This window comes from Octopus bimaculoides, chromosome 4 (genome assembly GCF_046866305.1).
Source record: "Octopus bimaculoides isolate indiv1 chromosome 4, ASM4686630v1, whole genome shotgun sequence".
Taxonomy (NCBI): Eukaryota; Metazoa; Mollusca; class Cephalopoda; order Octopoda; family Octopodidae; genus Octopus; species Octopus bimaculoides.
The window spans coordinates 87,637,958-87,782,136 of NC_142931.1; the positions used below are offsets into that span (position 1 = coordinate 87,637,958).

General features: G+C 34.3%; 3 protein-coding genes across 5 annotated transcripts in view; 2 read left to right on the forward strand and 1 right to left on the reverse strand.

The window, feature by feature from the left end:
- The first annotated feature begins 26,971 nt into the window (after positions 1 to 26,971).
- LOC106870220 (ribosomal protein S6 kinase 2 beta) lies at positions 26,972 to 100,958 on the forward strand. 2 transcript variants are annotated; one of them, XM_014916228.3, is made up of 21 exons: positions 26,972 to 27,170; positions 27,807 to 27,845; positions 47,281 to 47,394; positions 55,535 to 55,616; positions 56,754 to 56,834; positions 58,607 to 58,686; positions 63,760 to 63,866; positions 68,476 to 68,656; positions 69,675 to 69,745; positions 73,732 to 73,820; positions 77,404 to 77,580; positions 78,510 to 78,643; positions 79,416 to 79,466; positions 81,935 to 82,009; positions 83,130 to 83,219; positions 86,147 to 86,305; positions 87,634 to 87,795; positions 89,179 to 89,255; positions 96,017 to 96,134; positions 97,049 to 97,189; positions 99,049 to 100,958. In XM_014916228.3, the coding sequence occupies exons 1-21, from the start codon at positions 27,111 to 27,113 to the stop codon at positions 99,172 to 99,174; spliced, it is 2,214 nt and encodes a 737-aa protein (XP_014771714.1). In that variant the 5' UTR covers positions 26,972 to 27,110; the 3' UTR covers positions 99,175 to 100,958. The 2 variants fall into 2 exon arrangements, with proteins under 2 accessions (XP_014771714.1, XP_014771715.1); XM_014916229.3 differs by having other exon boundaries at positions 77,404 to 77,571.
- A 23,428-nt stretch (positions 100,959 to 124,386) lies between these two features.
- LOC106870226 (large ribosomal subunit protein bL19m) lies at positions 124,387 to 135,879 on the reverse strand. Its single transcript, XM_014916241.3, has 6 exons — positions 135,469 to 135,879; positions 132,163 to 132,313; positions 131,943 to 132,067; positions 129,100 to 129,234; positions 126,500 to 126,687; positions 124,387 to 124,673 (listed from the first exon to the last, which is right to left on the reverse strand). The coding sequence occupies exons 1-6, from the start codon at positions 135,509 to 135,511 to the stop codon at positions 124,443 to 124,445; spliced, it is 873 nt and encodes a 290-aa protein (XP_014771727.1). The 5' UTR covers positions 135,512 to 135,879; the 3' UTR covers positions 124,387 to 124,442.
- Positions 135,880 to 136,282: 403 nt separating this feature from the next.
- The window catches only part of LOC106870215 (serine/threonine-protein kinase 40), a 21,447-nt gene continuing 13,550 nt past the window's right edge, over positions 136,283 to 144,179 (forward strand). The window contains exons 1-3 of one of the 2 annotated variants that reach the window (XM_014916219.3): positions 136,283 to 137,491; positions 139,865 to 140,056; positions 142,703 to 142,788. In XM_014916219.3, the coding sequence (XP_014771705.1) occupies positions 139,903 to 140,056; positions 142,703 to 142,788 (240 nt within the window). In that variant the 5' untranslated portion in view covers positions 136,283 to 137,491; positions 139,865 to 139,902. Of the gene's footprint in view, positions 137,492 to 137,925; positions 138,143 to 139,864; positions 140,057 to 142,702; positions 142,789 to 144,179 lie in introns of those variants that run through there. The other variant, XM_014916220.3, reaches the window with a different exon arrangement.

Consider the following 144,179-nt stretch of genomic DNA (forward strand, 5'->3'; position numbering starts at 1 on the left):
ACCTTACCTACATACCTGAAACTTCTTCTCTAGTTGAGGTAGTGATTCAGCTATAAGAACAAGCATAGAGGAGCTCCCAGGGGCAACCTGTCTTGAATTCCTCTGTTATTGCCTGGAGGACTATGATGAACAAGCGGGGGCTGATCACCGATCCTTAGTGAACACCTACTTGTACACTGAATTGTTCGCTGTACTCATTGGTAGCATCCCTGTACAAGGCTTGTATGGCTCTCACTAACCACTTGTCTATCCCTAGTTTCTGCATTGATCACCAGATAAGGGATCGGGGTACTCTAACAAAATATCTTTGTCCAAGTCAACAAAAGCCAGGTACAGAGGTTTATCTTTGGCTAGGTATTTCTCCTGCAGTTACCTTATCAGAAATATATTGGGTTGGCAACTAAGTTCCCGCCGTTTTTTTAAATTTAAATTTTTTAAAAGGTTTAATAAAAAAAAAAGCAACTAATTAATCGATAATATATTCACCCTTGTTGTTTACAACTTCTTCCCAACGTTCAACAAGATTTTCAATACCTCGTTGGTAGAAATCACCAGATTTCAACTCCAAAAATTGATCCAACCAAGCTCTCAATTCTGCATCAGTATTGAACGAAACTCCACGCATAGCATTTGAAAGAGATTGAAAGAGGTGGAAATCTGTTGGTGCCAAATCAGGAGAGTATGGGGGTGTGGCAGCACTTCCCAGCCATGCATTTGAATGGCTTCCTTGGTCATATTGGTGATATGAGGGCGGGCGTTGTCGTGCAGCAAAAGAACTCCATGCTGCTGATTAGGTCTTTTCTCTTGAATAGCTGTGTTGAGTCGTTCCATCTGTTGAACATAGAGTTCTGCATTGACCATTTGGTTCTGTTCAAGCAATTCGTAATGGATAATCCCTTCCCACGCTATACATTGCTAGTCGTAATGTGCTTCCTAGCATTATTGTAGCTTTCAAATGATGCCACCCTGCTGGCTAGGTGAGCAGGTTAATGTTCCCCCTAACAGAATGTTAGTCCATTATAGCATTATCTATTTTACAGATGAGTGGACAAGAGCACAAGAGCACAAGAGTTATATGAAATGCACCACCAGTCTGGGAATCAAAACCATGATCTTACAGTCATGAATGCAATACTTTAACCACTAGGTCACTGCCTTCATGTGCATGTGTGTGTGTGTGTGTGTGTGTGTGTGTGTGTGTGTGTGTGTGTGTGTGTGTGTGTGTGTGCGTGTGTGCATATGTATGTTTGGGTTAAGTGAAAGAGAGACTTATGTGGTTGTAGTTGCTGTTTAGCCACAGGTTAGCCCCAATGAAGCAGACTAATGATATGATATTCACTTTTGGCCATACTGCCTTTTCTAAAGCTATAAGCTGTAATTTGAGGTACACTGGAAATTGTGACCATGCAAAGGTTCCCTTGTTTTGTTATTGCCATAATAGTTGTTGTTTGACCCAGGTTAGCCTTGATCAAGAAGAACTATGATCAAAAGTATTCTAGCCATAACCATCCTGCAGAAAATTTCAGACCACATTAACCAATGCATTCTTTTCTTAGGTCAGTGTTTCTCAAGTTTGGGGCATAAATGTATTTTGGTGTAAGGGTATACTTCAGAATGAGATGTAAGTAACAAGTGAATAATAATTGCAATAAGTTTTAATTAAACTTCTTTTGAATATAATTTATATGCTTATTATTAGTGATTCGAAAATCAAAGTAGAGCATGGGACAAAAAATGGTTGAAAAACACTGTCTTTCATGGAAGGTGTGTGGCTTAATGGTTTGGGTATTCAGTTCACAATTGTAAGGTTTTGAGTTCAATTTCTGGCAGCATGTTGTGTCCTTGAGCAAGATCTTTCATTCCACATTGCTCCAGTCCAAATGCGAAAAATGAGTCGTACCTGTATTTCAAATGGCTGGCCTTGTCACATTGAATGTCCCTGAGAACTACATTAAAAGTATGCATGTCTGTGGAGTGCTCAGCCACTTGCATGTTAATTTAATGAGCAGACCACTCCAATGATTGGGTCAACTGGAACTGATGGAGTACCAATTGCATGGTAGCATGAAATTTTGAGGGAGATTTGACCACTATTTCTTATCAAGCACCCACTGGATGGAGTACTTTTTTTGTTGATTTTTACCTATATTGGACACACACACACACACACACACACACACAACAAGCTTCTTTCAATTTCTGTCTACAAATTCATTTACAAGGCTTTGGTTGGCCTATGGCTACATTAGAATACACTTGCCCAAGATGCCATGCAGTAGGACTGAACCCCAAGGCCATATTGTTAGGAAGCAAGCTTTTTAATCACAAAGTCACACCTGCACCAATTGACAAAATCTGAACAAAAACACAAAAGCAAAAATAATTACTACACAATATTTCCCAGAGTTAAAACCTAGAACCAGTTTTCTATATTTATTCATTCATCATTTATAAATAATTATATCAATACTGTAATTGGCTCTTTCTGTAAATAGAAAATTATATAATTTTATTTTTATTTTTATTTTTATTATTTCAATTGTATTTATGTTTTTATTATCTTAAGACTTGATAAGGCAGTGAGCTAACTGAATTATTTGCACATCAGAGAAAAATATTTAGCAACATTTCTTTCAACACTTTATGTTCTAAGTTCAAATCCCACCAAGGTCAACTGTGCCTTTCATCCTTATGGATTTCAGTGGGGTCAATAAAATAAAGTACTGATCAAGTACTGAGGTCAATGTAATTGACTAACTTCTGAAATTGCTAGCTGTGTGCCAAAATTTGAAACACTGTGTAATAAGGAGCTTGCTTCTCAACAACATGGTTCCAGGTTCAGTGTGGCACCTTAGGCAAGTGTCTTCTACTATAGCCTCAGGCTGATCAAAGCCTTGTGAGTGGATTTGGTTGATGGAAACTGAAAGGAGCCCATCATATGTATATATATCATTCAACTACAGTAGTAGTTGAATAATATTCTTACGGCCGCAATTTACTCACATGCAGTGTCTCCAGAGCTTTATCGTTAATTCAGTTTTTAACCAAATTGAAAACTGTTAACATTTTTGAAGTGGACTGATCCATCATCATCATCATCATCATCATCATCATCATCATCGTTTAACGTTCGCTTTCCATGCTAGCATGGGTTGGACGATTTGACTGAGGACTGGTGAAACTGGTGGCCCTAGCTACAAATTTGTATAAAAAATTTGACATTTGATTCAGTAGAAAAAAGTTTACATCGAAATTTATAGCAATGTTATAGGAGAGTAAGTAATGCCTCCAATCAAATTTTGATCTAAATAACTTTTTTATTTTAAAAACAAAATATATTTATCTTAGCTTCAATGACAGAGGAAAGCATAAGGAATTTCATGGTATCAATTTCACGCAATGAAGTTTTAAAAGAAAAAAAGTTTTGAGTAGGTGCAATGTTTTAAGTAAAATTTTCTTGTTCTATGCTTTACCAGATGTAATAACTTGTCCTGTACTTTTCCAGGTTTATAATCTTAAGAATATTATTTCTCTTGCTCACATTTTTCCATGTAATATATATATATATATATATATATATCATCATCATCATCGTCATCGTTTAACGTCCGCTTTCCATGCTAGCATGGGTTGGACGATTTGACTGAGGACTGGTGAAACCGGATGGCAACACCAGGCTCCAATCTAATTATATATATATATATATATATATATATATATATATATATATATATATATATGCATACACACACAGGGTGTTTCAAAAAATTTGATATCATTTTGCCATCTAATAACTTAGCCAGTTCTTGTTCAAATGACTCCAAATTTTAACAGCATGTTATTATTGCACATAGAGTTTAACTTGTTTTGGTCTTCTATAAACAATAACAGCAATAATTACTACTGGAAGAGACATACTGCTTGGAGTTTACAGCAAGCTTACTGATACTAACATGTGACTGGCCCAACATTACAATATTTCTGGTAGTTGAGATTCTTGTCATTTATCTGCCATCTGTTTTAATCATCTGGCTGTGGCAAGAAGGGAGACACATCACACAGCTGCTTCAACATTTTCCCAGTCAAGTGGTGAGACATGTGAAAGAATTGCCACTCTTAATACTCTGCAAAGAGTGTTGGCACCAAAAGTGACTTTTTATATGGTCTAAGAAGAAAATTCTAGAAAACTGAATCATGCTTATGGCTTCATGCTGATTAGTTGCTTCAAAGACAAATCACATGAAACTACTGAGGTTTGGTCATTATGAATGACCAGTTACCCAGTTGTTTGATTTCGAATCACTGTTACAAGCAAAAACCTGCAGACCTTCCTCTATAAGTGAATTCCTACTTGTATACTGAATTCATTGCCATACTTGTTGCCAACCTTCACCTTACTGGTAGCATCCCTGTACATGACTTGTAAAGCTCTCAATAATCACTCATCTATCCCTAGATAAGGGAGTCAGGAACCCTGTCAAAGGCTTTCTTCGTGTTGACAAAAGCAAAGTACAGAGGTGTTTTTGACCAAATACTTCTCTTCCAGTTGCTTAACTAAGAATATAGCATCAGTCATGCCTCTACCTGACACAGATCCAAACTGCATCTCATCTACACTAACTCTTTTCCCAATTAATTGAGCTATGACCCTTTCTGTGACTTTCATCATCTGGTCCAGCAATTTAATGGCTTTGTAATTATTTCTGTGTAAGGCATCATCTTTGCTTTTGTAGCAGCTGACTATAATCCTGCTCTACCAATCATTGGATAAGACTACCTCATGGACAACCTACTTAACTATATGGGTAACTAGGCCATATCCCACTCCACCAGGTTTTACATATATATATAAATTATATAGATATATATATATATTTAGTATAATCCAGGTAATAACCTCATAATGATTTGCTATTAAAGTTAGGTATCTTCCAACCTCGTGTTATATTATGCATGTGTGTGTGTGTGTGTGTGTGTGTGTATCTTTTTGTCTGTGTTTGTTCTCACTACTGTTTGACAACTGGTGTTGGTTTATTTACATCCCCATAACTTGGTGGTTCAGCAAATGGGATTGAGAGAATAAGTATCAGGATTAAAAAACAGTAAGTACTGGGGTCGATTTTTTTTATTAAAATTCTTTAAGGTGGTGCTCCAGTATAGCCACAGTCTACTGACTGAAACTGGTAAAATATAAAAATAAAAGCTATGTACATACATGCATACATACATATATATATATATGAATTCATTAATTCACAGTAGAGTAAATCTATTCAATTACATTCCCTCCCTGTAATTTCAATACAGTGTCATAATGTCGTAATATCTCTATCTCTTTAGGTATCTATCCTCTTTTAACAGGTAACCTAGAAAAGTGGTCTCTTTATTTGCATGTTTTTACTGATTGAAAACAGGTTGTACCAGTTTAAAACACGTTTATGTATGAGAGATATAACCTATATGTGTCTGTGTGTGCATATATGTAGATTGTTGTGAACTTTGCCTGAAATTTCTCCCACAACTAAAACATTATAAAGTCTAGACACAATCTAATTATCATATAATTCAGAAAGATGGTGAAGCTATTGTATTTTTTGCCCAAATTTTTTTAGAAAGCACTGAATTTTTTTCTGTAGGTTGCATGAATACATTTGTCTAATGAACAAAATATGCAGTCGTGAACGCCAAGAGATCACTAACAATATAATAAAATTATCTATCAATATATACAAGGGGATGCTGAAAAATTCTTGGCTTTGAGTAAAAGAAAATACAGGAGGATCAGTTAATTATGATTTTACTCAACATATTCCCCTTTCAGATTCACACACACTTATTAAAAGTGGTCCTTCAGTTTTTCTAAACCCCACAAAAAGAACTCGGAAGTTTGGATCTCCAACCAGGCCTCTGTAACAGCGATCACTTATGAATCAGAGTGAAATTTCATTCCCTTGAAATGTTTCTTCAGTTGTGGAAAGAGGTGATAGTTGGAGAGGGCCAAGTCAGGAGAGTAAGATGGGTCGTCTACCAATTTGAAGCCAAAGTTGTGTGTATATATATATATATATATATATATATATATAAGTGTAGCTGCTAGAATAAGAATAGCCTGGGCAAAGTTTAGAGATCTTTTACCTCTGCTGGTGACAAAGGGTCTCTCACTCAGAGTAAAAGGCAGACTGTATGATGCATGTGTACGAACAGCCATGCTACATGGCAGTGAAACATGGGCCGCTGAGGACATGCGTAAGCTTGGAAGAAACGAAGCCAGTATGCTCCGATGGATGTGTAATGTCAGTGTGTATACTCGACAGAGTATTAGTACCTTGAGAGAAAAGTTGAACTTAAGAAGCATCAGTTGTGGTGTGCAAGAGAGACGATTGCGCTGGTATGGACATGTGGCGAGAATGGATGAGGATAGCAGTGTGAAAAAGTGTCACACCCTAGCGGTTGAGGGAACCTGTGAAAGAAGCAGGCCCAGGAAGACCTGGGATGAGGTGGTGAAGCACAACCTCCAAACATTAGGCCTTACCGAGGCAATGACTTCTGACCGAGACCTTTGGAAATATGCTGTGCATGAGAAGACCCGGCAAGCCAAGTGAGACCAAAATTCAAGGCCTCTGCCAGGGATGTAGCTAGCTCACTTATGCGTACTCCGCTTGCGAAGACCTGTTGAGGCAAGTGAAATCGAAATCAAACTAAATTCAACGACTGGCCCCCATGCCAACGTCTCCTCCATTGGACACTAAACTCTGCTTGCGAAGACCTGTTGGGGCAAGTGAAAGCAAAATCATGATGGCACTACCTTTCGAGCGTGATCGTTATCAGCGTTGCCTTCCCGGCACTTGTGCCACAGCTTCACATTCCTGGCACTTGTGCCGGTAGCACACGAAAAGTCATTCAAGTGAGATCGTTGCCAGTGTCACTGGACTGGCTCCTGTGTAGGTGGCACGTAAAATACACCATTTTGAGCATGGCCATTGCCAGTACCGCCTGACTGGCCTTCTTGCTGGTGGCACGTAAAAGCACCCACTACACTCTCAGAGTGGTTGGCGTTAGGAAGGACATCCAGCTGTAGAAACTGCCAAATCAGATTGGAGCCTGGTGTAGCCATCTGGATCACCAGTCCTCAGTCAAATCGTTCAACCCATGCTAGCATGGAAAGCGGATGTTAAACAATGAAGATGATGATGATAATATGTGGATCAAAATGGTTTGATTCAAATTTGTTGGTAGTTTCTAGCATTTATTGAGAGCTTCCAACATGATGCTAATCTTCAGCTATTTTGAATTTGAATGAAAGAAGTTGATTGTTATTACCATAAGGTGGGCTGCAATTGGTTGAGCAAGGTCACGTGGTGTCATGGTTTGATGTTAGTATAACTGTATATTAGTGATGACAGTTAGTTAGAAAACACTGCATGGGGAACAGGAAATCAACCACGTGGTGAAGTGGTGAACAGGAAATTGACATCTGGTGGACAGGAAATTAGTCAGGTTGTTGGAGGGGAGGTAGGAAGAGGCAGTTTGCATGTGTATATAGTTGTATATGTGTGTGTGTGGACATGGATATACCACCTTAGTATCAGCTGCTACTCTGTACCAAGGTCAGCATCACCAACCCCATGAGCAGGACCATCAATTATCAATCTCCAATGCTTACCAGTCCCCAATGCTTACCAATTCCTAACGCTTACCAGCCCCTAATGCTTGCTATGTGCATGTATACTCATGCATGCATGCATATGGATGTGCATGTGCACAATAATATGCATGCATGCATTGTACATATGAGTGAATAAGCATGTGTGCATGTGTATACATGTGTGTGCGTGTGCATGTATGTGTGTATCTGTGCACACATGTCCATTCATATGTGTGTATGTGGAGAGGTGCACGTGCACACCCATGTGCAGATGCACACACATCAATACATGCAAAACCATATGAGCGCGTCCACACACACACATATACAACTATGCACTCATGCATACCACTCCTTCCTACCTCCCCTCCAACAACCTGACCAATTTCCTGTCCACTACGCAGTCAATTTCCTGTCTACAACATGGTTGAGTTCCTGTTCACCATGCAGTGTTTTCCAACTAACTGTCATCACTGATATATAGTTATACCAACATCAAACCACAACACCATGTGACCGTCCTCAACCAATTGCAGCCCACCTTACAGTAATAACAATCAACTTCTTTCATTCAAATTCAAAATGGCTGAAGAGTGGCATCACACTTGAAACTCTGCAATAGTGGAGGAGATGTGATATTGCACTGGGTTCGCACTAGGCATGAAGCTAAAAAATTTTTTGGCCTAAAACACTACATGGACCCTAAGTAAGGCATGTGTAAAATTTGAATGAAATTGGTTGTGTAGTTCTCAAGTTTTAAGCATTCACACAGACAGACTGACACACAGACACACATTCTCATCTTTATATATATATATATGTGTGTGTGTGTGTGTATACATATATATATGAAAGAGCATTATTGGAAAACCTGTATTGTATGTTCTATACTTAACTCTTTGTATGTTCATTTCATTCCCTTTGTAAAAGTAAAATGCAGTAAGTAATTTCAACACTGACTGATATCAAGTTTGAGCTATATAATTACAAATATAAAGTGTGTGGTTGATTAGATGAATGAATAGATAAGTGAGAGATTAACAAAGATGGTAGGAGAAACAAAGATGAATAATTAGCAGTCAACAGCTTGTGAGACAAGCTGTGAACAGATTGTGAAATACAAGGTGGTTTGGGAGAAAGAGGGAGAGAGGAAGAGACAGTGAAAGTAAGAGCAAGGAAAGGAAAGGAAAAATATAGAGCTACATAATAGAAAGAGAGAATTAGAGAGGTAATAGTAACAGTAGAAAGAGAAGAAATAATGAAGCTTGGGGTGAGTCAGTGATAGTAATGAAAGAAAATGAGCAGAGGTAAATAAAAGAGCAACTGGAAGGAAACAAAATGAAACACAAGAAGAAAATAGAGAAGGCTTAAGCAAAAACATTAAGAATTGGTGCAAGGCACTAGAAATAAACCTCATTATTTTTGACAGGTTACCAGAAAGTTTATGAACTGCATATGCTGTGATATACTGTTCAACAGAAATGTATGTGCAACTGATGACCATTAGCCAATCAGCTAATAAGTTTAGGCTGCCTACTTGTGTTAAATTATGTGAGATTTTATATCATTGTGTCAGACCATCTCTGCAATTTTTATAATGGATGACAAATTTGAGCAACGTGTTTGCATCAAATTTTTTATAACACTTGGCCAAATCTACTATTGAAACTTTCAAAATGCTTTGTCAAGCTTTTGATAAATTCAACCTTTTTGAGTAGCATAACATATTTCAAGGTTAGTCAAATGTTGATTCAAGATATTGAGTATTTAAGGCCACCAATCTCTATCAAAACCAGAAAATGTGATAAAAATTCATGAGTTCATCCATGAGGACCATTGCAAACAATCCATCAGCCCTTTCACATGTTTAGAATAAGTTATTTATATTGGGTTATCCCATAAATAATGCGGTTTTTTTATACTTCTTTTATTTTTCAAAATTAAGATAAAATATACTCTCCTTCATTTTCTACAATGCTTTTCCATCTATCTGGTAGACTTGCAAGGCACCTCTTCCAAAATTCATTTGTCTGTGATGAAAAATACTCCTCCAGTACTGTTCTAACCTCGTCTACAGAATTCATATTTTTTCTGTCCAAGTGATTTTGAAGACTGTGGAATAAATGATAATCAGATGGGGCAATGTCTAGTGAATATAGTGGGTGGGGCATCATTTCCCATTCGAACTGCTCCAGCCTTTGGAATGTCATCCTCATTGTATGTGGCCAAGTATTATCCTGATGGAAGAACACTGTTCATCTTGAAGCCAAAGATGGTCGTTTTTCTTCAAGTACTGACTGAAGCCGCTCAAGCTGCTCACAGTAGATCTCCTTTGTTATTGTTTGGTTTGGGCTTAAAAGTTCAAAGCAGACTAAACCTTTCGTATCTCATCAAACAGATAATGACACCTTACGTTGGTGAAGACCTTCTTTAGTCTGGGGTGCCGGTGTTTCTCTTTTCCCTACCCACTGTCTTTGGCATTTGACATTTTTATAGAGAACCCATTTCTCGTCATCAGTTACTATTCACTCCAAAAATGGTTCATTCGTGAGATATAATATCAAAGAAGAGCACACATTCACTCTCTATGCACGATTAGACTTGGAAAGTTTGCGAGGAACACATTGACCCAATTTGCTGACTTTTTTGATAGTACGCCAGGTGTCGATGAGTGGTTGAATGACTAAATCCAAGCTTCTCTACTAGTTCCTCAGCAGTTATGATGGGATTTTGTTCAACCAGGGTTTGCATGACGTCCTCGTCGAGTTCTACAGATCTTCCAGGACAAGGCTCGTCTTCTAGACTGTAGTTTCTGGCTCAGAATTTTTGGAACCACCATTGACACTGGCTTACACTTATTGTCCGATCCCCATATACTGCATTAATATTCCTTGCACTTTCCGTTGCATTGTTGCCTTTATTGAACTCATAAAGCAAAATATGTTGAATATGCTCTTTTGTCATTTTCATTATAGTTTTGAAAAATTAACTCTTAAAATCGAACTACACACTTCAACACCTGATAACTTGCACTAAAAATAAAAACAGGGTAAAATTACCACCTGCTTTTATAGCAAGTTGATGCAGGTAATTTATCCCATCCCCATCCAACTTTTAGTTCATGTAATTGAAAAAAGCCACATTATTTATGAGATGCCCCAATACACACACACGCACACACACACAGAGGGTGTGATGGGTAAATTGTTGCTATTTTATATCTTTAATTTCATGCATGTACATTGTTTATTTTTGGATTTCTTGACTTCACAGTACAGTAGGGCCAGTTGGGCACCATCTGTGAGAAAAAACAGCACCATGACGCAATTTACTCTGCCAGAAATTTGGAAAGGACATGCTGTACTGCTTAGCATTTGCACTGAAAGCTCCAATATGAACATTTCAGTGTGTTGGGTATCAATCTGAATCCCCAAAACATGTACCGAGAGTGATAAATATCAAACACCCAGTCAACATCATGGTGTTTGGAGTGATCACTTGTGATGGCAACATTATCTTTCCATTCATCTTCTCCCATGGCCTCAGACTCAACACAGAGGCCTACATCAAGGGCCTGGAGGAGGTAGTGCTGCCCTGGGTCAAAAGGGTGGCTGCTGGAAGACCCTATGTCTAGCAACAGGACTCTGCATCATGCCATACAAGCAGGAGAACCGAGTCATGGCTGTCAGACAATTTCTGCGACCACATCACCCCTAACGTCTGGCCACCTAACTCCCCAGACTTCAACCCCCTTGATTATTATGTGTGGGGCACAATTGAAAGAGAGATCAACAAAACTCCTTGTAACACCAAAGATGAACTGAAGGCAAAGACTATGGCAGCATTCATCAACTTAAACAAGGACACCGTCCAGAAGAGTTGCAGGAGATTCTGAAGTCATCTGGAGGCCATGGTTAAAGCTAATGGCGATTTTATTGAATAAATTTACTCTGTAGTATTTCAAGACATCTTATGCAATTTTGGTAAATATATCTGCTAAAATGAGATGTCAGTGTTATTTTCATTTTTGTGTAATTTAGACGACAATTCATTCATCACACACTGTATATATAGCCATGTATCTCCTTTACAGCACCACACCTGTTTCTGTCCTCATTCTTGATCACTCTCTCTCTCTAGCTGGATAACCATGTACCTCATCTTCAGTAAGCCACTTGTATCTTTTTTCCGTCTCTCTGTTACAATTTCATCATCTGACACAAGATCACCTCCTCCAATGACCCCTCTCCTCTCAAAGGATCTTTATCTTCTTTCTCCCTCAAAGGATCTTTGTCTTGCATGTTACTTGGTGACCCTGCATGTGTTTGATGCCACTCAAAGAGCATTTTGAAGGGTATCCAGTTGTAAAAACCATGCCAAAACTGACCTTGCCTGTGCTTGTTCCATGTAAAAAGCACTCTGTCCACCCTAGTGGGTGGTTGGTATTAGGAAGGGCATCCCGGTGTAACAACTATGCCAAAACAGACACAGAAGTCTGGTGCAGGCTCCTGCCTGGCCAGCTCCTGTCAAACTGTCTAACCAATGCCAGCATGGAAGAGAGACATTAAACGATGATGAGGATGATGATTTACATACATACATGCATACACATACATGCATACATACATACATACATACATACATACATACATATATAAAATGAAAATCCAATGCAAAGAAAACATTCTCCTCTATAGGGATGGAAACATCCAATTTTTCACTGGTTTGGCAGTTTTATACTCAACTAGCAGAGATACCCGGCGTTGCCCTTGTTACATGCAATGAAAGAATTAGACTTTTCTGTTATATTTTATCTAATGAACTGGAATACCTATAATTCGAATTTCATCAAAATTGCAGATGAGGGTTCTTTCCCTCTTTACACACCCTAAAAAAATTCTAATCATGACACATGTTTCCCATACTAATGATCTTTATGCACAGATTCCAAAATTCCAGTCTTATGGAACTTGTTAAAAGGATTTTGCTCCTGAAAAATGGAGGTCATGGAACTCTAAAATGTGGGAGTTAAGGCCCCTATTGGGGGTGGGTGCCTTAATGTCAACCAGAGAAGTTGAATTGCTGAGAATGTTTTTGACTTTGGTGTTATATCTATTATTCAAATTTCTTTGAAATAGGAAATATATATATGTTCACTGGGTTTGTAAAAGAGAGCAAGGCTACAGGAAACCAAAAGACGAATGATCACAGTAAGCAGTCAGCTACCCTACCCTAGTCGTTACTACTCCCCAATGTAGAATTCCTCACCATACAGGTGACAGGCACAGCCATAAGATGCATTACGGATATATAGCAACGGGAAGGGTGTGACCCAACTGAAATAAACATTAACAACTGTGTGACGTAAGGGCCAAAGGGAAATGAAAGTGTCACCTCTGGAGTTTGCAACTGACCACTATACTGATAGGTAACTGAACAGAATAAATTTACAATCTATACATGTCTTTGAATAACCAGTCACTCATGTGGGAATGCCTTGAAATCGAGGTTACCACCTGGGGACTATGTGTGACCCAGTGATAATAATAAGACTCAAAGGAGGGCTGCAACCAAATAACTTTACTCAACACTTTGCAACTGAATCAGTGGAGGTAAAGTTGCCTCTTATTTACTTGACAATTTATGCACCACATTGCAGAAATCACAATGTAAGTATATCTCAAAGTAAACCCTTACACTGTTGTACCATTGAATTACAAATAACACTCATCTTTTGTGCTCAGCTGACCCTACAGCTTCGAAGAGTACAACTGTATTCGTCTTTGCTTAGATAAAATAACAAAATTGTGGGTGTTAAGTCCGCATGAAGAGGTCTTTCTAACTCCTAAGAAGATGAAATTTTAAAAATATTACTTCATTTGGGTTTGATATCTCTGGTTAAAATTTCATCAACAGCAAAAATATATGAATTTTCATGGGGGTTATGGCTCTTAAGCATAGAATATAATTACCAAATTTCATAAAGATCCATTCAGTTCTTTTGACTTAGTTTTGGAACATAAAAAATGACTAAAATTTGGGAGTTAAGCCTCCATTAGAGGGGGGTCTTAGAATCCTCATGAGAAGTGGAAAGTTTGAAAATACACCTTGATGTGTGTCAATTACCCATGGTTGAAATTTCTGCCCCCTTTAAGCCATCTCAAATTCAAACCAAACATACTGCATTATACTTGCCCTTACGCATTGAATCTAAGTTCCAAATATCATAAGGATCCATTCAGTAAGTTTGGTCCATGAAATTGTATGAAACACACAACATTACCCTTCCCACTAGGCTTGGATTTTGTGTTCCAAATTTCATTAGGATCGGTGCAGTAGTTTTCAAATGTATAAGTAACACACGAACATACATAAAGACATTGACTTTTATATAATAGATATGAATATACACATATACATACATGTATGTGTGTGTGTGTGACACAAAAAGATACATTGATAGATACAACTGAGTGGGCAAACAAAAATATGAGACATTGCCGAGTCTTTTTTTTTATTTTGATAAACCTGGAACCTATTCTATCAGTTTCTTCTTGTCAAACTAGTAAGTTATGGGGATGTAAATAAATGAACAGCAGTTGTGAAGTAGTGATGAGGGAGAAACACAGAGACAAAGACACACACATACACTTACATATATATATACATATATATACGATTGATTTCTTTCAGTTTCTGTCTACAAAATCCACTCACAAGGCTTTGGTTGGTGTGAGGCTATAGCAGAAGACACATGCCAAGTCACCACACAATGGTACTGAACCCAGGACCATGTGTTTTGGAACCAAGTTTCTTACCAAGTGTGTGTGTGTGTGTGTGTGTGTGTGTGTGTGTGTGTGTGTGTGTGTGTGTGTGTATGTGTGTGTGTGTGTATGTATGTGTGTGTATGAGTGCATATATGTATGCATGTATATATGTGTATATATATGTATATATATTACAAGTACATCTATATATATACATCTACACATATACATGTATACATATACATCTATATCTATATATATATACATCTATATCTATATATATATACATCTAATTCAAATCATAGGTATTCCAGTTCGTTAGAGAAAATATTACAGAAAAGTCTAATTCTGCCATTGCATGTAACACGGGCAACGCCAGGTATCTCTGCTAGTATTATATGTATGTTATATATGTATGTATGCCTGTATACATGTGAGGTAATAGTTTTACTTTAGTAGTTTCAGTATTAATAGTGAAACTATTGAAGTGAAAATGTCTGACATTACAATAGAGAGATATTGTTTCACTTTTGACATGTAATACTGCAATAGTGGAGGAGATGTGATATTGCGCTGGGCTCGCACTAGGCATGAAGCTAAAAAACTTTTTGGCCTAAAACACTACATGGACCCAAAGTAAGGCATGTGTAAAATTTGAATGAAATTGGTTGTGTAGTTCTCAAGTTTTAGGCATTCACACAGACAGACAGACATACAAACACACATTCTCATCTTTATATATATATATATATATAGATGCACACACACACACACATAAATGTATATATATATATATATATATATATATATATATATATATATATATATATATATATATATATATATATATATATATATATATATGTATATATATATATATATATACACATCATACACACACACACACATTTACATACAAACTATCATGTGGTGTACATACACACATAAATGGCTCTTCTATGATAGTATTAGCGTCATAAAACTAGTTTGACACATTAGAGTAGAAGATATTGTGCAGACTTTTATCTTTATTACAAGGTGATATCAGAATTTCCTGAACCAGGCCTGAACAAATTACACCAATACTCCAGTAAATAATGTATTTTATTTATTATTTATATTCAGGCACCATCCCCTTTAAAATAGTTCCCTTGGGAGTGTACACAACAATCCCAGCATATTTTCAGCATCTTAAAAGCACTATGGAAGTCATCTTCCTGAAAGCTGTCCAACACCATTTGTAATTCCCTTTCAATTTCATCAACTGTCTTAAAATAGTTGCTGTTCAAATTCAATTTTTTGGGGGGAAACACAGTGAAGTTACAAGCAAACAGGTCAGGTGAGTATGGCGTGTTTATGTGGAACAAGTACCATTTTGTTCTTTGTTAAAAAAAAATCTATTCTCTTAAGGGTGGGGCAAGCAAGCACATTGTCATGAGACAAAAGCTAGTACAAACTGAAAACTTAATGGTACCACTTATATATATATATATATATATATATATATATCATCGTCATCATCATCATCATCATTATTTAATGTTCATTGTCCATGCTGGCATGAGTTGGATGGTCTGGCCAGAGCTGGCGAGCCAGAGAGCTGCACAGGTTCCAGTCTAACTAGGCATGGTTTCTATGACTGGATGCCCTTCCTAACACCAACCACTTTACAGAACGTACTGGGTGCTTTTACGTGACACCACACAAGTGCTTTTACATGGTACCAGCAAAAGGGACACCAGCATAGGATTCTTGCTGGCCAATCCTCTTCACCAGGGGGACTAGCCTTAATACTTCTGCTGTGGAGTATGAGTCTTCTTGAGTACAGCAAAGTGCCAGGTACCTCAGTCCTTCGACATCTCACCAGAAAGATTCAGCATCCTGAGGTCGTTCTTCAGTACTTTGCCTCATGCATTCCTGGGTTTCCCACCTCCATGTGTTCACCTACACAACACTTCTTTATGGAGCTGTAAGCATCCATCTGCATCACATGACCAAATCAGTGCAGTCTTCTCTCTTTTACACAGAGTCTAATTCTACTTATGCCTAACTTTCCTCTCAATACACTATCACTCTGTTGAACATGTACATTTACATTGCACATCCAGTGCAGCATACTAGCTTCATTCCCCTCTAACCTTCACAGGTCCTCTGCATTCAGGGCCCATGTCTCACCACCATGTAGAATTGTTGTCTGTATACATGTATCAATGTTCCTTTCACTCAGAGAGAGAAACCTTTCATAGGCAACAGAGCTAAAAGCTCTCTGAATTTCCACCATCCTACTCTTATTCTAGCTATCACACTTTCCATGCATCCTCCCTCACTACTACACTTTCCTGAATGACCTGATTAATGATGCGGTGACTAACCTCTATCCTGCCTTACCAGATATTTTGAGCATTTCAGCCATGATTCTGGATGGGTCAGGAGCTTTCCTGGTTTTCATGTCCTTAATTGCCTTATCTACCATACTGCAGTCCACTAGGATAACTGGTCTCTCTATTGGGTTCAGATGAGGAAGACTCCCTTTATCCCATTCAATCTCTACATTCAACAGTCTTGCATAGTAACTTTTCTATGCCTCTTTTTTGCCTACATCACTAAGTGCAAGCATACTATTATCCATCCACACATACCTCTCTCCCACAATATCCCGATCCTCACTGACACACTGTCTAGCAATGCAGAACACTTTAAGCCTCTGATCTTCATACTGTAGGACATTGGCAAACCTCTTCTCTTCTGTTTCTGCCCTAGCTAGATAAACCTGACATGTAGCCTACTTTTTAGCTTTCTGATACGATTCTTTGCTATCCCTTTTTTTCCATTCTTTCTAGACTTGTCTCTTTTCTTTTATGGCCCTGTCAATGTCATTGTTCCACCACCACATCACCCATGGTCTGGTAGAAGCTTTACTCCAACCACAGATTTGGTTTGCTGCTCTTAGTAGAGTGTCCCATAAGAACTTCCAGTTGTCCTCTAGGTCATATGTCTCTAACTCTTCTTCCTGCTCATTAAAGGCCTCATTAAGGACACCTCTAAATCTCTGTCTGTTTGAAGGACTCTTGAGATTCCAATCATCATCAGCATCATCATTTAACATCCATTTTCCATGCTGGCATGTGTTGTACAGTCTCACAGGAGATAGCAAGCTAGAAGACTGCACCAGGCTTCACCATCTGTTTTGGCATGGTTTTTACAGCTGGATGCCCTTCCTAACACCAACTACATTGCAGAGGGAACTGGGTGTTTTTTACATAGCACCAGCACTAGTGAAATCTGTTTTGACATGGGTTTTTTTGGCTGGATGCCCTTCCAAACACCAACTACATTACAGAGGGAACTGGGTGTTTTTTACATAGCACCAGCACTAGTGAAATCTGTTTTGACATGGGTTTTTTTGGCTGGATGCCCTTCCAAACACCAACCACCTTACAGAATTGACTAGATGCTTATTTATGTGACCAGTGAGGTTATCACGTAACTTGCAAGAGGAAGATCCTTTGAAAAGGGGGGTGGTATTGTTTGCGGTAGCTTTATGCCAGGTGATGAGAGATTAGAGTATGACAGAATGATAGAACCAGTTGCCTTGCTGTAGAGAAGATAGGTGGTTAACATAGTTAATCCTGTCAGAAGGAGAAAGGAAGAGAGAAGGTGAGTGAGAGAGAGAGAGAGAGAGAGAGAGAGGGAGAGAGAGATAGAGAGAGAGAGAGACAGACAGACAGACAGACAGACAGACAGACATAGAGAGTGAGAGAGAGAGGGAGAGAGAGAGAGAGAGAAAGAGAGCATTCCCCTTTGTGCAACCACATACTTCCTCTTCTCCTTGGAATCTCTTCCTTATAAAATCCAGAGCTCTCTCACTTGGGTGAGGGACACCTGCATCGGGATAATGCACCAGTCTACTTTTCCATCCTGGTGACCAATTACTTAACAAAAATAGGCATCAAAACTGTCCCACACCCTCTCTACAGTCAAGACCTTGTTCTCTGTGTCTTTTTGGTTGTTCCCCCAGCTGAAGGAGAAATTTAGGGGTAGTTTTGAAGACATTCAGAAGATAATGGAAGTTGTGACAAGAGTCCTGAAGACCTTCATTTCGAAGGACTCCCAGAGATCTTCATGAAGTAGCTGGAGTGTTACAACAAGTGCACTGAAGTTAGAGGGTCTTACTTTCAGGAAAATTAGAGTTTTGTACCTTTTTGAAATTAATAAATGTCTCTCCTGAAAAAGTTTCAAAACTTCTGTAAAAATTCTTCTTATATATATATATATATATATATATATATATATATATATATATATATATATATATATATATATATATATATATCCTTGAAGTGGTTGTAGGATGACTGCTTCCCCTGTCAGCATGTGTATATACTCTATGTGGTCCTCCTATACCATTAAGAGTATTTTAACTATTTTTTTCTAGCAATGTAGGTGCTCCAGCATCCTAAGTCGCACTTAATGATGATTTAATTTTTTCCTTTATGGTATCACATTGCACCTGGCTGTTTATATTAATTTGTGTGTGTGTGTGTGTGTGCGTGTGTATGTGTATGTGCATGCATGTGTGTGTGTGTGTGTGTGTGTGTGTGCATGTATGTATATATGCACATACATTCATACATACATACGTATAAATATTCATTCATATATACATGGAGACAGACAGACAGACATATATTTTATAGATATTTGTCACACCTAATAAGTCCAAGTATTCTGAAAACTTTTACATATCTTCACTGTTCCCCTGATTCGCTGGAAGTGTCAAATGTGAATGTGTTATTCAGTATTCTTGTTAAGAGAATCTCTGTCTTCCTAGACATTTGTAGTCCTGCTTTATTTAGCAGCTAAGTGAGCCAGTAAGCATGGGTGTGAATGAGAATCTATTGTTAAAGTAGAATGTATATGTTAATGAGTGTTTGTGTATTTCCAGCTCAAGACATAGTGAAGATGCCAAAATGTTGGGTATCATTTGAAAATAGGTCAGAAGCACTTTTAGTAGGTCAACACTAGCAGTCACAACAGAAGAAAAAATCTTTTAATGATATAATACCAAACCTCTTTAATATAATAAGCTATTACATAGGGATAGGCTTTTTTGAAGTGGATTTTACCACATAATAACTAAAACTGTAATGAAATTGAGTTTTATATACTGTAATGAATAGAAGCACAGAGATTTTGTAAGCTGGCTTAGAAGATGAACTAATAGTAACTGTACAGGCCAGCATGTCTTGTATTGATGGTGAGAAATTAACAAGGCATATGAGAAAATGTTCTTGGAGGCCCATACTAAACTAAGACTTGAACAACTGTCTGGTTACAGGATGTAACATATATGTATGTGTGTATGTATGTATGTATGTATGTATGTCATTATTCAGTTTATTTCAAGATTTCTTGCCAATAGAGAAAGGGCTGGTTTCTAACCTAGATCCAAGGCTTCTTCATTGGAATTTCAACACCAGCAAGAGGGTATTTTTGTTTGTATGTATGTATTTGCAGATTTGTATATTTTATGTATGTATTCTCATGCATACAGTTGCATATCTAGACATGCTCAGATATATTTAAATGATAAACTTCTGGAAAGTTTTGCAGCTTTTTATAATTGCAGTGATGGATTGTATCTGTAGTTTTCAAATTAACTTTCTCCTTTCTGGTTTTGAGAAGCTTAATTTCTCAAGATTGGTATTTAGGCAATGTGTTACATATCCCAGGACCCCAATAATTACAGGTATAACTCTGAACTTGTAATCTGGATAGAGTAAATGCAGATTTCTCAACAGTTCAGCATAGGTGTTCTCTTTTCTACTGATCTTCAGCTTTATTTTAACATCCACTGGGTAGCTAATTTCCACAATTGTGCACAGTTTCTCTTCTCTATCTCAAATCATTTATATAAGGTCTGTTGTGCTTACATTTTATTGAGGTCTTCACTGGTACAATCCACTACTATTCCTTTTCATTATGAGTGGCTATGGCTTCTATTATATTGTGGGTTTTTATTTCTTTGTCCTCAGGATTATCCTTCCGACAGATTTCATTATAGTGTCCTAGCTACAACGTCATGTCTCATCGGTAGATAATACCGTGATGACATTTTTGGACAACTACTTATGATGTAGATGATATCTTCAGTGTGAACTCCACAAATTCTGCATCGGTTGTCACATTTTACGGCTTTTCCCGCATCTCTATCCCTTTTGTGTATTAAGTACTTGGTTGATATTTCCTGTTCCTGGATTGCAAATGCATACCCTTCAAAGTGGGAGGTAGTAATCCGGATATTCGTCCATGATAAACTGCTTTGATTATTGATGCTACTCTCATCACGGAGCTTTCTAGTAACATATCCATGCATAGTCTTCTGCTCATATAGGCTCGTCATTTCATCTGATGATACGTTGCGGTAGAGTCGTGTGACTTCTTTGGGCATGTATTCTAGGTTATCAGACAAAGAGTGTTGCTTAAGAAGCTGCCTTCTAAGTCTTATGATGTTATCAGCTTCATGTATGCAAACTTGGTCAAGTGATGCACTTCGACACTTGGTGGATAAAAAATGTTGCTGAAGGGATATGATGTGATATTCAAAGGCATTTTGGATCGATGTTAAGCCTTTTCCTCCTTGTTTTCATTTTAGGTAGAGGCAGTCTACATCACTGTTTATGTTGAAATTGTACATACATACATACAAATGTATGTATGTATGTATGTATGCATGCATGCATGCATGTCTGTTTGTATATGTATGCGAATATATGAGAATATGTATTTATATACAAATACTATAGCTATGTCTACATCTGTGTGTGTGTGTGTGTGTGTGTGTGTGTGTTTGTGCATACAAAAATATGCATGTGTGTGAGTGCAAGAATAGGCATGTGAGTATGCATATGAATATATATACAGATGTGCAAGAGTATTGATGTGTGTATATATAAGAATATGCATGCATGTATAATAATATTCATTTATGTATTTATTCTATTCGTTAAATATAGAAAAAAGGAAGTGAAGTGGCCAGAAGAGTAAGTCACTGGACTAATCAGTTAAGAGTGTTAAGTTTCGTCTCTCAACAATCTAAGTTCAATCCATGTCAGCAAACTTTGCCTTTCATTTCTCTAACTTTGATAAAATAAGCTCCTGGCATGGACTGAGATGAGTTTAGTTAATTACATCTGCTCCTTCAGACTTTTGCAGCCTTGCACCTGAGTAAGAAATCTTTGTTATTAACTTAATAGTTATGAATGCATACATAAATGTTCCAGATTAGAATTAATTTATATTTTAGATAAGTGTCTGTGTGTAGTAATTAAAACTGCAAAGTGAGGTTATAAAATAATTATTCATGGATAGGCAATTAGAAAGTGGATAGTTTAGTTCGATTTTATATCTAAGTAAATAATCATGCAATAACTCTCTCATGCATATGCACATACATAAACATATGAGAAAATATGTACACACACGCACAAGCACACACAAACACACACATACACACATATACATACACACATATACATATGCTTACAAATGGATACACATGTTCATTGTGTATGTAAAGGATGGGTCTGCTATTTTGCAAGAGAATCATTTCCCACTGTTTTGTCAAAGATGTAGGTGTGGTTTATAAATAAAGTAAACAAGTCTGGATTATTTCTCTTAAAATAAAAACAAAAAAGAAAAGAAAAAAAACATTTACATTTGATACTATTCTATACTTAAATTAATAAAGAATGTGTATGTATCTATTTCTTTTTATATTGTTAAGTGGCTCACTGGAGTTCTCCAGAAGCAAGTATTTTGTTGTATAATAAGTTAGAGTGGCACCACTTCTCCACAAGCTTGCAGTAGTCCACAGAATTTATTTTAGCAGAACCACAGTCTGTTGATGATCACTAGGAAGTATTTTGTGATCTCTGATGCTCTCACTGATTGTTCAGTTTGGTATTAAATCCAGCTGCCAAATGCCATGACCAGGCATGGGCAACCTTTTCCAAGAAGCAGGTTGCATGAGACATGGTTCATTAGCTGACAAATAATACAACTAAATATTTCAAGGTAATTTTCAATTAGGCATGGCATTCAGAAAGTCTCACAGGCCACAAGTTGCCCATGACTGGTCTAATCAATAACTTGATCTTAAAATCCTCTGCATGCATATCATAACTTTGTTAAAACAATTGGTGGTCTGTATGATTGCAGAGAGATGCTAGTACCATTAATTGTTGTAGTTTACTTAGATGCCTTTCAGTATGTGTGGGGGTGGAGTTCAAGCTCAGAATTCCAATGTCTGGATTAGATGCTGTAAGGCATCTCAACTAACATTTTAACAATTCTGACAATTCACTGCATAGACTGGAACTTTTTTTATTAACTCCCTCCTCCCAAAGGATGAAGCAAATTTGACCTCGGCACCATTCAAAGTACTGAGTAAATGCTACAAGACAAGCTATCCAACAATATAACTACTCACCCAGTTTTTTACCAACATACCTAAACAATGAAGCACCATTTTATATTCATGTCTCCTAATGTCTATATAAATAATTATTTGGAACTTTTTCTCTATTTCAGATTCATGTTTATAAAGTGTCAAATTACCTTTAATTAAACGTTTATAATTAAGAGTCTCAACCATTTACTTAACATCTGCTACTGTTAGTATGTTGTAGGTGTTTTTAAAATTGTAATAGCATGGAAAATTTCAGTGTGAAAACTATGTTAAATGAAAAATATGAAATAAACAGGAAGTGATCTTTATACAACTACAAAAATATCTAAGATTCTCATGTGGCAAGTGAAATACATACAAATAAAGGAGCTGGTATACCGACACTTTATGGACACTAATTTGAGTGAGCAAAATGTGCTTTGTTACTTTAGTGTGATGGTTTTGTTTTTTTAATTTGCTGAATCTGGAGGAAAGTTCAGTGCCCGTAGCCATTGCAGGCCCTTCTAGAAAGATTGGATTGATGCCATTAATGTTCTTCTTGAAACTTTACAAGTCAAAACCCACAGGAAAGACATGAGAAAGGGGGGAATCCCACATGGGTAACATTCTGTGAAGGAAGGACCGGGTGTAGTGGATTAGTACAATACCTGAAGGATTGGACACTAACAGAATGATGAAAGGTGGAGAGACAAATCAATTAAGAATGCCTGAGGGGAGGTGGCATGAGTCTAACCAGCTCCAAGGAACAGAGGTTAATATAGTAGCAGCAGAAAAGACTGAGAAAGTAGACAGTGTGTCAGTAGGCCAGAGGGTGAGGCATGTTAGTGAGTGACTTTATACCAATCTGTCAAGTGGTCTTGTTTTGGTTGCAGTCTAGGACGTCTGTGTGTGCATTAGCAGCAGCAGCAGTGCTGTCCCAGTTATGAGAGTAATACTTATTTCATTTTGAGTTTCACTTGAGCTTTGTAGAGTGTCGATATTTGTTGGTAGCTGAAGTATCATCTGACCATGAAGAAAAGAACCAGTTGTTGGGATATGAAGCTGTATTTTAGAACGTCTGGTCAATAAAGTCTATGCAAAAATAAAATAAAATAAAATAAAATAAAATAAAATGCGACAGTATCACAATGGGATGATATTTCTCAAATGTAGGCAAAAGTTTTATTTCTCTGTGTGTCTGTCTTCTTTCCTGTACTGCTTTATCCATTGGGGACTTTGAAGCACAACTCTGTACACCAATGAAATGCATATTGTTGTTGTTGGCACTCCATCGCTTATGACGTCGAGGGTTCCAGTTGATCCGACCAATGGAACAGCCTGCTCGTGAAATTAACGTGCAAGTGGCTGAGCACTCCGCAGACACGTGTACCCTTAACGTAGTTCTCGGGGATATTCAGCGTGACACAGTGTGACAAGGCTGACCCTTTGAATTACAGGCACAACAGAAACAGGAAGTAAGAGTGAGAGAAAGTTGTGGCGAAAGAGTACAGCAGGGTTCGCCACCATCCCCCGCCAGAGCCTCGTGGAGCTTTAGGTGTTTTCGCTCAATAAACACTCACAACACCCAGTCTGGGAATCGAAACCGTGATCCTATGACCGCGAGTCCGCTGCCCTAACCACTGGGCCATTGCGCCTCCACGAAATGCATATCAATTATTTGCTTTCTCTATTATCTACAGTAATGAAAAACACTACTCTTTTTATATATATTTTAGCTTGAAGGTAGACTTGATATTCAACCATTTCTGATAATCTCCAAACGCCATGTGGAGACTAGATGAAGTAGTCCTGTTTCCGTATGCAGACAGAATTACTCCATTCTGTCTCCTCTTGGAAACATAATGAGTAATGGCTATCATCATTATCATCATTCATCATAGCATTGCTTGAAATGAAGATGGTGATAATAATAATCATCTTGTTCATAATGATCAATGTCATCATCAACAATGATCACCCAAATTCTCATATTTGCATGACTCAACACTTATTTTACATTATTAAACAGGAATTAAATAAAACATCTTTTCATGAATGAAGTAATTGTTTTTTAACATTATCAGTAAAGACATTTATTACCTAATTAGTTAATAATTAAGACTAGCCAACAATGAAGATTCTATGTGATTTTTTGACTTGCTGCAACTAGCAGCCAAGTCTACAAATCACTTTATCATCTTTTAAAGAAGGAAAAACATTATTTACATTTGATGGATATTTGTCCTCATCTTGTTTGTTGTTAACACACCTTTTGGTTGATATACCCTCCAGCCTTCATCAGGTGTTTTGGGGGAAATTTCGAAGCTGGATTCTCATTCCTAAGGTATTTTTCAATGTTGTTATTATTATTAGTATTATTATTATTATTCAGGTCACTGCTTGGAATTGAACTCAGAACCTTAATCACTACGCCATATGCCCATGGTTAAGAGGGCGGGCTACTAACCCCAAGATTCCGAGTTTGATTCCAAGCCGTGACCTGAATAATAATAATAATGATGATGATGATGATGATGATAATAACAACAATATTGAAAAATACCTCAGGAATGAGATCCCAGGTTTGAAATTTCCCCAAGACACCTGGTGAAGGCTGGAGGGTTTATCAGCAAGATGAGGACAAATATCCATCAAATGTAAATAATGTACATAATTCCTCATCTCTTATATACAGAACTGAAGAAAAAACATATTGGTTTCATGTTTTGGCACAAGGCCAGCAATTTTGGAGTAGAGGGTAAATTGATTAGATCAACCCCAGGATTCAACTGGTACATATTTTATTAACCCCAAAAGGATGAAAGGCAAAGACGACCTTGGTGGAATTTGAACCCAGAACATAAAGGCGGATTGAATGCTGCGAAACATTTTGCCTGGTACAGTAATGATTCTGTCAGCTCGCTGCCTTTTGAAGGAAAGACATATTGGCTAAATGAAGTTCAGTGTGTGCTATACTTGAGAAAAGAAAATAAATGGAAAAGGTAGGATGGTCACAGCTGGAAAACCCTTGGTTATAGGTCTATATGATCGGGGTTGACTTGGGGGTGAAATAACAACTTCAGCAACAACCAAAATTGCTATAACTAATTAATACTTTCCTGATTATAGTAGTAGGTCTCATTTCATACATGTGTCATACACTCTGCTCTTGGTATAATACAGAAGCTCTTGGTTATAAACATATGCAATAATCCTCCAAACTCGATCTGCTAATTTTGGGTTTGAGATATTTAAAAATTTTACTACTTTCTCTTCCAGAACTATGTAGGTCACCTAGTAACATAGTTTATATATACATCTAAACAGTCTTTGAACTGCCAGTTCACCTGAGATATTACCTTTTCTATTTTCTTTGTTCCTCATCTTTTATATATCTCTTCTTGAAAGATTTGCCTAGATAAAAGATAAAATTTTTGTCTTTCTCATGGGTATAAACATGATAATTTTCTAAATGTTGCACAATCTTAAACTAATATTTTATAAATCAGGCTATAATCAGAAAGCACTTGATTTAAATTTAGATTTGTGATTTCAGTCTAAAAAAAAAAAAAAAAAAGCAAACTTGTGTATTTTGAACAACTCTTTTGGTGTATAGGTGATAACGGGTAACTAATGCAAGTATGCTTTATTTTAGAAACATACCACATTAAAGACCAGAGTTTACAATTAGACTAATGAAAATATTGTCCACACATTGGGCCTATTTTCTTTTTACATTAAAATACGGCGTTATAACCCATATATTTATATATATATATATATATATATATATATACACACACATATATATATAAATATTCCAAATCTCAAATGGAAGGGATGATAAGAGAATAGAATGGAATTTGTAAAGAGTTTGGATAATACTGTAGCTCAAAATTGATGTGTGTGTGTGTGTACGTGTGTTGTGCGTGCGTGCATGTATGTATGTATGTATGTGTGCGTATATGTATGTATAAAGTACAGTTCAACTACTATCTAAATTCCAGTATAATCAGCTGCTGCTGCTGCTGGTGTTTAGATAATATACGTCACGCTCCTGCCGAAACCAAAGCCTCGTTGTGGTCTGGCTGTAGACGCCATTTTATGATCGGACTTGTCGAGAATTACTGCACTAAGTGGCAGAGGTGGTTTGAGGTGGAGCGAATTTATCGTCTCTTATTGGAAATATTTGACGTACCCCCCTCCCCAAACTTATTCTGTTGTCAAGATTCCGCTTTTTAGCCCCAAAATGCCGCTGGCTCCGCTAGCAGACCCATGGAAGCGTATGGAGGTGGCGCAAGAGACTGAGGTATTACTTTCTAACATTTCCTCTTCCTACCCCTCCCTCTCTTTCACTTGAAACTTTATTCTAACTCGAAATAAAGTTGTTTTAATTAATAATTTTAAACATCTACATGATAGAAAACCCCCGTTTTTTGATCGAGCATTAATGTTCTGCTTTGAAAACCTGCATTATATGTTTTATGTGAAATTTGTGTATATTTTTTCTTTCATTTGACAAAGCTGGAGACGCCTATGTTATTATAGACTCAAACACGTGTATGTATGTATATGCTAGGAAATAAGTGTTCGCCTTTATTAACAACTGTTTCTTTAGATCTGAACCCAAATAAGACGGATGTAAACCCTATTCATCTCTAAAAATATAATTGATGCACGTTTCTTTAATAAATTCTTTCTCTTTAGCTTAGCATTATTTACACATTCCATTGCATATAATTTATTTGTAATAAAGTTCCCTGAAAATGTATTATTAAATGAATTAATTTGAAATAAAGATTTCCCAATTCCCCAAGTGTTGATGGTAAATTATAGCCTATAAACAATTGTTCGTTCCTTGTATAAATAGACTTCAACGTTTATTTCTAATTCTGTTGACATTTTGTTTCGTGATGTTGACACAAGATCTTTCTCAATCTTTTAGGGGGCTGCTAGCACAGAGGATATGTTAGTAGATTATCAGGTAAGTGGAGTACAGTTTCATTTATTTCCATTTCCTTCCTAATTTGTAAACAAATATTTAACCAGTTTAGGTAATATTATTCACTTGGATTTTCTTCACCATTATTTTAAATCGGTCTCTAATATAATGTCTCATCTAGAAAATACAATATGAAGTGGTTGTTTGATTTCAAATTTATCTCACATACTGCCCGTATTAAAATAATTTTCTGGTTGATCACCTTAAGATTATGCCATCTGTTGAATGGTGAGAAACTCCACCCATTCGAAGGCCTGTACACCTGCTTATCAATATGGATATTTATTTTCGAGTTATTTGCACGTGCCTTTTTTTTTTTTCTCATTGCACTGGCTGCTTCTTTCTTCATACAAAAACGACCATTCCTCTTAACCATGGTTCTTATGAAATTCCGACAATGCTACTATCGGCTTCGTCTACATTCAAATCTTACAATGATTCCTCTTTCTTGAATATAATTTAGTATAAAATCTAAAGATTTAGCCGTGTTTTCACCATATTTATAAATGTTTTGACATTTTTTATAAATATTTTCGTTATCATTTTTTTGTTTTATTTTTTTATTTACATATCCGGAAATGACTTATTTAGATTAAATAAAACGTCAGAATTTTTGTTTATAGTTAAGCCGAATCTTTCATAGTCTTAATAGTATCTTACGATTTCTCTAGTGTAACCACAGCTTTCTGCTATACAAAATTATCGAAGCAGCAGCCACGAATAAAAAAAAAATCTCCAGTAACAAGATAAGGTCGGTTGCGATAGCTTAAGCCATTTCTCCAGTATGATGAATAACATTCCTTCAGTGCTTCTTCTACAGTACTGCAATGTCAAGGCCTGCTACCTGTGTCTACTTGCTTCATCCTGCCTCTTAACGTTCTTTTAAAGAAAATGTTTCTTCTATATTCTTCCAAGAATTTTTTTTAGCAGACTATTTATTCCTCTGCGGGGGTTTTTGTCTTCCTTTTTCTTCTTTCCAATCTACTAACTAGCAGAGTTAGTTTTATTTTTAGTCATCTAATTTTTTTTTATTGTTCTACATTACTTCACGACTCCACCCAGCTACTAATGCAGACCGATGTACTCTATACTCTTCATTTCACAACTGATATATATTTTCAAGTATTTTCCGTACTAAGAATCTGTAATTTATCGATTAAGTAACGTTAGAAAGTTCCGATCACGATTGCTAGTGGTTCGTCAAAAAGTATCGACTTTAAGCAATTTCTGGTTATGCGGTGGAAACTCACAAAATTGATATTTCTACCTGCTGGTTTTGTCTTCTGCCCATTAATAAATTAATTTTCCTCTGTACCTATTACTTATTTTCTCCATGTTTAATATTCTCATAAGTCTTTGGTAGTGTGCCCACTGAAGCTTCCGTTGCCTCTGTTCATATTGGTTCTCTTGAAAATTTTCGAACTTCACCTGTTTATTTATAATGTAACCATCTGTGTAATGGAGTCTGGATAATTAGTATGTAGTAATATAGGAGTCTGGAGGTTTCCCATTACTATTAGTTGATTATTAGATTCATACTCTTGGTTGTCTTTGAACAATCTAATTCTGCTATTATCCACCATTTTCTAACTTGAAAATTAGCCCGGAGATCGGTGGCTGTGTTTATGACCTATTTCTCCGGAAAAGCTATATATATATATATATATATATATATATACACACACACACACACATGCACACAATTAATATCCTCATAGTGTTGTATTATGAATCTTTTATTAATGATTAACATTAAATTAAAAACTTTTGATGACGTAATAAAACTGTATTTATTTAGTTTAAGTTTTTTTTATAAATATACTTTATTCAGAGGTCTTGTGAAATTAGCTACCCTATTTCTTAATTTATTTTGGACCCAGCGTTATTATGCCAGTATTGAACTTGATAGAGCTCCGTTTTCCCCCCTGTTAAAACTATCATGTAGTTAGTGAATTACAAGCCGGAGAGGTTTCAGTGAATACTGACTTCTATCGCCTAGAGGAGAAATCTTTTGCATTCCATTGAGGTGTTTGATTCACCACATTAACAGCTACATTTCATTTGATCTAGTTTTTTTTTTATTCATTCGAATATTCAGTGTGGGTTTATTTTGTTTTCTGGAAAACATTCAACCTACTTTCAGACTGAGAATATATTTAGGTAAAAGAATATATCAATTTTAAGATATATAATGAAAAGGCTAGTAAGTTTTAAATCTTTATATACTTCTTGTAGACATGCCGGTGAGCTGCCTTAAGTCAACTGTATCTTTGATATAATTAAAATTGGTTCTTAGATCTTACTGTTGGAGTTATTGATATTTGACAGTTTATACCTGTATGTACAGTGAACATGAAACTTAGACTAACAAAAGGTAGTATACAATTTGATCGTGTATAACATTGGTTTTTCACAACAGCTCAAATTATAGGAGGATGGATATAGTTAATTGAATCAACTCAGTTCAAGACTAGTACTTCAGATAAGTTCAGGAGGGATGAAGAGCAAATTTGACTCAGTATTTGAACTTGGAATGTAAAATGTTAGTGAAAACGGCATTGATTTCCACTACTGTCACCATTTTCTCCACTGCTCAGATCAAATGAATTACTTTTGAGAAATTGGTTAATTGTATACTATTTTGTTATGATAGAAAGTTAGGATTTTGACAGATAGGACCGGCTGTCATTTCTCTCTTGTTGGCAGATGTAGGTTTGTTGGGAAAATTCAACAATTTGTCTGAGCAAATTATTTTACACAACAGTATCTTTTGAACTGATTTGTTTACTTTAGCAAATGGTTAATTCTGGAATTAGACATTGTTTAGTATTCAGTTACACGAACTGAACTAAGTGGAATCTATAATCTTTAGGTTGTCTATGAAATGTAGGTTAAATGCCTCGTGTTTCCCTTATAAAGGCTTACTCAAAGACTTTCTGCAAGGAGCCTTTATGTGGGTACTCAACTTGCAAGAAATAGTAGCTAACATTTATCACAACATACTATCTGGAAAATGTTGTCTTGAGAGCACTGTACTTTGCAAAAAAAAATGGGATTGTCATGGTTAGTATATCTTTGATCATAGATATGCTTTATGCAGGGCTGAACAACTAATATTTGAGACAATACTGTGGAAATAGCCAACTGTAAAAATAAGAGAATAATCACCCCCATCTCCAAGGTTAACAACACTGAACTAGAACTGGGCCTTACAAAAACTGAGGAACTCTTTTGGTGAATGTTCATTGTTGGCAGAACAAAAACTGCATTACATAGCCAGACCTTTGTCTTCAAAACCAGACAGTACTATTCCCCAATAACTATTAACTTTCTATGAAGCTCAGGTGAGTCCTACTATTAAGTATTACTTCAACATTTGAGATAGTGCTACTGACATTCAAAGAAAGACCACTTAACTGGTTGGCATGAAATTGCTCACAAACACATGCCAACCTCTGGCCCACAAACATACTGTCTCCTCTTCCTACCTTTTCTGTTGGTGCTACATGAGCCCCTGCTCCTCGCAGCTGGCTAGTTTTGTACCATCTCCTGTCAAGTACTTCCAGCAGACTTGTCACTCTCTCTCCATCCATGTTGCTTTCAGCTTCCTATGTCTGGACTAACCTTTATGACTAGTCCTTCCTCTCTGGTGTGTCAGTCCTCTGAAATTCCCTCTCAGCACATATATCTCCTGCAGCCATTGGCTTGCTACTGTTCAAGATGAATGTTAATGACATCAGTCTCACTGGTCTTAAAAAGACTGCAAAAGGCATAGGTAGAGCCTCTTCTAACAAAAATGTTTTCCATTCTGGGAAGTTTACACTATGATATACCATGACTCTTTACAGTCTTGTGTTGTCTCATCTGATCTTGCCAGTTTTCTTCTCATTCCTGATCTAGGAAATATAAATATTAAAGAACATTGTATATGTGATGACATGCATATAAGTACATTCTGTAATTAATATATTACAAATAAAATATGAGCCATGTAAGTTTGAACTGCATAGTAGAGTGGGACAAATAAGTGCGACCTTCTTTTACTTGTTTAGTCATTGTACTGCTTTGAGGGCTTAGTCAAACAAATCCACCCCAGTGTATTTTTTAAAGTTTAGTATTCTATCAGTCTCTTGTTGAACAGATAAATTATGTGGATGTAAACAAACTCCAGTTGTCAAGCAGTAGTGGACAGACATAACATAGAGACAGACAGACATACATGCATACATATATTTATACTATGGGCTTCCACGGTTACCATCTACCAAATTCACTCAAAGCATTGGGCTGCCCATGGATATAGTAGGAGACATTTGCCCAAGGAGTCACACAGTGCGACTGAACCCAAAACCATGTGGTAGCAAAGCAAGCTTTTTAAGCACACGACCATGCCTTGACAGCTTCCATCTACTAAATTCATTCACAAGGCATTACTCAACCCAAGGCCATAGAAGAAGGCATATACTCAAAGTGCCACAAAGTAGGATAGAACTTGAAACCACATTGTTGCTAGGTGAGCTTCTTAACCAGACAGTCATTAACTTAATATACAATAATTGTCATTACAGTTAGATTTATTTAGATAATATAAAATATTCTTTTCTACTCTAGGCACAAGGCCTGAAATTTTTGGGGAGGAGCCGGTTGATTAGATCGACCCCAGTATGCAGCTGGTACTTAATTTATTGACCCTGAAAGGATGAAAGGCAAAGTCGACCTCTGCAGAATTTGAACTCAGAACGAAATACTGCTAAGCATTTCACTCGGCATGCTAATGTTTCTGCTAGCTCACTGCCTTAGATAATATAAAATATTATCTAGTGTAGATAACCGTCAAAAGTTACGTAGTCTAGGCAAATTTATCTCCATCAATATTTTTATACTAATTACTATAGTGTTGATTGGTATGTGTACACCAATTTTCTGGACACTGATGGTCTGGAACCTCTTATAATCCTCACTAATTCACAAACAGGAACCTGAAATTCCTGCAGATGCCAGATTAATTTACTGGTACTTAACACAGACTAGTGCCTGGCACAGTGCAATATTAATAAACTTGTATCATTTATAATAATGTACAGGTACCTGTTTTTCATTTAAATATTTAAGTAAATTTAATATTTGTTTAATTTAGAGTGTTTTGACTAATTCCTGGTTCAGAAAAAGATCAGTAATTCAGAGCAGCTTTGCAACCAAAGGTTTCAGAAAATTGATGTTGTACCTGTGATATGCATGAGATAACTAACATTTTTTTCTGGTTGTCATTATTGACAGTTGTAAGGTGGTGATCTAGCTGTGTCAGTAGAGTGTTAGATAGAATGCCTTGCACTCTATGTCCCAACTTTATGGTGTTCAAATCTTGCCAAACTCAGCGTTGCTTTTCATCTTTTTGGGGGTCATTGAAAAAAAAATGTACCTGTGCAGGTACTTTTGGTGGATTGGGTTGGTGAAACTGTTAGAACATCAGCCTAGATGCCTTGTGTTTGTTCTGGTTTGCATTCTGACAGCAACGGTTGTGATGACACTGATGTCAAGATATATTAGCCCCAAAGCTGCAGCTTGCCTTTGTACAACATTGATGTTGTGAAAAAGGGAGACTTATGTGTATAGGCAAAGGCCAAACTTCCCTCAAAAATAAGAATAAAATCCCTTGTCCCCATGCTTGTGCATAAAGGTGCAGATAAATGTTCAACTCTGAAAGATGGAAACCCCAGAAATATGTAAGTTGTAAAACAGTTCAAATAATTCTATATAGATCAACCCATCTGATATAAAAAAAAAAAGGTTAATGAAAAGAACTTGCCTATAATGCAGCATAATTAATAAAAAACCATAGCTTAGTTGAATTTTTAGTGATAGGAAAATTGTTGTTTTATCCGGGTCATAATATCATAAATTGTTCAGCAAGAGGTTACAAATAAGCTCGATTGCTGGTGGTGCATTTTTACACTACTAGTTATACTCTCTGCAGGGATGGGCTCTTGTCAAGCTGACTTGGCATGACACTATATGAAGATGGTATTCAATAATGCCTCACTTCCTCATTAAAGGTTGTGGGTGTTTCCATAGTATAATTGCTGCACTATTTATTTAGGGATTGTGCCAGTTAAACTCTTTGTTGGATTGACATTATTAATCTGGAGGTATTTTTCACTGAAACATAGTAATATTTTACAATATTTTCTCTTTTAGAAACTTTTTTTTATATGACAGATAATAGTTCTATATTTCATGTGACAAATAGTAATACTATAATTTATAATATAAACAGTTGTGTTGTAATCTTTCTATAATTCATTTAAATAATCCTGAAGAAGTGTTTGCACTCTGTTGTGTAACATAATTATAGAGATCATTTCGGGGAAGCCCATTTTGGTTGATTGTATTGGCAATTGTACCGTTCAGTTATTACTTTATATTCATGACTCTAGGTAAAAATAAGCATGAAATCTTGTTATATCATTGTTATACATTATAGAATTCAGCAACTTCTAAAATATGTTAGAATAGAAAAAACAAGGTTACAAGTAAAGGTAATAGAAAAATTATTTGCTAAATAAAAAGATGCAGGCAAAACTGTTTGGTTAAGTTTTCTTTGCTAGCACATGGTTCGGTCATACTGTACAGAATCTTAGGTGAGTGCCTTCTGTTATAGCACCAGGTTGACCAAAGCCTTGTCAGAGAAACGTGGCTGACAAACTGCCAAAGCCTGTCATCTACAGGGTACATCAAGCACACATTCAACAAAAAAAATCAGAGAAATGAGCCTATCAGTGAAACCACTACCAGCCCTAATGGCTATCTTAATATGACTGTGGAAATTACTGCATACCAGAATCAAGTGGTTCCTTTCTATGCTATTCATGATGTCAACTGCCAACAAGTTCATGGTGCTGTGGAGAGGTGAGATTTGTTTTCTCTCCCAATGACACCTTGGATGCAGCAGTCGTTTGGGTTCAAATTGGGAGAGCTAGAATGCCACATGTTCAAATAGTTTTTCTGGGTTGTCTCACACATAACTGTCCTCTCTCATTTAGGCCTTGTATCTGATATTCTTCTGTACAACACATCTGAAAGTTGTCTGTTGACACCATCACTTTGAGCTACCTAGTGAGAACTTTCATTGACCTGCTAGGATTGTTGCTATGATGACCTGGACATCCTGTTGATGTCTAACTCAGCCATCCTGTTGATGTCTAACTCTTGAGAATGTTTCTTTCTCTTAGCCTTGGATAACACATCCCCCATCAAGGACCTCCAGCTCTATCCTGACTCTGGATACAAGAGCTAGTTATTCTCAGTTATTGTAGTTGGTAGCTAGAGTCATGAACATAGTGTGCTTTTTTCAGTTATTTTGTCAGACTGGAATCTGTTGTGTGTTGATGCTGATGATATATTTGAAAGAAAAATGAGAAAAGTTAAAATTTAGTGCCTGCTGTATTACATAAGGTTGTTTTTATATGACCTACTAAAGTTTGTTCACAAATACCTGGCACATTCTGTATGTGTGCGTGTTTTTATGCTGGTCTAAAGAGCTGTGTTGTGTCCCTTTATAACCTGTAATTAAGTAGTTTTTTTCCAATATGAATTTATAAAATAAGTTCTACACTAAAATAAGTCCTGGGGTCAAAATGATCAAGTAACAAGTAAAACCTTTTAAAAGCAATGCACTAGCATGGTTGCAATCCATTACCAGTATTGTAATTTGCATGTGTTCCAGCTGAGAGAATTTTCCTGAGAGTACAACATTTAACAGTTTGTGGCACAACCCACAGATTTATTTATCCCATACCATCATTTGGGCAGCTTGCCAATTTAGGTATTAATAACGTAGCAATTACGCTTGTATAAAAAATATTTATTTAAAGGTGGTTTTCATCTTTATCATGCTTCAATTTGGCATCTTGTAATATTTTATACAAGTGGAGCAGTTCAAAGGAAAGGAAAGCAAAATGTTACCAGAGTTATTAATTGGACTAGATTTTATCAAGAATTGTTAAATAAGTCTTTTCATATTATTGTGTGATTAACTATTATTACTCTTTTACTTGTTTCAGTCATTTGACTGTGGCCATGCTGGAGCACCGCCTTTTAGTTGAGCTAATCGACCCCAGGACTTATTCTTTGGAAGCCTAGTACTTATTCTATCTGTCTCTTTAGCCGAACCGCTAAGTTACAGGGACGTAAACACACCAGCATTGGTTGTCAAGCGATGTTGGGGGGACAAACAGACACACACACATACATATATATATATACGGCAGGCTTCTTTCAGTTTCCGTCGACCAAATCCACTCACAAGGCTTTGGTCGGCCCGAGGCTATAGTAGACACTTGCCCAAGGTGCCACACCGTGGGACTGAACCCGGAACCATGTGGTTGAGAAGCAAGCTACTTACCACACAGACAGTAATATAACTAAATGTAAATGAAGAAAAGAAATTAAAAGGTTTTTTTTTTTTTTTTTACATGAAGCCAAAGCATATATTTATCTTCATTTAATGCTTACTTACACAGGGTAGCCCTATTTAGAATGTATTTTCAAAATTGTTTAGTCTTTTAATTTTTGTTCATTGTTTAAACTTAAGTATATCCTTAACCTTCTCATGTGAACATTTTGACCTATCTTCATTGTAGTTAGCTACATACTGATACCTTGCCCTTCATTCATTTCTCATTGTGCTCTGCTGGTTACTTAAATCTTTTTCTTATGAGTGGCACCTTATTACTTCTGAATCATAATTGCATTATTGCAAGCTGTTTTATATAACATGCATTTGTGAACAATAGCCTTGATGATTAGACATTTGAAATCAGATGGGTCTTCAATGAGGCAGTCACAGGTTCACTACACTTCACTGGTAAAATGAAGATGCTAGATTATAAGAACATGTCTGTTCAATTTGATTGACCAGGTGACCTGCTAGCAAAGATGATCAACATTGTCATTGCAACTCTGTTAATTGTTTTATCTAGAAAACAATTGACTGAACCCTGTCACTGCAAAACACTTTTTGGCACAAGAATAGGCAACTTTTTGCAGGCCCACAGTTACTTGATTGACTCTGAGCCTATTAAATCTAACTACATTATGTATCCAGGGAATCTTGTTTCTTGTGTTTGTACATATCCCATCTTCATATTTCATTGCTACATATTTGAGGCACTTTTGTATCCTGCTACTCACATATATTTTATGACAAACCTGGTCTTTGGAAATGATTTCTGTTGAATTTTTCTTTTGCATAAATCTCTTATTCCCCCCCGCCTTTTTTTCCTTTTCTTGTTCCATTGGCCTGGATTAGATGGATTTTGCTAGCCCCCTTGTTCAGCCCTCCTCCATTATCAATCCTGGAAGGATAAAAGATAAATTTAACCTTGGCAGATGTGATCTAAGAATACTAAAACCTGAAACAGTTATTGCAAAACATTGTTTGACACTTTACCAATTCTGTCAACTGTCTTTCTCTAATCTCTACCATCTTGTACAAGTAGCTATTTACTAGTTTTGATGATGCCAGTATCTAATTTTACTTATTCTAGCCTTACTTGAAACTAACCACTAACTTACTATGCCTAAGAAATCTTTACATGCTTATTTGAACTGCTAAAAGTAGCTGCCAAATTTCCCTTGAATCACACCTGACTATTATCATGGTGAATACTAAAAAAATAGATTGGTCATTGTTCAAATCCCCTTTAACACAGACCTGCTCAACCAGGGCTGGTTTGGGGCAAAACAACTACCTCACTTCTCTGCAAATGCAAGGCTTTACTGTAATTGGTTTTCTTTTACAGTGATGTCATAAAACAGTATCGAAAATTTAGGTCCTCTTCAGAATATACAAAAAATACTTAAGCTTTGAACAACTTTAGAATTCTATATAAAGTACAATTGTACCCAGTGTCTTAGTAATACTGTAATAATGCTCATATATCAGATATTCTTCAGATATCATGAATAAACAATCAATTGCATCTAGAAAAAAATATTAGTTTACTTTACTTCACTGAGCTATGATCCTTTTTTGTTTCTCTTACTACTACAGTCTCTTTTGCCAAACTGCTAAGTTACAGGAACATAAACACACCCACACCAGAGTTGTCAAGCAATGATGGGGAATACATACACACATATATGACTGGCTTCTTTCAGTTTCCATCTACCAAACAAAAAAAATCTCTGCTCCTTTAGATTGTTGATTGTACACTTCACGACTTAAATCAATGGTTCTCAACCATTCTTTATTTATGGATCCCGTTGATCATTGTTTTATTTTGTGAACCCCCTCAGCCATTCGATGTTTAAAAACTAGTTTTTTGTGATACATCTTTCAAAATTCCTGTTTTATTATTTGCACATTCAATTGCATATGTTGAACTATGTAAAATGTTAGAGAAAGAAGCTGAGCTGTTTCTTGCAATAAATATATCTAAAGCAAAACTTTTCCATGAACCCTTAAAATACTACTGTGCATTCCCAGTTTACTATTTGGCTTATGTGGACTCTCAAAAACCACTGACTTCAATAAATTCAATATACTTTTCTTTCCATGCACATCTTTCTTCTCCTCATATTACCTCTAGTCAGAACCTATTTTTTTTTTCCTCATAGAATTTTATTCTTGGAGATCTTAGCTTGTCCATGTTTTCCCTTCCAATAACTAATCTACTTTTTTTTTGTCTGATTTTCTGAAATGAGACATTATCATTGTCATCAGCATCATAATTGGACTTGTGGCTATCTACATCTTGCTTATTATAATCACAATGTTTCACCCATTATACACTCTGGCCTTCTTCAGGTACCATAGGTATCTGAAGAAGACCAGAGTGTATTCAGAAACGCTCCTAGAATTTCCAACTGAAACTTTTATTAAATCTATTGTGTAGTGGATACAAGCATTGATTTAGTTCAAGAACCAACCAACCAATGAAGACTCTGGATTAATCAGAACAAGCAAGTGATATCACAAATAGCAGAATATTTCTGGTTTGGTTAACAGAAGAAGAATTCACCTCCTGAAGAAGGTTAGAGTGTACAAAATGTCATGACTGACTATAACAACCAAGCCTGATTATGTATATAAAAATCTGTTACAGCCAAAACTAAATGCAAAAGCCTTATCTATCTTTTATCTTTTACTTGTTTCAGTCAAACCGCTAAGTTACAGGAACATAAACACACCCACACCAGAATTGTCAAGCAATGATGGATAATACACACACACACACACATATACATGATGAGCTTCTTTCAGTTTCCATCCACCAAATCCACTCACAAGGCTTTGGTTGGCCTAAGGCTATAACACTTGCCCAAGGTGTTACACAATGGGACTGAACATGGAACTATGTAGTTGGGAAGCAAGCTTCTTATCATAGCTATGCCTGTGCCTTATTTGTTTCTAACTTGGGTGCAAGGGCTCAAGTTTGTAGGGGAGAGCTGTCATTGTTAAGTCAACCCCAATCCATTATCAACATTTATTTAATCAACCTTAGAAAGATGAAAGATAAAATCAATATTCATGAAATTTGGATTCAGAATGTAAAAAAGACAACTAAAAGCTACAACTCCTTATAGTTACTTTACTGTTTATACCATATTTACATTAATCTGTCATCATTGGAAGGGTGCTGTTATGATAATTTTTCTTTGTTTGCTTAACTTTTCTTTCATGCTAGCATGGGTTGATGGGATTTTTTTGTTGGAAAAGGTTTTTACAGTTAGGTGTCCTTATTACAACTAATTACACAGCTTTGAAGAAGGAATGGAGATGAATAAAAAGGAATCCAGGAGATAGTTTTTGTACATAAGCAAATGGCATATTTTATTAGTAAATGAAGTTATGGATTTTGAGTGTGTGTAAAATCAATTCATTAGGTTTAACTATGTAAATGATCAAGAACTGAAGCCCATAGTATCAGAGAGTCCTCAAAAATGACCTCATTGCCTACCACTTGTCTTAGTGAGGTCACTGCCGATAGGGAATTGAAGACGTTACACTCAGTGACATTAGAAGAAGCAGGAAAAGTGTTACATAAGAAAGCTAACCTGCTTTTACCAACCAAGTGTTTATGTGTTTTGACTGCACATCAAGGATTCAGATATAGTCACTAAAAGACCTACATTGGAAGAAGACCATCATTATTGGCTTTGATGGACAACTTTTGAGAAAAGCCTTCAATCTGATATGAATAATAAATGTAAATGAAATGTGATGTGGCATGAATATGAAATAGTTCTGTGTACATGTCTGTTTTGGCATGGTTTTTATGAGTATCCAGCTGTAAAAACCATGCCAAAACAGACACTGAAGTCTGGAAGTCTGGTGTAGACTTTTGCCTAGCTGATTCCTATCAAACTGTCCAACCCATGCCAGTATGAAAAGTGGACATTAAAAGATGATATATATATATACATATACACACACACACATTGGAAGTGTGTGTCAGTGAAGACAGAGAAAATGATGGAAAAGGAGTAAAATGATTTCTGTATGATCCGTTGGTTGAAATCAAAGAAGATTTGGAATAAGATGGTGTGGATGTCATAAATGAGATGATACTGATTCAAAATTCATGGCTGTGTATATATATCTAGCAAATCTCTTTGTGTGAACATATATCTGACAAGGACCTGTGGATGCAATTATTTCTATGCATGACAAGGTTTTCAACAAGAACAGATAAAATCCATCATATTTGAATATAAAACTTAAGTAAATTTAACATGAAATAAAGCAGTAAAAAAAATACAAATTTTACTGGAAAAGACTGAAGCGTGTATTGCTTCAAAATTTATTAAAGAAGCCTTGTATATGTAGAATAAGATTAAAAAATACAAACCCAAAATTTATTAACAATTTGTTCTTAGAAACAGAACTACTTCTATGAGATCCTAATTTAAAGAAACACTTAAGTCATTGGTTTTTCATGCAGGAAACAGTCAAATTGATAACTGTGAAATTGGATGTGTTAACCTTTTCATTATTGTATTTATTTTGAGATGCTCCATGTTTCTTTCAATTAATTTTAAATATAACAGAATTTAATGGAATAACTTAGTTATCATTAAACTAGTGTTCAGAACATAAATTGTGACTAAGGTTTGATGGAAGATTTTAATTCAAAACTTATGAAAACAAGACATTTGTACTACAGAGCCGGGTTGGTAACAAAAGGGTTAAAGCATTATATTGTAGCTAGTGTTACTCATCATATGGGCAGGTAACTTTAGAAGTATACTTTTGACCATCATGGGTAATATCAAGAAGTATACCATTACATAAAATAATTATAGTTTAACTTTCATTGAATTTCTTAATGCTGACAGAAAAATGATGAAATGAATAATAATTTTCAGAAGGAAAATAATTATTCTAAAATAAAAATAAAATTTCTCATTTGCTTGACCCTTCCCATAACTGTTGTCATTTATTTCTTTCTCCTTCTGCTACCAAGCCTAGTGTGTGCATTTATCCTGTATCTTTGACTTAACCTCTCTCTATCTTTTATGCTCACTCTCTCTTCCTCTCTCTATATGATGTAAGGCACTAAAAAAAAAATCGACCAACCACACAAGCAACTTTTATATCAGCAATTATACTGAGGTAGTGTTACCTATTATATGATGGGTATACTTTGGCTACCATGGGTAATATCAGGATATATGGCATACATACAATCATTGTAATATAACTTATGTTTCTTGGTGTTTACACAAAATGGGCAAATAAATACTGATTTTCAAAAGAAAAATACTTATTACCTTAAAATAAAAATTAAAACAAATTTCTCATCTATATAACTACCCATAACATCTGTATAACTTCCCCATAACTACCCTGCTATTTACTCTCTTCCTGCCACCAAGACTAGTACATGCACTTACTCTCTTTCCCCTTCTCTTTATGATGTAAAGTGGTACTGGATAGTCAACCAACCAACCAGCCAACATTTATATTGGCTTTTATTATACAGATTTTTTTGTGTTTTCTTTAAAAACTGTTTCTCTCCAAAGCATTTTAGTCTAAAAATGCCTGTGCTTAACAGCTCATATTCTAAAGGCTCTTTGGTATAAAAATATGCCAAACAATTTTTCTGTTGTTAATTCATAAATTACATGATTATATTGATTTTTTTTAATGGAATAAAAGCAATTACAATAGAAGTAAACAGCCGTCATATGTTGTATTTATTTTCATAAATTATGATCAATTTAAAAAAATAAAATAAAATAAAACTGGAAGTATTTAAAAATGTGAAGACACTTTTTATACTCCACATATGTAAGTCGTCAGTATCTAACATACAATATTTTAACATGAAGCAAACTGAATTGGATGTTAATTTTTCTTACAACACAGTAAGTTGTATTTTACAAAGTCAATTTTGGCTACAAGAGTACTTGGTACAGCCAAGATTATCTTGTATATTGATTTTTTTTTTGCCAGAGTTTATAATCTCACCCACAAAAACTTTGTTTTTAAGATATTTTATTTCAGATTGTTTTGCTCTTTACCTTACTGCTATTTCAACTATCTTATAAATGTTAAAGCCATGCTGGCATGGACATACTTTTTTGAGAAATGAGCCACATGAGACATGCTTTATCATCAGGTGGGCCACATTACTAAAAAAAACATTGTCAGGTATGCCTTTTAGAAAGTCCAGCAGGCCACAATTTGCTCATGAATAATTTTTCATCTAAACAACAGAATCACCTATATAAATACCCTGGGATGTTTGGTTACATCCCACTATGTTCATAGTTCATATCTTACCCAGTTTATTTTGCTTTTCATCATTCCATGGCTGAAAAACCAGTCTATAAAATAAGTATGAGGGTCAATATAATCTATACATGTAATCAGTGTAAACTATAGCTTAGAGGGTACAGCCTTTAGCATGGCTACAGTCCAATAACTGAAGGTAAAAAAAATAAATCTCAAGCTAAAAGTGAAATCAGTTATTTTATATTTTTGATTTTGGCAGCATGTTTGTAATTCTAAGGAATTAAAATAAGTTGCAATTACTTCTCATAAATAATTATAATCATCTATGCTGTTTTTTTTTTCTTTTCTTTTTAAACTTCTTTTATGGGCATAAAAATATGAGTTTTGAAATGGAATTTGTGAGAAAATAAAATTCTAAGGTTTCATGTAGGGACTTCATTGAAATTTCTGGACAAATTTTATAATGATGATTTGCCTTTTAGTAGTTGAAATATTTGACAAACATATTTCAACTAACCTAAATTCTGCTCATACCTAAACACTGCTTTGTGCCAATGCTTCATTATTTACCTTGATCAAGTGATCTACTATTGCAAATCAGACGTTGACTGAATTATATACAAAGCTACACACACACACATATATCAGTTGAATAAAGTCATACATTTATTTTCCAAATTTTTATTACAAATTAAGTATATTGGATAGTGCTCTTCATGCTTATGAGCTAAAGTAAATTAATATTGCAAAGAAGATTTGATGTTTTTGTTGTGAGTTGATCAGCTTCTGCAGTTTAACTCACATTTGAATTTGTAATACTGCATCCAGGTTCTGTGAATCTAGCATTGTTCTTTTTGCCATTTTCTTCTGTAACAAATTTAACCATTTATACACACACACGGAATTATCATGTCTATAAAATAGAAAAAAAAAAATTAACAAATATCTTGAAAATGACTAAACTTTAAACAGAAACTGAAAGTTAGTGAAGTAAGAGAGTATAACCAATTGGAAAATTTGAACACTCTGCCACACATTGATGAAACTGGTGTGTAGCACATTTGTGTAACATGATAGATTAAATATACTAATTGGAGGTTCCCTACCACCAAGTCCCAACTAATTGGGGATTAGTAATAGAGAAAACTTGCTGTAGATTTCACCTAATAAAAACTTGGCAAAAGTTATCTAGATATATTTTGAGAATATTTGAGTGTTAGGGTAATAATGTATCACATCTGTCAAACCCATGACATTTCATATGCTTTGATTTTATGAAATATGTGGTATCTTTTGAAGAGAAATAGAGCCACCAAAACCCTCTTTAATCAAAGTGCAATCTAGATTAGTTAGCCATACTTTGAATATGAGAGAATCTAGAATGACAGAGGAGGTCCTATTCTGGGGCTAAAGAACAATAGTACTTGTGCTTTCGCAAAAATGTATGTATGTATGTGTAAATTTAAAGGAAATACAAAGAAAAGTTGTGGACACCAAGTGTGGTGAAATAAGCATCTCTTAATTTAAAACTTTGGTATGTTACTATTTTACTGTATTGTATTAAGCATGATTCTGTAATTGCTTTGCAATTACATGGTTTGAAGTTCACTGTCAATGTATAGCACCATGGGCAAATATCTTCTATCATTGTGTCAAGTCGACTAAAGCCTTGTATGTGAAATCTGGTGGATGGAAACCATGTGGAAGCTCATTGGAGGAATTGTTCTTGGTTAACTTTAACAAGCATTTAAGCAAGTTCTCTAGTCAGAGGTGACTTTCCTCTCACTGGTCTTGGATGCCCTGAGAAAGTTATATGTGCTGTTCCTCCTCTCATGACTAATCCAATTAAAGAAAAAAAAATTCTCAGACTAATTATAACTTTAACAATTATTCTAGTATTTTTGTTCTGGATGCAAGTGGCTTGCAGCAGACGAGTAAACTAACACTATATAGTTTAAGACTTAATCTTATCAGCTGCTGGATAATTTTGTATTCTCCTCTTCATTAAGCCCAACATTATGCTTTCTCTTACTGTTAGGGTCTATTTCAGTGAGCAGTATCCAAGCTTTCAAATCTCTTGACTAGTTAACTAACAATAACAACTGTGAATAATGTAGACAAGAATATTGTGACTATTTACTGGAAAATCTGCCTTCCACTTCACTGACATAGTTGCAATTCACACAGACCTGGATGCCCTCCCATATGCATTACCGCTACATCTAAAGTACAAATCTCTATCCTGTTTGCATCACCAACTGCTACAAATATACTCTTTACACCAGCTTCAGAGGTAAAAATTATACCTAAATATTATCCACCATCCTGGATGACAAGTGCTTTCAATCAACTGGAGAACTATATGATTGGTCTAATTGTAAATAGAGGGGTTGGAATTGAAGGTACTTAATGTATCATGTGTACTGTTGCTACAGCCCTGCTTCTGACAGTCTAAAAAGCTATATGAAACATAGCTTTCAATTCTCCACATTTTGTCATTGGCACCCCAGAGAATATTCAGAAGGAAACCATCTACATTATCTATAAGCATATCCTTACTGAAAAGCTTCTACTCAGTGATTGTTGAACCTATTTCTTTTGTCCTTTTCTATTGCTACACTGCAAACTCTGACTGCAATTTAATCTTACTTTATGCATTAATCTCTCTGCTGCTTTTTCATGCCTAAAATTAATGTTAAACATTATATAAAATTGTTCATTCTGAGAATTGACTGCTTTATATATGTCTTGCACCTCCCATTTAGTCTTCTAAGACCAATTTTCTACTCTTGAAACTGTTTATATAATACAGGTGCAGGTGTGGCAAGAAGCTTGCTTCCCAACTACATGGTTCTGGGTTCAGTCCCACTGTGTGGTACCTTGGGCAAGTGTTTTCTGCTATAGCCTCAGGCTGAGCAAAGCCTTGTGAGTGAATTTGGTAAACAGAAACTGAAAGAAGCCTGTCGTTTATGTGTGTTTGTGCCCCCCACCCTTGACACCCAATGTTGGTGTGTTTACGTCCTTGTAATTTAGCAATTTAGCAAAAGAGACCAATAGAATAAGTACCAGGCTTTGCAAAAAATAATAAACATTTGGATCAATAAGTTCGACTAAAAGTTCTTCAAGGTGGTGCCCCTGCATGGCCACAATTTAATGAATGAGACAAATACAAAATAAAAGATAATTGTCGCTCAATGCCAAAAACCTGAGACACAATTTTGGCTCCATTCACTCCACTCCCATTTCATTATATAAGTAGACCTAATAATAACCAAAAAAGTCAACAAATGATAAGAAAAGGAAATGTGATTTTGTCTTGACCAGAACTCAATTGTTTGAACTAACAGAATAAAAATATGGTCAATATTTGAATGTAATTTACTCATGTGACTATTAAAGCAAATATATATCTGTATATAAACATATTTCTGTTGCTGTTCATTTTTGTTTTGTAAATGGCTTAATTTTTTGTATATAAGACACATTTAACAGAAGTAGGCCTCATACTTAATATCTGAATTACTTGCTTAAAAAGGCCAAATTTCACCCCTCCTCTTTGGAAACAAAAACAGGTTTTGATATTGTTTAATAATCATTGATAAAGTATGTTTCAGTAATTTCTGAAATAGAGCAAGAATGAATATAGCAAATATTGCTACCTAATTTTGGCAGAAGGCCAGCAATTTCAAGGGAGGAGTTTAAGTTGATTACATCAACCCCAGTACTCAATTGGTACTTATTTTATTGACCCCAAAAGGATGAAAGGCAAAGTCAACCTTGGTGGAATTTGAACTCAAAATGTAAAGACGGACAAAATGCTGCTGAGCATTTTGCCCAGCATGCTAATGATTCTGCCAATTCACTGCCTTAAAAAACATGACAAATATTGGTATCTAATTTTTAGATGGTCTGAATGATGATGGAGGTACAGACACACAACAGTTAATCAGTCTCTTATAATCCTGCATCCAGCCTGTAAAATATGCTGATCTAACTATATTAATCTATAAACTGGAAATAGTTTTCTCTTTTTTGTTATTACTCTTAATGATGTTCTGTTACACTAATAATTCTTTAATAAATATTTATAAAATTTACATTTAACTATGTAAAATAGTGTAATAATTGCTTAGACAAAAATTAATTTCAAATGGAAAAGATCTTAGTGATTTTCTGTTGATTAACACTCTTATCAGAGTTGTTTTTATTGTGCTTTTTATTTTATTTCCTTTCTAGTAAGGTAACCTACAAAAACAAATCAATGTACTTGATTCATAATAAAAGAAAAGCAAGGTGTTTGAGGTATTTGTTACAAAAGATATCAACTAACAGAAGACTGATATTGTATGACATATGAAAGAAATTATCATAAATTCCTGAAGTACAGAATGGTATAAACTGAAGGAGGCCAAGAAAGTGAATGAACAATGATCACTGGTATCAACTTACTCATATCCTAATATCATATATCCTAGTGTTTATCAACTCACCTTATTGAGCTAAACACAGATAGTACTGATATTACTTAAACAAAATAAAAATAAAGTTGGAAACTAAACTATTTACGTGCAAATATTTTTCTCATTCCCTTGTTTACAATAATATTCAAATTGAAGTTTCAATAATTTACAGAATATTGTGCGACAAAATTTAATGCTCAACTCTGTATTTTTACAGAATGATGACTCAGTTCGGGAAGTAAATATCACAAATGTACAAAAGGAAGGTGAAAAAGTAGATCAGTCATATTTTGACTTATTAAAAGTCCTTGGACAAGGTTCCTTTGGGAAGGTAAGTTTATATGATCAAAATATTTTTCAAGTTTTCATTTCAGCTCTTTCAGCATGATACTTAAAATGTTTGATTAGCATGTAATAAGTTAGCTAAGTAATTATCTAAGTCTGTATGGCTGTGTAAGATACAAAACTATTTTTATACCATCATCATCATCATTGTTTAACGTCCACTTTCCATGCTAGCATGGGTTGGACAATTTGACTGAGGACTGGCAAGTCAGAAGGCTGCACTGCTCAACTGTGCTGTTAGTGCTCCACTGGCGCAGGTGCCAATTATCGAGTATGGTTCAATTACGATTACACTTGCCCCAACAGGTCTTCGCAAGCAGAGTTTAGTGTCCAATGAAGGAGAGGTTGGCATGGGTGCCAGTCGTCGGATTCAGTTCGATTTCAGATTCCAAATTCCAAATTCACTTGCCTCAACAGGTCTTCGCAAGCAGGGTTTTTAGTGTCCAATGAAGTAAAGATACGAATTAGTGAGCTGGCTACACTTCTGGCAGAGATCACAGATTATATGTAATTGATATATTTTAAGGTTGAATGCATTTCTCCTGACAGGAAACTTAATATTGCAGTAGACAGGTTTATTACTTAGTTTTCATGCAGTATATTTTTAGTTTGTTGAATTTATTGACTCTATACCTGTTTCAAATTTATTTATATGGATAATATTTAATACTGACCTTATCTCAATGACTAGAAAGTTAAGTGTTGAGAGCTGTATGTACTAAGTGAGCTTAGTATTATATTTCAATAAAAAAGACAAATGGTTGTATGGCTTGGATATTTGATATTACTTTTGAAGTTTTTAAATGGGTAGAACACTTAAATGGCTACTTAGAAAATGTACCAAATTGATATGTAAGATATAAATGTAGAAACTTTTTACTTAAAATATCGGAGCAAAGAATGCCAGTTCTTCTAATTTATCACTCTTTAAAGTTCTCATCTTTTAAATTTATTGTACAAAACTGTTCAGCTAATTTGTAAGTTTGTCTAATTAGTCACTTTTTTCTGTATTTAAGGTAGTAAATTAGCCAAATTCTACTTACATAAGTATAGTGTTATTTGTAAACTATAATAAAATAATTTTTAATATTCAAATTTTAATTTTAGCTGCAATATTCTAAGTAAAAAGTTTCTTATTCTTTACTAGAAGTAATAGCTTGTCCTATACTTTTACAGGTGTAATAACTTGTCTTGCACTTTTCCAGGTTTATAATCTTAAGAATATTACTTTTCATGGTCGCATTTTTCCATGTAATCCATGATTTTTCCAGGCATTGCTGTTATAAGATAATTAATAATGTGTCAATAATTTAAGATTTTACCTTATAAAATACTGAAAGATAATATTTCAATTTTTCCATGAAAGTGATGATAATATATCAATTTTTTTCATGTTTAATTTAAATATATATTGTGATTGAATTATCTGATATTACCCATCCACACCAAATTAATGGCATGGATTTTTACCATCATGTTGGTTGCATCATGGCTCACCAAAAGTTACAAACAGCAAGACCCCAAAACCATCAGTTACCAGGCTCACCTTAAGTAACCTAATTTTGCAATATTAGGAGGTCACAGGAATTCATTCAATGAAAAAAACAATTCCGATGATTCGGGGATTCGGGGTCCCCCCCACCTCACTTTTTCAGAACCAAAATAAGGGATTTGCAGCATATTAGGAAGTCAGGGTACTTGATTCCACGCAAAAAATCAAATTGCAATGACATACTTTCACTTTAATGGTTTCATTTTCATACTGAGACTACTACAGTGAAACTATACTCTCACATATATACATGCATATATATATCTATATATATATGCACAAATGTATCCATATGCATGTATATATATATATATATATATATATATAGATGTGTATATATATATAGATGTATATATATATAAATACATATACATATATATATATATATATATATATATGTGTGTATATATATATATATATATATATATACATATATATATATATATATATATATATATATATATGAGAGAGAGAGAGAGAGAGAGAGAGAGAGAGAGAGACAGAGACAGACAGACAGAGAGATATGTGGTAAGTAGTTTGCTCACCAACCACATGGTTCTGGGTTCATTCCCACTGCGTGGTATCTTGGGCAAGTGTCTTCTACTATAACCTAGGGCCGAGCAAAGCCTTGTGAATGGATTTGGTAGACGGAAACTGAAAGGAGCCTGTCGTATATATATGTATGTGTGTTTCTGTGCTTGTTTCCCCCCCCCCCCAACATTGCTTGGCAACTGGTAGTGGTGTGTTTATGTCCCTGTAACTTAGCGGTTCGGCATAAGAGACCGATAGAATAAGTACTAGGCTTCCAAAGAATATATCCTGGGGTCAATTTGCTCGAATAAAGGCATTGCTCCGCATGGCCACACTCAAATGACGAAAACGAGTAAAAGAGAGTATATATGTATCTATCTATATATATATATGTATATAGATATGAGTATGATGGCACATAGCTTAGTGATTTGCCTGTTGTTCTCACGATTGTGAGATTGTAGTTTTGATTCCCAGACCAGGCATTGCGTTGTGCTCTTCAGCAAAACATTTCATGTTGCTCTGCAATCCTTTTGTTGTTTGACATGTGGCATGTTGTGCACCTGTACATGCAATGTCAATATGATGGAGAAAGTGAGCTTATGAAAAGACAGATATTTGATCACAAATCATCTGTGTGATTGTTCAGCAAGAAATTGTCGAACCCTCATATGTTGTCTGACTACTGGTGAGTCCATGGCGTATATGAATATGTGTATATTTGTGCATGCATATATATATATATATATAGCGAGATCATTGCCAGTGCCCCTGGACTGGCTTGTGCGGGTGGCACATAAAAGACACCATTTCGAGCGTGGCCGTTTTCGTGCGGGTGACACGTAAAAGCACCCACTACACTCTCTGAGTGGTTGGCGTTAGGAAGGGCATCCAGCTGTAGAAACTCTGCCAAATCAGACTGGAGCCTGGTGTTGCCATCCGGTTTCACCAGTCCTCAGTCAAATCGTCCAACCCATGCTAGCATGGAAAGCGGACGTTAAACGATGATGATGATGATATATATATATATGTATGTATGTATGTATGTATAATGTGTGTGACTGTGCTTTAGTATCTGTGCTTAATCATCTTGTAATTTGGACTTTATATTTATGATATATGTGTAGTCAGTTCTTTGCTGCTAATATGTGCATTTTTATTAGTGTTCTAGAATATTTCACAGATGTATTTTTTTGTTTTTATAAAGAAAGGAACTGGTGGATATATGAGAAATAAAATAAATATGTCACTCAGTAAAAATTTTATAAACAATGTCACATGAGTTTTAAGTGTTGTAATGCAGAAAGTGGCTGGATGACATCTTTATTTGCTTCTTTATGCATGTCCAGTGTCATCTTGAACTATATGAAGCATGCAGTCTTGTGTGAATCACTTTGTCAGTCAGAAGATAAAATACTTTATCTAATGTCTTGTATTACTCTAAAATTCTTTCATGGCATGATGTAATTGCTGCATCTTCACTATATTAAATGTTGCCAGGTTTTTTAAATCATCTTGAGGAAAAGATGTTTCCTTCCTGGTTACAAAATACTACTTACTTCCTTCCTGGGCTAATTTTAAGATTTTCTTCTGGGTGTTGAATACCAATCATACGCTTTCATTTTGAATGAATATCATTAGGTGTGCTTGAGCACAAATCCTTCATTTATGTTTATTTATTTGAATTCACCCCAGTTATTTATCTTGTGTTCCATTATTTTTCTTTTTATATACTAATTTAGGATTTTCTCTGCGACCCTAACACTGCCTTAGTTTAGCAATGCATAAACTTTGTGCTTTGATAGAATTTTGCATTCTACTTATCTATGAACTATAAAAACTAGTCCACTTACAAGTTGAATAATTCAGTTTTGTCCAAATATTTCAGCTGATTGCTTTGAAATTATCTCGCTTGTTTTTTTTGTTTTTTTCTTTTCTTCTTAGCATCTCTAGAGGGAGTGCTCATCTACTAACTGCTTGGACAATTTCAGTTGATCAAAGTTTTAAACTCACTATACTGCATATGAGAAACCATACCATATTTACAATTTTATATAAGAAGAAAAAAAAAATTGACTGGTTCAAAATATAATCATAGTGAAAGTCTTAAGAATGTTGAAAATAAGAAATAAATTTATTCAGTTTGTTGATGCTTATAAGAAAAAGTTGGTCAGTGGATATTGAGTAATATGAGTTTGGTAGGTATGACACATAAACTCAGCCTTATTCAGCCCAAATATTCTACCAGATCCAGCCTCTCTCACCTACCCTAAAATGTCATTCTAAAAAGAGACACATCATCAAAATCTCAAAGCATCAAGGTAATGCACGATTAATCCGAAACAGTGTGAATTTGTAAGCATTGCATTTGACAGAATAATCTTAATGCTAAAGGGTTAAAAATAATGTTAGGATTGGAAATAAATGGAGAAACATGGAGACAACTAATTTAACGTTAAGATTCTCACCATTTCATTCTAATTGATTTTTATTGAAATTTGATTATTTAAAAAAATTATTCTAAAATAGTAGTAACATTTAACATACTTAATTCAACATGCTGGTGCCACATTAAAAGCACTGGTGCTGATACCACATAAAACGCAATACGCTCTATGAGGTGGCTGGCATTAGGAAGGGCATACAGCTGCAGAAACCATTCCAGAACAGACAATGGAGCCTGGCCTTACCAGCTCCAGTCAAACTGTCCAACCCATACAGGTATGGAAAAACGGACTCTCACTGCTAATTAAATAATGCTTTAATCTCTGTAAATATTTTACTTGCTTCACAGCTCATTCATTAGCTGATCAGTTCAAACAGGATAGAACTAGCTGCTCTACTACTGTCTTACAGAGCAAAGTATTACACTTCAGTTTGATGTTTGTGACAAGAGTTAACTCTAAGAATATCTTTTATCTTTGAACTGCATCCTTGCTGAGGCACCACCCTAAAGGGTTTTTAGTCGAACAGATCAACTCCAGTACTTGGCAAGTCCAGTACCTATTCTCTTGTCCCTTTTGCCAAACTGCTAAGTTACAGGGATGTAAACAAAACAACATTAATGTGTGTGTGGAGAGCAAATACAGACACACACATACACACATTGACCAAATTCACACACAAGGCATTGGTTAACCTGGATTATAGTCGAAGAACTCTAACCCAAAGTTCCTTGCAGTGAGACTGAACCCAAAACCACATGGTTGCAAAGTGAACTTTTTAACCATACAACTATGCCTGCACCTATAAACAGATTATAAGTTAAACTTTGTTGGAAATTTAGCATGGAGCTTTTATATAAGATTTACTTGCCCAAGGTCCCACTGCGTGACACCTTGGGCAAGTGTCTTCTACTATAGCCTTGGGCCGACCAAAGCCTTGTGAGTGGATTTGGTAGACGGAAACTGAAAGAAGCCCGTCGTATATATGTATATACATACATATGTATGTGTGTGTGTCTCTGTTTGTCCCCCCACCATCGCTTGACAACCGATGCTGGTGTGTTTATGTCCCTGTAACTTAGCGGTTCGGCTAAAGAGACCGATAGAATAAGTACTAGGCTTCCAAAGAATAAGTCCTGGGGTCGATTAGCTCGACTAAAAGGTGGTGCTCCAGCATGGCCACAGTCAAATGACTGAAACAAGTAAAAGAGTAAAAGAGAAAAGAGTAAAGAGTAATGATTCATTGTGATTGTACTCTAAATACATTTCTTTTTGTATCCTTTGGCTTTAGGATTTCTTAACATTTCATTCACTACAACTGAATATTTCTCAGTGTTTGAAATTATTGTGAGTCTTTCTGTTTATAACATTTACAAAATATACCTTTTGTGATTTATTTAATGGAATTGTTTCATCTATTATTGAGATTCTTTATTTATCTTTTATTTTCATCTGTTTTTTACTTGTTTCAGTTATTGGATTGTAGACCTGTAGGGGCACTGCCTTCAAGGGTTCTTTTAGTAGAACAGATCAACTCTAGTACTTACTTTTAATCCTGGTACTAATTCTGTCAGTCTCTTTTGCCGAACTCCTAAGTTATGGGGACCTAAGCATACCATTGCCAGTTGTTAGGCAGTTGGAAACCATAAGCACACACGTGTGTGCGTGTATATATATAATAGGCTTCCATACAGTTCCATCTACCAAATTCACTTGCCAGACATTAGTTGGCCTTGGGCTATAGTAGAAGACACTTGCCCAAGGTGGCATGCAGTAGAACTGAACCTGAGACCATGTGGTTGCAGAGCATGCTTCTTAGCCACATAGCCATGCCAGGGCCTATATTTATTGAGGTTTATTTATCTGTGAACACCACCTTGAAACAGAAGAATAAAAAGTTAGAAGTTAATGTTTCAAATTTAACTAGAAATAGTGAGAATTAACATTTTTAAAAGTATAAAAGCTATTAGTATAAGAAACAGGAAAAAAGAAAAAAGAAGAAAAAATCTACTTTGACAGGTCAAGTGAACTTCTATATGGTTGCTTGATTTTGTAAATACAGGAGTCACATTTCTCTCAAATCACAAACAATCCTTTAAATGAAAGGAACATTTAGACAGTGCTGTACTTATATAAAAAGACAGCAATACATCTCATTATAGATCTTCAAGCTAAATAATAGCTAAATTGTTAATGAAAATTTTGTCAGATCTCACCAAACAAATATTTATATTCCCCATTAGCTTTTTGAAATATTCTTATGCAACTGTATATTATGAAAAAAAAAGAAAAAAAATTAGTTATGTCATTCCATTATAGTATTCTTCTAAGGAAATTTATTCATTAACCTTTTAGCATTTAAACTAGTCACATTCAAACCAAAATATTCTACCTGTTTTATGTTCAAACTGATCAGATCTAGCCTCCCATACCTACCCTACAATGTCAGGCAATGACTAGTGACCGAGACCTTTGGAAATATGCTGTGCATGAGAACACCCAGCAAGACAAGTGAGACCATAACCCATGGCCTTTACCAGGGGTGTAGCCAGCCCACTTATGCATACCTTTCCTTCTTTGGACGCAAAACTCTGCTTGCGAAGATCTGTTGAGGCAAGTGAAATCGAAATCGAACCAAATTCAATGACTGGCACCCGTGCCAGTGGAGCACTAACAGCACCATCTGAGCAGGATCACTGCCAGAGCAGCTGTCTGGCTTCTGTGCCGGTGGCGCATAAAAAGCATCATTTGAGCATGATTGTTACCAGCGTCGCCTTACTTGGCACTTATGCTGGTGGCACGTGAAAAGTTATTCGAGTGAGGTTGTTGCCTGTGTCGCTGGACTGACTCCTGTGCAGGTGGCACGTAGAAAAACACCATTTGAGCGTGGCTATTGCCAGTACCGCCAGACTGGCCCTTGTGCCGGTGGCATGTAAAAGCACCAACTACACTCTCGGAGTGGTTGGCATTAGGAAGGGAATCCAGCTGTAGAAACTCTGCCAGATCAGATTGGAGCCTGGTGCAGCCATCATGATTCGCCAGTCCTCAGTCAAATCGTCCAACCCATGCTAGCATGGAAAGCGGACGTTAAACGATGATGATGACATTCTCAAAACCTTGAAACTATAGGATAATGCGTGATTAATTTAAAACAATGTTAATAAATAAGCATTACATTTGACAGAGTAATTTGAATGCTGATGGGTTAAAATGCATATTTCAAGAACACTAATGTTTATATGATTTCAATATTGAAACCATTCAATCAGTGCAATAGTTAGAATTGAAAAATACAATCGTGAATTTTAAAAAAAATATTTTGCTATTACATTAATAGTGGCACCACTGTGCTTGACTTTGCTTTCATCTTTTTGGATTGATAAAACATTCCAATCAAGTACTGGGGTTGATGTGATTGATCCCCCCCCCCCAAAAAAAAAATTGCAGGCCTTGTCCCTCTGCTTGAAACTGTTATGACAGTAATGGAAACATGTAAAGTTTGTAGCTTGTGTGCTTTGTTTATCATCAGTTATAAGGATTTGTTTTTGGCAATTGAAAACTTAGAATATTTGTAAATTTATTTGTTTATTTTTTTGCAGGTATTTCTTGTAAGAAAAATTAGTGGTAATGACCAAGACACATTGTATGCCATGAAAGTTTTAAGGAAAGCAACATTAAAAGGTAATTATTTTATAATTTGTTATGAAAAAAATCTTTTTCATAACATTTTTTTTTGTTTGTGTGTTTATTTTTTACATTACAACCAAAAATTAAATGTATAGTATGTGATGGAATTAATTAAATTTAGGCAGTGGGTTGACTGAGTTGTTAAAGTAAAGCATAGAATGCCTCACCATATTTGGTTTGGCTTTCTGCCCTCTGAGTTCACATCCCACTGAGATCAACTTTACCTTTCACACATTTTTAAGTGTTGATAAAAAAGTACCAATCGAAAATAGTGAATTAATGGAACTGTAAGAATGTTGGACTTATTATGGCTCTTTGGGTTCTAAGTTCAAATCTTGCCATGGCTTATATGAGTGATAGGCTTAATCTGTTGCCCAATTCATTATAATCACCTGGTACCTTGGTTACCTTTAGTAGAGGTCACTTTGTTGCAAACATTCCAGCCAGGTATCCAGTTTGAGGATAGCTCCACCTGTCTTCCTACCAGTCTTGGAGACGTTGGGAGGGAAGCCAGTGCCTTCCCTCCCAACTAAGAGATTTAAAAAAATTAATATTACCATCCTTTGAAATTATAACTAAATGAAGAAACCTCTTTGAAGTCATTCAACCTGCTAAAAATCAGTAGCAACCAAATCTTGCCTAAATTACACCTGCCTTCTTTAAAAAGGAAGGACACATTAGATAATGTAACCCGAGATATATTGTACTTGATAAAAAGATGAGAAAGCTTTTGGCCATTGGTCTGCTTAACCAGAGTTGGCACAGGTTAACAATTACTTGAAGTGTTATTAGGCATTATAAACACCAATTTGAAATAGAAAAGAAAAGCAAAAATCCATATTTAGAGTGACAATTACGATTTTTGTGAAAATTTATTTCCTAATAACTAAATAAATTATGAGAGAAATAATTTCTTTAAATCATGATACACTTGTTCTTCTCATTACCTGTTAACTCTCATATATCTCTTTACAATATCATTGATGTTGTTATGCTTTTTTTTTCTTTACTTTAATGTTAGAAATTATTTGATATTTCACTTTTTAATCTGACACAAAACAGTAGTTAACACATTTCTTGTTGACATTTTATGCATTGTCAATGAAAATAATACTTATGTTTCTTTTTTAGTCCGAGATCGACAGAGAACAAAATTAGAGAGAGATATTCTTGCTGATGTGAATCATCCTTTTATTGTTAAATTACACTATGGTATAACACCTTTTATATTTTACTATTTTATATTTTACTATTTGTTTGTCAAGTGTGTTTATATTCACCTGTGCAAATTCTTGACTAATTACCACCCATCTCCCATCTAGTCACTACAAGATTCCAGAATAAGCATTCATAATACAAATTAAAGCACTTTTTAATTAAGCAATGGGAATAATATTCTTATTTGTCTGAAGTCTCTTTAAAGGGTTTCAATTAATAAGTGCTCTGAGTAGCTAAACACAGAAAAAGAGGTACTCCTAGAAAAGTACTAATGAGGATAATGCTTCAGGTTCTAATTAATTCAGCCACATCAAAAGATTTTTAAATACCTATGTGAGAAATATTATTCTATAGAGCTAACATTTGAATTCTGTTATTCTTTTATTCAGTCACTGAACTGTGATCATTCAAGGGCATTGCCTTTATTAGCTTTAATTGGTTGTTCATTTTACAGTCTAGTTCAAATTTTATCAATCTCTGTTTATTGAATGACTAAATTAATTTTTAATTAAAAAAAATTATACAATTTGATGCACTGTTTTACACCGGTACACATGTAAACGGTATCCAACTCTATGCCAAAAATAACCTGACAACAAAATTGACTGGGTTTTTTTTTTTTTTTTGCTATCATGTGTGCCGGATGGTGGAAGACCTCAATAGTTGGCAAGATACTCTGAGATCCATCCAATCCATCCTAGCATAGAAAAACTGATGTAAAAATGATGTGTGTGTGTGTGTGAGACAGGCTTTTACATTAGTCAACCCAAGACTCCTGTTGAAAACACTTGGCCAAAGTGCTTGATAGTGGAATTAAACCTGGTTGTGAACTTGTTAAACAACACAGTAATGAGTAAATTTCTTTTAGATTGCCATGAAATTTCTTGGCATACTAGAATAAAGTGAAACCATTGACTGTTCAGTGAAGAATTTATTTAGTTTCCTTCTATCCTGTCATAGCTTAACTGAACTGAATTTACATGTGTTCTTAAGGATGTTTTTACTTTTTCATTTTAAGCAAATGAGGTTATGAGACAATGTTTTATTTGTATTTCAATCTTGGTCTATTTCAGCCATTGCCTACACTACATAACTTATACCTTTTGACCCTTTTAAGAAACAATGTTTTCATAAGAAACCAAAGATGTTTCTTATATCATATCATATCAGCAGTGGCAGGAGCTAGGGAGCTGTTACCTCAGTTGGATTCTGGTCTGTTTGCAAAAACAGATTGTTTTGGAAACATGGGTGTTGAATGCAGAAGATCTGAGATTAGAGAGTCAATTATAATTTCTTAGATGTGTAGTGTTAACTCTGATGAAAAGTGGAGCACAAGTGAGCTAAGAGTGTAGCTGAGTATGAAAGGTATTATTAGTTGATACATGTAGGAGACATGACTGCTGGTATGGATATCATGCAGATATATGAATGAATGCTAATTGAAAACATTTTTCTGTAGTTACTTATATCAGCAGAACATGAGGTATTGGTGTTGGACCTCACAATAAAAATTAAAAATGAAAAACTGGTGATATCCTATTTTGCAGACCTGTTCATGCTGTAGAATCATATCAGAATGAACAGATATTGAATATGATAATTAATATAATGCTTATTACCAACACTATTGATTCATTAAGATCCCTGATTTTCTTTACTCTGTTTTAAAGTCACCCTATCTTTTTAACATCCCTTCAAAATTTGACTTAAGTATTCAGATTCCTTTCTTATTTTTGTTTCTAAAATAATTCACTCGTTTTTTGCAGCCTTTCAAACAGAAGGAAAACTATATCTTATATTAGAATTCTTGCGAGGAGGTGATCTATTCACTAGATTATCTAAAGAAGTAAGTCTTATTCTTCTTCATTTAGTTGTGTGTGATCAAAATATTTTTACATTTTCATTTTTAATATATTTTTTAAATAGTAGTGGTTTAAATTTTTTAAAATGCCAGAAGATTCAAAATGTTTAAATGGTCATCATCTATAATAATATATCTTGTTCAACATAATTTGTGAAACAATACTTTTAAGTATAAGCAGGCTATTTCAGGAGTGTTTCTATATTCAGAACTATTCCATAGTATTGAAAACGTTGGATTTTTACTAGTCTTATATTTTGCATACATTTGTTGACTGTTAATGTATTTCTCTTCATGTATTGAGGTACCTACAAATATGTGTAATTGAATGTTGGAACTCCTTTATTAATAAGCAAAATAATAGCTTTCATGATTTTGATTTATATCCCCAAAATAAGATTGTCTTCTGTGCAGAAAAAAAAAGAGATAAAAAAAGAAGAAAGTAGTTCTGCAACTTTTATACTAGCTACTTTGAGACTTGATAATGGTGATATCATCATCAAAGCTAATGGTCTTAATGAAAAATACTACAGTTGTGTATGGAGTTTACACTCATGACATGGAGAATTAAATCTGAAATTCTGCAATGGAAATGATCTATTTGCCAGAATGTGATTAAAGAATTGTACTTGCTAGATTATTACTGGAAATTACAATAGCTTCCTGCTTCTGAGAGTCAAGTTATTGACTTAAAGTTTTTATACCTATTTGGTAGTCAGTTGTAAAATACTGTATATGCTGATATGATATACATTTTGTAATCAAATATTAATTAATGTTGGTACAAACTTGTTCTATTCATTGTATTTTAGATATTTTCTATCATTTTATGCCCATTTTCCAGGCTAGCATGGGTTGGATGGGTCTTCTACAGTGTCTTACCACTTATTACAGTCCCTTGTCATTTCTTGGGAAGCTCAACCTCTTCAGTTTGGTTTCCACCATTTGGTTTGTTGTTGTTGGTATTCTTTTTGCCTTGGGAGACAATGGGGTTGCGTATAAAATAATCTAGTCCGGTTTTTACATTTCATGTCCTAATACATCTCCTGATATGGCTGTGTAGTCCTATCGTGGACAAACACTCCCTCTGGCAGGTGCCACAAATGTAGTAAAGACTTTGCCTGGCTGGTTGTAATGTCATAGTTTCTTGTTGACATCTTTTCTTGTCTTTCCATTTCTCCTCTCCCCCTCTGTCACTCCTTTGTGTTCCCTCTTCTATGGTGCATCGCCAATCTCCATGGTTGCTGGCAACTGCTGCCCAGTTGCTAATATTGATGTTGCAGGCTTTCATGTCCCTTTTGCAAACATCCTTGTATCGTAAGAAGGGTCTTCTCACAGACCTAGTGCCCCTAGCAAGCTCTCCGTAGAGTATGTCCTTGGGAATTTTACCATCTTCCATACAACTAACATGTCCAAGCCATCTTGTACGTCTTTGTGTGAGGAGTGCAAGCATGCTTGGTATTATTCCTGCTTGCTTGAGGACATCTTTGTTGGGGACACGATTCTGCCATTTGATGCCAAGGATTTTCCGGAGGCAGCGCAGGTGAAAGATATTTAGGCAATGCTCTTGGCGTGTGTATGGCGTCCAGGTCTCACTGCCATACAGCAGAGTGCTAAGTACACATGCCTGGTAAATCTTCATTTTTGTGGTCTTGGTCAGCTTATTGTTGTCCCATGCCTGTTTGGAGAGTTGGGCCATCACAGCAGCTGCCTTGCCAATGCGTATATTGAGCTCAGCATCAAGGGATCGGTTGTAGGTGACGATAGAGCCAAGATAGGTAAACTTCTCCACCTCCTGTAGTCTGTGTATGTTTGGGATGTCTGATGTAGCCTGACCCATGATGTTGGTCTTCTTGAGGTTGATAACTAAGCCAAAGTCACTACATGCTTGCTCAAAGCAGTTGATGAGCCTTTGCAGGGTTTCTTCTGTGTGTGATACCAGAGCGGCATCATCAGCAAAAAGCATCTCCTTGATCAGGATGCTTCTGATTTTGGTCATGGCACACAGACGCGAGAGATTGAACAGTTTCCCATCATTTCTTCTGTGCAGAAACACTCCGTCATCTGATGTCTCAGAGGCATGTGGTGGACACCCGAATTTTTGAAGCAGGATGAAGAGGCCTTTTCTACTTACCAAGTCAAAAGCCTTTGTTAGATCAATGAAGGCCATATATAATGGCATTTTCTGCTCTCAGTACTTCTCCTGAAGTTGGTGTATGAAGAATATCATGTCAATAGTTGATCTGCTTCTTCTAAAGCCACACTGCAATTCTGGATAAATTTGAGAAGCAAGCAGTTGTAGCCTGGACAGGATAATGTGAGCAAAGGTCTTTCCAACAGTGCTGAGAACAGATATTCCACGGTAATTGTTACAATCACCACGGTTACCTTTGTTTTTGTAAAGCGTAATGATGTTAGCATCCCTCATATCCTGAGGGACTGTACCCTCTTCCCTGCACTGACACAGAAGCTCATGAAGGTGCTGAAGCAGAGCGGTGTTTTTGCCAGCTTTGATGATCTCTGAGGGGTTGCCGTCTTTTCCCAGAGCCTTGGTGAGCTCTGCTATAGACGGCAGACTGTCAAGTTTGCACATGGCTGGCAAGATCTTGACACCCTCGATTGCAGCCTCAGCGACTGTGGTCTCCCGTGAGTAGAGATCCTGGTAGTACTCCACCCATCTATCCATTTGCTTGCTTTGGTCTTTGATGAGGTCTCCAGTAGTTGATTTAAGAGGGGCTGACTTGGTTGCGGATGAACCGAGGGCCTTCTTCAAACCGGCATACATCTCACGGGTGTCACCACTGTCAGCAGCTAACTGGATACTCTGACAGATTTCCTGCCAATACCTATTTGCACAGCGTCTGGCAGTCAGTTGGGTTTTATTTCTTACCTTTCTGAGTTCTTCGAGTGACTTTGTAGAAGAATCACTCTTGTATTGCATCAGAGCTGCGTGCTCTGCTTCGATAACTGGTTCCAGCACTGAACCAATCTGGGTTTTGCCTTTCACTCATACCGAAAGTATCTATTGAGGTGGCATACAAAGCTTCCCTGATATAATTCCACCTACTTTCAGCAGAGGAGGATGGGCAGCTACTGAGGGCAACCTTGATAGAAACAGCAAAACATTTTTGCAGTGTAGGGTCTGAGGTTCTGGCAGTGTTAATGCGTGGTCGGCCCATTTTCTTGGAGTGATGGACTTTTTTTAGGCAGAATCCTCACCCTGCTTCTTATTAGTGAATGATCTGTGTCACAATCTGCGCTGTGGTAACTACAGCTCAGTTGGACAGAATTCAGAAAGGATCTCCGTGTGATGACGAGATCCAACTGATGCTGGTGGTGAGATCTTGGATGTCTCCAAGATGCCTTGTGGGATGGCTTGTTGGTGAGGCACAGGTTATGGTATGTGCAAAATTCAAGCAGTCTCTGATCATTGTCATTCATGTTGCCAATACCAAAATGTCCAACACAAATGGGCCACGAGTCATGGTCAGATCCCACGTGAGCATTGAAATCTCCCAGAAGGTAGATGTTTTCATTGGTTGGTATGTTTCTAATGACACAGTTGAGATCTTTGTAGAACTGGTCCTTGGTCTCCTCTGAGCTGTAGAGAGTGGGACCATAGATGCTCAGTAGATGTACTGATCCCGAAGAGCTCAAGAAGCACAGAGAGAGTGGATACGCTCAGTGCTTCCTGATGGCGGTTCTGTTGAGGAGAGTAATGAGTTTCTCACTGCAAAGCCAACACCATGCTGACGAGGTTCCTCTGGATCTCTTCCCTGCCAAAAGAAGGTGAAATCCTGTTCTTTGAGTTTGCCGTTTGAGGGGAGTCTTGTCTCCTGCAGTCCAGCAATGTCTATGTTGAGCCTCTTCAGTTCACAGTCAATGATGGCCGTCTTTCTTGTGTCTTCAACCCTGAGTAGGTCATCAGATATGCCAGGGCACATGGTTCTGACATTCCAGCTTACTAATCACAGGACTGGTGGTTTCTTGTCTTTTGATTGTTCACCTGGTGCAGAGGTTGTAGGCCATTTTTCAAGTCAACCTCTTAGCTCCAAGCACCCAATGAAGCAGGCGGCCTGTGGCAGGTCAGCACCTTATTAACCAGAGGCTGCCCAACTTGAGGTGGGCAGTAGCTAACCAAAGGGACACGAGGGTCCATCTCACCATCAGAGGTAGCCCGTAGCACCCATATCCTACGCCAATCAGAATGGATTTATCACTCATGACTGCTATCTCCCATGTTTTTTCTGCCACTTTTTACGGCAGCACTGAAGTGTCCTCTCCAGTTTTGCACAGTCCTGGGCTAGATGTAACAAAATCCTGGGTAGCCCAATCATCAGGATTCCTCTCTCGACCTTGCTGACGTAGTCCAAAGGAGTGCAGAGCATTACGTTTGGCACCAGCTTGGTTGCAGGAGCTGCCGGAAGAGTGTCAAGTCGAACACTAAACCGCTTTTGGGGCTCCACTCTGGATTTCTTTGAAGGTTGTCTCCTTTCCATAACCCTGGATAGGGGCCCATACTGGGTACTGTCAGCTGGAGCCAGCTGAGCCCTAGACTCGTGTCAGGTAGGGTCGTCACTCTCTGAAGTAGTGAAGAAAATTGCTACCCACTACCATTTGGTATCAGCTCCTATTAATTTGTATCTTTCCCTCAGTAACTTTTTACTATAATAATAATAATAATTCCTACTATAACCACAAGGCCTGAAATATTTGGGGAGGGGCTAATCAATTACATCGACCCTAGTTTTCAATTAATACTTATTTTATTGACTCTGAAAGGATAAATTAATCTTTCATCCTTTTGGGGCTGATAAATATCAGTTGTACACTGGGGTTGATGTAATCAGCTTCCTCCTCCTCTAAAATTTGCAGGCCTTTTGCCAAAAATTTGAAATAATAATATGCATTTATAAAGTTCGCAGTATAAAATCAGCATATATAAATAATTTGAATGCTTGAATTTTTTTTATTAACTGAAATCTTCATATTAGCATAAGTAGAAATTCTTTTGTTGTGTCTCACTAATAAAGGCATATTTAATTAATTTGTTTTTAGGTAATGTTTACTGAAGAAGATGTTAAATTTTACCTTGCTGAATTAGCATTGGCCTTAGATCATTTACATGGACTTGGCATTGTCTACAGGGATTTAAAACCAGAAAAGTAAGCTAAAATTCTAATAAATTTTAATTCTATTTTGCATAAACTGTAATTGCTATATTTATTTATTTATATTCTACATTCAGGTGGTTGATCTAGAATTGCAGTATATCTAAAATTATGCTTGTCAGAGCAAAATTTAATTTGTATTAAGTTGACTTATTTTAAAACAAAAGCATGCAAGTTTTGTGATCTAAAATTTTGCAATTGATACATTCCAGTAATCTTGTTGCATAATGGGACTGAGCTACAGTATTAATGGTAAAGAATTGGGAATTGAGTTTCAACTTGAGAATATGTATGTATTAAAAATAGGATGGATATAAAAGAAGTTCTAGTTTATCCATAAAATATTTACAACTATTTGGTTTTCAACACAAAGTCAACATAGGAATAATTTGATGGGTTTACTTAAGATTTATTTTATTGAAAAAGGAATTTTATACAATGCAATGTAGTTTTTAAGATTATATACGGAATAGGTGTTGTGGATGTGTGGTAAAACAGTTTGCTTTCCAACCACATGGTTTCAGGATTAGTCCTATTGTATGGCACCTTGGATTAGTCCTATTGCATGGCACCATGTCTTCTATTATAGCTCCAGGCCAACCAAAGCTGTGTGAATGGATTTGGTTGGTGGAAACTGAAAGAAGCCTGTTGTGCATGTGTTTCCTTGACTTGATATCACACAATAGTTGCAAGTAAGTTTCACTGTCATATGAGCAGTGTTGTTTCCTTCCAGTCTTCCCTGTCCAGACAAAGGGAAATATTACTTTACTTGGAAACAGGTAGGGGTTGAAAATAGGAAGAGCATCCAGCTCTAGAAAATCAACCTCAGCAAAATTTCACCTAAAATTTCAAGCACAGAAATGTGGTGTTATGATGATGATGGTGATACACTTCACATATGTTCTTGTACAAATTATGCAGAATAGCAACATTCACTAAATCAAAGTATTTTATCCTAGCTCAAAGATGATTAGTCATTTATTAGTTTCAGTTGATTTTTGATTTTGCAACAAGTGGAGGTTTTGATTGTCCCATACTGGAACATCACTTTGATTTGAAAGGGTTTTGTCAGTTTTATCAATCCAAGTAGTTGATGTGAAGAGAGGTAGCTCAGTTTAAACAGCACAAGGTATATTTATTGAGTATGACTTTTCAGCAACCCAGTTCTGTTGAAGAATAAACTTGTGCACAGGAATGTAGGCAAGTGTCTTGTAATGGTGCTTAGGCTCACTAAAGCCTTATGTGTGGGTTTGGTATCTAGAAACTGAAAGACCATTTTGTGTGTGTGTGAATTTATGTCTTGCTTCAATGGAAGTTGAGATGTATGGGTTGTGTTGTTAGTTCTCCACTTCACAAATCATCCACTCACTTCACATCTTTGAAGCCATGTTGCATAAGAGACTCCTTGTTTGAAAAACAGGCAAACGTTAGTGACAAAAAGGGTGTCCAGCTGTAAGAAACAATGCTTCAAATCCTCTAAAGTTTGCAAGCATGGAATAACAGATATAAAATGAATGAATGAATATATATACATATATATATATATATATATATATATATATATATATATATATATATATACACACACACACACACACACACACACACACACACACACACACACACACACACACACACACACACACACACACACACACACACACACACACACACACACACACACACACACACACACACACACACACACACACACACACACATACATATATATGTGTGTGTATATCAACTAGGCTGCTGGATGCTTGTTATAAACTGCTGGTCACAATGCACTTTCTTGCTCTGTTGTAGCTTTTAAACAAGGCCACCCTGCTGCCTAGGTAGGCATGCCAACATTCTTCTGAAAGGAATACCAGTCTGTTGCAAGGTTACCCATTTACAGCTGAGTGAACTGGAGCAATGTGAAGTGAAGTGTTTTTCTCAAGAACACAATACACTTGCAGTCTGGGAATCAAAACCATAGGCTTGTGATGGTTGAGTGCAACACCCTAATTACTAGGCCATGCACCTTCACCATATATTTCTGCCTCCCTGTTTCTCTATCACACTCTGACCTTTCATCATCTGATACCGGGTCACCTCCTCCAGTGCTCCTTCTGTTATAGTAAGACATCTGTTTCTGTCTCTTTATCACCCTCTAACATTTCATCCTCTGACACAAGTTTCCCTCTTCAAATGTGCCTTCTCATAATTCCTTGTCTTGCAAGTTACGTGGTGACCCTGCCAGTGCTGGTATCACATAAAAAGCATCCAGTCCACACTGTAAATTGGTTGGCATTTAGAAGGGCATCCAACTGTAAAAACTCTGCCAAATCAGACAGTAGCATAAGGTAGTTTTTCTACTTGGCCTGCTCCTGTGAACCGTTTTACCCATGCATGCATGGAACATGGATGCTAAACAATGATGGTGATGATGATCACACACACACACACACACACACACATGCGGTACCTTGGGCAAGTGTCTTTCACTATAGCCTCAGGCCAACCAAAGCCTTGTGAGTGTATATGGAAGATGGAAACTAAAAGAAGCCTGTTGTGTGTGTGTGTATATATATATATATATATATATTAACCTATCAAGCACACACACAATCAATAATGAACCTCAGCTCAGTTTGTGACTACAAATTTCATTCATAACACTTTAGTCCTTCTGAAGCTATTGTAGAAGACAACACTAACTCAAAGTGCTGTACAGTGAGATTGAACATAGAATGACATGGTTATGAATCAAACTTCCTAAGTACACAGTCATGCCTGAGAATATTCTGATGAAAATGTATTGATAAAGACAGAAAATGTTAATAATTCTGATCAGTGCACACTATTGTGTAATGGCTTGACTTATAAACACATTTATATATAAATAATAGATGCTCTGTTATATGTTGGAATAATGTTATTTTCAAGCACTTGTGTTTGTGTTCATTTGCTCTTTTCTTATCAACTGAACATGTGATAACAAAAGTTCACTTAATGGCAAGTAGCAGAATGTCATCCTGACAATGCTGATATTGGAAGGTTGTTCAAATTTGTTTGTTTCAAGCAGAATTTCAAAATGAAAAGTTGTCAAAATGTCTAAGTGACTACTCTGTGTTTGTGTGTGTGTGTTGATATTTAGCATAGAATAAATGCTTATTACTCAGATTTTATCAAATACATGAATCATAATCAGTACATCTGCTTTTCCATGCTGGCATGTGTTTGATAGTCAAATGCCTTTCCTGTCATCAACCTTTTTAGTCATCTCTTACAGGCACTGAATGTATCTATTAATGATAAATTATAAATTGTATTAGATGCTTTATAACCATGATTTTAAGATAGTAAAAAATGTGTACTGGATATCCCTTTGGATATCAAACCAGTTATAATGTTTTTGGTAAAAATAGATTCTATATAATTAAGCCATTAATTAGCCACCTGAATTATTTCCTTTTGCGTATTTTGTTTTTTAATCACATAAATTATATTGATCAAAACTCTTCATGTGTTTTTTTTAGCTGGCTCGAGTAGACCATTTTATGCTGATGAGGTCAAATAAGATCAGAATATGCCCCATTGCCTGTTCTTGGTCCAAGCATATGAATTTTGTTACATTCTCAATTTCTTGAAATTATATCCCCTTTTCTTTGTGAATCACGAACAGCTACAACTAGGATTTTGTTGCCATTTTTCAACAAAGTGGGAAATTTCAAATACTTGGGTATTTTATGTACATATCAGTGTATCATCCCTTAACTTATGCCCTCTTAAGTGAAAGCCAGTTATGATTTCAGCTAAGAGTTTATTATCTTACTTCTATACAAGAAAGGAACTTGATATCTAGTTTAATATTAGTCGAATTTTATTTTACTCTGGCAAGCCAAGTGAGAGCATAATCTGTGGCCTCTGCCAGAAGTGTAGCCAGCTCACTTATTCGTATCTTTACTTCATTGGACACTAAAAACTCTGCTTGCGAAGACCTGTTGAGGCAAGTGAAATCGAAATCGTAATTGAACCATATTCGATGACTGGCACCTGTGCCAGTGGAGCACTAACAGCACTGTCCAAGCATGATCATTGCGAGAGCAGCTGTCTGGCTTCCGTGCTAGTGGCCCGTAGATAGCACAATTGGACCATGATCATTACCAGCGTCGCCTTACTGGCACTTGTGCCGGTAGCATGTTAGGAAATCATTCGAGCGAGGTCATTGCCAGTACTGCCTGACTGGCCCTCGTGCCGGTGGCACGTAAAAGCACCCACTACATTCTCGGAGTGGTTGGTGTTAGGAAGGGCATCCAGCTGTAGAAACTCTGCCAGATCAGATTGGAGCCTGGTGCAGCCATCTGATTCACCAGTCCTCAGTTAAATCGCCCAACCCATGCTAGCATGGAAAGCAGATGTTAAACGATGATGATGATTTGTATCTAAAATATCCATATAAGATTGATGGTTTGTTAAATGTGTTTAGAACCTTTGTTTCTGTTTCTTTAGGAAACATCAAAAAAGAAAAAGACTAGCTATCTATATAAATTTACTTATTGTACTCTGATCTTTTAATTAATTATCTTAATTTTTTTTTTTTTTCTTCAACTTTCAGTATTCTCTTGGATGCAGATGGACATATAAAATTAACTGATTTTGGTTTGAGCAAAGAATCATTGTTTGATGAGAAAAAGACCTTTTCTTTTTGTGGTACGATTGAATACATGGCTCCTGAAGTTGTCAATAGAAAAGGACATGGTACTGCTGCCGATTGGTGGTCATATGGTGTACTAATGGTGATTTTCAATTTTGAATATTAACTAATTGTAGTTCTGTGTACACTTTGAAAGAAGAAAGAGCAGTGTTTTGATACAGAAGACCTCAAATACAATATCTATTTTGATAATTTTTTAAATTTTTGTAATCATATTTCTTTTAATTTTGGATTTGATGGTCTTCCAGATATTTTCTTTTATCTTGTGTAGTAACAATCCATTTGTTTATTAAAGTGCTTTTAATCTAAAATCAAATTTTATGGGTTTTGTTACCAGATACTCCTGATCAAAACGTTTTTAATGGTATATGTTGACAAGATTTTAGTGAAGGTGCTTGATTTAGTTTTAGATTTTGTTTTCATGAAATTCATAACTCAGTCTCACCACTATTTGGTCTTTTTTATTTAAAAATCTTCAACTTAGAATACAGACCACTTAAATAACTTAGTGTTAATCAGAAAAGGTAGATGGTATAATCAATTGATTTAATCTGTTTTTTTAACCCTTTCATTACCATATTTATTTTGAAATACATGGCCTCTTTTTCAATTAATTTTTAAAATAATGAAGAATTTAGTTAACTAACTTTGACCTTATTAAACTGGTTTTTGAAACACAAGTTAGCATGAAATTTTAATGAAAGGCTTTAATTTAGATCATTTTAAAACACAAAGCTGGTCTGGCAGAACCAGGGGCAGTCTGAGACAGGTTAGTGTCAAAAGGGTTAATTATACTTAATGAACTGAGTCTAGAGAGATGAAAGGCAGTTATCTTGGTTGGATTAGAACTTAGAATCATAAGGTACTGATTCTTACTGAGTCCACTAGGTGGTGGTGAAAGAATTGGTGAAAATAGAGCTACAACAGCATTGCTTTTTTTCTTGAACATCCATAAGTCACTAAAATACATACTATGAAATATTTGATTTGCTTCTATTTGGAATAACTTTAAGCATATGTAGGTTTTTTTTTAATGCTGTCCTTTTACTAACCAAAGCACCTCGTTTATATTGTTAATAAAATATATATTTTCACTATAGTTTGAAATGTTGACCGGTGCATTACCATTCCAAGGTGAAAATAGGAAGGAAACTATGACACAGATTTTAAAGTAAGCTATTTACAATATAGAATGTAATTATTTTTTGCATTTATTTTCAGTGGAATATCTAACCAAAATAATTGAAGTTTTATGTAAGCTTTTAGTGTATTTAACTTAAAAGAAACGTTGCTTTCATTCAATGGGTGAGGCATTAAACATATTGTTTTTACCAAACTAACAATCTTTGCTTATTTGCTTGACCTGATAAAAATATCAATCCTACCATCTCATAGAAGTACACATTGAATAATATTGTCTTAGATGCTTTTGTGCTGAAGGAAAGAAAGAGCCCTTTCATTGCAGGTTTCCTCAATCAAGGGCCAACCTAGAGTTACACAATAACAAATACTCTTGTTATATTTAAAAACTTAAAATACAAGCCCATGGCTATAGAATACACATGTGCGCTGAAAGTGTAGCTGCTAGAATAAGAATAGCCTGGGCAAAGTTTAGAGAGCTCTTACCCCTGCTGGCGACAAAGGGACTCTCACTCAGAGTAAAAGGCAGACTGTATGACGCATGCGTACGAACAACCATGCTACATGGCAGTGAAACATGGGCTGTAACTGCTGAGGACATACGTAAGCTCGCAAGGAATGAAGCCAGTATGCTCCGTTGGATGTGTAATGTCAATGTGAATACCCGTCAGAGTGTAAGTATCTTGAGAGAAAAGCTGAACATTAGAAGCATCAGTTGTGGCGTGCAAGAGAGACGATTGCGCTGGTATGGACATGTGGTGAGAATGGAGGAGGATAGCTGCGTGAAAAAGTGCCACACCCTAACAGTTGAGGGAACCCGTGGAAGAGGTAGGCCCAGGAAGACCTGGGCTGAGGTGGTGAGGCAAGACCTTCGTACATTGGGCCTCACCGAGGCGATGACTACGGACCGAGACCTTTGGAAATGGGCTGTGCGTGAGAAGACCCGGCAAGCCAAGTAAGATCGTTGCCAGTGCCCCTGGACTGGTTCTTGTACGGGTGGCACATGAGATGCACCATTTTGAGCGTGGCCGTTGCCAGTACCGCCTGACTGGCTCCTGTAGGATTTTCGAGCGAGATCGTTGCCAGTGCCCCTGGACTGGCTTGTGCGGGTGGCACATAAAAGACACCATTTCGAGCGTGGCCGTTTTCGTGCGGGTGACACGTAAAAGCACCCACTACACTCTCTGAGTGGTTGGCGTTAGGAAGGGCATCCAGCTGTAGAAACTCTGCCAAATCAGACTGGAGCCTGGTGTTGCCATCCGGTTTCACCAGTCCTCAGTCAAATCGTCCAACCCATGCTAGCATGGAAAGCGGACGTTAAACGATGATGATGATGATGATGATGATGATGTGCACATGCACAGCACACACGCATAATACACACATAGCATCCCCCAAAATGTATCCTCACATTGAATGATTATAAAGTCATCATTTATTAAAACTCCTGTCTTCAAATTGATGACCATTCTGGTCCAGACATTGTTGATAACATGAAGCAATTGTGTGTATTCTTATTCAATAGCTGCCCTCAATTTGTCAAATGTTGCTGTTTTTGTAACGGTAAATGCAGGTAAATAAACATGATGTTTCTCTGTAATATGTGGATTCTCAGGTCCTGAGACGGTGCAATCATGGCAGTTCATCAAGCCTTTTAATTTAAAAGTATCCTTATCACTCCAAAACAATCTTTGTTGGAAAGTGTGCATCTTCTACACATCTTTCCAAGTACCATTTGAAATGTAACTTTTCCAATAACAATGCTTCAAAATGTGAAGGTCATTTGATTTTGAAATTCCTATTTCACAAATTGCTTACTGCACATATTTTCTTGTACCCTTTTTCTCTTTGTGGAGCTCCTTGATGTCTGTGAACATTCTCTACAGTTCTATCTTCAAACTCATCTCTAATTCAAGTGATGGTAAGTCATGTAGGTGGATTTGTTTGAAACTCCCTCTTAAACTGTCTTTGTACTTCAACGGCTTTTTGAAACTAGGAGTACACGAGGAAAAATTCCCTTTGTTCAAAGCTTAGTCTGGCTCCTTTCATTATTTCTAATGGGTTGAATCTAGAATGCAATGAAAATTGATTTATCAGCTGTCAGAGTGTGTATGCATTTTTTGTGATACCCTTTGGATATATGTGTATGTGTGTATGAATATATTAAGTGTATGATTAATTTATGGAATGAAGTTCTACAAATCCAATCATTTTGTCAAAAATGGAGGTGATAAGATGTTAAAAAGTTGTAAGAAGTTTATTCATGCATACAACTGTTTCAAACATAGAGATAAATTCATTTTAGAATTTGCAAATACCATACTACTCATCAGTGCAGAGAAAAAATAATAGGAACTTAAAAATAGAGCAGAGAAGTTGGATCTATGAGTTTCATGTTTATCTGTGTGTATATTTGTATATGTATACACCTATTCGTGTGTATATATATATATATATATATATATATATACATGTGTGTGTGTGTGTGTATATATATATATGGTGGTGCCCCAGCATGGCCACAGCTCGAGTTGAAACTAGATAAAATGATAAAATGGATATATATATGTGTTATATATATATATATACACGTGTGAAGGCGCATGGCTCAGTGGTTAGTGTCGAGCTTACGATCATGAAGTTGTGAGTTCAATTCCTGGACCAGGCTGTGTTGTGGTCTTGGACAAGACACTTTATTTCACGTTGCTCCAGTTAACTCAGCTGTAGAAATGAGTTGCGACATCACTGGTGCTAAGCTGTATCGGCCTTTGCCTTTCCCTTGGATAACATCAGTGGTGTGGAGAGGGGAGGCTGGTATGCATGGGCGACTGCTGGCCTTCCATAAACAACCTTGCCCTGACTGTGCCTCGGAGGGTAACTTTCTAGGTGCAATCCCATGGTCATTCATGACTGAAGAGGGTCTCCTCATATGTATACGTGTGTATATATATATGTGTTATATATACATACGTGTTATATATATATAGATGTGTGTGTTATATACTCGTGTGTTTGTGTTATATACTCGTGTGTGTGTGTGTTATATACTCGTGTGTGTGTGTTATATACACGTGTGTGTGTGTGTTATATACACACATGTGTGTGTGTGTGTATGTTATAATATCCTAACTTATGTATGAATATGTGTATTGTATGTAAACTTTATATCATTGTCATTCTTTAACACCCACATTTCTATGCTTGCATGGGTTAAACAACTTGTTGAGGCATATTTTCTATGGGCAGATATTCTAACTGTTGTCAAACTTCACCTGTCTCGAAGCAAGGTAATATTTCCCATGGCTAAACATTTTTCATGGAAGACTGGAAATGAACAGTATGCAGGTTTACAACCATCATGTACTGTCAAGACAAGAGTACACACATGCACATACACACACATACACATGTATATATGACAAGTTTCCTTCAGTTTCTCTCTTTCTCTCTCTCTCTCTCTCTGAAATCCACTCACATTTGGTTGATCTAATGTCATAGCAGTGAGAAAACTCCAGACCACATGATTAGGAAGCAAGCTTCTTGACCCCACCCTCACTCTCACTCACCTCTCTTCTACCTTACTTCTAAAACTTGTACTGAAATGAGTATTGGCTTTGCTTTAAGGTGCTTACATGCATTCATATTTCTTTCTTTAAAAAATTATAAAGATTACTACAGGTTTCATACTGTGTTCTTAAATATAACTATGCAGTGTGTCAGTTTGAGGCATTGATGTACATTTTGATATTTTTGCAGGAAATATTTAAATTGCTTTATTTACTAATTACATTAGTTTTTTATGTATCATTTTTGTGTGGATAAATTTTTCCAGAAAGTTGATAAATTCAGAATTGTTTTTATTTTTATGATATTTAATAATTGGCAGCTACATCACTGAAAAGTATAAAACAATTTTCATACAGTTTGTGTGTTAACAAGCACAATATATATTAGCAATGAAATATATATGTACTTATATAAATTTTTCTCTTTAAAATTATTTTCTTATATTTTCAGGGCTAAATTAGGTATGCCTCAATTTCTTTCTGCAGAAGCCCAAAGTCTTCTCAGGGCTTTGTTCAAAAGAAATCCCCAGAATCGACTAGGTATGGAATCTTCCATTAGTATTTTTATAGAGAACTTTAGAAAATAAACTTGTCTGGTTATAGTTAACTTCATTTTGGGTATAAGCTTAACTTTGGTTTTATTTTGCTTCAAGAATCAGATTTAGTTTTCCAAGGTGTTAACTTCATTACATTTTGGAAAAGAAATCCATCCATAAAAATTTTCTCACCTTAAGATTTCTGGAGAAATTACTGTAATTTACATCACTTATGGACATTGTGATAAAATCATCTACACCCAGAAATCATTAACTGGTGATAGATTTTGATGCAATATCTTCCAATATATAGCTATTATTAAGCTTGATGATAGTCACTTATGTGATCCAGTAACTGAGTAGGGTTACTCCCAAAGTCTTCAACTTTGTCTCATGTATCAAGGGAAAATTAACTGGGTGAAATTGATCTTTTTCTAAGCTATGCTTACAGGAATTGTTGAACCAGCTCTGCTTGCCTATGAAATACTTGTCACTTTCATTGCTTGACAGTTTCACACCATGCTGCTTACTTAAGTGATTTTTAGTTCTGTACCTATCACAGTAAGACACTATGGGATATCCTTCTTAAAATTGTAATTCCCTGCAAAATAAAATGAATGATCATTTTCATTTATTGCACGTTTAAAAAGAAAGTGAACAACTGCTGTAAAAAATTGTGTATTTATTACGCATTCTATGAAATCTAGCTATTTTCCATGTATGTTTTATACAGAACTAAATCTTACTTGTAGAACTTCCTATTAGTAATTGCTTATTTGATATGAATGGATGTGAATTTCAAGTATAACATATAAGAGAGAAACTTGTATTGGTACATGGGAAATATATGTATGATATTTATGTTATTTGATTGAAGTACATATTGACCAGTGAAGTAGTGAACAGATCATAAAGAATATCCTCTGAAATGAATGAAATAGAATAGAATACTATGCTGGATAGAAAATATCAATGATTGTTATTAAACTTTTTTTTCCCCATTTTTAGTGAAAACTACAGTATATGTGTTTTCTGATTCAAGAGGTTTCTGCAAAATCTCGTGAATCAGATATTGATATGTAGATTTCCTTTATGTATGCCATATTTGCTAAATGCCATAGGCAAAATATACAGCACTGTTTTATACACATATTAATTTGAAAAGATATTAGAAAAATTCCATTGAAAAAAAATCTTTAACTGTGGTGTTTTTTGTTATTGGTGTTGTATTTATATATTATATGTTGATGAAGATAATTGCATGTGATATATCAAAGTCTTCATTCTAGAATATTTGATGTGTGTATTTTTCTAATTGTGTTTGAATATAACCTTTTCTGTGTAATTGTTTGCCAATTAAAATTTTCATTTTTTTGTTGTTATTGTCATTTCATTTCACTTTAACACAGAACCTAATTTTCGTTAGCATGAAAATTATTTAGAATTATTCACTTCATAATATTAAAAATGATTTCAAGATACTTTTTTTCCATTTTTTTTTTTTTTTAATAAATTGGAAGAACATTTATTTACCCATGCATGCTTCTTTAATCGGTTTACTAAATGTTCCAACTTTTGTTATTACTTAAACTTTTATTTTAACATCATGAGGAATATTAAAACAGAATTTCTAGTTAATAATGTTGAGTTTAGAAAAACAATAGTTATCATATTCAGAAACAGTATCACTGAAATTAAGTTAAATGTTAATAATGGTTTCACATTTTGGCACAAGGTCAGCAGTTTTGGGGGAATGGGTAAGTTGATTATATCAACCCCAGTCCTCAAATGGTTCTTATTTTATTGATCCCTAAAGGATGAAAGGCAAAGTTGACCTTAGCAGAATTTGAACTCATAAGGAAAGCAGATGAAATGCTGCTAAGCAACTACTGGTTTCTGTTTTCTTAATATAATTTTGTTACATAAGATCTATTTCTTAAATAGATGTTTTAAACAGATGTTTTCATTAGCAGAAATGCTCAAATGCTTGATTAGCGATATTAAGTATTATATCCATTTAGAGTTCTGTCATGTCTGGTTGAGGTTGACTTGGTTTCTCATCTATCTCAGACCAGTAAACTAGTACCATAAATTTACTGAGCAATCAGTTAAATTCAGTATATCTACAAATTGTTAAAAACCAGTTTTTAGTCTGTTAAATTTAATTCTATCACTTGTTAACTGAACTTCGATGGCTTAATAGTTCCATTTGTAAACATCTTTCTATAGTAGCAATTCATATTGTATATATCAGATATATAACTTTACTCAAGTTTGATTGATAAGTTTGAAACTTTCTTTTGTAGTAGAGTTTATATGATAGAAGTTTACAAAGTTTGGTGTAAATAGTAGAATGAATTAGACTTGCTTTGTGCAGGCACAAAATTTAAACTGCATTGTTGGGAAATATTTGTAACATTAATGCTGCAAATGTCAGGAAATATAAACAAATATATATGACTCTTTTAGTTGATTTGAAAGAAACAAAGATGTTTGACAAAATGAGGTATTATGTATAATAGATATGGATCAGACTCAACATTGAATGATAAAGCTAAAATGAGTGTATGATGATTAAGAGAATGGCTAAGTATAAGTAAATTTTTAATGAAGGAAACTAAAATCAATAAGATAATTGACTAGAGAATAAAGCTTCAGAACTATTTGTGCAAGTGTCATGAAGCATGGATGAAAGTCCTTGATTAGTTTGTTTGCTTATATATAGCATTGCTTATATGAACTATTTTGTCATCAATCATTCCTTCACAGACAAAACATAGTTCTTTTAATACTATTTCTGTTTGACAGAGAACATGGCTGCTGTAAAACAGTTTTTGTAGTCCATAAAATATGTTACAGAAGTTTATTTTATCCGTGGAAGGATCAAATAAGAAGAGATTTGAAATTGAGAAACAAGATGATTCCAATTTAGATAGTTCAGAATTATTGTCTTGCATTCTACTGTTTACACCAGTTCTTTTGTAATAGAATGCTTTAATAATATCATTTTATTTCAAATGGTCTGTTAATGTAGTTCATAGTATTGTTAAAAATATACAGAAAATATTGAATCAAAGTTAAATATTTAGAGTTTTAGTTTCACTATAAAATCAGTTGTATTGTTAGTTATTGGCATAATTAATGAGAAAGTAAATAAATCTAGAAGAATTAAAACTATTGAATACAAAAAATACCTCTTGCTATTTAACAAAAGCATCCAGTTATACTAAAATGAGCTGGACATTAAACTGATTAGAAATACCCAAACTGTCTCTGTGCCATGTCCAATACATGAGACTGACGCATGAAATATCAAATTACTGTGAAGTATTTCCTTGATGACAGATGTTGCAAGTCTGTGAAAAGATGTTACCAAAGCTGCTCAACACAAACTACATTAATTGCTTCACTGAGCCCAGATTCTGTACTGGATTGTTAGGAATCTCCAAAATAGATATGAACTTCAAATTGCTCCCTGTTGACATGTTTGCCACCACACGGTAGTCTGCTTGACTTACTAGCTCATTCTGCTTATTAACATGCATGCTTAACTATTCAGAAAAAAAAATTTTCTAATTCTTTCTTAGGCTATGGAACTAAAGGCATTGATGGCATAAAGAAGCATCCATTTTTTGCATCAATTGATTGGGACAAATTGTTACGGCGAGAGGTGTACCCACCTTTTAAACCAGCTGTTGTACGTGCTGATGAGGCATTTTATTTTGATTCAGAGTTTACATCGCAGGCTCCTAAAGGTTTGATCTGTTAGTTGAACTTTATTTATTCCTATTTTTATTTTTATTTTACTATAACAATTGGTGGAGCTTGAAAACTTTTATATCTTTAAAAATGCTGCCATTTTAAAGATTCTGTAATGTTTCAGTAAGTTGTTTTGACCCCCTCACTTCACTGTATTAATATATAGGATGTTTTATTGTACTATCATAATTTGGTTGAATATAAGTTACATACAGTAGTTTTATTGAATAATGCATAACAGTTTGAAGAAAAATAAACTAAAATTTGCCTTGGTTGTTTAATAGCTTCAATGGAAACATTAATGTCCACTTTTCCATCCTTTCATGGGTTGGACAGAATTTGTTGAAACAGATTTTCTACAGCCAGTTGCTGTTCCTGTTACCAACCCTCACTGGTTTCCAGGCTAGGTAATATTTCCACATGGAAAACTGGAAACGAACAACATTGCTTGTATGCTCATTTATAATTATTACATGTGTGCGTGCGCACACACACACACACACACACACACACACACACACACACACGTGATATATATGTACAAGAGGTTTCCATACATGCATATACATATATGTGATATATATGTACAACAGGTTTCCACTCAGTTTCTATCTACCAAGTCCACTCACAAGGCATTGGTCAGCCTAATGACTCTAGTAAACGATACATCCCCAGGACAACATTCTGGAACTGAACTGGAGACCATATGGTTGGGAAGCAAGCTTCTTAATCACACAGCCACATCTGTGCCTATAACACCATTTCACTTTCATGAATATAATTAAAGTAATGAAGCTTAATTGAAATATAGTTTATAACTTTGTCACCATCATTTTACATCTGCTTGTCATTCTTACATAGAAAACAGGTTAAAGCTTATACAGTTCATGTTTTTAATTATCAAAAACTAATATCTTTTTTTCTTCTGTCATAGATTCTCCAGGCATTCCAGTTAGTGCGCAAGACCATCAACTTTTCCGGGGTTTTAGTTTTGTGGCCCCTTGCTTATTGGAGACTGAATCTGATTTAATAACTAAGAACCTGGGACCAACGGATAGCCTTCTGAAGGTAAGTCAGTCATATTTTTCATAGTGTTCTCTTTGAATGAAACTTTGGATAATATCTTTGAGTGTGTGATAGCCATAGAAGGATTTTGTTTCAACAAATACAGGCTCTTATTTTTATAATTATATAATTTCTGGTTGGAATGATTCCTCTTTGTTTAAATGGTGATTGCAGTGAATCATTATTAATGATATTTTTCCATTAGGCCTTAATATATAGTCTGTGTCCCATGATATTAAAGTGTGACTTTTTTCATAGTTTACATTGCATAATTTTTTGTAATAATAAAGTATCAAATTATCTATTTTCTGGAAGTGATACTCTTCTTAAACCATAATTGATCAAAAAACAAGAATTACTTGCAAAGGCTGGCCAAAACAATTTGTAAATCTATTATACTTTTCCAAAGTTACCGTAATCTAATGTTGATCTTGCTAAATATCTTGATTTCTACTTAAATTCACTATTTAGCTGACAATGGCTAGATTGCATACTGTTGCAATTTTAGAAAAGAACAAAAAATTCTTATCTATCACATTCTATATTTAGTTTGTTCTGTATTTGTACAAGTCATTGTTTACTGATTTAAGTAAACAGTGTTTGAATTAAGTATATAGCATGCTACAAAAATTCATCATAACTGTAATTAGAAAAAAACCAACTTGTTTATGTTGATTTGTAATCAGAAACCTTAGTTCCCTGTTAGAGTTAAAATTGTATTTTTAAACTATTTGTTATCAAAAGAGGTATATTATTTTCTTGCTTTTTTTTTTAGCTTCCTGGTGTGAAACATACTCCATTCACTGATGAATATGAATTAAAACAGGTATATATATTATTATCATTATTTTTATAGGTGGTGAACTTCCAGAATCTTTAGCATTTTGAAAAAAATGCTTAGTGGCATTTCTTGTCTTCATGTACTGAGTTCAAATTCCACTGAGGTCAACTTTGCTTTTCATCCTTTTGAGATTAATAAATCAAGTACCACTTGAGTCCTAGGGTTGATGTAATCGACTATCCTCCTCCCCCAAAGTTCCAGACCTTGTGCTTATAGTAGAAAAGCTTATTAACTGGTGGAATCATTACTGTACCAACAAAATGTTTAATAGCATGTCTTCTAGCTCTTTACATTCTAAGTTCAGATGTTGCTGAGATTAACTTTGCCTTTCATCCTTTTGGGTCAATAAAATAAATACCAGTTGAGTACTGGAGTCTACCCTTCCACTCAAAATTGATGGTTTTGTGCCTAAATTAGAAAGAATTATTATTATTATTAAATCATTCCTTTATTTTGTGAAAATATTATTCCTTCCATTATAATTTATTTCTCAAAATATTCTCTATAAATTCATTATCAATTGTATAATGTTATATTCTATAAAATAATTTAAGACATGCATAAGTTTGTTTTGTTATTATTACCTGGAACAGCAATGTAATACCATTGATAGACATGTCTAAAAATATCTTCAAGGTATAGCTATTCATAGTTGCTGAAAATAACATGATCTGGGGTTTGATTAAATCCCCATTATCATCCTATTGTTCATGTTCTCTTGCAATATGTACTTTTACATAACAACTCCAACTACACATAAATTTGGATTCTGTCTTTCTAGGAGATAGATTTACTGTTGCATAAAACATTCAAAACTGCAATCCTCGTATGTTCTATTAAAGAACACCACTTTGTATCACACATTTAGAATATTTAAAAAGAATTAAGATTAACTATTTTATGCTTCTCTTCTAACTTTTCTGCACATTTTGACAATGCCAATTGAGCAATGACCTTGTTAACACATGCCAACAATATACAAACCATGCATGGTATTATAAGGTATTATAATCATTTTCATTCAGATGTATAAAATGAAATTTTAAATCTTCACAATGAAATAAAGAGCAACTAGCCATAAGCACATAAGTATGTTAGCAGTGCATCTGAAAGATATATTATAAACCCTAAACCTAACTTGTCTAAATAATATCTGCAGAAAAGAAAAAAAATTTGTAAAATAAGATAGTTTTGTGTTCTTTAATGAAAGAAGTGAGTTTTGGCCATGTACTTATCTTATTTACAAACTTAATTTCCTTTGATCCTGTTATTTAACACTTCAAAAATAATGCAAATGACTGATCCATGAACAACAGAAATCAAAATACTTTTGCAATCTATCAGAAAGTTGGGATGTATTTTGTAATAAATATTATTGAACAGTTGTTAAATAAAAATGTACTAAAGGAAGGTGATAAATTTATAATTAGATTTCCTACAAATTTAAAGTTAACTTTCTTTTGGTCATTCTTGCCATATTTATTCTCTCTCTCTTTCTCTCTCTCTCTCTTTCTCTCTCTCTCTCTCTCTCTCACCCCATTTCATTTCATTCAGTATTCACCTACTTTTTCATTCTTGGTGCTGCACTTTGTCAGTTTTGTTTTTATTATCTAGCATATTCCTTGCTACAGCCACATGTTATACAAGCTAGTACAGTGTACTGTATTGCATCGTATGTCAACAGGGCTTTCCCAGACCCATATTCCATTAGAAAGAGGAAGCATGCCATCAACACTGATGTACTTCTTCTTCCTTCTGTGGAGAAATGACTTTCCTGCTGTTACTTCTACTTGACTCAGATGATATGAATTTTCACTCTTCCTTAACTTTAAATGCATAAATATCTACTTGCAATATTGATACCTCATACTGCTGTCAATGCTTCCAAGAGTACATCATCCAATGGAGGCCTGATAGCCTAATTATATCAAAGAAACAGTTTATATTTTCTTTACTCAAGAAAATTATGCAGCTAAAATCTTGCAAATTCACTATAAATATATAGTCTTTGATGATCTGTCATGATAACTGCACAATCTATAACATCTGTATCTCAAAACTGTATCTCAAAGGTTAGAGACTGCTTCAGCTCTGTACAGTTACTGACCTACTACAAATTGCCTGTATGATTTTCATTTTAATTGATTAATGCCCCACTCTTGTAACTGTAGCCTTCTAGGACCCCCTCTCTTCTTCATGTTTATCCTATAGGTATCTTCAACCTAAAGATGTTCGTGCAGAACATCAATCACAAAAATATTAGAAAAGAATCTGTTTTTGTGAGAGAAAGCAAGGTTACTTGCTTTTTCATGAAGCACAGATAATATTGATAAAATCAGTTTTATTTTCTAATAATTTCTATCATTGATAATTAGCTAAATGAATTATGTTTTAGTTTTTTTTTTTGTTTCATTTTAATATTGAATATACTTGTAATATTTTTTCCCTCCAAGGATATTGGTATTGGTTCATACTCTGTTTGCAAATGGTGTGTTCATAAGGCTACTGGTCAAGATTATGCAGTGAAAGTAAGTTTTATTCATTTTTGACTTTGATCAATTTTAAAATGTTAAGTCAAAGAAAACAAGTTTCCTCTTATCTTTTATCATTATATCATACCAAAGTTGGTCATACATGCTGACAAAAAAATTAATTTTCAATATAGGTAGATTGGAGCAAGCAATGTATTTTTGTCATTGACACAATAGTTTTGTCTTATCACTTCTTAGTCAGATGACTGTTCTCTTTTGCTATATGCTGCTTTGCTAGTGTGTTCTTTTATGAATGCAAAGTATTTCAAGTAATTTTGTTTCCCTATTTATTCATCTGTTTAATTATAGTAAGCTAAAAAGATACTAAGAATTTTAAAATAACAAGTAAGTTTTACTTATGAAACTTGTGAAAATTTTTGTGCTTTGGGACTAATATTAGTGATTTTAAAAAATGGGGGAAAATACCCCAAAATGGATATCAACTATATATTTAGTTCCACCTTACACATCAACTAGCAAATAATATGATTCTATCTTCAAAGTGTGGTTGCTTTAGAAAAGGTTTCATTTGGTTATTTATGGCTTATTACTTAGTCTGTGTCTAAGATGCTTAGATAACCTGTTATCCATTAATGCTCTTTGAAATTGTGTTGGAATAGATCACTATCAAATCTAAAAAAAGAAATTTGAGGATTAAGGAAGCCATTCATCTTTAAAAATTAAATCCTACCATCTACAACATGCAAGAGTTGCATGACACCAGGTGGCTAATTTAACACTACACAGTTGTGCATGCACCACCTCTGCATATCTATGCAGATATAGAGCTATGCTCAGTCTCTACTTTCTTTTGATAAAGGCTTTTTGAAGCTGAAATATAATACTATTAAGAAACTTTTGTTTTAATTTTTACTCATTCTTAATGAGCATGTATTAGTTTTCTAAAGTTTCATACATATAATGTCTATATCTATCTATCTATCTATCTATCTGTCTGTCTGTCTAACACACGTGCATGTGCACGCTAGCACATGCAGATATATATGTATATGTATATGACAATAGTTATTGTAAATGAAAGTTTTTATGTAATGACTTTGAAATACTTAATATTGCACGTTAAATATTTCCCTTACCTAGTATTTCTGTTTTACAGATAATGGATCGAGAGCAACGTGATCCTCAAGAAGAAATTGAAATTCTTCTTCGGTTTGGACATCATCCAAACATAATTACATTAAGAGATGTATGAATTTATTTTCGTTTTAAACCAGTATTTTATACACTTTTTTTTCCATGTTTTTCTTTTTCATTATGATTGGTTTAATGAGTTCTATGCTGGCATTAGTTCTATATATCTTCAGTATTTCCCATTGTTATGAATGTGAATGTATTGAAGGGGGCTTCTCTCACCTAGGTCTCCTTGTGACAGAAAAGAGGCAAGGCCAAGTATGTTTGAAAGAGATAACAGAGTGCAAAGTTGTCGAGAGTGTCACCTATACTAGACTTAATAGGACTCTTATTCTATTTGTAAGTTTGATGGATGACCGTTGGCTTCTTTTTGGGAAGAAAAAAAAAGTGGGGGGAGGTAAAATTTTGATGAAAATGGATGGTGGTGGGGAGAAGAAGCCGATACATGATCCCTATTAATCGGCTTCCTTTTTTTTCCACAATCTCTTTTGATCGAAATTCTCCCCCCCCCCTTTTTTCCCTTCCCAAAAAGTAAAGCTCTACTTTATATTTTGTCCCCTCTGTGTTCAACCCTGTGTGGCTAATAAACATACTTGTTGATCCCATTTATAGGCCTGTATTATTTGTCCTTTCAAAGTATCTGTTCACCCTCCACACAATCAAAAGTCCTCAAGATAACATTGCCAGTTTTGTCACTGACAGTCCAACAACGAAAGAGTTGTGGCTTACATGATTACCAGTAGCAGATAATTTTTCATCCAACCTGACACTAAGACTATAATTGGGAGCTAACAAACTTAATGTGAAACCTAAAAAAATTTAAGTCAATTAAAATTACATCCATAGTTAAGGCAAGGGAAACAACTTTGAAATCCAAATTTATTCAAAATTAAATGGAGGCATGCTGGAAAGAGTAAGTCTGATCATTGATAAGCAAAGTGACAATTCTTGACATGTTCTGTATTATTGAATTTCTTCAGTGAAGTATGGTCTTACTTTTAGTAACCAGATCTTGTAACGGTTGAGAGATAACAAAGAATGTTGAGTGAAAAAAAAACTTTCACCCATTAGACAATTTAAATGATATAGAGAATATCAGCTCATAATTAATTGTTTGTCATACAGAAGGCAGGCCTGAGAAGCTTTCCCCTTGGTCGTTATTGTCTTTAGTCATTGGTTACATACTTAAACGAAATCTCCTGAAACTCCTAATATTGCTTTTATGAAGAGATTATGTTTTGAACTTATTGATTTAATAAATTCATCCAGTTTTCATCATAAATCACATTATTATTATCCAAAATATTAATATCACATCCAGCATCCAAGAACTTGAAAGTTTGATATAAACATCAACCAATCATCAACAATCTCAGTGGGCCTGCGAGGACTATAAGCTCTGTCCCTTTTTTAAAAAAAAAATTTTTTGGACTAAATCTTCTTAAAGATCCTTTTTGAAAAGTTTTAAAATTTTTATTTTATGAATCATTTTTCTGCAGTTTCCAGATTCTTTCTCTTATCAGCAATAAATAATGTGAATATAGTTCTTAAGTAAATCACCTCAGTTCCTCTACATTCATTTTAAGATATGATGAATCTGTAATGGATTTTCAATTCTTTATTGAATATAATGTTTTCCTTTAACAACAATTGAAAATTATCACTTCCACAATATCAACTACATAGAGTTTGGCTGGATTACTGATATAGGTATTATGTTACAATGATGTAGACTAAGTTGTAGATATATAGCAAAACATTTTGATGCATAGTGATATATATTATTACCAACTATTTATCCCGCAAGCATAAGTGAAAGCAGGATATTGTAATTACTTGTCTTTGTCTGTGTGTTTGCAAAATGGCTGAATGGATTTTCATCAAATTTGGTAGCAATCCTCATCAGGTGAGTGGCTCGAAATGATGAAAATTGGTTTGATTATCTTCAAAACTGCAGGCAGATGAATCAAAATGTTTTGATTGCAGATTTTTAGCAAAAGAATTGATGTGTATGCAGGGCATGCTTCGTTTTGGCATGTTCTCAGCACAAGAATCTATTACTAGCACATGAAAACATGTATTATGTCTATTAAATACTATTTATTTCTCACCAGATGGAGTACATTTTTTGTTGATCTTACCATCACAGAATTCAACCCTCGTCTGCTTGTGTATAAATCATGCTGTACCTATGCATGTAGACACGTGAGGGTACATATACATAAATACATAGATATGCGATTGAGTGTGTTTGTACAGTGATGGATTCGAGGGTTTTGTTTATTATGAGTTGAAATTTAATTTCACTGGAGTATAAATACCTATAATGGTAATACTTAAAAAAATTTTTTTAATTTTTAAAAAATTGAACTTACAAATTTCCCAATAAGCGAGTGGTCATATTATGTCCTACAATGAACTACAATATGTTTGATTCGCCTACCATCATTGAAAGATGTTGAAAACACTTCTCAAATTCTATGCAACATTTTCTATAAGTGTTTCATTTTGTTCTTTGTTTTCTTTTTCATAATCATGATTATTATTTGAATAATCAATTATTTAGTCATATGCAAATTTTACTCGTGTTTGGTGTAGACATTGATCAAGTCTACTTTTAGCTGTCATCTTCTTAGGTTTCTAATCCTATTTTAGTAAAACACTTACAAAGCTTAATTCAATTCAATTAAAAAGCAGGAGCTAGCAACGCATTGTAACACACACTATAATTTGCAAAAAAAATTTGTGTGCAGGGTATGCATCACCCTTCTGATGCCTTTCTTTTTCATTTGGTTTATTTCTACTGTTATGCTTTCAATATACAATTGTTTTAGTCTCAATACACAATCTCAGATAAAATCACTTACCAAAGATGTACAACACAATTTTTGTGCTTTTTTTTTTTGTTTTTGCAAGTTTATTCTACAATATTTGTAATTTTATTTTATATACAAAATAAATTGTGTACTTTTTATCTGCCAGGTGTTTGTCAATGGGAATAAGGTATACATGGTAACTGAGCTTATGAAAGGTGGAGAACTTTTGGACAAAATTCTCCGACAGTTATTTTTTTCTGAGCGTGAAGCAAGTGCTGTTTTGCAAGTAATTTCTGAAGCTGTTCACTATTTACATTTGAATGGAGTAAGTATCTATCCAATATTTATATCTTTTCTCCTCTTCATCATCATGGTGGTTATCATTATTGCTTTTTCATTTTCTTTTCCTATTGTTGAGTTCAGTTGGATAGGTTCTTAAACTGCGGCTTATATGTGAACCCTAAGGTTTGTGATAGTAGCATACTTGCGAGCTGACAGAATTGTTAGCACACTCAATAAAATGCTTAGTAGCATTTTGTCTGTCTTTACTTTCTGAGTTCAAATGCTGAGGAGGTTAATTTTGTCTTTCAATAATATAGTGTGGACATATAGTATCAGAGATGATATGGTAACATGAAAAGTGTTAAAGCATTTCAAGTAACTTGTCAACTTGCAATTATGAGTGAAAATTGACATTTACTGTCTTGAGGAATCCTTCAGCATGTACATACTGTAGGAGACCAAGCTCATTCCTTAACAAATAAAACAAGAAAAGATGGAAATGAGCTAGCCAGTTTCTGTTATTTGTCCTTCTTTTCATCTTTGTGGAGTTGATTCAATAAAAACTATACATCCTGATGTAGGAAATCATTCTCTTTTCCTTTTTAATATTCAACTTTTGCAGAAATGTTTAGCTGCATTTCAACTTGGAAGATTCTTTGAATAAAATATTTTTAAATGAAATATAAAAATGTCATTTTCTTAGTTTTGAGCCTTATGAAGACATTAAAATGTTTGTATAATGCTTCCCAAGAAGTATACATTTAATGACTTAACAGTATAATATTAGCCAGCATTTGTAATCAAATTTTGAATCAATACTTATTAGAAGACCTTTCTTCACTTGGGTACACAATAGTGACTCTTGTTATTAAGCTATTCTATTCAAATTAGATTATTTACTCCATTGAAAATGATCCATTTGATTCTTTCACCAGTTAAATCTCTTTCTTTATATTATAACAGAAAATAAGGCAGTGAGCTGGCAGAATCATTAGCAAGCTCAAAATATTGCTTATCAGCATTTCGTCTGTCTTTACTTTCTGAGTTCAAATGCTGCAGAAAGCAATTTTGCCTTTCATCTTTTGGGGTTGATAAAAATAAATATCTGTTTTGTAACTGACTACTTCTCCCATAATTTCATGCCCTGTACCTATAATAGAAAAGAATATTTTAAAGAGTTAAATTCTACTGAAAGTATATAACTTGATGAAAATATCTAAAGAAGTAATAGTGTATCTGTGTTTTATTGATTATTACTTATGAAAAAGAGTGCAATTCTTTGTAATTTTTGTTAATAGTTTATTTGTGCTCTATGTTGTATGAATAAAATAATCATTTTTACCCTTTTATTTTTCAAAAATCTTAACCCAGGTAGTCCATCGAGATCTGAAGCCTTCCAATATTCTTTATGCTGATAAATCTGGTTCGCCACATGCTTTGCGTATCTGTGACTTTGGTTTTGCTAAACAACTGAGAGCTGATAATGGTCTCCTTATGACTCCTTGTTACACTGCCAACTTTGTTGCTCCTGAGGTCAGCATTATTTACTTTTAACAAGTCAATTTACAAATTATTTATGTATGTAACAAATATTTTCACTGACTGATGTGTCTCGTATATTTTTAGATTGGAATTTTTAAAAACATTATTTATGAAATTGTCATTTTTGAATTGTTTATAATTCCTATTGGGTTTCGTTTTTCTATAGCAGTTTTAATGAGAGTAATTGGTAAATGTAAATTTCATTCTATTGTGATAGTCATGCTTTTTTTTCTTTTTTTTTTATTATGATTTGAAATCGTATTGTCAGTAATTTCTTAATTTTTTTTTTTTATTTGAAAGTATTAAATGTAATAATAGTAGTTGTAGTAGAGGATAGATGACTGAAGTTCACTTGTTGACTCAAAAGAAAGTATAGATGATATATGTGTCCTAAAATATGTATTTCTGAAAAAAAAAGGTGTTTGAGCAAAAAACAATACTTGAGAGAAGAGGCAAGTAGTTCAAGTTGATTTTAGTTAACTTAGCATAATCAGAAAGTTGAATGAAGCAGAGAATATCTTAGTTATGATAGAACAGAGCCAGCACAATTCTGTGGTGGGCTGTTGCGTATAATCTTGCCTATCAAGTAAATGTTTTCTTAGATTTGATTTTAAGATGTGATTCTGTTGATGGAATGCCTCTGATGTATGTAGGCTGTTGCTATAGTTTTGTATGTAATACTGATTATGTGAAATATTTGGAAGCTTTTTTCTACTTTTGTAGAGATTGGGATAATTGGACCTGTATATGTTGAATTGTTGTTGTTTAGCTCTTAAATCAGCTCTGATCAAGCAGACCTAAGATTGAAAGTATTCCTGTCATGACCATCTCACCTTTTGGCAGATTTGGTTTACATTGCCCAATGTATCCTACTTTTTACATGTTAGAGAGTATGAGTAGAGGAAGATTTGGCTGCTATTTCTTACAGATCAAACAGCCACGTAGAAGTTCTCTTGGTTGCTTATGTTGGCTTGTTTTCACAAGATGTGTAAACTTTGTATTTTGATAGTTTTAGATCCATTTTTAAGTTAAATAGAAAATTTGAGCACGTTTCTTATGTGTGTGAGTATTTGTTTATATGATATATATGTATAGATATACAAGCATTTACCTCTTAAGATATCTTTATCTTGATATAATTAGATTTTAGCATGTAAATTTTTTTGCATAAATTCTGACAATTTCAGTTTTTGATGAACTTGTGTATCCATTTTTTCATAGAAAGGAAAATTGACTTCTCAAAACACAAACATTTTAATATATCTTATCTTGCATATTTCATTTTATCTCTTTTCCACCCACAGCATTAATATATTTCGCATTTAATTTTATTCAGTTCTCTTTTCAACCTGTTTTTTATTATAATTTTTGTAGGTTTTAAAGCGCCAAGGATATGATGCTGCCTGTGATATCTGGAGTTTGGGTGTGTTATTGTATACTATGTTAGCAGGGTAGGTACACCAACTGTTATTTGTTGCTAGAACAATTGTTATTTGTTCGTACCTGGCACATAATACAGCTAAAATCACAAAAAGCACATGCAATTAAAATATAGCTAATATCATATCTGATTTGATCTGTTCTGTGACACTACATTTTCCCCTCACCTTCTGTGCATAGGCACTTGTCAGAATGCAACTCCAACACCGTTAGGTATCATCATCATTTGATGTCCACTTTTCCATGCTTGCAGGAGTCAGAGTTTATTTGAGACAGATTTTCTATGGCTGGATGCTCATCCTGTTACTAACTCTCACCTGTTTTCAATCAGAAGTTAATATTTCCCCATGACCAGGCATGTTCTCATAGAAATGAATGACACTGCTTGTATGACAGTGACACTCATTTACAACTATTACATGATGTCAAGATAAGGAGGCATAAACACACATACGCATGCATGCATGCTCACACACACATTCACACGCATGCATGCTCACACACACACACACACACACGTATTAATGACAGGCTTCTTTTAGTTTCCACTAATAAGGCTTTTGTTGGCCCAGATACCAGTGTCACACAAATGGCACATAAAAGCACCTTTCAAGCATTGGGCTTTGAGGAGACACGGACTGAGATCATTTGGCATTATGCCGTGTTTGAGAAGAAGTCCCATCAAGCCAAGTAAAACTGCAATCGTGGCAGATACCGGTGTCATGCAAATGGCACCTATGCTGGTGGCACATAAAAGCACCCATTACACTCTCAGAGTGGTTGGCGTTAGGAAGGGCATCCAGCCATAGAAACCATGCCAAAACAGACTGGTGTCTGGCACAGCCCTGGTCAAACTGTCCAACCCATGCCAGCATGGACAACATGTGAAATGATGATTATACCCAGACTCCATACTAAATACACTAATTCTTCCTTCTTTGAATAGCATCTCTCTAGAACTCCTTTATGTCTATTTTTGCTCTTCAGACATTAACCCTTTAGCATTTAAACCAGCCATTTCTGGCCCAAATATTCTACTTGTTTTATCTTCAAACTTGCCAGATCTGGCTTCTCATACCGTTTCTACATTGTCATTTTAAAAATAAACAATCACATCATCAAAATATTGAAACTGCAAGATAATGTTTGGTTAATTAAAAACAAAGTGAATATATAAGCATTACATTTGACCGATAAATCTGAATGCTAAAGGGTTAACATATACAAATTCAAACTGCATATTAAATACTTTGTCATTGAGGCTTGGAAAATCTATAGTCAGTAGACATTGTTTTTCCTTACACAAAATTATAAACAAATAAGCAATTTATGAATTTTAAATAATTTTTTTTTATTAGACTGGTGAATGCTACAATTAGTAGAGTGCCAGAAAATATGCTTTAAAATATTTTGTTATATCCCTTTATGTTCCTTGTTCAAATCCTGTTGTGGTCAGCTGTCCTTTCCATTGTTCCTTGTTTTATAAACAAGCCCAGTAAAAAAATACCGAAGTTGTTATAAGTCCAATTGCATATGAAAATATTTGACCATGAGCTTATGTTATGAATCATTCTTATCTTTCTGTTTAGTGTTTTCTCCTTCAGTATTAAACCCAACTTCATTTACCCCAGGTTCATGGAGTAAGTTTTTATGTGTAATTGTGCTCTGTGTATAGAAAGGGCTCTAATTACTATATTTACTGTTTCAAATAATACTATTTTATATAGGGTGTGTAGATGGGTGTTGCCTGGAATTTTGTCTTTTTTTTTTTACAGTTATTTTAACTAGTTCTAATACATCAAGTTTCTACATTCATTTCCCACATACATTTTATTTTACTTCTATTTCTTAATATTTTGATACTTTCTCAACTTCCTCAATAGATATTCTTTTATAACTCTATTGTAATGGTTTCTAACATAGGAAGAAATTTAGTGGGGTAATCTATTAAACTGCCTTAAGGAGTTGACTGTACTGCATTTTATCAACCCCAAAGAAAAGAAAAGGTGTGACCTCAGCAGAATTTCAATTTGGAACAGAGAGACCTGGAAGAAATACTTAGAAGACATTTTGTCTGGTACACTAATGATTCTGCCAATCTATCATCCTAATAGTAATAACACAATAATAATATTTGGTCAATTTTGTTTGAGTCTCTAACCAGAAATGTCTCAGAGTACTGTGACTTAGTTGTTATGTGGTCCATGGCCAGTCCTGATTCATCATCATCATATGTCTGTTTTCCATGCTGGCATGGGTTGGACAGTTTGGTAGGAACTGGCCAGCAGGGGAGCTATCCAGACTCCAATTGTCTGTTGTGGTATGGTTTCTATGGTAGGGTGCCCTTTCTAATGCCAACCACTTTACAGAATGTGCTGGGTGCTTTTTACATGCCACTGGTATGGGTGCGTTTAAGCAGCACCGGCACAAGTGCATTTAATGTGGCACCAGCACTTGTAAGGAACAAGCCTGTATGTATGGATGACAGTGGTTAATGATTCCATCCATAATAATCTCATCTTTTATAGTTTTTCAGATGTAGTAAATCTAGGGCTACAATATTCCATGTTGCCTTCCCCAACTTTTTTTTTTTTTCGTTTTAAATGTGATGAGGAAGCGTTGGCTGCTATTTCTATCAGATACTGCATAAATGTTCACTCAGTAGCTTTCAGTAATTTTTATTTTTTCTAGACAGGTTTATATTATTTGTTGTGTGTTCCAGTTTAGTAGTGTGTACATTAAATAACTAGTTAATAGATCTGCTCAGTTATTATTTTTTGTTTAGCTTCTTACTTAGAGGAAGATTGGGCAGTTTGAAATAATGTAGCCAGTTGTTTTCTCAAATTTAGTACATGATCTGTATTTACTATCCTGCCTTTGAATCATTACATTTTTTAGGTATTTTCTGTGGGTGAGCTCTAGTAGGTCAGCTATTCTGAGGTTCCCCCACTCCATCCTGTACTGCTAGAACTTCAAGTCTTTGTTTCATGCAGTGTTTTATCTTTTTACTTTTCCAGCTAGAATATTCTTACAGCTTCTTTTCTCTTTTCTGTCTATCTTCCCCTCCTCTCTTTTTTTTTTTTATTTTCTTAAATGTTAATGCTGAAATAATGAACCTGATGGTAAAAAAACTCCAAGAAACTGGAATTTTTGCTGTACATTTTTTACCTACTTGCATAACTACTTTGTGGAGTTTAAATTGATTACGAGTGAGCAGTTTAACATCTTATCTTCACTGCCATTCTGTGATATTATTAATAGTTTTAAATGCTGTTAATTTTTCATTTACATTTTTATGTGATTAGGTTTTGTGTACTCTACTGTAGTCATTGTGTGCCCATTTAGTATTTTATTGATAGTATTTATCTAAATGTGTATGTTCTAGAAACACTTTTTTTTTTTCTTTTTTTTTCCAAAATCTACATATGATAACATACTTTCTAGGAATTGAATTTTGAGTTCTTATTTTATTGATCTTAGAGATTTTAAGTTCATGTATTCAGTTTAGGGATTCTATATTTTATTTCCTTTTAGGTGTTTTTCTTTTCTTTTTTCATATATGACTAGTCTATCAACCTATGTTTAGACAAAACATATAAATTGGTGTATAAGACCTAATATTTCTGCCTGTATATTTAAATATTTCTGAGAACAGTATTATTATTTTCTACTACATTCACTGCTTACTCAACTTCTCATCAGTTGAACTATGTGTATGCTTTCCAGTGGTGATAGTTATTAATTATTTCATGTCTATAAATATATCCTGATCCAACCAGAATCTAGCATCCAACTACAAAATAGCTGTTATAGCATTTGTCTAATATCTTAAAATTTATTGTATTTCTCCCTGTTATCTATTGTTAACATTTGTGTTTTCTGGTAGATCTGTAATTGGTGGCTTTATTTCTTCAATATTTTTTGTTGGTGATTTCTTATTTATAATGAAATTTCTTGTTTTTTTTTTTTAAGTAGATGGCTAAGCCAGCACTATAGGTTATATATAATATTTCTCACTCTGTCAGTGCTCAGTTTCTGTCTCAATACATGAATGTATTGTTACGCATCAACTTTTTGGAAATAATCTAGATTCTATTTATTGTTTTTGTGTTCATCTCTTTGATTCCATGCAAGACTCCAATGTATTTATATTGATTGCAACTTGATAGGTTGTTCTTGAGATTTTTCTCTGCATAGACTGTTTTGAGTCTCTCTTCTGTACAATAAGAATGACATTGTACCCAATGAGGAGAGAGCTAAACAAGGCAATTGTGATGAAACTTATCTTTGAAATATCTATGTGGGGCTCTGGTGTGCAGTTTTTGTTCCTCATTTAGACATGTTAGCATTCTAGTGATTGCTTCCTTCACATATTTTGAAAGTGATTTGATCCTTATAATTCTGATATACTGACTGCATTGGTTTCAGATCATCTCATCATATCTGTTATACTAATTTCCTTTCAACTAATATAATTCCCTTGAAGTATATTCATTTCTTTCTTTCTTTCGTTCTTTCTACTTTTTTATTTTTATTTTTACTGTCAGAAAGCTATTTTCTAGGTTTTAGAACTGAACAGCTCTCACATGAACATCAATGAAATATTTGCTCTAATACCTGGCCTTAGAATGACTGGTATTATTTTTACTCTTTATCAGCTGCTAAGAAGCACCTTGTTATGAATCAAAACTTATAATTCACCCCTTTTTTTTACCTTAGAATAACCTGTAATCAGATTGCTTGAGATGACCTCTGAATCAGACACATTGGATCATAAGCTTAGTATAATGATTAACATGCTTAAAAAACAATCAATGCTAAGAGCCAAGAATTTATCAATGACATGGAGGTATTGTCATGAAAGTTGTAGTGCAGGTGGTCTTTGAGTTACTCTTGTGGATGACTGGGATACTGATTGAGACTTGATAGGTTGTTCTTGAGATTTTTGTCTGCGTAGACTGTTTTGAGTCTGTCTCTTCTGTACAGTAAGAATGACATTATACCCAATGAGGAGAAAGCTAAACAAGGCAATTGTGATGAAACTTATTATCTTTGAAATATTGCATTTTGAATTATCTATTTGGGGCTCTGGTGTGCAGTTTTTGTTCCTCATTTAGACATGTTAGCATTCCAGTGAGTGCTTTATTGAAAAATCTGTGAAAAACATGACATCAGATTTAATTAATCTTTGTACTCAAAGTTTTCTACTATGACTTACTATTATTACCAGAGTTCTGATGGATGAGCCATGCTTATTGCTAAAAGCACACCTTTCTGCATGCAGCTCTTCAGTTTGACCAAATTAAGTCTGAGATGTAAAGAGAATGGGAAGCTATCTTTCACATACTCCTATTTTTTCAGCAGAAGTCCACAAGAGATTTGTTCCTTGCCTGTGGACTTTCATTGAACAACTGTTGCTGTAGGACTCTTTTGGTCATTAAGACCCTCATAAAAATTAACTTGTCTTTTTCCAGCAAGTAAGATTAGTGAATTTTCTCAAAGACAAGGTATGGTGATGAAGGTCGCTCATATATCAATTGAAGTACAAAATAAGTGCAAAGCAGGTCCTACCTTCAAGTAATTTTATGAAAAGATAAGATTGACATATTTAACCTAGATAAATGGTTTAACTTCATTTTAGCTGACTTATTTAAAGTTATACATGTATCACTGTCATCATTTAAAATCCATATTAGTGACAGAGGCAGTATTAATACTGAGAGGTAATATTTATCCCCACTTAAATGTAGATGCTCTGTTACAACAAACTTATACTATGAGAGAAACACTCATATTTGCTTTTGGTGCAAAATGCACTATTGTTTATATCACTGGTAAGGAGATAAGAATATAAACAAGACATAAAGGAGGGCATTTTGCAGCATGGGCCATTGTGAGAGTTTCTCGTGTGGTATCTACCACAGTATAGTTTGTTCCAACAGAACATCTAATTTTAAGTAGGAATAAATATTACCTCATTTAAAATCCATACTGGCATTTTGTTTGGATAGTCTGACAGGATCTTATGGAGGTGGGGGAGGACTGCAATATCTACTTTGGCATGATTTCTGCAGCTGGATGCTCTTCCTAATACCAACCACATTACAGCATGTTCTGGATGTTTTTTTATTTCCATGCCATCAGCATTGTTGAGGTTGCTATGCAGCTCAGAAGACTACAAACCCAGTAGAGGTGAGGGATGTGGTGAGGGATGCTAGGAGATTGTGGAGGTTAAAGTATGAGAGAAAGGAGTGGGACAGAGCAGATTTTTGTAGAAGGACTGCATAGTTACTCACATTTAGTAGGGGAGAGAGAGAGAGAATTATCAGTAGGAGCAGGAAAGAGATAATGAATATATTATCATCATTATTTAGCATCTGCTTTCCATGCTGACATAGATTAGGTGGTTTGACTGAAATTATTAAGCTGGAGAGCTGCACAAAGTTTCAGTGTGATTCGGCATGGTTTCTTTGGCTGGATGCTCTTCCTAATGCCAACCACTCCAAGAGTGTAATGGGTGCTTTTTACATACCACCAGCACAAGTATCAGTTATGTGACACCAGCATCAGCTGTGACTACGATTTCATTTGGCTTGATGAGTCTTCTCAAGCACGACGTATTTATATATAAAACAAACCATTGTTACACTTACATATTAAGTAATTTGCTATAGTTACATATTTAAATTGTATTATATTGTCCCCATGTTTTGATGTGTTGTATGACTTTTGTAACAAATATCTAGTATTACCATTACTTTCTTTTTTTCAGTCAAACACCTTATGCTAATGGTCCTAATGATACTCCTAGTGATATTTTAGCCAGAATTGGTGGTGGAAAAATTAAATTAACAGAAGGCAACTGGGATTGTGTCTCAGATGCTGCTAAAGTAAGTCCTTTGTTATTTCTTAATAATATCATTATTGTTTTATGTCACAATTATCTTTAAATTTTTTTGGAACCCACATGTATATCCCATCATCTTCATCATCATTATCATATTAAGGCAGCGAGCTGGGAGAATCATTAGCATGCCAGGTGAAATGCTGAGTAGTATTTTGCCCTTCGCTATGTTCTGAGTTCAAATTCAGTTGAGATTGGCTTTGCCCTTCATCCTTTCAGAGTTGATAAAATAAGTACCAGTTGAACACTGGTGTTGATATCATCCAGGCCTTGTGCCTATAGTAGAAAGGATTATTAATATTATTATCATCAAATGTTCCAAGGCTTGGAGGAGAGGCCTTTCACATAGCTATGGGTTTGCTATTATCACCAATAATAGCCAATATATACATGGAATACTTTGAGAATTTGGCTTTAGGATCAACACCACTAAAACCAACCCTATGACTGTGATATGTTGATGACACCTTTATAATCTGGCCCCACCTGGAAGATGTCCAAGTGCTGTTAGATCAAGTGAACTCAATAAAGCTATCCATACAGTTCACAATGGAAAAGGAAAAAGACAATCAGCTAGCATTCCTGTTCTGGCATGGTTTCTAATTCTGACCACTCCACAGAGTGTACTGGTTCCTTTTATGCGACACCAGCACTGGTATCAATTCTGCTGTGGTAGACAAATCCTTCACTGGAAAGGGTATTTTTTTTTTTGTTTTTAAGGCTTCTTCAATAAATTTAGTGTTGTTTTCTTCTTGTACTTGACAATATAAAAATTATTAATTATTCAATATAATGTCTCCTTTTCCCTTTCTTTGTTCTCAGTTTTTATATCCTCATTCAATTACCTTAAATTATTTTTTAAATGTTTGATTTCATAAAACTTTAAAATTCGCATTATAGGATTTGGTTCAGAAAATGTTGCATGTAGATCCCCATAGTCGCCTGACTGCATCAGAAGTTTTAAAAAGCAAATGGATTCGAGACAGAGGATCATTACCTTCAAATATTAAATTAACTCTTCAAGATGCCAGTCTCGTCAAGGTATGACATTAATTTTGACACATTCACTCCTCAGTTGAGCCTTGTTATGGGTTCTTTATTTTAATTTTTTTTTTTCTGTTAACAAGGCAGCCACTGGTTTCTTGTGGGAAACCTCTCGATTCTTTACACGATACACTTGAGAATGCTGGTAATCATCTCCATTTTGGATGAGAGTATACATACCTTCATGCATGCATACATACATACATACATACATGCATGGTCCCACTGCATGGCTCTTTGGGCAAGAGTTATTGACTATAGCTCTGATTCAACCAATGCCTTATCAATGGAATTGGTAGGTAAACATTGCATGGAAGCCTCCCATGTGTGTGTTATATAAGTATATGTGTGTGTCAGTGTGTCTTCATAGATACACATTGACACACACACACACATAGATACCAGTGATATTTGTATTCTCTCATTTCTCCCATAAGCAATAAGTCTGCAGTTAAATGTATGAAGAGCAGTGGAATAAAGTGTTGCACTTGAAAACAAGGGCTGGTAACAGGAAAGGGATTTGGCTGTAAAATACTGCATCAAGATGTCCAACATTGACAAAAAATAGACATAAATATGATGATGATGATATATGCTTAAAATGTTTGATGAAGAAATTTTGTAACTTGTAAGATATTGTACTGTTACTCATATAACACAAGAGAGGTCTATCAATTTGAAGTTCTCATTTATTGATGTGACAGCTGAAAAATGATATCAATGATAAATATTTTTCTTGGTTTTGGAATTATAATATGGTTTATAATTATTTGGGCACTTAAACAGTAATAATATTCCTTGATGATAATTAGTAGAGATGAAATTGATATTTGCAACATTTTTATATCATGAATAATGATAATAAGACAATTGAGGTTTTTCATCATCAGCATCATCATTTTATATCAGCTTTCCATGCTGGCATGGTTTAGCTGGGTTGTCACAGTCCAAAATTAGTTCTTATTCAAAGTTACTGCCCTCTAAGATGGGTCTAAGGACCATGTCTTGTTTATATGTCCCAATTTTCACATGATTTCTGCTGTCCTTCCTTACACAAGTCACTTTACTATGTCCTTGGTGTAATTTGTCATTGCACCAACACTAAAAGAGCTATGTCTCCTTAACACAACTAGGACTCTCTTCACCTTATAGAGTCTATGTTTATTCATGGCAGAATGACCAAGAAGAGATGAACAGAAGAGAAAACACTGATACCAGGACCCAGGGGAATAGGCGAGAGGAGTGACAATATTATGAGAGAAATATAACGATTGAGGTGTGGAGGCAGTAGAGAATGAAGTGAAGAGTGACTGTGCTGGGGTAAGAGACAGCAAATGGCAACTAATGTCAGAGAGAGATCAGGTGAAAGCTGGCAGCACAGAAAGGGTAATAGAAGGAAACTTGGAAATGAACAGATCCATTGCTGTCCCTCATACACAAATGTCTTAATGGAAGAGATAAGGTGAACAGAGTAGTAGAATATTTGCAGATTCAATACTATCTCTTATTTTATGGTTGACGTGATACAAGTTAGAAAGAGGGTGAATGTCAGAGAGACAAGAGGGTTGGACAAGTTAGTGAGCAATGGGGAGATGAGTTGTAAAGATAGTGTTGGGGATAGAGATGAAAGGACATCAAATAGGCGATGGGGTCAACTTATCAGGGGCATATTAGGTAAGAAGTCCAAATGTAGGTGTGTGTGTGTGTACATATCTATACATTCCAACTTCTATCTCTACCATTATTTCACCATGTTTGTGTTTTAATACCAAGAATTGTATTTGCATTATTTTTGACTAAGCTGATTATAAAGAAGTACTATTCACTGCTAATACTTTTCAAAATTTATTTTACAGGGTGCTATGGTAGCTACTTACAAGGCTCTTACCTCTCAACCAAAGACCACACTTGAGCCTGTTGGGGCTTCATCTTTGGCACAACGTCGAGGTAAAAATCGACCAAAGACATCAACTGCCGTATAACCAAATGACATAATCTTAAATTCTCATCTTTTCCAACTACATTTATTGTTAAAAACAAAGTAAGCTTATATTTAAGCTCCGTGAAATGAGTATAACTTTCTCATCTTGTTAATATCAAGCACCATGCTACAGGACATCTAGTGTGACTACAGATTTGAGGTTTTATCCTTAACCAAATCTTTAGTCTGTAGTTACATTTCTCTATTAATGTCATGGCGCTTTTATACATGGTGCTGTGTTATCTAAGTTAAACCAATTTAAATGAATTTTTATTCATTTCAGATACGCCTGATCTGTTACGTTTAATTCTGTCAAGAGAAAGATCTGAGGGTTAGTTTAGTAATATATATCCGTGTGCACAATATAACAGTTGTATCACACACAATAAAAGAAAATTCTGCTCTCATAATCTCCAAATGATTCAATAGACCAACATGAATTATTATTGGCTGTTATTATTTATAATGTAAAAATTCCTAGATTATGCTTGAATGCTCCAATTTTCAAAACCAACTTCGTTATAAGAACTGAAAGATCTATTTTAAAAATTCATAAACATGTGAATCAAAGATTTTAATTTGTATTTATATTGGTTAAAAATTGCACTCCAACGTTTTTGTGAAAAAAAAAGAGAGAAAAAAATGGATGCTAAGCTGCTGATGATGATGATATTGTCATTTTTAACACAAAATTATATTGTTAGCCAGTCTATTTGCTTGCATTTCTGTTTTAATTTCTTTATTAAATTCAGAAAGTGTGTAAAGAATGTTGTTTCAGAAACCATAATCTATTCTACAGGCCACTTCTTTCTTCAGTAGAGAATATTGATTTGATGCTGCTCCCTATTTTTAATTTAAATGATTTAAATCAGCTTTTTTGGCTTGATTTCTTTTATTTAATTTTTAGATACATTATTCTGCATTGAATAATTTTGAAATAGCCCTTATTTTGGGCATCTTAAATCATATTGTGATGTACAGTTCTTACAGCATATTAAGAATACAGAAAGCTATTTATAATCACTTTTGTATTTGTTTTGCAGGATTCTTGACATGAAATCATCTGTTGAAATTGGTATTGTTGTATTTTGAGAGGGTCATAGTGCCAATATACCACACACACTAACTGTAGTACACTTCAAGTTTTATTATCAATTATTTAGATAGTTAGTCAATTAATTAATCAATTAATGAAGTAACTTATCTAATTAATTGATAATAAAACTTAACTAAGCTACAACCAACACGTGTGTGTTCCCTAAATACAACAATATTTATAATCAAGGTTACCCAAATATTTTCTTTAAAGCAAATTTAATACCATGATCTGATCTATTTATTTGACTGTACACAAAGCCAAAAATAAGGAATATAGTTTGTTGAATTGATACCAATACCTTACTGATATTATTTTATTGATTAGGAAGAGTAGCACAGTTGATTCCTTTTCTTTTTTTATTTTTTGTTATTAGAAAACAGATGATAAACAGTGAAAAAAAAAAGGGAGAAAAAATATTTCACATGATGCCTGACTTTTTTTTTTTTAATTTAAATTTATTTCAAAATGAATCAGTAATATGTTTATAACAGTAAACAGTGAACACTGAACAATGTTGAAATGAACTTTCTGGGTTTCCAAACTTAGTTAACTATGCAAGTTTAAGAAATATTTTTTTAATTGTAAATGTTAATGTGCTTCTGATAAAATACTGTAATTTAGTTGGTTATTATTTTTTTCTCTTTTTCAAAACATTAAAGAGTGTTTAGTTAAAAAAAAAAAAAAAATATTCATTCAATGAATCATGCTAACACTTTGAATATTTGTATTCTAGCTGTTTTCTCTTTTATTCTATGAATTTCTAACCTAAAGCATACTTTATTTTAAATTGCATAAAACCAACAATTATGAATTAAATAAGCTGGATATTTAAGGCCAAATATTGAGATTTTATCTTGCAGAAACTATTTTTAAAAAAAAATTTTTTTTTTAGCTTTTCATTATACATATATATATATATATATATATATATATATATATATATATATATATGTATATATGTCTACCGTTTTTATATAAGATCATCAATATAATTATCACTCAGCTATTGGCAATTATGTTATATCAAATAATTCAAATAATTTTCAAAAGTGAGTGATAATTATATTAATGATCATTTAGTTTTTTTCTTCGTAATATTGCTTTATATCAGTGAGTTATTTATTTTCTAACATTTACTTAGTTTATTTTTCCCTTCTGCAATGTGATTTAATATGAATTGGGTGTTCAGTAATTTCATTGCAAGATGTTACAATTGAATTTGGACCAATTCTGTTGTTGCCTATATATATATATATATATATATAGGAATATTTCTCGCTATAACTAGATCTTAATGATTAAAGAATATTTTGTTTTCAATCATATTTCATTTTAATTATATTCTACAACATGATAATCAAAATATGTTTCAAATAAGAAACTGAACATCAAACTATTCAAAGTTTATTGTGCATTTACTGTTTTAGTCAGTTTTTTTTTTAAATTCTCACAACAGCTAAAGCAATCAGATGTAAAAATCATAGATTTCATTCAATTTTCATAAAGATCATTAAAATAAGATATAGTTATGATCAATCAATTTATCATTTAAATAATAGTAATTTCTTTATACATATATTTTTTTTGTAAGCATTTATTTCTTGTTTTAAAACAGAAAACACAATTTATGATTATTCCCTTTACTAACCATGCATTGCTAAATTACCTATATAAATGCTTTAAGGATGATTTAAACTTAAAATAATTTATATTAAAACATCTCTTGGTGTCTAAAAAAAGAAAATAACTAAATATTTCACCTGAAATATCTTTTAATATGGTTCATGATTTCATTATTATATTTCATTGCTTTACAAAATCACTTTTCAATTCGCATCTCTTTTGAGCATTTTTTTCTGTCATTCTCTGCTACCCCTCCCCCTCCCCCTACTTATTTTCCTTTTCAAATTTCTATTTGCTTAAATAATTATCTCTCAATGAAAATAAGCTTTTGATATTTAAAGTTTCCATTGTACCATTGCTGAGGAAAATTTTTAATTTCTTCTAATATTTAACACATTTTACTCTTTTAATTTTTTTCTTTCTCTATTGCTACTACATGTTCCATTTTTAACTTCATTACAGTTTGTTTTACTCAAAGTAAAATTAACTTATTTTTAAAATTAACATTTATTTTTTTATTTCATATTTAAAAAAGAAAAAGAATTAATAAAAAATATATAATTTTCTGAGAAAACTTGTTAAAATGTTTATATAGACTGACTTTGCAAAAAAAAAATCATGTTAACTACAAGATCTTTTTTTTTTTTTTTCTACTATTTCTTGGACTTAACCCTGCTTTAAGGTGTTGTACTGAAGTTGTATACTTTATTTAAGGTAGGGGGGACATTTTTGTTTATCTTTATGTATGGAAGTATTTCTTTTCTATATCTATGTAAATTTTACTAACATATTTTGTAAATAGTTGTCATCATCTGGTTGTGCTTTTAGTCTCCCTCTTTTTTCATTGGTAGCCAATTCTAAATGTAATTCTTGCTCAGTTAAATTTTGGATATGTTTCAGGTTGTTTTCTATTAAAATTCTATTTCTCATTATTTACTATGTTTCTTGTTTATCATTGAAATTGCCCCTTACAAAATATATAATTAGTGTTTCAGTGACATTAGTATTGTTTTTGTCTTCAGTTGTAGTTTCTGTATCCCAATTTTCTGTCCGTATCATAATTTTCTATACTGTCAACAATAATAGATGCTAGAATGGGAATATAGTATTTCACTGGATCATGATTATATATTTTTCTAGATTGCAAAAATATACAGTTTGAAATAATATTAATGAGATTGCACATAATTTAAATATTCATTAACTGTTTTCAACGATTTACCAATTTTCTATCAAATTGGATTTTTGTTGAAGACATTTGTAACAGCTAACATCTGTGAAAAAAGTAAATTATATTTGAATCACCTGCTGAACCAAGTTTCCAGTTGCAACAATGGTCTTACACTGGAGCTGTAAGTTGATATTGCCTAATTTTGTTTGAAAGAAACATCTGGTGAATCAGTTGTCATCTTATGCCTCTAGAGAAACAGTGTCTTCAAACCAATTGATATTGAACAATCAGATTTGTTTACAATTGACAATCATTAATGCTACTGGATAAATCAACATAAATTTTTCACACTGTTATTTGAAATTAAATAACTTGAAACCATAAATAACTGTAACTAATTCTAGTTGTGCTCTTATGTACACATACACAACTTTAAATAAATATTGCCAAATATACATATACATTTAGACTTTATTTCATACCTCCACACACATCCACATGGACATGTATACTGCTCTTGCATAACCTACTCTTGCATAACCATATCAAGGCAGCTATTCCTTCTCACTACAACAAACAAGCTGCATATCACATCTCAGCTGACTTGCAAAGCTTAAACTGCATATCTCTTCAAACTATACACCAACTGAACTCTTAGATAATCTCCAGAGTATTGGGTGAGGGTTGGGATATGCATACACACATACTTAAATACATATATACTTGTATGCATGTACTGGGAAGATTTGTGAATTTATATCAGTTTGTCCAGAAGTAATACTGTCAGGTAGAGCTTGTTAGACAAATCTGATTGTATTCAAGATCATTGATTTTAGACGTATTGTCCCTGGATTAGTAAGGTGACAACAGATATTCTTCAGAAGTTTGTTAAAAGAAATTTACTTCTCTAGATAATAAGGTAAATTTCCAGCTTTCTTATAAGAGGCTAACCACTATAGGTCTCAGCTGGGTCACAATAAGGTGTGAGTATCTGCTGCTATAGTTGATGCAAGCTATTGCAATGCTTTATTTTTTATTTGTGAAAGAAAGCAATAAGAAATGCATTCAGCTTATTCCCCGAATACATTCAGCCGATTAGTCCAGAAACAAATATTGTGGTTGGAGAGAATTCTTGTTTGCTCTTTGTGATAGTCTCCTTCAGTTGATTTGTTAAACTTTGATCTCTCAGACAAAATTCTATTTCTGAATCATCTGATATTTTTCATTCATTTCAAAGTCTTTTACAGTGTCACTTTGAGTGATATCGTAATTTTTGTGGTGTAAGAACATTTGGAGATGGTGCCCTATTCATTTAATGAACATGAAATATATATATATAAAGAAGACTTGTATTTACATATCGAGGATGTTGGGTTTTTAAAGTGTCAGGTTGTAGATGATAGTGTAAAGCAACCTGTTGAACTTCCTGAACGGCACACCTAATGAAAAATTACCTTGAATTTTTTTAGTTGTGCATCCTACTTGACAATGAGCCATGTCTTATGTGGCCCGCTTCTTGAAAAAGGTTGCCTCTGCTTGGTATAATGTAAGCAGAATTTCCAAGTTTCCACAAACTGCAGGAAGTGCCAGATAGGAAATGACACAACTATGGTTTTACTTCAACAGAAATAAATAAGCTACAAATTTATAAGATAAATTTTTTTTTTTTAATCAATATACTTGGAAAAGTGACATTGTATATGAGTGGCTGACTTGTATCCTCTGCAATGTCTTTCCTTTTTGTTTTTCTATTTCTTTGTAACAATGAGGTAATGTTCAGATTATTTTTACATGTCTAACAAGTATTGTATAGTGTTTCCTTTAAGTCAATTCTTCATTTCTTTCTTTCATGTCTTTTTTTTTTTTTTTACCTGCTAAAGTTGATCCTATTCTGGATGAAAATCATGATTTCCCCATGTTTCATTGGTGAGGGGTCTCATACTTTGAAACTTGTATTCTGATCAGCCTTGTGTAGGTTTGAAAAACATTTGTTGGTTTGATAGTGTTTTTATTTCTGTGATACTGATTTTAATTGCAATAATATTTCTGATTTCCATTGTTCATTTACCATTTAGTACTATAATGATGTTGAGGTTTGAGGATCTTTGAAAATGCCTGAATGTGATATCTGCTTCCTGTGAGCATGCTGATAGAAGGATGTTGACATAATTATTGTCAGTTTTTTCCTATTGGTTACACTATCACATTTCTCTATCAACAGGCTGTGCAGATCAAATTCATTCTTAGCTATAAGAATGGTATCATTGAAGATTGTTGATCATATGTCCTTCAGTTTTCAAACCTGAATTCTATTCTCTTTGTGTAGTCATTGTACAAGGAAATCAGGACACACATACATCTTTGTTGTACACCTTTCTTGACACTCTGAAAACAACTGATTTCTTTGTTAAAACTTAATCAGTATGTTCTCATTGCATGCTTGTAAACATCCTGATATTTGCTTGCAATTTCCTTAAATACTGAAATGAGTTATTGTTAGTTGAATAAAAATTTTCTCATTTATTAATCCCATTTATAGAAAGTATATTTACATTTACACTTCTTTTCAATCAGTTTGATTTTTGAGTGTCAGCTAATGTTTTAATATTTGAATATGAGCATTCATCCCAAGCTGTATTTGAACAAGGAACTTTATTTCTATATAAGTGAAGTAAATAAGTACTCTAAAGATGAGATTAATACTCTAGAAAATTATCATCTGAATCTATTTTCAGCATTTCTGTTGTCAAAGTGTGTGTGTATATAGTCATCATTTGATGGTGATAAGGAATTGTAGCTGATGTATTTGATGTAGAAGGAGCTGAATATAAATTTCATGAAACTGTCATGTACTTTGTCTATTCCTTTCATGATTTTGTAGCTTTCTTTATCTTGATTCTAAGTGGAACTTTCCTTACATGACTCAAAAGAGGCATGGTTTTGAGAAGTGTACACTTAATGTCATCTGACTTCCATGATACTGTCAAGAAAATCAAAAGCAGGATCTTGCATTTTCCTCACTGTCCTGTAATTCATAAATTAATTTTGCATTTGTATATATGTTCAGTTTTTTTTTTCTTCTCTATGCATTTCAGCCGTCTTCTAAGAAGTATGATTCTTTTTAAAATTATTTTGTATCCGAACACTTTCATTTCCTCCACAATTATAGAGATTTTAATATATTTGTCCATCTCTCTAGTGTCTTCCTCAAATCTTCACCTCTTTCATTTTTGTTTGAATAAATGACCATTTGTCTGGATTTATAGTGCCTGCTTCAGCCCATTTTATATCACAAATACCAAATTGCATATGTTCAATCTTTCTTTATCTTCTTCTTTCCCTGTCCCATTCATATATATTGATATAATATTCCAAAGTACTAATCAGGAGGTTTTTATTCACTTTTCCTCTCTTGGTATTACTGACAGTAGCTTGATGATAGTCTGTTGCGTACAGTGGCTTATATTGGACAAGTAGCTTCTACTGAAGCCAAATTCATATTATCATTAAATGATATAAACATTTCCCAGTCTCTTAATCTTGGTTATTGTTTGACAATGTTTCTTGTTTCTTTCTGTTGGTTTCTGCACAATCTTTCTGCTAAACTTCTATTTGTACTTACAAGGCAGATCTTTTGGGGAATGCCTCCAATTTACTTGGTTATCTTTTCTCAAAGCCTCTGGGATACTTTATAGGAAACAAATATAACCAGATGTTGCATCTTACTCCACAAAATTACTTCAATGACGACATGAACATTATTTGAAATGACAATGAGTTATTTTGAACTCTTAATCTGAGTTTTAATAAAGATGCAATAGTGCCTGCTCTGATTGGTTTATATTATATTATATTGATCAGTATATTGTTTAATCATTTACCTAATGAAGAACTTTTCAGTCTTTTGCATGAAATAATAAAAAAGAAAAAATGATTCTGGTTTATTTTCAGAGCAAAAATATTCCAAGTCAGTTAATTGTTGATAAAATTAGTCATATGAGTGTCATTCTTGAAATATTAAGCAGCTGCTTTTTATCAATTCATTTCTTGGGTTACAGCCAAATCTGTCCCCCACCACATCCATCTCTCTTTCTCTTTTTCACTCCAGCTTATTAGGGAGTCAGTGAAACAATATATCTTTCATGGCTGTCAAGATGATACATCTGCTGACATGTTAGATGTATAACATGCACATTTAATGATCAAAGCACATACATAGATAAATCTCCACACATTTATTCATGATTTTATATTTTTTTTTAGTTATATATTTAGCTTCAAATTGACAAAAAAAAAATTAAATTTATTAAAGAAGCCTCTTTTCTATATTACTTGAATATTTTTGTTTCATTTTGTAAATATGCAAAATTATTTTTTTATAATTTTCTATTTAAAATAGTTTTGCTATTTCTAAACACTTTGTATGTTTCATGAGCAATGAATTGCTCAAGCTTTATTGATCAATTATCGAGGAAGGACACTCATGGCTTTTATAATAAAAGCTTAATTATTTAAACTTATGATTTTTAAGCATTTTTTTATTTGCTCTCTGAAAATATATTCTAAAATGTTATGTATCATGTTCAAAAGATTAAAAAAAAATTATGAAATATATTAGTGTATTTATGTATTATTTCAGCAATTCTATTTTTTTAGTTGATTCCTTATACAGGCAATAAATTGTAAAGGTTTTAGGTATCTACTAAGTATCACACACACACACATACACACACACACAGAGTTTCAACAGCTTCATTCAGCAATATCTATTTTTAGTCACAGAAATGATTAAAGCTTTATAAACAATATATTTTTATATACCATTACAGAAGAAAGAATGAGACTCTAATTGGAAAGGAAGTAAAAGTATATTTTGGTGATTAAAACTTTATAATGTTTTGGCGTAACTTCTATACATTTATTTGCAGTAATTTCTGACAGCAGATAATTAGTGAAAATACACAATTAGAGTTTATATCAACAGTAATAAATAAATCCATTGATGTCTAGCCAAATATTATCAGAAAATGATCATGTAATTGTTTGCCTGTACTACATCACAGCCAAAACTCTGAATAGATGTTTATATTCTGTATTATAAAACTGACTTGGCTATCTATTAAGTAGTATGTTCAATATGTTTAAGGAATCAAAGATGTCTTCATTTAGGACTTTCTTATCTCTGATTATATATTTACCCTGTCTGGGATGTATTGTAGTGAGAGACTTGTAAATGTTAAAGACGCAAAGATTCAAGTAGGAATGGAGTAGATAAAACTGGAAAGATATGGGGTTCTACTCAAGCTGCTAAAGATAGCAGTCAAATGCACCCTAATGTCTTAAATTTTGAATAAAAAATGAAGAAAAATCACCTTGGTCATGTAGTCCCTAATATAATAGACAAAATACCAGTTGGCCACTGCTGGAATGCTTTTTGTTATAGGTCTAGCTTGGGGCTAATCAAAGAGTAGGGTCTTGTCTGAAGGGTATTTTATCTAAGGTATATATATATATATATAAATATATATATATATATATATATATATATATATATATATAAATATATATATATATATATATATGTTTTATCAATAGATATTTTAACATAAACTGCAAAGAAAAACTGAAAATTTTATAAAACATCTAATCATAATCTTCGCTTCTTTTTTTGCAAACCTACATTGTTTCAGAATTCCAGTCAAAAATTCTCACGTCTGAATTGTTATCAGCAACTGTTTTTTTTTTTCTTTTTCTGTAAGAGTTTGCTATGGAGCAAATTAACACTTTGCAAGATGTAAAATATTCCAATGAAACACACTGTATATGTGTGTTTTAATTAATTTTGAAAATGTCCAAGAATTTGGAGAACTTTCATAAAATCCCTTTTTTTTTTATTACTAAGCTGGTGTTTGGAACTTAGCAGAAGGTTCTTACATAAAAAGGATTGAATTATAATAGAACATTTTAATTTAGCTATGGACACTTTAAAACAGGTTTTATATGATACAACGAGGTTGTACAGGTTGGGGTCAAAAGGCTTAATGAATTAATGGCAGTAGTGATATCTGTAAATTTCTGCATAAGTGTAATCTTCTAGTTGAATAAATGCAGGGCCGAGAGTTAGTTTTTGAAATAAATATATGAAGAAGACATGGCCTTTACAATAAGTTTTAAAATAAGTTGTCTATAATTTTTCTAGCAAAGATTTTTCATTAAAAACATCTAAAATATAAAAGTTAAGAATCTTTTATGCATCTGACTTTATGGAACTATTGATTGAAAAAATACTCATCTTTGACTGAAGACATCTACTGTTTGTTTTTAATTATAATTAAATATTCTGCACTCTGCTTCTAAAGTAATATTTTATTCTTTTTTTAAAAAGAATTATAATCACTGGATGAAATAAGTTTTGATTTTTATAGTTTCCTTTTGATGTATATAACTAGTGATGTAAAAAATCCTTCAGGACTTCATTCTCTAATGAGCTATTTTTAAAATAATAGTTAATACAAATAGGAACACTCTCTTTTGTCTATTACAGCATTATGTCTCGCAATTGTATTGATCCAATATTTTAGTGTTATTTTCTTCAGAGTTGAGTGCACAAAACTCTCCTTCTGCTCACTACAATTATACAACCGTCCTATTTGTTTTATGTGATGAGAAACTGAATTATTTAGCATTGATTTAATCATTTAGTTACAAATTTCTTTTTTAAATCTCATTTTTGTATTTCAAAATCAAAGGATCTTTATGTACCTGACAATATTTTATTTTATAAATATATAAAGGTCAGTTCTATTTCCCCAATCAAGTTTTACATTAAAAAAAGAAAAATCAAAAAAGTCTATATAGCCTCATCAACAAGTCAACTAAACTGAAGTACTAATTCAAATCAAAATGCAATGAACACATTCTGGTTATATTTATTATTCAAATCTTAGAACTCTTATTGCTACAGTGTGAAATGAAACTGGACCTATTTTATTCACACAGAACAGGCATAACTAGTTCTGGTTGCCAACTTCTGTTTTTTTTTATTTATTATTTTGTTACTTAAGTAATCTTTATAAAATGCTAATCACTGAAAAATGGTTAGTAATAATTAAGTTGTTGAAAAACTTAAAATGTAACTTTTCAGATTCAATTAAAGACAAGTGTTTTCTCAAAGTGATTGGCTCTCTTGCTTCTCATTCTGCATTATTACAGTTATATCTTCTTTCAAAGAGTACAATCTACTGTTTTATGATAAAGAATTTTTAAATATGATCCTAACTTCAATAATTTTCAAATCTGATGACAAACACTCATGCAGTACAATTGAAATTAACTTTGGAATATTTTGTATGATATTGATTTTTAGAAGTTAGTCATTTTTATCACTATTTTTTTCTGGATCAAATAGTATATATGTGCCATCATAATTTAGCTTTGTGTGATAAATATCCATATGCATTCAGATGCATTTATGATGTACATATACTTACATAGTAGTGTTGCAGTCAAAATTCAGACATTGAAAGGCAAAAGGCTGGGATATTTAGCTAACTCCTGATGAAGTAATCATGATTCAAGTTATTCTTCCATAATATCTTTCATAACAAATCATTAGAACAAAAGCTTTACTTGTAATCTTAAGGTTTGTTATTTGAGAATGTTATGCTGATCTCTGCTGCTTTCAGTGTTCCTTGGTCTTGTGAAATTTGATTGTTCTGTGACTACAAACTACACACTTAACTAATACTGTCAGCTCACATCTCAAAGGGTTTTGATTTTCATGCACTAAGCACTTTGTTTCTCTTGTTTTCAAGCATACAATTTGCCTTAAGATACTGCTGAAAGAAAACAATAGATTATAGAGCAGTGAAATTCTGGTGAAGAAGTGTAACCTATACTTTGCTTGACAAGTTTTACAGTTAATATGACTGACTGAGCAAAGAGTTACAATTGACAACCACACATCTTTATGTCATGTTGCTGATTCTTTTTTGGTACCTTCCTCAATTGTGTGTTAATACAGCTACTGATACGAAGTTGAACTTTTGGTAGGAAACACAGTTTCTGCTGCAATTGTTACTTAATTCTTAAGCATGAGGTCTAGATGTGAGATAATATTCTTGAATTTAAGCTTATGGTCAATCTACTTCAGAAGTTTTGAGATTTAATATTTGATATATCATCCAATTGTAATGTATATACAAATTTCTACACATCAGCTGGCAAATATAATGACATTCAGTATTATTACTCCCTCTAGGAATGTCTGTAATGATCATAAAAAAAGCACTACATTGCTACCTATCTGTTTTCTTACTATTAATGTAGTTATCTGTTAACTGTGTCCATCCTGTGAGCTACAAACTTTTATTTTCATTATTGAGAATAACCTTTCCTTTGCTCTCAGCCTAGGCCTTTTGCACATTTGTACCAAGTCAGTGAGATGCAACCTATCCCCCCCCCCTTCTCATTGCTCTCTTCCATGAATCTGATGCAATATATGTAGTGTACTGTTGATGTTATCTCAAAGTTTTGACATACTGCTTCTAAGAATAATATATATCACCATCCTTGTGCCTCACAGATTTCCTCTGAATAATTTGTTAAGTCTTCATATACTTTCAAGTTGGGGACAAAAATATGTTGTATATCAATCTCAAGAAGGAATGTTACCAAGCTAGTTCTATTAACTTTATTCATCCTACTGACTACTATGCACATGAATTTCTAGTCTCAGTAGATTTTGTGGTTCACTTTTTAACTTGTATATTTTTATTTTTTTTATTCTTCTGGTGGGATATTTGCTTGTACTGCAATCAAACCTATGTATTGCACAATATTGATGGTTTTCTTTATTCTCAGCAATGTCACCACAAGGAAATGGGATTGGTATATTCCTTCAAATTTATGTGATAAGACTTTTGATGCCTGAAACCCTTGAACTAGAAATGTTTTTGGCAATTAAAGTCTTTCAGTAGTATTGTACAGTCCTGCTCTTAAAACATGGAACATTTAGCCATTTTTTAGACACTTTGGACTTTTTCAGATTTAGTGGTTTTCTGGTTTGTAAGAACTGTAACCCTCATTTTACTGTTAGACATAAGGAAAATTTCCACCTCTTTTGAATGAATTATGGGTTTATTCCCATATATACATACTACATTTAATTTAAATGGAATCTCACCATTGATTTATGCTACTTTTACAAAAAGCCTAATAAAGCACAGGATATTCTTATGTATAAATATCCAACTACCTGAGGAATATTAATGATTTAGTTAAAAATGTATCTCTTATATTTTCCCTTCTTTTGCCAATAAACAAATCTGTAACAAATCCTCAATTTACTATTATACTCTGTATAGAAGCAGAAAAAATTCATTTAATCTTTTATCTAAATTAGTAACCTTATACACAAATTTAACATTTTTTTTTATTTTACTTGCAAAACATTCTCTACAACAACAATAAGTATTATAGAATTTTTAATATGAGCAGAATTAAGATTTCATATTTCACTACACTAAATCTTAAATTATTGCTTCCAACCTTACTGAATTTAACCTTACTGCCTCAACTACAATTCTATGATTCTAATTGTGCTGTCCCTAATAATTGTCCTTTGAATTCTAATTGTTTAGCAAAGTACATAATGTACTAATGTAGAGTTCAAACTGCAAACTCTGCCAATACATACATTGGCTTTACTGCTAATCTTTTCAAGTTTCATTGCAACCAGCTTACTCATTCCTTCTAAAACTATTAGAAGCAATGTAGTTATGTTTGGAATTAAAGAATTTAAATATAAAACTCTTCCTGATATCCAAGAAACTGAAATTCATGCAACCTCTGTACAAGAGAGGCTTATGAAATTCCTTTTCTTAACATTTTTATTCTCGACAGGCATTTGAACAGAAAAGCTTCATGCCATCACAAAATTTTCAAGCAATACACATATTTTTAACCCTTTTCTTCTTACCACAAAAATTATATAAGACATAAACTTCTCCCTATATTTATCTCATTTTACTTTAGCTCTTTACTGCCCTAGTTTGCAAACACATTGTATTAATTTCATTGTTGTTTACTTATCATAGTTTCTACATATTTCATACTAAATTTCTCTATTACCTTTTCAACATAATTCAATTTACTTAGGTCCTCTCACATGTCTGTAGTCCTAGTTACTAAATTACTTTACCAACATACAGATATGTCAAGTAATCTCTAATATTCAACCACGCTTTTTCTATTGTATATATATATACTAGTACTGATTATCCAGTTCATTAATACATATATTGGTAATTAAGCCTTCACACCTCTCTTCATGATTTTAATGATCAACATTTTTAGTCTTACACTTCTATGTAGCTACCTTTCCCTCTTATTACCCTACAGATTTATCCAATACTTTTGCCCTTTATCCTACGTTAATGCTAATATTCAGACCCAGCACTGCTGCTCAAGACTTCATTTAATATCTTTTTTATAACTCCTGCTCCAAATTGTTTTTAGATTATTTGTTTTTGATATTACATTTTTTTATATATATATATATATATATATATATATATATATATATATATATATATATATATATATTTATATATATAATGTTCATGTATCTGTATGTAGCACTCTGTCGATTACAACGATGAGGGTTCCAGTTGATCTGATCAACGGAACAGCCTGCTTGTGAAATTAACATGCAAGTGGCTGAGCATTCCACAGACACATGTACTCTTAACGTAGTTCTCGGGGTGTGTTACAAAGCTGGCCTTTTGAAATACAGGTACAACAGAAACAGGAAGAAAGAGTGAGAGATAGTTGTGATGAAAGTGTACAGCAGGGTTCGCCACCCCACCCTCCCCTGCCAGAGCCTCATGGAGCTTTAGGTGTTTTTCGCTCAATAAACACATTTGGTCTGGGAATCGAAACTGCGATCTTACGACCGCGAGTCCGCTGCCCTAACCACTGGGCCATTGCACCTCCACATCTGTGTGTATATATGACTATTCATTGTTTGGTTGTTTGCTTGTTTTGTATGTATGTATTTTGGCAGGCAGGTAGTATTTTTACATGGAAAAAGTTGACAGTTAGTTTGAAGTTTCAGATTTGTAACCATCATAAGATTGAATGTCACCTTTTGAATGAATATGTTATTCTACAAATAGGTATTGAGTAATCCTTCAATTTAATGGGTTTTTTTTGTATAGCAATTCATAAAAAAAAAACGTTTATATGTATTTAAATATATGTTTACACACAATAGTCTCACTCATATATACATACACATGTCCATATGCACACACACATACACGAAATGCACATCACTTCACACAATGCACACACACTAGGTTACTTGTATACATACACGCACATGCTCCCATACACTGGCCCATGCATTTGCATACACATACACATATGCACACGCACACCAATACATGAAATATGTTACTCCATAAAATGTATGCACTAGGTTACTTATACACACATATGGGCCCACATAGTTTTAAGCTTGCCCACACACATATTCATGCACTCACCCACCCTTCACATACACCATTCTTATATAGTCACATGTTCTTGTGCACTCTAGTTCAGCTGAGTCATTTTTATCTCCTTTTCTCTCAGCCTCTTTCTTCCAGCCATTTTATCATGTTGAACCGTTAATCCTTACACTTCCTTTTCTCTCTCTCTTTTTTTCCTTGTCTCTCCATTTATGTTTTCCCCTCATTTCTTTCTGTCGAAGAGCGTAGGTTTAAAACATCAAAGACTTTTCCATTCTTCCTGAGCATCAAACTAATATATCTGCTTGTTCCTTCACCTGTCTTTGTCTTTTGTTTTCTGTAAATTTGAAGTATGTATGTTTATGTATATATGTGTATAAATTAAATAAAAATAAGCTAAGAGAAACAACTTAATGGTGTGTATTTGAACAACATAGACAAATGTAGGTATACAACAAATATAGGTATACCATACAACATAAATTCTTGATTTATTAAAATTATTTCTGCCACTTGAGAATGTGTCATAATTACCAAATGACAATTAAAACCAGCTCTGTATGAGGAGGGGAGATAATTTCAATCAAGTATTTTCCCGAATTGACATGCCATTAAGGAGTAGAACAGGCTTAATGCCTGGAGATAAGAGGATAGTCATGTACATGTGTTTCTGTTTCGACAGGCATCATCAGCACAGCAATTGTTCAACCTTATCTCCAGTATATATATATATTATAATTGTGATTATATATTGTATTTTTATATGTGAGTTAGTATTAAGTGTATAAACTTTGTTTCTCTTGTGTATAGATCTCACTTAATAGTTTCTGTGTACACACACATACATGTAGTTTTGGTATTACAAATGGAAGAAATAGAACTCAGTACATAAAGCAGTGTGTGTGTGTATTATTAACTGAAGTTACCTTTGCGACTCGAGACTGTAAATTCACGTCAAAGCTCTTTTCAAATACTTTCTTTGACCAATACTTTGGGAACAACACTCTCAGCCCTTGAGTCACTTATGGAGCTTTACAGCTAATAAATATATATGGTTGTATAATATCTCTGCTGATATTTGCTTGTATATCTATATGTATATACTTTTGTATATATTTATATGGATGGATACATAGTTATTGACATGTATCATGCGTGTATATATTTATGACTACATTGGGGGGTGCAATTCTATCAACCAGCTTTGATTTAAATCTAGTTTCTACCAGAGATACTTTGCTAGAAAAGTTACTTGCCTAGCTTTATCTTCAGTACTTTTATTTTAAGCTGTATCATTAATTCTCACATCCTTATGTTTTTTCTTTTTACATAAGTTTGTCCATGGTTTTAGTTCAGTATTTAACTGACAGACTTAAGTTATGAATTCTCTGTCTCTTATGGTGTTTACTTGTGTACTGAGGATGATGTACTCTGTCTCTGAATGCAGGAGTTGATGTATCATCAAGCAGTTAAAACAGCTCTGTAGGTGTTTGGTCCCCTTTCACTGCAACACCACAGCTGCCCACTGATCTAACTGACAAAACTCCTTTACAACTTTATGAGCTTTGTTGAGTCAGATGTTGCAACTCTTGAACTAGATGTCTCTACCATTCTCAATGTTCACTCTTTCTGCATCACTGGTCCTCTCTCTTAAGCCAGTTGAACTGGCTTGTTTTCTCAACAGCTCCAGACTGTTTTCTGGCAACAACTTTTGCCTCCATCACATCTAGACCAAGACTCCCAAGCACCAAATGAACCTTTGTTCGAACAAATCTTCTAACATCAATCTCTACAGGAAGGCAAAATGCCTCCTATCTGTTGTTTTACCAGAGTTCAACCAACTTGCTGTATTTCCCTATAATTTTTTTCTGTACTACTAGGGTCTAGTAAGAGTCTAAATTTTATTTTCTGTTTTATCTTTTATTTGCTAGATTTATACAATTACACTATTGTATTTAGTATAAATTCAGTCACATATCTGTAGTTTTAATTGGTATATAATGTATAGGGAAGTTATGTTCATTTAAATAACAACAATAATAATAATGGCTTCAATTTTTGGCAAAAGGCCTGCTAGTTCAGGGTAGTGGGTAAGCCAATTACATCGACCCCAATGCTCCACGGGAACTTATTTTATCAACCCTGAAAAGATGAAAGGCAAAGTTGACTTTAGTGGAATTTGAACTCAGGATGTAAAGACTGACTAAAAGCCACTGAGCATTTTGCCTGGCATGCTAACCATTCTACCAGCTCACTACCTTCTTAATAATAATAATAATAATAATGCTATTTTTTTTTTATAATTTGATATTACTTTCCTAATATACATATTTTTAAAAATCATTTCTGTAGAGTACTTTTTTATGTACAAATACTCCTTGTTATAATTGTATAGAGTTTATATACTTGTTTATTTTTTTCTATACATATAATCTATATGTTTAGAGTATGAAAGTATTAATAATGTTGTATGTGTGTGTGTATGTTTATATATAATTGTGTATGTATGACAAATTTATGTGTGAATGTGTGTATATAAGTGTGTGTGTGTGTGTGTATTATATAAAAAATGGAAGACTCACATACAGTACTTCATATATCTCGGCACCTGGCAAACCATAGATATAAAGTTACTTGATTACTGATCATTAATCAACACCTGTTGTACCATTCGTCAGCTGTTGTGTGAAGCTTCTCACATGTTTGCATAATATAATAGATATATTCCTCTTTTTCAATAAAACTGTGATTTACTTCTTTTGATATTACACACGAGTAACCGTTATACACACACACAGCTTTTGACAGTCCACTAATTTTATACATTAAGTTAGCATCTTCAATTTTATATTAGACTAAGGTTCTGAGTTCAAATTCCGCCGAAGACAACTTTGCCTTTCATCTTTTCGAGGTCGATAAATTAAGTACCAGTTATGCACTGGGGTCGATGTAATCGACTTAATCCCGTTGTCTGTCCTTGTTTGTCCCCTCTATGTTTAGCCCCTTGTGGGCAATAAAGAAATAAGAAACGTTAGCATGCCGGGCGAAATGCTTTGCAGTATTTCGTATGTTTTTACGTTTTGAGTTCAAATTGACTTTGCTTTTCAAACTTTCGGGGGTCAATAAATTAAGTACCAGTTGCGTACTTGGGTCGATCTAATCTACTGGCCCTGTCCCCCTCAAATTTCGGGCCTTGTGCCTAGTGTAGGAAAGAAAACTTTATATTAGACCGTTATGAATTCTCATCACAGTTATTTCCCTTCTCCTACACAACTATATGTAAATCTAAATTTCATACCATTTGAGTTTGCTTTTTACAGTAACCATTTTTATAACGACTTTATATCACTTTTTAATTGTACTCTTTTATTTAACTTCATCTCTTACTTTTAAATATGTTTTTCCTACAACATCCCGCTTATTTCCTTATATTTAATGCTTCTCTTTAGTCTTTCTGTCAGTAATATGTATTTTATGTGGAGTTGTTTCTTTCGAGTTCAATATTTATTTATTTGCTTCTAATTTGTTGGTTTAATGTTTTGGTCTCGATTCTAGGCTATACATATATGTATTACAGGCTCAAAAATTCCCTTCATTCTTCTCTGAAGAGTTCTTGTCATAGCCGAAATGAACTGCATTTTGTAAGAAAACTATGAATTAATACTGTATATTCCAGAAGTAAATAGCAATGAGTTCTTTTAAATTGTTGATTTTCTAGTCAAACAATTTAATTTCCTAGATCACGCACACGCACACCCTCTACACATACTAGATATCACTTCAATTTTGTTGAAAACTGCTGATGATTAACTGTAAAGTGACTACAAATCTATACCAAGAATGCTGATATTGATTAACTTGTTTTGTCCACATTTTTGTTTCAGGTCTTGGTTGGTTCTCATTCTTGAGTAAAATACAAAATTACTTTTGAAAAGCTATTTCAAAGCACATCCTCAATGACTCAGTTCTCTCCACCTGGCAGGTAGGCAGATACACAGGCCCAAAACTTGTGACTGTTTGCTTAGCATCTTCATAACTCAATACCCTACTGTCATTGAAGGTTTCCATAGTACAGCCATTTTTAATTCCCAGTCACTCATTTGTGCAAAGTAGCATGCACACATACATATGTGCAATTTACTTGAGACTTATTACTTATCTTTGAAATTCTGAGTAAGAATGCTACTGAAAGCTTATTTAGTTTTACAGGTGTTGATCAACAAGGTAAGATAGATCAATTAGATGCTGAACTAGGATTTAATTAAATAGAAATTACTTTCCATTTTTATTTACTCAAATTTGTTTCTAATACACTGTCTAGATATAGCTTTTACTAATCACTTTACTCTTTACTTTTATTTAACATTGTTTATCCATTATCCTAATCTTGTAAGGTTTTGTTTATTCTTTTAGTTGTTTTCACTGTTACCTAAAGATTATATTTATTGTTTGAATAGCCTTATTGGACTTTGATAGATTTAATGCATTTTTTTAGAAAAAGAGAAAATAGTAATTTATGTAAGTTTTTTTATAACGAAATAAACAGAAAACGATCAAATTTTTGAATTATATATCTTGACATATTTAACCGCAAGCCATTATTGTTCTGTTAATCTGTATCTTTTCCACATGCCCCTTATGTCCTCAAAACTTTGTAATATGAAGACATACTTTGTGCCCTCCTTTTCCAGAATTAAAAACTATTTTTCAATCCATCTATTTTGTTTGCTTATTAATATTGAGGTTACAAACTATTTCATTATTAGAAACATTTCATTGAGAACAGTATTCAATAAGAATTAAAACTTATTCAAATCTTATCATTTTTAACATTTGTTATATGACCTAACCTTGTAATACCTAAATGACCAATATTCAGGATATATTTATATATATTGGTTACATGATGCATATGGATGTAGACAATTGCACACAGAAGTGTTAATCGCTTAAAGTGGATGGAACTTGTGGAAGAGGGAAACCCAAGAAGAAGTATTAAGGCTGATCTCAAGACATTGAGCCTTATGAAGGAGATAACTAGGAACTGAGATATCTGGTGCATTGTTGTACTGAAGAAGACCCATTCACCACAGAGAAACTGATATCAGTGCTGGTGCCATGTTAAAAGTACTGGTGCTGATGCCACATAAAAAGCACCCAGTACACTCTTTGAAGTGGTTGGCATTAGGAAGGGTATCCAGTCATAGACACCATGTGATAACAGATAATGGAGTCTGGTGTGGCTCCTAGCCTTACCAGCTCTGGTCAAACCATTCAACCTATGCCAGCATGGAAAGCAGATGTTAAATGATAATTTTACAAGAAGAGTGATGATAGTGACTTTGAAGTTTCGGCCTGCTAACTTTCAATGGACACTCTGATGAAGGCTAGCAGGCTGAAGCTCTGAAATTACTGCTTTGGTAAAAGTATAATAAATATGCTCTCTATAAAAAGTATTGATGGAAAATTGTTGTAACTTGGCATAAGAAAGATGTTATGTATAAGTGTGTGTGCGTTAAGATTTCTGAGAGCATGAGATGAGCTTATTTGAACTCTATCTTATTGAAATCTTGATGAACAGACTTAGGATTAGTCCTTTAACATATTGAAGATAGAGTATTCTAAACACCATAAGTTGTCAAGAAATGGCTAAATGTATGTAATGTCCATCAACTTTAGATTTCGCAAATATGCATTTCATGGTTTGGACCTTGGCTCAATTTTGAACAGGTGTTGAAGTTTCACTGCTGAGCAAAAATTAAACAGTCATGAGTGAAGCAAAAAGGAAATCATTATTTGAAACTGGGATACCATATCAAATGAAAGCATCTTTGATTAAAGAGATTTTCATACTGTCCGTGTTATTAAGTTTAACCTTTTTGCTGCCATATTTCTATTGAAATATGTTGCTTTTTGTTCAAGTAATTTTGAAAATAATGAAGTATTTAGTAAATTAACTGTTTTTATTAAGCTGATGTTTGGGAACATAACATGAAATTTTGATGGAAAGTTTTAACTTAAATAATCCTGAAACAGCAAGATTGTATCGATATATATCTGAAGACATGGGATGAAGTATTGAAGGCTGATTTCAAGACACTGAGCCTTACAAAGGAGATAACTAAGGAGCAAAATATCTGGTGCACTGCTGTACTCAGGAACAGTCTGCTGTTAAAAGTACCCAGTACACTGGAGTGGTTAGCATTAGGAAGGGCATCCAGCTGCAGATACCATGCCAGAACAGACAATGGAGTGTGATGCAGTGCCTGGCCTTGCAAGCTCCAGTTGAACCATCCACCTCATGCCAGCATGGAGAATGGACATTAAATGATGATGATAATGATATATAATCAAAATAAGATGAAATTCTTTGACCATGGCCCACCTGGTGCTAAAGAGCAGACCGTTTTGTTTCAATGTGTCTAGTGTTAGGAAAAACACTTTAACCCTTTTGGTACTATATTTCTGAAATAAATTTTGACTATTTCAATTCATTTTGAAAATATTGAAGAATTTAGTTTAGCTTCATCATTATACTAGTGTTTAAAACATAAATTAATATGAAATTTTGATAGGTTTTTAAATTGAAATCCCTTTTAAAACAAGAGGTTTGTATCATAGAACCAATAGCAATTTTAAGTGGGTTGGTACCAAAAGGATCTGACCCCTTTAGTATTCTGATTACTCTTGTAAAATGTAATGCTTATCTATTCACAGTTCTGAATTAATTATGCATTATCTTGTATCTTCTGAAGGCAGCAAGCTGGACAAAATACTTAGCAGCATTTTGTCTGTCTTTATGTTCTGAGTTCTAATTCTGCTGAATTTAACTTTGGTCTTCATCCTTTTGAGGTTGATGAAATAAGTACCAGTTGAGCACTGGGGTCTGTGTGATCAACTAGCTCCCTCCTCCAAAATGTCAGGCCTTATGCCCATAGTAGAAAGGATTATCTTGTAGCTTTAAGATTTCAATGATGGAATTGTTTATTTCTAGTATAACATTGAAAGGTTGGATCTGGCCAGTTTGAACATAAACAGAATATTTGGGCTGAATATGGTTGGTTTAAATGCTAAAGCGTTTAACCAGGTGTTTAATCATCAATCTAACAGAATCCTTGATGGTAATATAACTGATTGTTTTTCTGTAGTTCAAATGCAATTCAAGACCCATCAACAGATGAAATTCAAATTTACTATATTTTTAAATGAGAAATAATCTTCCAGCAAACAACCTATCAGCTAAATGTTCGGATCTTTTTTAAAACGGGGGGCCACATTTTTCATTAACAAAACACTTTAAGTTAGGGTTAGGGTTAAAGCAAATTTAAAATGAAAAAAGCAAATAAAACGAAGGTATGAAGATTAAATACGCTTTACATCGCTTAATCAGCCAAAGGAGTAAATATAAACAACTGAATACTTGTCAGTGATTGGTTGAAATTATCGAAATAAGACAATTTTTTACATGAAATAAATTCGAATACAAAAATATTTTTCTGTTCTATAACACAAAATAGATAAGTATACGAAGTTTGAAAGTCTTTCGGTACCAAAAACACTACGTAAAACATTAATGAAAAATGTGGCCCCCGTTTTAAAATAGATCCAAATGTTCTACTAGAGCCACATCTAGTGTCTAGATAATTGAAACTGTACTGCAATTCTTTGAATGTGTTTCCAAAGAAAACAAATGAAGCACATCTGCTATTGATGTTGTGAAATTATTCACATCTGTATGGTTGAGGTCAATATTAGATGCAGTTTGTCACATGCACAACAACCAAAATCATTTACAGTCTGAATAAAATCAATGCTGCTTGCACTCAATTACCATCTGTTTTGTTATGTTGTATTAAATAAATGCAACAAAAACATTCAGCCCTGCTATATATTTGGAATGCTAACAGGATTTGGATGTGATAAAATTCTATTATCATTGTAGTTACATGGAATTCTATACTTGAAAGGAAATATTTTACTTAATTAGGGATGCTTTGTTTTAAATTTTGCTGGTTTTGTCTTTTTGTTCAAGTTTATTCTAGAAAACTTGGACTGATAAGAGCCAAATAAAAAATTGTCAACATCATTAGTCCATCCGTGTGAATCATGTCTAATTCTGGGCTGCAAAGGTTCATTATTTTATTATTATTGTTATTTTCTGAGTTCAAATTCCACCAAGGTTGACTTTGCCTTTCATCCCTTCAGGGTTGATGAAATAAGTACTAGTTGAGCACTGGGATCAATGAATCCACTAGCCTCTCACCTGAGCTTAAAAAAGAAAAGATGCAGGCCACGTGCCTATAGTAGAAAGGATTGAGATTGCTAAATCCTACATCAATGCTCCTCTTTTATTGAGGAATGGGAATAATGGTATCCTCATCTGAATCTGAGAAAGAAAGGAATTTACTCAGTACATGACTAGCATTTTACTTTTTTGACTTCAGGAGAATGAATACCAAAGTTGACGTTGACACCTTTAAGACATACAGAAAGGTAATCTTTTTGCAAATTGTTTCAGCCTTAATTTTTTCAGTATGGAAAGCAAAGGGACAACAACTGTTACATCCTGATGAAGTTTACCATGTCCACATGGTGCCCACTACAGGTATACAGAAATAAACTGAACACTGGAGAAAATATATGTCCAGACTGTCTGGCATATTGCACCCCATACAATTCAGTACTGTATATCAGAGTGAAGAATCGTTCTCCACTAGGTTGAAGTATAGTATATTCGTTACAACAAATTTGTGCAATGTGTTTTGTCAATTGACTAATTAGCTATGTACCGTGGGTGTACTCAATCAGAGCTAACATGAAACGATGCAAGACTGACACTAGTGATATATGTAGCAAGGCTGGTGGAGAAGTGATATTGCTAGAATTGATATTTACTGATAAGTTCTTAAGTTTTTGGGTTTACAGTTTGGATTGATGTAGCCTTTCAGTATTTGGCAGTTTATATATATATATGCTTGCTTAAGTATATATACATATGTATATATGCTTGTGTGTGTGTGTGTGTGTATGTATGTATATATATATATATAATTGGCACTTTTTGAGGGAGCTTCCTTACTGTCACTTAAACTGTTTAAAATGACAGCAGCCAAATATCTCTCAAATCACACCACAATATTTTTAAAAAAAGGAAGAATACTGCTGAATATGCTTTGACATGTCTGAAAAAAGTATGGTTGCAAGTGGAATGCCTTTGATCAGAGGGCTGTTTGCTCAGTGCTATTTTTGGGGATTAACCAACAACTATAAATAAATTTTTACTTATTGTAAAAATATCCCCATAGTATCCAGTATTAAGACTTGTGCAGAATAGTCCAGTATAAGTATCATATCATTTGAAATAACAGAGAAAATAAGTAGTGTAGAACTGTTACTGTATGATGGTTATAACAAATCACAACAGCCTCCAGTATTAAATTTATTTCAACAGCTCTAGATATTATGAATGGTGAAATAATTTTAATAATAGATTCAGTTGAATATGGCTTCCATTCCTTAGGGCTGGCTGGTCTTGCACTCCACTTCCACTCAGGTACCCTCGCCTCCACACTCAACCATTATGCTCAATCCCTTTTCTCCACAACATTCCCTAGGGAACCTTCTCCCTATTTGTGTCCTAAACAGAACATTAATGACATCAAGCTCACCAATTTTGGTCATGGGAAATGCTCCATCCTCCAGACTTAAAGAAAATATAAATAACAACTCAAGGAGAAAGTCATAAAAAAAAATCCTGGTTTTCAGAGCCCTGTTAAAATAGCGATTGTCATTTATCTTAAAATAATATTTTGAGTTATTGTCAAAACCAAATTTTATTTACAAATATTTTAACAAAACCAGAATTATTTTAAGCCTTTAAAATGTGAAGAATGTTCAGAAAATTCACTGTAAACTTCACTTGCATCTGTATCATTTACATTTTCACGATAATCCTTCATTAAATCATATTTTTCCCATGGTTTGGCAACTTTCTTTGCTTTAACATAAAATCTCTCTGGTAAATTTAAATCTTCAACTCCTTTTAAATCCATACGTTCATATCTCAGTAGCCATGGTCGAGGATTCAGTTTTACCTACAAAACATAAAATAATTTTCAGCACATCTCATTCTACTCCATGATGTAATATATAAATTGTATAATATATATTATTTTGTGTGTCTTGTCATAAGTCTTTATCTGTGAAGGCTAACAGTCCTCAGACCACACTTAATTCATTCATCATTCACTGCAAATCTTCAAAATCCTGCAATCAAAGTAACAACTTAATGAACTTCTTCTGTCATGTTCACAGTTTATTTTCAGAATTTTACTAAAATTATCTCAGTACTATTTCTTGTACTATATAACACCGACAAATGTTTTAAACTGCTATGTTTATCATTGAAAATTTGGAAGGACAGACAAAAGTCTGATGTGCTTGCAGATTTTGCATCAAGAGTCACATTACATGTGAAACTTTCCATTGGTGTCTAGTTCTAAAATTTAGTGTGAGTGCCTGAAATTTTATTATTACAAAGAGGACTGATTATTAAAGTTTAGTGAAAACCTGTATATCAAAATAACTTGCTTTTTCACTATTTCTGTCATACATGGTTTGGATTACTTTAATTGCTCACCAGACAAGAGAGTGAGAAACTCAATCAAAGCTTATCTCAATGTCAGCAAATGTAACATGCAAAAACCTAAACTACATCCTATTCAGTCCATCTCTTTCCTACACTGCTTTTGTTATTCCAATTTAACATATTTTTTTGAAATCCTCTAATTTTGTAGCTCTGGTCTATTTACTTTACTGTTATACCAGTAACAATAGTATTTCATGACATTGAGAATAAAATCTTCTCAAAAGCTGATTAACAAAGTGAAAAGTTTGTGATTTGTAGAAGGCTGGTAAAGATCATAGATATTGCACCAACCTCCAGACTTATCAAAAAAAAACAAAACAAAAAAAAACAAAACCCCAAAACAAAACAAAAATCCCCTTCAGTGTCATTCCTACAGCTATCATTACTTCTTTTCATTCCACTAACAGTAGGTTTTTCTTTCTCAATTCATACTCCATTAAAATAGCACTCGCATGTCTTATTTTCTTCATTGTTGTTAAGGGTAGATGAGCCCATTGTATTTTAAACATATTTTTCTGGAAGGACATCTTGCTGTTTCCAAAAAAACAGCCTTACAAACTAGAAAATATTCCATACCTATTCAGATAGCATGAGCCTCACAGAGGCAATGACTAGTGACTGAGACCTTTGGTGATATGCTGTGCTTGAGAAGACCTGTCAAGCCAAGTGAAATCGTAGTTATGGCTGATGTTGGTGTCACGTAACTAGCACCCGTGCTGGTGGCACATAAGGAGCATTTTTCGAGTGTTGGGTCTCACAGAGGCAAAGTGGCTAAGTTCCTTTCGAGCATAGGGCCTCACGGAGGCAAAGAACAAGACATTTGGCATTATGTCGTGCTCAAGAAGAAGACCCATCAAACCAAGCAAAATCACAGTCATGGCAGATACTGGTCTCACACAAATGGCACCTGTACCGGCGGCATGTAAAAGCACCCATTACACTCTCAGAGTGGTTGGCGTTAGGAAAGTCATCCAGCTGTAGAAAACCATGCCAAATCAGACTGGTGTCTGGTGCAACCTTACAGCTTACCAGCCTTAGTCAAACTGTCCAACCCATGCAAGCATGGACAACAGATGTTAAATGTTGGTGATGATGATGACATCCAGGAACTAACATTGTCAGCTTTGCACTTCTCCTAGTTATGGATACTAAGAGTCCCACTCGTGTATATAAGACACTATGCACAGGTAAACTTCTAGAAACATTTCCTAAATGAAATAGTACAGATGACATTTAACAATACAATTAGAATATAAATGAAGGAGAAATTGCCTTTGTCGTGTCAACTGGAATCTCAGAACCTTTTGGTAAAGACACAGGTTGAAAATCAAATGGAACAGTACTATATTCAGGTGGGGCATCTCTCAAATAAAATAATTCATCATCCAAACGTTTTTGTAGTTTAAGTACTTCAATATTAAGAATATGGGGTTGATAGATTTCATATCGGATTTCAATCCCTAGAAGTAATAAAGAAAATACATTTGAATGAAGTGAGTTTTGTTGTTAGTTAACCTTTTAACAAAAATACAAACATAATGTATGTTGGAAGGAATTTATAAATATTGGCCAATGCATTGTGGATGAAATTTGGGGAAGGGAAACTGTACAGAATTACTGTATGTATACATATATCATTATCATCATTTTAATGTCTAATTTTCCATGCTTGCATGAGGTAGGCAAGGATCTGTTGAGGCAGAGTTTTTTATGGCAAAATACCCTTCTTGTTACCAACTTCTACTTGTTTTCAAATGAGGTGATAACCTCCTCCTCAATCAAACAAACTTATAAGAATATCTAGTTATCCCCCTTGTCTTAGCTATGGATTTTCACAAGAAATTGTGTTCACCACAGATTGATTCTTTAATTATCTTATGTGAGAATGTTTGCACATGCACATATTTATAAATATATGCATATGTGTACACATACATACACAAATATATATAAAAAAATACATACACAGACCCACATAAATGTAGTATGTCTGTGTGCCTGTGTATTTTTTATATATGCATATAATTATAAATATGGGCTTGCATGAGTGTTCTCGCATAAGATAATTAAAGAATGAATTAATCATGGTGAATTCAATTTCTTGCAAGAAATCCAGGGCTTATGCAAGGGAGATAAGAGTTAACATATGTCTTGCAGTTCCTACTGATCATTTTCTCTTTCTCTCTCCACCTTTTCTTCACTAGACTTGAGTAGCCAAGCAGATCCCTCAGCAGGAACCTGCTCAGCCACCAATCTCTCTCATAGAAATCTCTTTCTTACCTAGCATGATGCTGCCCTCTCCCCACCTCACCCTGGGTTTGTAGTCCTGCAAACTGCATGGCAAGCTCAATAGTGCAAGTGGCATAAGAAAATAAAAAAGCATCCAGTCCACATTTTAAAATGGCATTCAGCTGTAAAAACTGTGTCAAAGTAGACACTGAAGCATGATGCAGTCCCTGCACACATTAGATCCTGTCAAACCATCCAACCCATGCCAGTATGGAACATGAACATTAAATGATGATGATGATGAGAGCTGGATGTGACAGAAAATGGGAAAACAGGTAGAAGTAAATACTTTGAGCAGGAAGAAACTGGGAAGAACAAGAAGCAAAGGAGACAAACACAATTCGAATTGTGAATCAGATTTGTCGTTCATGAATAAGAATTTGTTCTGTAGCAGTAGACTTAAAAGCTGGTACTCTGAGACAGAGGAATCTCCAGCAGACTGACAGAGAACCATATATTTCATATGAAGGAAGTTCATTAACTGCTCATACAACTATATAGACATAATTAGAGTTGGAGGTGATTGTAGAAAAATCGTAGAAACAAGAGCAAAGTTAGGTTTAGCTGTTGCCATTGAGGACAACAAAAGATTTCTGTTTCTCTGCATAAAAAGAGCAGATGTATGAAACTGGTATAACTGGCACACTGTCAGTTGTGACAATGAGGGTTCTAGTTGATCAGGTCAACAGAACAGCCAGTTTGTGAAATTAACATGCAAGTGGCTGAGCACTCCACAGAAATATGTACCCTTAATGTAGTTCTTGGGGAGATTCAGCATGACACAGAATGTGATAAGGTTGGCTCATTGAAACACAGGTACTGCTCATTTTCACCAACTGAGTGGACTGGTAAAAGGTGTGTGATATTATAGGGTAGTGAGATATTGGTATTGAATGTACAAGATCTGAGTTGTCTTCTGTCTGCTGGATGTGTAATGTTAACTATAATGACTAGCATGAGTGAGCTGATATAATAGCCGAGTGGACATCAAAGATATTGGCTGATGTATGCAGAAGAGATGACTACACTAAAATGGACATACAATGTGAATTGATGAATGCTGAATGTGAAAAGGTGAACAAAAAAGGCTAATAAAAGACAGAGGTACAAAATGAATAGCAATATTTCTATGGCTGATCTGCCCAACTCATAATGGCATGGAAAAACAGATATTAAGATAATTCTTTTTTGGAATGGTGTATCTCGAAGCAGATAAAACTATAAATAACAGCTGGTAAGTATTAGATGAAAAAATCCTTTGAATAGGAAAAGTTGAAGGTTCCCACGGTATCTACATCTACATGACAGGTGTTCTACTATTAAGACTAGAGCAATCCTTTGAATTTCTCTGTTTACTGCAGATATGGGTTCAAGTCTCACTGGCAGCCTTTGACTTTTTCTATCCATAGGGGTTTTTAACCTAATATTTACACACTATCATTTATAGTTTTACCTTCACGTTCTCTCAAAGTTTATAAATTCTTATAATTTTAAGCATTAAGATGATAATTTATCACATATGAAATCATAATTTTTATATGAATGGTAGAGGACGAATAAAATATGTTAAATATGTTTACTACCTTGGCTGGCAATCACATTCCTTAAAGTAAAGTTTGCCTTGAGGCCAATACCACCTCGTGATATACAAATTCCAACAAATCTGTTTTTCTTCAAGGGAGCAAATTGATCAGCAACTGTAACTGCCATGATACTTCCTGTCAATAAACCACAAGTGAAACAGTAGAATCTGAGGAAAGTAGTGGTGATCTGCATCAGAAAATATTAGAGATAAAATGTTCACAGCAAGGAATAGGTTAGTCTGCCATAGGAGGAGGAGGAGGAGGAGGAGGAGGAGGAGGAGGAGAGATCTCATGTTTCTCAAGACATACTAATTCCCACTATGTGAACTATTTATACACAAATAGGTTCAGGTATAGCTCGGTGATGTAGTTTTTGGTTCAATCCCACTATACAATACCTTTAGTAAATATCTTCTATAATAGACTTGAGTTCATTAATGCCTTGTTAGTGAAATTTTGCAGACACTGTGAGAAAGCCAGTCATATACGAGTGTGTTGTGTGTGTGTGCATGTATGTATGTGTATATATATATATGTTATTTTGCTTTGGTTATTGCTGTGTCAAACTAATGGGATAATTTTGTTCTTTTAGAAATATTTTCATTCCTGTAATCTTTTATCCCTTAATTCTACATCTATTACTATAGTGCAAATTTGTTTTGCCCTATTAAAGGGTATAATTCTTTTGGTATGTGAGGGATGGGAGAAATGAAAGTTCAAATATTGGTGTGTGGCTGTACGTTTATAGAAGAGATCTGTTTTTATGGTGTTATCTTCTTTAATTAGGAGTTTACTTTTAGCTTTATTTCATTTTTTCCCCTTCCTCGTCATCTACTTCTTATACACACATGCTTTTGTATTCTTGTATTTTTTAATATTGGGTCATCCCATAAATAATGCGTTTTTTTATACATCTTTTATTTTTTTTAATTAAGATAAACAAAGTTCTTTTTTAATCTAAAATATACTCTCCTTCATTTTCTACAATGCTCTTTCATCTATTTGGTAGACTTGCAAAGCCCCTCTTCCAAAATTCACTTATTCATGATGAAAAATACTCCTCCAGTACTGTTCTATCTTTGTCTACAGAATTCATATTTTTCTGTCCAAATGATTTTGAAGATTGCGGAATAAATGATAATCAGATGGAGCAATGTCTGGCAAATATGATGGGTGGGGCATTGTTTCCCATTCGAACTGCTTCACCCCTTGGAATGTCATCTTTGCTGTATGTGGCCAAGCATTATCGGGACACCTGTGATACCGTTTGACAGACATACCACCCCAGTCAAACTCCCTGACCAACAATATTCTCAACTAAGGTTGTGCAGGAAGAACACCTTTCATCTTGAAAGCAAAGATGGTCATTTTTCTTTTAGCGCAGACTTAAGCCACTCAAGCTGCTGGTAGTAGATCTCTGTTATTGTTTGGTTTGGGTTTAAAAGTTCAAAGTGCACTAAACCTTTCATATCTCACCAAACAGATAACAACACCTTATGTGGGTGAAGACCTTCTTTAGCCTGGGATGCTGGTGTTTCTCTTTTCCCTACCCACTGTCTTTATAGAGAACCTATTTCTTGTCACCAATCACTATTCGGTCCCAAAAAGGTTCATTCGTGAGATGTGACAGCAAAGAAGAGCACACATTCACTCTCTGTGAGTGATTGGATTGGGAAAATTTGTGAGGAACCCACTTTCCCAATTTGCTCACTTTCCTGATGGCATGCAGGTGTCGATGAATGGTTGAATGACCAAATCCAAGCTTCTCTGTTAGTTCCTTAACAGTTATGATGGGATTTTGTTCCAGCAGGCTTTGCAGGACATACTCATTACCTTCTCAGCTCTAGTTTCTGGTATGGAATTTCTGGAACCATCATTGACACTAGTTTACACTTATTGTCCGATCCCCATATACTGCATTAATATTCCTCTCACTTTCCATTACATTGTTACCTTTATTGAACTCATAAAGCAAAATATGCCGAATATGCTCCTTTGTCACTTCCATTATAGCTTTGAAAAAATAACTGTTAAAATCGAACTGCACTCTTCAAAACTTGCACTAAGAATAAGGACAAGGTAAAATTACTACCTGCTTTTATAGCAAGTTGATGCAGGTAATTTATTCCCTCCCCCTCCAGCTTTTAGTTCATGCAATTGAAAAAAACTGCATTATTTATGGGATGATCCAATATATATTTTTTGCTATTTAATCAACCAGTAAAACATACATTTTTCAGTTTGAAAATGGCTATTTGAAACTTGAAACTCACACCAGAGTAACTCACTGTAAACATTATTATTAAAGTAAATTATTCCCCCAAAGAACCATCTCTACTCATTTTTTCAAATATATATATATATGTGTGCACATACATATGTGTCTAATTAGCATACAGTTGGCATCCAAAACAAGTTTAGTCTATCAGGATTTTTCCTTTTTGTTTTACAAGTGTAGAATTTAGTACAACTGCTTTGTAATTTGATTGTTACTATACTGGTCAATTATGGATAAGCTACACTTAGAAAAAAAGAAATTCAAATGATATTTGCTAAATTAAACCCTTCAAGGCAGGGCCACAGCCCAATGACTGAAACAAACAGAAAAATAAAAGATACTTATGCGAATATATTTGGGTTGTTAAATGATCTAATCATTAACTAGGTTTTCATCTAATCAATTTTTTAATCATTATTTTTTAAAAACTTATCTCTACAAAAACCAAATGAAAGTAATTTACAAATAGCACTCATCACTAAGTTGGACAGGATAAATTGCTTGATAAGAATTTATCATCTCAAAAGAGAATAATGAATATCAAACAATATTTTTATATATTTACCAACATAGAATTCAGGAACATGAAGAACATTTCGTCGTTTGTACATATCTGAACGCTCTAATTTTTCTCTAATTCTATCCCTGGCCATCCAATTAGGATGTGGTAGAAACTCTGGATACACATGTCTAAAATGTAGCCAAAAAAATATTATCATGGAGTTTTCAGTTACATAAAAGTGAAAATTTTGCAACATTGTTCTTATAGGATAATGATTAATTACCTGTATTCTCCAACTTTAACTTGATCACTCTGTACAGGTAACTTTTTATCTGTTTTTACCTGATCTTTTGATAACTGTGATTTCCTATAACCTTCTACAACTTCATTCTTCAAGGAATATCGCCAAGGATCTGCATGAAGTCTTGATGCATCTAAATAGAGTATTTTATATTTTCAAAACAAAAAGTTAAAGTAAATTATCATAAATTTGTCATATATTTCATCTGCTGTATAAGTTTTTTTTACCCATATCATAATAGGCAAAATGAACGATCAAACCTAAAATTTAGAAGCAATCTTAAAATTCAAGTTCTAAAAACAGATAACCATATAAAAATCCATGTTACAGTTTTCAACAAAAATAAATTTGTAAAGCTTCACAGAATACTAAATTTGCATACAAATTAGTCATCTTCTATAATAATAAATGCCAAAACGAATTTCATTATTCAATGATACTTCTACTATTCCTCATGTTGGGGTGAGAGTAATAATAGGCATAGAGATGGTGAGGGCGGTGGTAGATTGATGGTTGTGATGGTAATGGGGTGATAGTAATAGTATGAGCTGTAGTTGTGATAGAGGTGAGGGCAATGGTGATGATGGTGATGGTGGTAGTCGAGGTGGTCAGGGATGATGGTGATAGTAAGCGATGTGAAAGACAGTGGTGATGGTGGTGGAGGGGAAGGCGGCAAAATCAAAGGTATCGATGGTGGTGGCATCAGAAGTCTGAATGGTGTGTGTATGGCAGTTGTGGTGGTACTGGTGATAGTGATGGTTGAAAATAACAGAAAAGAGAGAGAGAAAGAAAGAGGTTAGGTAGAAAAAAAATTGTACTGATGCCCCCAAATGGGAACACAAAAAATGTTTATCATGTAGCTTTGCAATAAGGTCCAAGTCAACAAATTATATCAATGTTTTGATGAAAACTGTTCATTGCTTGAAAAATACTGGTCAAGTTTAATACAATTTAATATGTACTCAATGCATGAAGTATCAGTGTTGGGCCCAAGGCCTAATGAAGAGCCCTCCACAGGAGCTAGCTTAAAAGCTGCTCTATCGAGTAGCTTCTAAGCTAGTAATTAATATACATATTTTATGTTTGTCCATACTAGCACAGGTTGTAAGTTTTCCTCACATGTGGTATGGTCCTGCATTATCTCTTGAGATCAGATGTCACTTTTCCCCTTGTTTTCTTGGCTTACCGAGTACTCCTTTTTTACTTAACTGTCATATTCTATGCACATGACATGCTCTTAACAGCATAGCCTTTTCTCTCGTGCACTGTATCTGATTGAAGTTAAAACCAGTTTTTCGCTCAGCTCATTTGTGGTAGGTCTCTTGTGCACACTGTGTTGTGTTGGCACTCCATCGCTTACGATGTCGAGGGTTCCAGTTGATCCGATCAACAGAACAGCCTGCTTGTGAAATTAACGTGCAAGTGGCTGAGCACTCCACAGACACGTGTACCCTTAACGTAGTTCTTGGGGATATTCAGCCTGACACAGTGTGACAAAGCTGACCCTTTGAATTACAGGCACAACAGGAAGAGTGAGAGAAAGTTGTGGTGGAAGAGTACAGCAGAGTTCGCCACCGCCCCCTGCCAGAGCCTCGTGGAGCTTTAGGTGTTTTCGCTCAATAAACACTCATAACGCCCGGTCTGGGAATCAAAACCGCGATCCTATGACCACGAGTCTGCTGCCCTAACCACTGGGCCACTGCACCTCCTAACATTACACAACCATGCTTGCCTGATTTCTTTCCAGCCCATTTTTTTCATTATCATTTATTATTGCACTTCACACAATTTGTCAGTGCCTACATTTGGAGAAAGAATCCTTTTGTTGTGTTTCTAGCAGGAGTAATATTACTTTCTGAACTTTTTGTACCTATCTTAATTTGGCTACTATGGTTTCAGAATACTTTCACTGCTGATTATGTCACCAAATTTGCAGAAACAGTCAACAACTTCAAAAGATTTCAAGGCATTTGAAAGAATTCATTTCATTGCTGCTCATACTGCTAACTGTTGTGTTTCTGCTACAGTCTTTCCTCTCTGTTTGCTTACCTGTAATGTTACTGCATCTCTTGTGCACCCATAGCTCACATTGGATCCATAGTAGAATTCCTACAGAATTCTTTTCAGTAGATTGAACATAGCCACTTTCCAGGTAGTAGTGGAGTCCCATGATTTTCATCCTAACTAAAACTTTTGTCGTTGCCAGGTCTACTTCTCAATTTTAGGTTTTGCTTCCACATTCGGAATTTCTAATTTTTCGTGCAATTCAGTAATAGGAATTAGATTATCACTATACAAAAGTTCCCAAGAGCAGCCTATCTTAAGCTCTTCTATTATGACCTGGAAAACTATAACACACACACATATATTTCATTATCATCATCGATATTGCATATACATTTTTTCGGAGATAATGCAGATTTGCACCTCACCTTGAAAAATACATTTTTCTGAAAAAGTTTATTTGAATTCCTAGGTTTTATTTGTAGATTACGAATATGCAAAAAAGAAAGAAAAAAAAAAAAATCAAAATTTTAACTGTATTGTTGTTTATTGAAATGTGGAAATTTCATTCAAGTCGGTATGTAAAGTGCACTTTCTATGTTCATATAGCCAAACTGTGGAAATAGTTGTTTAAATCCCCGTATTTTTCCACGTTACATATCTGCTTAATAAAATTTCCACACTTTAATATACAACAATACATTTAAAATTGGTGAGGAGATTTTGAAAAAAAAAAAAACAACCTTTTTTCCATATTCGTAATCTCCGACAAGTAAAACCTAAGAATCCAAATGAACTTTTTCAGAAAAATGCATTTTTCAAGGTGAGGTGCGAATCTACATTAGCCCCCATTTTTCCATGCTGGTATCAGTTGGGCGAAACTTTTTGAAGTAGTATTTTCAAACGCAAACTCGTACTTGTTTGCAAGTACGGTATTTTATTCTATGTTGCTGCACCTCGGACTACCGAGATGTTGAACTATTTTTGTTTTAAGCTTAGAAAATTTCCTTTTGAATAGTGGCCGCAGACTGAAGAACTGGCACTGACCGCTGGCATTGACCACTGACTAGCTCTTATGGGAAAAAAATCTTAACAGTATTAGTGAAGTTGATGTACATATATGAAATAAGATAACAATGTAGAAAATGATATAAAAATAGTTAAAAATGTAACAACTCGAAATTAGCACGACGGTGTCCTTGAAGTGTCCCCTAAGAGACTTTAAAAATTAAAAGAAAAACAACAAAATTCATTTTGAAAATATGTAGAAATATTTATACATACTTCTGCAAGGGATTCGGATAAGTTGTCCTAAAAATTGTGCCATAGGGTAAAAAAAAAACTACAGGAAAACGTCAATGTAGCAATAAGTCCTCGTCGTTGACTGACTTAGAGCTTTCCGGTGTAATATTTTTATTGCAGCCGGTATGAAATAATTCCGAGCCATATATTATAATTCCGTTCATGTCTCGAATGCATCATCCAAACTTGTGCTTCTCAAACTACCGGCAGTTTTTTTTACCCAATGTGCCAGGGATTGGTAATTTCAATTTATACCGGAAACAATATATATAATGGGTAATCTTCAAGTTTAGGGATAAAAAAAATAAATAAAATTATTCAAGGGAAATAACTGAACGACTTACCAGTATTATCCGTTTTCTTCTAGCTGTTTATAAATAAATCACACCCTAACCCTAACGTCAATCAAATCACGTGTGTGATTTATTTATAAACAGAGATGTACGGAGAATACTGGTAAGACGTTCAGTTACTTCCCTTGAATATTTTAATTTATTTTAATTTATCCCCCTAAACTTGAAGATTACCTATATAATGAACATAATAAAAGTGGACAATTTTTTTATCTTCTGATTATTTTGTAAACAAATAATACAATATTACATAAGCATTTTATGTTTCTTTTGTTTTGGGATTTGGTTTGCAAGATTTTTTATGTGATTTCGTGTGTTGAAGCATATTCTGTTGTGTCTGGGGAGAGTCATTTTCTTATTGTGCCTTAAAATTTAACACACACACCGTTAAAATTTCCACTTATTATTTTTACTTTCCTAAAATTTTCGTTGCGTCTTGCAACCTTTTCAATAGTCTTAACGGTGTTAAATTTTAAGGCACGATAAGAAAATGACTCTCCCCAGACACAACAGATTATGTTTCTTTCTTTTCTGGAAACTCACCGCGAACTGCCAGCTGATGGCTCACGGACCACCACTTTGAGTAGCACTGATCTAAACCATGGGTCGTAAAACTTTTTAGACCATTGACCCCTTCATGGAATCCTTGACCCCTCATCCACCCCTGGGCATGTACAAGGAAATAAATAAATAATAATAATAATTAAGTAGATGAGCATTTATCAACCCCAGGGATCGATATCGACCACTCTGGAGACCCCTGATTTAAACATTTACCTAAACTTTTTTTAAACGAAAGTTGCATCTTGATCTGCCTTTCTGTCCATCAACTAACCGAACGTCAGTTGCATAAAGTTCACCAAGTATATCTGTTTACTAATCTAGGAAAGTCGAATATAATTTCTCAAAAAGTCGGAGACCTAAAAACTTCGACTTGAACCAATTTAAGTAGACTTTTACAGAACTGGCTTTAAATAAATTATCATAAATATTTAATTGCTTATTTAATACTAATTATTTAATTTTTTTCTTATAAAAAATATTTAAGTTTTAGCAGAATGCTTTATTTCGCTCGACCTTAATTATTGTTTCATAAGTTCAATTCGGCTCAGAATTCTTATCTTCACAGAAGGATCGGATCTTGTTAAATTTTTCCAACAACTTGAACTATTTCAAATTTTCACCAGATTAATTTTAGAAAAACATGGTTTTGATATAGTTTTGCATGCTGATGACGATCGCATTCATTTTAGAATATTTTTTTTTCTAGAAATTAATAATAAAGTAGTATGCAAAACTACATTTTAAAAAAAAATCTGGTGAAAATTTGAGATACTTCAATTAGTTGGAAGAAATTTAACAAAATTCGAAGGATCCTATCCGAAATATCACAACTCACTTCGTATCACGGTGTACGAGTTTATTTTTCAATTTTGTTTGACTTTCCTGGACGTTATTGAAACGTCGAACACAATTCCCATTCACCGAGTATTTAGATCACATGATCAATTCACCCAACAGCAAACATTAATTACCCAAAACGTCAACAATATTTAGGAAATCCCTTTATATTTAAGATGCAATCGATCAATATGAATCATTACAATATTTACTTCCCGGTTGATACTCACAGCATTGTTACGTTCACTTCGGTATGTATATTGTTGAACTAAATAATTAACCATTATGCGATATTCTTGTTTCATGAAGCTTTTTAAGTTTTCATTACTATTCACAAAACTTTTAACTTTCCATTTCCTACTACGTAATTATTTGCTTTTAAAGGTTTTTAAAAAAGAATATAATTAATAGCATGTTCAATGCCTCGTTCATACTTTACTCGAAGCGAAATATGAGACAACCTAATTCATAAAGAATTGTGACACTGTCAGCTTTGTTTACGACGTACTTGATCAAGCACTAAATTATTTAATTTCATCGCGGGGCAATCCTTCGATATTGGTATACTACGTCATTCACCCACACAACCTTCTCTCATGACATAGAAAAAGAGGGTGAATGACGGCGTCTCCTCATACCGACACTCTCTATACCAATACCGATGCCAAAACATTAAAAAATATCCATTTTTCTGAAAGTTATGAGGAAGTAAAGTCGATAGGAGAAGGGCATACTTGTGTATGTACACCAGCTACACCTTATTAACCATAAGTCATCTTGACAATTAGAATCGACTCATGACATATACAACAACAATGTTACGTAAGGAGTGATTCAAGAAGATACTAATTGATTGACACGAGTTCTGTGCGCATCGTTAATAGTTTTTCGGAAAAAAAAAGGTTATTTATTACAAATTATGTTAAAAAATAATATTACATATTATTTCAATAAAAATGAAATACGTGTGATTCATTCATATGGCGATAACAGTAGGCGAACCCGAATTTAAAACTGGGGTGAAGTTCAGCGACGATCATTGAATTTGTTAGAGTTGGTACTACTCCCAGGTTTTACTTATTGTTGATAGGTTCTTGAGAAGTGTGACAAAGTGAGACGAAACCAGTTTTACCATAGGCTCAATGATATAAACAAGAAGGTGGGGTTCTTATCAGGTTATTTTTTTTTTCGGCAACTTCTTTGGATGTAAGTGCTTTGAACGAGAAAATTTATGATTCTGTCTAGTACGGAAGAAAATCAAAATTTCATTTGTTTTTACCACCCACTTTTTCCTTTGTAGACTTTTCCGAAACATTTTTGGATTTGGATTTTAGAAAATGCGTTTCGGCTAAACAAAGTTTTCCCAAATTTTAACATAATTTTCGTAATTAAAAATGAAAAAGCATAATGTTGTACATCTGCAGGGCTCGAGGCAAACGACAGATGTGCATAAGGAAAACACATTTGCGATATGAAAACCATTCAGAAATATGCTATTGCAACATTCTGTCTTTATCCGCGCCTAGTAAGCCAGGAAACAAGTCTATTAACGTTCTACAGAGAGATTCTCTACTCTAAGAAAATTTGTATGAAAAATTAAAATGTAACGATGTGTGTTACACGTTTAGATCCGCGCCGTACTTTTCCCTAGAAAATGAAAGAAGCTTTCATAAGGTTTGGGCTGTTGGCGAGATAAAGTTTATTCTTTCATATCTAGTTTCGAACATTATTTTGTAATTTTTTAAATCCCTTTTTTGGCAGAATCTTATTGTTCGTTTCTTTCAAACATACAGCTCACAGCTGTTAAAAATTGAAAATTTTGTAAGAATGGGAGCACAATTTTAAAAGCATGAAATAATTTTTTTTTTCATTTTTTTTTTTTTATAAAATTATTATCCTCCACTTTGAAAATCTAGAAATCGGGAAAATTGTCGAAGATATGGTTAAAGGTCCCAGAAAGAAAGGAAAACGTTGCAGCCAGTTATATTGTGTGCTCTGATCAATGAAAATGTTTATAGCCTTATTTAAAAACTAGAAAGCATCGGACAAATCTTTAGATGTTAAAGCAAGGTTTTAATTTGTAAGTTCTAATAATATCCTTTGATAGCCCAGCAGAAACCTGAAATAAGCCAATTACTACATTGCCATGTAACACAAGATTTAGAGTAGCCTTTACTGTGACTAGTGCCCCAGAATGATAAGCAGCTAGTGGCTTGAGATTAAGATATCCTGAAGCATTACTGCCAGGTAGGAGAGCCATACAGCCTTTGGCTGTCTTGAAACTTGGTACATTTTTGTCAACTTTTAAAATGTCAGTTCATTTTAGCATTTGTTTTCAAAACTGGACTGTCTTATCTATATTAAAATTTCCTGTGTTATGTATTTTCTTTTGCCAAAAATATTTTTCAATAAAACTGGAAAAATTTTTTGTATGTATTGATAAGCTTAGATATAATTTGAAGTATATTATTGCCACTTCTACTTGAGGTTGATTTTGTGTTCTGTAAGAATCTTCCAGTTGCATGTTTAATTTTTTATACAGTCCAGGTTTTATCTATGTATGTCCTTTACTAATGTCTTGACTAATTTTCTCCATTTTTTTTTCATCTGTTCATATTACGCAGTTAACAGTCTGTAAAAATTCCTGCCATTGAATGCCAAAATGAAGAGAAGAAGTGTGGGAGAAAGTGATCATGTAGCAAAACGTAAAAACAACAAGCATGCTTTTGAGATTTCTAAAGCATCTCCGTGTGAAGTCCATAAACTATTGCCAACTTCAAGAAGAGGAGTTAAACGAGCTGGTCCTTATTTGTTAGGTATGTTATTATTTATTATGTATTTGTTGGACCTGTCAGAAGTCTTTATTTTCTGTATTTCATAAAAGAGCAGACATAGGCATGGCTGTGTGATTAAGAAGTTTGCTTTGCAACCATATGGTTTCAAGTTCAATCCCACTGCACCTTGTGCAAGTGTCTTCTACTATAGTTCTGGGCTGACCAAAGCCTTATGAGTGTATTTGGTTAAAGAAACTAAAAAGAAGCCCATCATATATCTATGTGTGTGTGTGTGTGTGTTTCTTTGTCTTGGAATTGCATGCTAATTGTAAATGAGCTTCACCATTTTACAGGCACTGATGTTTATAATCTTCTGTGAAAACATGTCAAGCCTAGAAGAAAATATAAACTTGCTTAGAAACAGATGAAGGTTAATAGAATTTCCAACTGTAGAAATTCTACCTCACTGAATTTCAGCTGATCCATGCAAGCATGGAAAAGTAGGTGTTAAAACAATGATGATAGTAATTAATATCTTTTCATTTGTATACAATTATTGTATGCAAGTAACGGATTCTCTGCATAATCACTTAACCTCCTAGAAATAGCAGTCAAATCTTCCTCAAATCACACCCTACCATTTTAAAAAAGGGAAGGATACTTTAGATAATATAGTTCTAGCTACTCACATAAAGGCAGGAAAGATCTTAGATGGAATACCTTAAAACAAGTTTTCTTGATCAGAGTTAGACAGGGGGACTAAGCAGCAACAAAAATATATCTTTTGTTTGAAATCTAGAATTATGTTATACACAAGCTTTGTGACCATTGCATTTATACTCATGCACTTCTAAAACCAATGGACTGAAATACAGTGTGTCCCAAAAGTCACTCATGGATTTCAATTCTTAATAACTTCCTTAACTTTACAAATAAATGCATGAAATTTTAACACACTATAAAGGACGTAATGGAAAGTAATATGCACAAGTCAAATTTTGCAACACCACTACATCACATATGAAAAATGACATCACTTAAATGGCAGCCATTTTCAGCTTCGTATGCCTATGCTCTTTCCAAAACTTGCACCATAATACTCTCTGGGCTAGTCAAGCCTGGTGAACGTGAATGCCATTCAAAGTAAACTTCACACATGGTTCCAGCAAGATGGGGTAACTGCTCATACCGCAAGAGAAACAACGCAGTTGCTATGGCAGTGCTTTGGAGAGAGAATAATCTGGCCTTCACATTCCCCACACTTGACTAGCCTGGATTTTTTCTTGTGGGGATACCTGAACGAGAGGGTTTACATCAACAAACCAGAGACCCTGGTGCAACTGAAGGAGAACATCAATAGAGAAATCAGAGAAGTGGGGTCTGAAACTCTTGAGGGTATTATGGTACATGTTCTGGAAAGAACATGGGTGTGCAAAGACGAAAATGGCTGCCATTTAAGCAACGTCATTTTTCATATGTGATGTAGTGGTGTTGCAAAATTTGACTTGTGCATATTACTTTCCATTATGTCCTTTATAGTGTATCAAAATTTCATGTATTTATTTGTAAAGTTAAGGAGGTTATTAAAAATTGAAACCCATCAGTGACTTTTGGGACACCCTGTATTACAAAATACTTGTGCCAGTTCCTTCAGATATGCCCAAATGAGTTAATACAGAATAGCTATTAAAATAAATATTACCCCACCCAACCCCATCCATTTTTTATTATCATCCTTGCTCTTACTGTTTCCACCAATCACTTCCTTTTGTGCCTTGAGCCACTGATCTCTCTCCTCTGCTATACTTCATTCTTAACACCGCTCTTATCTGCTATCATTCTCAATGCCTGCTTATTTCTACTATCATACTCCACTTACTATATAGCCCTCTTATGTACTTCTGTATCCTTCCCTTCACTGCTCCCACCCCTTGCACATCAACCACCCCTACATTCTGTTCTGTTCTCCTTCCTGAGTCACTCCTATATCTCCTATATTGCACCTTTTCATACTAGTTTTTCCCCTCAACTATACTTCCACCCTTGTTCATCATTCACTACATTCACCTCCAACCCCATCTTTTGCCATCTGTTAATCTCTTTCACACACTTTGAAAGTATCCACTCCCCCTCCACTCTCATGATCTACTGTCCATATCCTCTCTTATGCCCACTTTCTTGCACCTTGAGAGATTTCTCTGGTACTCCATCACTACCCTTCCTTTTTATCTCCTCAATTACTTCCATCCATCAGTATGTATTTCTTCACATGTGTTCATGAGGTAACTGTAACTTGGCATAAAATTTAGAATGTTTGACTGTTGTTATTCTGTTCATCACTTATAGGTAGTGGATTGGCAGAACTGGTAGTGTTGGATAAATATATCTTGTAAAATTTAGTTACATCATTTTAGATTTTGAGTTCAAATCCTGCTCGGATTGATGTGTTTTTCATCCATTCAGCAGTTGGCAGAATAATACTGGTCAAGAACTGAGGTCAGTATAATTTGTGGCTTTGTATTAGCTAGAAATCAATCAGATCATCAGCTAGAATGCTATGTTAGTTGTTGAATTATAACAAAATGTTTCACTGGATTTTTTTTTTTTTGTTGTCATTTTATATTAAAATGCTTAAATAGTAGTTGAATCTGTTCATTTCTTGCTATGTTAATCATGGTTTTATTACAGGACCTCGACTAGGTTCATCTCCAGTTCGAAGCATTGTTCAGTGTCTTGCAAGAAAAGAAGGCACAAATGAATTTTATACCTTAAAGGTAAGCTCATTGATTTCAATGTTTAGAGATAAAAATTTCAACTGTAAGCACAAAATAAAACTCTGGAAATGAATACCATTAAGTTTATTGAACTATTATTCTGTATAAAATTAGGTGACCTTATTAAAGTCCTTAAAAATGTGGGACTTCATCCATTCATCCAGCTTTTCCACTTGTTCCTGAGAGGGTCATAGGGGTAGAATCCTTAGGCCCCTTTTCTATAGGGCTCTATTATTAGAATTTTCCAGTTGGATTCTGAACCATAACCAACTGAGATAAGGTATATTATCCCACTATCTTGTTCTCGATTTACTCCTTGGTCTCCTACCAGTTGGCTTGACCAGAAGACTTTGTCTTACGATTCTTTCTTACGACATTGTTATAAACTATAATATTCTATTATTAAATCTTTTCTACAATAGTAAATAGCAGATAAAAATATAGAAATCCTATTTTGTATTGAGTACAAAAGCATGGTACAGCATTGAATGAGGTTGATGGATGAATGCAGTCTTTACTTAATATAAAACAACATGTCTTAATCACCAGGAAGCCATGGTCAATGGATTAGACATCTAACAGAACAAAGAAGTGGTCTACGCCAGACATTTTAATCACATGTCCATAGTACTGGAGCTGTGACCTCTCGATGCAAAGTAGTAGCTCAACATGGAGAGACTCCCTGATCTCTGAGCTACTCACCTTGTCAAGTAATGTTATTCCAGAGAACCTTCAGAGGTACTCTCATTTCAGCTATATGTATTTGTGATATCACTCTCTTTTGGTTATTACCCAACATTCGTGACCACAGGTGAGGATAGGTACAAAAATCAAATTGAAAATAGTGAGTTTTGCTTTTTTACCAACCTCTCTTCTTTTAAGGATGTTGTGAAATCCTGACACCTCCGTGGGATAGCAAGTCAACTGTCCTAAACCGTATAAAGGCACATGCGCACTATCAGTGAGGGACAGTCTGACGTGTGCAGGTGCTTTGTGAAGACAGTCGTAGAAGTCGTTGAGAAGAGATTGTTTGTTATGTGTTGTTTCTGATTTATATTTGTATTGTTATCACCTTGTTATAAGTCCATGTTATAAAGTGGCATTTACAGTGAGTTCAAAGGACATAACAGTGTCGACAAGACACTACAATGGACTAAATGCAGGAGCTGGCTCATTACTGCAATTTTAGCATCCAATTCAACCTCCTGCTTTGCATCTCTCATGAATACAGCTCTGAGATACTTAAAATTCTCCATTTGTCTCAGTGATGTTCCATTAAATGCACAATGCACTGCAAAGAATTTCGTGAGAGAACCAGTGTCTCAGTCTTCACAACACCAATTTTTATCCTTACCTTGCTGCACTCAGCAGCAAATCCATTCAGTGCATGC

Excerpts from the sequence above, each read along its gene's own strand:
- LOC106870220 (XM_014916228.3), top strand. The coding sequence starts at position 27,111 with ATGCCGCTGGCTCCGCTAGCAGACCCATGGAAGCGTATGGAGGTGGCG. Across the intron at positions 96,135-97,048 it reads GTGTCTCAGATGCTGCTAAA|GATTTGGTTCAGAAAATGTT; the intron begins GTAAGTCCTTTG and ends TTCGCATTATAG. Across the intron at positions 97,190-99,048 it reads AAGATGCCAGTCTCGTCAAG|GGTGCTATGGTAGCTACTTA; the intron begins GTATGACATTAA and ends TTTATTTTACAG.
- LOC106870226 (XM_014916241.3), bottom strand. The coding sequence starts at position 135,511 with ATGGCACAATTTTTAGGACAACTTATCCGAATCCCTTGCAGAA. Across the intron at positions 132,314-135,468 it reads TATCCGAATCCCTTGCAGAA|ATGCATCAAGACTTCATGCA; the intron begins GTATGTATAAAT and ends TACTCTATTTAG. Across the intron at positions 124,674-126,499 it reads TTCCAGTTGACACGACAAAG|GTAAAACTGAATCCTCGACC; the intron begins GCAATTTCTCCT and ends TATGTTTTGTAG.